Below are 144,179 nucleotides of genomic sequence, written 5' to 3' on the forward strand. Positions count from 1 at the left end.
AAAAGTAAGTACACCCCTACATTTATCACTACTTCAAATACCTAAAATTAGAATCAGGTGCACCAGCTCAGGTGCAAATGATTAGAACATTGTTAGAGAGGATCTTGGAGGAACCTGTTTTATTTAAACCTCAGACATTTAGTTTGGTTTGCTCTTTGTTGTTGAAGTGTGCGTGCGGCGTCACCATGCCGAGATCAAAAGAGCTCTCTGAGGCCTTCCGAAAGAAGGTTATAGATGCCTACGAGTCTGGGAAGGGATTTAAAAAGATATCCAAACAATTTGAAATCAATCATTCGACTGTCCGGAAGATCATCTACAAGTGGAGAAGATTCCAAACAACTGCCAACTTGTTCAGGCCAGGCCGCCCCATCAAATTCAGCCCTAGAGCAGACCGCAAGATGCTGAAAGAAGCCTCAAAGAACTCCAGAATGTCATCACGGGACCTACAGGTAGCTCTTGCCACTGTTGATGTTAAAGTGCACGAGTCTACCATTAGAAAGAGGCTGCACAAATTTGATCTACATGGGAGGTGTGCCAGGTGGAAACCTTTGCTCTCCAGAAAGAACATCAGGGCAAGACTAAAGTTTGCCAATGAACACCGAGACAAAGACCAGCACTTCTGGAACAATGTGCTCTCGACAGATGAGTCAAAGGTAGAGCTTTTTGGCCACAGTACCAGAAGACATGTTTGGCGAAAACCAAACACAGCATTTGACCACAAGAACCTGATACCAACTGTAAAGCAGGGTGGTGGAAATATTATGGTTTGGGGCAGCTTTGCTGCATCAGGGCCCGGGCAGCTCACCATCATAGAATCCACGATGAATTCTTCATTGTACCAGAGGGTGCTTGAGGATAATGCGAGGCCATCTGTCGGAAAGTTGAAGCTCAACCGAAGGTGGACCTTGCAACATGACAATGACGCTAAACATACCAGTGAATCCACCAAGGAATGGCTGAAAAGAAAGAAATGGAGGTTTTCTGGAATTGCTTACTTCAACCAGTTGCTTACTTCAACCAGTGTTAAGCTGTGCTTGAAGCTTTTGGCCTGTGAGCCGCCTACATTCATGTGAGCCGCCTGTGAGCCACAAATAATGCTTCAGAGGGTATAATAACAGTCTGTTCCAATACTGCTTTTATATACACAGGGGGTTTGTAATCAAGAAATCAGCAGAGGTTGGCACACCTGTAGGAATTGTTTGCATCAACTTTCAAGTCTTAATTTACTTACATTGCTGCAGAACAGCTGTAAGTTGTTAACCCATTACTTGTTCCGTGAAGAATGCCTTTTTTTTTTTACAATATAACTGTGCAATTTACATTATTTTCCCGTTTTTGCCAACCTAAACATTTTTTTAAACCTGAGCAGTTTACTGCTTACCTTTGTACCATTTCAGGTTATTCACTGGACTTGAATTGCTTAAATTTCAATAAAAAACTAGAAAAATTGAGGGGTTCTAAAACGTTTGACTGGTTGAGTATATCGTCACCTTCATGCCATTCTTGCTCAAGTCGAATTTTATCGAAAATGACATTTTGTTATCCGGTGATTGGTTATTGTGTCTCGTTACTGTCAATTCATAATAGAATGTCCATACACGTTTTTTTCGCCGAAAAAAATGTGTTTGTTCAACTCCGTGCCATTTCTGCTTATCGAGTGTTCATGCCATTTCCGCTCATTGTATATCACCGAAATAATGACTCCTCCCATTAAATTCAACGAACCCTAACCCATCTCGATAACCCTTGTTAGAGATGACCTAAAAAACTGGTGTATAAATGAAAACAAAGTCAATACAACAACATAACAACATGCATTTTAAAGGCCATTTCCATGCTAGAGCGGGGGTTAGCCTTGCGGTCCCCATGAAAATCTTCTCCATTTTGCCCTATTTTCTGCATCTCTCCTTGTTAACCCCCTTGCCCGCATTTCTTCTTCCACCATCTTTAGCCAAGTCTTTCTCGGTCTTCCCCGTCTTCTACTTCTTCTACATTCATTTCCATCACTCTTCTCAACCAGTCACTTTCATCCTTCCTCAACACACGACCAAACCATCTCAACCTGTTACTCTTCACAGCATCAATCACAGGCTCTATTCCCATCATCTTTCGCAATTCATCATTTGTCTTCCTCTCTCTCAACGATACTCCGCACATCCGTCGAACCATTCGCATTTCCACCCTTTCCAACCTTCGTTGCTGCTCTACGTTCATTACCCATGTCTCGCTCCCATAAATCATAACACTTCTCACACATGCAGCATACACCTTTCCCTTCAGCTTCAACGACACTCCCCTCAGCATCAGCACGCCACTCAATTCCCGAAACTTCTTCCATGCACATCTCACTCGAGCAACCGTTGCCGAGTCTGATCCACCTTCTCCATTCAGCATGTCTCAGAGGTAGCAAAATGTTTTCACACCTTCCAGCTTCACGCCATCTCCAAGATCCAACTCAACATTTCCTCCATCTGCAGCTCCCTCTGTGCACACCTTACATTTGAATGTAGCTGCCACACTGGTTAATGACCCTCTCAGCCCACTACATTTTTGATGAACCCACTCAGCGCACATTGTACACTGAATGGAGTTCACTCCGACACCCTTCCGACACACAGCACAGGGCCACTTCCCAGTTCTTTCCACCTCGCCACATGCTTTACCACTTGCCATCACCTTCGTCTTTCCGATATTCACCTTCAGACCTTTTGTCTCCATACATTCCTTCCACGTGTTCATCTTTTCCTTCAGTCCATCCATACTTTCTGCAATCAACACCAGATCATCTGCATACAACAACTCCCATGGTAAACCCTCCTTTACGTTCTGAGCCAGCACCTCCATCACAGCTACAAATAGTAGTGGACTTAGTACCGACCCCTGATCCACTCCCACCTTCACCTCAAACTCACCACTGTTCCCGTCCTTCGTCCTTACAGCTGTGCGCGCTCTTTTGTACATTGCCATCACTACTCTGATCAACCATTCCTCCACTCCTAACTTCCTCAATGCCCATGTCAATACTTTGCGTGGAACCCGATCGAATGCTTTCTCCAGATCAACAAACCCAAGAAACAACTTCTTCCTCTTCTCCATGTACTTCTCCTGCAACTGCCTCACAATGAAAAGCACGTCTGTCGTTCCTCTTCCTGGCATGAATCCAAACTGCATTTCGTCGATCTTCACTTTGTTCCTTATCCTCCTCTCCAACACCCTTTCCAATACCTTCATTCCATGCTCCAATAACTTTATCGCTCAGTACGAGCCACACTCCAGAGGGTCACCTTTCCCCTTGTATAGAGGGACGAGGGTACTCAGTTCCCAATCCGCTGGAATGCGGCCTTCTTTCACCACCAGATTACAGATCTCTGTCATTCTCTTCACACCCCAACTTCCTGCTGCCTTAAACATATCTCCCACAACTCCCGTCGGCCCTCCTGCTTTTCTACCCTTCATTGCTTTTATCGCTTCCTCAACTTCCTTCCCAGTTATCTTCTCTGCCGGTCCTAAAACTGGGTTACTCTCTATGTTGCCATCCCATTCATTCTCTGTATTCCACAGCATTTCCATATATCTTTTCCATCTTCCTTTAATTCCATCTGGGTCGACAACGATTTGTCCCACTTCATCCTTCAAGCAACTCACCCCCATCACATCACACCTCTCTTTCGCTATCTGCTTTGCAATCCTGAATACTGCTTTCTGACCCTCTTCCGAATCCAAGCGTTCTCCGAACATTTTCCTACATGCCTCCTGCGCCTTTACTACCTCTTTCTTTGCAGCCTTCCTGGCTGCCTTATAACTTTCATGCTCTGCTGTTTCTGCTCCCGTACCCTTCGCCTTCTGCCACTCCTTGAACTTCTTCATCTTCTCGTCAATCCTCTTTCCAACTTCATCATCCCACCACCATGTTTCCGAGTGCCTCGGGGGTCCTTTTGTCCATCCACATACCTCACCAACGGCTCCCAACAGACTAGCTTTCATTGACATCCAACCACTTTCAAGCTCAACCACATCATCCTCGACCCTACTCAGCCTCTCTTTTAATGCCTCCCTTACTGTCACCTCTTTCAACCTCCACACCTTCATTCTCGGTTGGTACTTCACCCGCCGAGCTCTCCTCGCACCATTCACCCTTACGTCGCAGACAACCAAGTGGTGCTGTGAAACAGCCTCCTCCCCCGGGATCACCTTTGTGTCCCGGAGGTGCCCCCTATCTCGCCTACGAACCATCAGGTAGTCAACGGTTGTCGTCGACCCACCTGACGTGTATGTAACAAGCTTATTATCCTCTTTCTGGAACTGAGTATTACAAATCAACAAATCAGCTCCATCAGCAAACTCCAAAATCCTTTCACCTTCTCCATTTCTCACACCATATCCGTAACCCCCATGAACTCCGTCAAAACCATCCATACTCCTTCCCACATGTCCATTTAGGTCTCCTCCTACCACAACAACTTCCTCATCTTTCACGTTTTCCATCAGCTTCTCTATCGCACACCAGAACTTGTCCTTCTCTTCATCGCTTCGACCAACCTGCGGAGCATATCCCGAGATGACGTTCACCAAGAGCTTTCCAATCATCATTTTCACCATCATCAACCTATCACTCACTCTAGTCACACTCACCACACTGTCTACAAACTCCTCAGAAAACAGGACACCAACACCATTCACGCCCTCCGGGCACCCTTGCCACACAAACTTGTATTTCTGTCCCTGCCTACCCTTCACCATTCTCACACCACTTCCCTTCCATCTCGTCTCTTGCACACAACATATGTCCACTCTTCTTCTGACCATTACTTCCACCACTTCTTCTGATCTCCCTGTCATTGTCCCTACATTCCATGTCCCAAACCTCAGAAACCGATCTCCACTGCGGGCTGTACCCTGCCCACATGTATTTGTAATTGTCATGGTTCTCTTTTTGAGGCAATGTTTTATGGCCGGATGCCCTTCCTGATGCCAACCCTCTTAGTCGCCTCTTACGACACGCAGGGATACGGCGTACCTATTCTAATCCAGGGTACACACTGGGAAACGTTTAAAACATGGAAATTCTGGGGGGTGGGGGGGGGGCGGCGTCAGCATCACGGCTGCGGTTTAAACATATTTAAATAAATATTTAAACAAAACCAAAACCATGAAAAACAATCTGGGAAAAGTCTCTAAGTGAGAACGTGGATTTGAGAAAGCAGGAGCAGAGGTGAAAGAAAAACGAGATATAGGGGGCGGGGCACAAGTCGAGACGAGGAGACCGCACGAGACACCAGGCCGCATGAGGCGCACGAGGTGCGAACAAAGAAACGACTAATTACACACAAATTTGCAACAACTACAAAACCAAAACCAAATAGAAACACACAATAACACATACACAACAAAATACGCAGCGGAAATTTGACAAAGAAACGAACGGGAAAACACTCAAACTTTGATGCCGTGGAGAGATCGAAGCAAGCCCCGTTGCTCGAGGGACCGGAAGTCGTCTCCTTGAAATTTGAAAATTGAAAAAGTCAATGTATCATAAAAATTAATTTCTTGATTATTCTTTCCAAAGGGTCGTCAGCATTTAGGTAGAACCGTGAGCAATATTGTCTCTAGCACTTCTTCGTGCCATAATTGCCCAAGCCAAAATTGCTCACGGTGATTTATAATCTCTGTTATTGATAAATTTAGCTTAGTTGCATGTTTCTCTACAATTGCATGCAATGATAATCTAGGTTTTCTTCACTTAACAGAATTTAAATTCAGTACTGATCCAGATGGCTAAAAAAAAAAAACGTTTTTTGTGATTATGTCGTAAACGCTTATTTCGACTTGAGCAAGAATGGCACGAAGGTGACGATATATATATATATATATATATACAGTGAAACCTTGACTTACGAGTTTAATTCGTTCTGTGACCGAGCTCGTAACTCAATTTGCTCGTTTCTCAAATTAAATTTCCCCATTAAAAGGCATTGAAATGCTATTAATTCGTTCCAGCCCCCAAAAAACCACACCAATTTTTTTTGTTGTGTTTTTAAATAAGAAAAATGTACTTTATAAATAACAAATAATGTATAAACAAGCACGACCTCGTATATACTGTACATAATAAGTGGCGTTACGCGCGCTGCTTGTAAACAAGGAGGAAGCGGACAACGCGGTAATTTGTAAGAGTCTTTATTCAAGAGCTCACTGTAACACTGGCGCGCTCCGGGCTGCGCGCCCGGTGTATATCCTGAGGCCACGCCTACCCCTCGGCGTGGCCCCCGCCCACTTGGTGCGCGGAATGATGTCACCACGCCAGTGAGCTTCCGTGTCCGCCACAATGTAAAGAAATAAACTGGTTTTATTAAGTGTATTTACCTTGAAGATCAGACGAAGATGCTGGCGGAGGTGGAGGAGATGACTTTTGCCATTCCTCGCTTTCAGTTGCAGGGCGTTTCAATAAAAACCTGTCCAACGAGGTTTGTTTCTTCCTCCCTTTCAAAATGTTTCGATCGTACTGCTACGATCGTACTGCCTCGCCAAGTCAACAACACGCACACCTCGCTCATGTTTTTCGACGATTGCGTGTTTTATATCCAAGCACATCATCCTCTTCTTCTTCTCAGTACTGCCCTTGGCACTCAATTTCTTAGGACCCATGGTTAAAACTAAGAAATTTTCCAAAATAACCAACATGCGAAAAGAAAGCAGCAGCGATATACGGCAGAGATGCTTGCACGGCAAGATAACCACGTGACCGGAATGATCGTTGGGCCACCTAGTGGCGGGTGGCGTAAGCTCGTAACTCAGATCTCGTCTCGCATCTCAAAGCAAAAAACCGCCCGAGCGACGGCTCGTATCTCGGAAGACTCGTAAGTTGGTGCACTCGTAAGTCAAGGTTTCACTGTAATTATATAATTATATAATTATATATATATATATATATATATATATATATATATATTGTATATATATATATATATATAATATATACATATTTACATATATATATACTGTCACGTGAAAAAGTAAGTACGCCCCATGTAAAGTTTTGACTTTTTCAACATATTTCAACATACAGCTATTTGATCTTCATTTCAACAATATTGATAGATAAAGGTGATATAATATAACAAATATCATGAAACATTTACATTTTGTCGTCCATTGTATAATTTAAATAAACATAAATGCAAATTTCGCATGTGGAAAAAGTAAATACACCCCATGAAATGTTTTAAAAATCTTTTTAGTATGTGTGGACATATCAATATTTGATCTTCATTTAAACAGTATCTATAGATAAAGGTGATCTAATTGAACAAAAAACAATGAAAAATTGACTTTGCAATAATTTATTCAACAACAAATTAAGATGTTTGAGGGGTTTCTTACATGCACAGCTCGTTTCAAATCCCCCCACAACATCTCGATGGGATTTTGATCCAGGCTTTGACTTGGCCATTCCAGAACCCAGCATTTCTTTCTTTTCAGCCATTCCTTGGTGGATTTACTGGTATGTATAGGGTCATTGTCATGTTGCAAGGTCCACCTTCGGTTGAGCTTCAACTTTCCGACAGATGGCCTCACATTATCCTCAAGCACCCTTTGGTACAATGAAGAATTCATAGTGGATTCTATGATGGTGAGCTGCCCAGGCCCTGATGCAGCAAAGCTGCCCCAAACCATAATATTTCCACCACCATGCATTACAGTTGGTATCAGGTTCTTGTGGTTAAATGCTGTCTTTAGTTTTCGCCAAACATGTCTTTTGGTACTGTGGCCAAAGAGTTCTACCTTTGACTCATCTGTCCAGAGCACATTGTTCCAGAAGTGCTGGTATTTGCCTCGGTGTTCATTGGCAAACTTTAGTCTTGCCCTGATGTTCTTTCTGGACAGCAAAGGTTTCCTCCTGGCACACCTCCCATGTAGATCAAATTTGTGCAGCCTCTTTCTCATGGTAGACTCGTGCAAAGAGCTACCTGTAGGTCCCGTGATGACATTCTGGAGTTCTTAGAGACTTCTTTCAGCATCTTGCTGTCTGCTCTCGGGCTGAACTTGCTGGGGCCGCCTGGCCTGAACAAGTTCGCAATTGTTTGGAATCTTCTCCACTTGCCGATGATCTTCCAGACAGTCGAATGATTGATTTCAAATTGTTTGGAGATCTTTTTAAATCCCTTCCCAGACTCGTAGGCATCTATAACCTTCTTTGTGAAGTCCTCAGAGAGCTCTTTTGATCTAGGCATGGTGACGCCGCACACTTCAACAACAAAGAGCAAACCAAACGAAATGTCTGAGGTTTAAATAAGACAGGTTCCTCCAAGATCCTCTCTAACGATGTTCTAATCATTTGCCCCTGAGCTGGTGCACCTGACATAATTTAAGGTATTTGAAGTAGTCATAAATGTAGGGGTGTACTTACTTTTTCCACATGCGAAATTTGCATTTATGTTTATTTAAATTATACAATGGACTACAAAATGTAAATGTTTCATGATATTTGTTATATTACATCACCTTTATCTATCAATATTGTTGAAATGAAGATCAAATAGCTGTACATTGAAATATGTTGAAAAAGTCAAAACTTTACATGGGGTGTACTTACTTTTTCACGTGACTGTATATACAGACTTGGCATTTAATATGGAATATTTTTTTTGTGGGGGTGAACTTACTTTTCAAGATGACTTAGAACCAAAAGTTCATTGGAATTATGTTGAAATTATTTTAGATTTTGTTAATGTGACCTTTAAAAGAAACAAAAACCACATTTGACATTTCGAAGCAAATAAATTGATCCTTGAAAGTGATGTAAACTGATATCGAACTCAATTCATGGACAGTACTGTGTTAAACCTCTGTACGTTTTCCAGAAGTATCTCTTTATTTTGCACATTAGCCAAAAACATTTTCAACAAAACAAAAGCTAAATTATGACTGGGATTACGGACAGTAAAATTACAGTTCAGTACTTCGTGTAACCCCCACGAGCATTCAGGAGAGCACGTACACGTCGCGGCATGTTGTTCACGAGATTTGCCAAGGTTTGGACAGGAATAGCTTGCAATGCAGTGACAATAGTCTGCTGCAATTCACGCACAGAGGTGGGCTGCTGGTCCAAGTTGTCGATTTGACGCATTAATTCTGCCCACAAGTTCTCTATCGGATTCATATCCGGGGACATGGCAGGCCACTCCATATGCTCTACACCACGGTCAGCAAGAAAGTGTTGGATCATGCGAGCAGGATGAGGCCGTGCATTGTCATCTTGGAAGACAATGTTTCCTCGAAAGGCTGCACGAGCAAATGGAAGCAATGTTTCTTCCAGAATGACCCTGTACTTCAACTGGTTCAGGTTTCCATTCAGAACAACCAGGTCAGTTTTGCCCCCTGCATGAAAAGCAGCCCAAACGGTCACCCCACCACCTCCAGCTTGGACTCTTGGCACTATACAATCTTCGTTGTGGGCTTCATGCACTTGTCTGCGCACTCGGACGCGGCCATCTTGACGATAGACCAGAAATCTAGACTCGTCACTGAAGGTCACGTGATTCCAGTGTCCTGGCTGCCATTGACGGTGTTCTCTGGCCCACTGCAATCGGCGCTGGCTGTGTTGTCTGGTCAGGCGTGGCTTTCTCAGGGGACGCCTGGCATGATAGCCTGCTTGAACCAGTCGTTGGTTGACTAGCCTTCTGGATACAGGCACATTTGTCAGTTGCTGCCACTCAGCCCGAAGCCGATTAGCTGACTTGGTACGGCCATTGCAGACTAACCAGTGCAGCTGGCGATCATCCCTCGTTGTGGTTCTTCGTGGACGTCCTGGCCTCGGTATTGGAGTAGGGACACCCCTCTGAGCATTTCGTATCAGGATCTTTGACACCTGACCTTGAGTGATGCCATACTGCCGAGCAATAGCACGCTGTTTCATGCCAAAATTTCGTAAAGCCACCACTCCATGACAAACAGCATTGTCAAGTTGACGGACCATCTCCAGAGGAAGCGGCAATAACTTTTGTCGACGTGCAGCAGTTGTTTTCCACTAATACAGAACGCAACAACCCTTATATACCCGATTGTGAAGCCAATCGTCAAATGTGCCTGTCCTTACATTTTGTCATGCCACCTGTGATATAATCCTGTTATTGACTTCTTGCTGTGAAAGACAATCAGTGACATGGTTCCTTCAACAAAGACATCACCGAAGGGTAAAAGAAACTCACCAGATTGATATACTGAGTTCAGAAAGTAAACATAAGTCAAGAAAAAAAAAAATTCCATATTAAATGCCAAGTCTGTATATACAGACTTGGCATTTAATATGGAATATTTTTTTTGTGGGGTTGAACTTACTTTTCAAGATGTCTTAGAACCAAAAGTTCATTGGAATTATGTTGAAATTATTCTAAATTTTGTTAATGTGACCTTTAAAAGAAACAAAAACCACATTTGACATTTCGAAACAAATAAATTGATCCTTGAAGGTGATGTAAACTGATATCGAACTCAATTCATGGACAGTACTGTGTTAAACTTCTGTACGTTTTCCAGAAGTATCTCTTTATTTTGCACATTAGCCCAAATTTTTTTTTAACAAAAACAAAAGTTAAATTACGACTGGGATTACGGACAGTAAAATTACAGTTCAGTACTTCGAGAAACCACCACGAGCATTCAGGAGAGCACGTACACGTTGCGGCATGCTGTTCACGAGATTTGCCAAGGCTTGGACAGGAATCGCTTGCCATGCAGTGTCAATAGCCTGCTGCAATTCTAGCACAGATGCAGGCTGCTGGTCCAAGTTGTCGATTTGACGCGTTAATTCTACCCACAAGTTCTCTATCGGATTCATATCCGGGGACATGGCAGGCCACTCCATATCCTCTACACCACGGGCAGCAAGAAAGTGTTGGATCATGCGAGCATGATGAGGCCGTGCATTGTCATCTTGGAAGACAAAGTTTCCTCGAAAGGCTGCACGAACAAATGGAAGCAATGTTTCTTCCAGAATGGCCCTGTGCTTGAACTGGTTCAGGTTTCCATTCAGAACAACCAGGTGAGTTTTGCCCCCTGCATGAAAAGCAGCCCAAACGGTCACCCCACCACCTCCAGCTTGGACTCTTGGCACTATACAATCTTCGTTGTAGGCTTCATGCACTTGTCTGCGCACTCGGACGCGGCCATATTGACGATAGACCAGAAATCTAGACTTGTCACTGAAGATCACATGATTCCATGGTCCTGGCTGCCATTGACGGTGCTCTCTGGCCCACTGCAATCGGTGCTAGCGGTGTTGTCTGGTCAGACGTGGCTTTCTCAGGGGACGCCTGGCACGATAGCCTGCTTGAACAAGTCGTTGGTTGACTAGCCTTCTGGATACAGGAACATTTGTCAGTTGCTGCCACTCAGCCCTAAGCCGATTAGCTGACTTGGTACAGCCATTGCGGACTAACCAGTGCAGCTGGCGATCATCCCTCCTTGTGGTTCTGTGGGGACGCCCTGACCTCGGTATTGGAGTAGGGACACCCCTCTGAGCATTTCGTTTCAGGATCTTTGACACCTGACCTTGAGTGATGCCATACTGCCGAACAATAGCACGCTGTTTCATGCCGTAATTTCGTAAAGCCACCACTCCATGACAAACAGCATTGTCGAGTTGACGGACCATCTCCAGAGGAAGCGGCAATAACTTTTGGAGACGTGCAGCAGTTGTTTTCCACTAATACAGAACGCAACAACCCTTGTATACCTGACTGTGAAGCCAATCATCAAATGCACCTGTCCGTACATTTTGCCACGCCACCTGTGATATAATCCTGTTGTTGACTTCTTGCTGCGACAGACAATCAGTGACATGGTTCTTTTAATAATAATAATAATAATAATTCATTTATTTTGTATAGCGCTTTTCCAGAAGCCCAAAGGCGCTTTGACAGAGTGGAAAACATAATGCATAACAATACATGAAAACAACAATTGCAAAAAGACAAGAATCAATCAGGAAATATTTAAAGCAAAAGGAGGGAGAAGGAGAAGAGATAGTCAGGGGTTAAATGCTGTGGGTTGAATGTTGAATGCAGTGTTGAACAGGTGGGTCTTTAGTGATGTTTTGAATGTGGTGAGTGAGGAGGAGTCTCTGATGGTGTGAGGTAGTGAGTTCCAGAGGGTGGGAGCAGCGATGGAGAAGGCCCTGTCCCCCCAGGATCTGAATTTGGTCCGGATGGAGGGGGTCAGGAGGTTGGTACCAGCAGAGCGGAGGTTGCGGGTGGGAGTGTGTCTGGAGAGGAGGTCAGCCAGGTAGGATGGGGCCAGGTTATGGAGGGCTTTGTATGTCAAGAGGAGGATTTTGTACTGGATTCTCTGGGGGATGGGGAGCCAGTGAAGCTTGTAAAGGACGGGGGTGATGTGGTCACGGGTCCGGGAATGGGTGAGTAGACGGGCAGTGGAGTTCTGAATGTATTGGAGTTTATTGGTGATTTTTTAGGGTGAACCATAGAGGAGACTATTGTAGTGCAGCGGCATAGCAAAAATTTAAGAAGAATTGTGCATTTTGTGATGGAAGCACCAAATTTGGCACAATGATAGAATGTTATATTTAGAACATTTTCAGATATGGAACCACTTTGAAATTCACCCAACGTCGCCGCCATATTGGATTTCAAAATGGCGGCTTTAAAAATCTGTAACCCTTAGGGGGGGTGGCGGAAACAAATCCTACAGGCACAATTATTGCCCCATTCACCCTATATCTTTTCTAACATCAGTAGACACATTACAGCGGCGATTCTGAGCTCAAGGGAACATCTAGGGGTCTGGGGAGTGAAAAATTTGAAAATTTCGGCCAAAAATACCCCTAAAAGAGGTCATTTGGTGTCAAATTTCTCAGGTCTCAGGCAGCTTGTGTTGATAGCATATGCGACAATTTGTGCTTCTTCTGCCAGCAAGAGCTTGGTTTGGAGTTTCATCAAGCAGCGACATTGGAACTAGATAAACACGTTCGCAAGGCTGCAGAGTTTCTTCAGGATACCACTTTGTTAGCCCAACTGAGTGCTGGGGACATGGTCGCAAGAGAGGCCAAGTACCATAAGAAATGTTTGACATCCCTATACAACCGCGTGAGGGCAGCAAAAAAGCTTGCTGAGCAAAGCCAGAGCACGGTAGATGTCATTTCAGCAATAGTCCTTGCTGAACTGGTAATGTACATAGAGGAAACTGCTAAAGAAGAAGACACTGCTCCTGTATTCAAGATGGCAGACCTCACCAAGCTCTACACAATGAGAATGGAACAGTTCGGAGTTGTGCTGTAAACACGAGTCCATACAACCAGACTCAAGGAGCGTATCCTGGCACACTTCCCTGATCTGCAGGAGCACAGGCAGGGAAGAGATGTCCTGCTGGTGTTTCAGGAAGACATTGGCAGTGCATTAGCCAAGGCATGTCAACATGATATTGACAGTGATGTTGTGCACCTGGCACGAGCTGCAGGGATTATAAGGAAGGATATGTTCCAGTCATCTCAGCCTTTCAATGGGTCCTTCTCAAACAAATGTCAAGAAGAGTCTGTGCCACAACTGCTGCTGACAATGGTCTCCATGATTTTAGAGGGCGCAGGCATCAAAGATCAGGCATGTCAGTCATCGGCATCGGCGTCTGTGACAATAGCTCAACTTCTCAAATACAACAGTGTGAAGCATGAGAGGAGAGGTGCAGGCACAGACATACGACACAGCATTAGTCAAGAGACTCCTTTGCCAATATATCTTGGCTTGATGCTTCAAGCCCATACGAGAAAGAGGGAACTGGTTGACACATTATCTGGACTAGGGATCAGCATTGCCTATGATAGAGTGCTACGGATCTCTGCAGAGCTGGGGAACGGGGTCTGTCAGCGCTTTCGGGCGGAGAAGGTGGTCTGTCCCCCAAAGCTCCGCGGTGGAGTGTTCACCACATCAGCTGTGGATAATATAGACCACAATCCCAGTTCCACGACAGCACACGACTCCTTCCACGGAACTGGTATTTCATTGATACAACATCCAGACTATGACAATCAAGGCACAGACCGAGGTATTGTCATCATCGGGGGTGTCTCAAATGTCAAGACTGTGGAGGACCTTCCACGGTATTACACAGATGTACAACCAGTTAGTTCACTTGCCAAAAGCCACCCTGTACCAGCTGGAACCCAGGCGTCGCTGCAGAGGAATCCTGCACAAGCTGAACTGGATAAAGAGAAGAGGTGGCTCCAGACTGTGAAGGATGCATGTGACAGTGGTGACACACAGAATCCAGGAAACATTTCTTGGGCTGCACATCACGCAGAGAACCAATCGGCCAAGGATACTAGTATCACAGTCACACCCACTGCCTTGCTTCCCCTCTTCCATGACCAAGCCCACTCAGTGCCAATGATCCGCCATGCCATGGATGTCGTGAAAGCAGCGATCAATGAGCTAAACCCTGGACAGATACCCGTCATCACACTGGACCAACCACTTTATGCGATCGCCAAGCAGGTGCAATGGAACTGGCCAGACACACATGGTGAAGATCTCTTTGTGGTCATGCTGGGTGGTCTACACACAGAGATGGCAGCTTTGAAGACAGCAGGAGACTGGCTGCAAGACAGCGGTTGGACACAGGCATTGGTTCAGGCAGAGATAGCAACAGCTGGCACAGCAGACTCCTTCTTGCGTGCAGCTCACGTCAGCCGTACAAGACGCGCCCACCAAGTAACTGTTGCTGCCCTACACATACTGCAGCATCGTGCATATGACATATACAACGAAAGAGCAACTGCAAGAGATGAGGAACCATTGGAGTTCGAGGCATGGTGTGACCAGAGAGCAGCGGCATGTCCACAGTTTCAGTACTGGGCCACTGTACTTAACCTGGAGCTCTGTATACTCCTTTACATACGTTCACTGAGAGAGTCCAACTTCACGCTGTACATGGACACCCTACCAGAGCTAGCTGCATGGTTCGCTGCATTGGACCATATCCACTATGCTCGCTGGTTACCAGTCCACATCAGGGACATGGTTGGCATTGCAGAGAAACACCCAGATGTTGCTGCCAAGTTCCATGCGGGGCACTTCACATCCAAGAAGACTAGGCATGCTTTCTCCGCCATCTCCCTAGACCAGGCTCATGAACAAAACAATGCCACGGTCAAAGGCGATGGCGGGGCAGTGGGCCTAACTGAAAATCCAAGTGCCCTTCGACGGTGGATGGTGGCTGGCCCCGAAGTTGCTCGGGTCATCACAGAATTTGAGACCTCACAGCAACTGCGCCAAAGGGGAGAGCACACCCACCACCATGAGCAAACCGACAGTGTGCAGAAGAAGTTCGTCCAAGATGTCCGTGCACTGACAACAGTCATCGAAGAGATGGGCAGCCCCTTTGAAGAAGAAAGCACAGATTTGCTGGTCCTGGGCACACTGGAGATCTTGGGCCCAGCTGTTGTAGATACTGTGCGTACAGCTGTACAGATTGGGAGAGATCAGTTCCATTCATTTGAGAAGGAACGTCTGGCAGACAGATCCAAGCCACTCAATGATGTCATCAAACGCAACAAACTCCCGTTGTTTTCATCCATCAAGGTCAAAGCTGCCCAGAAGAGCAAACAACAAGTAGCCTCTGCAAAGAGTGATTCAGAGCTCTTCTCCAGACTATACATCGCATGCCAAACCAGAGATGGGGGTCTCGAGCAGTTCTTCAAACATGAGAACAGCGCACATCCGCCAGCACTCTCGCAAAATGGACAGCTCCGCTTTGGTTCCAAAGCTGACTTGTTGCAGCCCTTAGAACAGCTTGTCGAAACAAAGTCGGACCCACCACAAGTATCTTCTGTGATCCTCGATGGAGCTGTAATAGTTCAAATGCTGAGCCCAGGCCAGACCAAAACATTTCTTGACTATGCCACAAAAGTATTCGTTCCATACATTATGTCACAGCTTCAACATCGATCTCGTCTCGATCTAGTGTGGGACCGCTATGCAAAGTCAGGCAGCCTGAAGGCAACTGCAAGGACCAACAGAGGCAAGGGAATACGCAGACGTGTCACTGGCTCTGCCCTCCTACCAGGCAACAGGCACAGTTTCCTCCGTGTCGACGAGAACAAGGAGGAACTCTTCAGCTTTCTGTCTAAGCAGGTCACGGAGTCCATCGATGTGCCAGACAAACAGCTGATTGCTACTGACGGTGAACAGGTAATGTGCATGATGTATGTTAGTGTGTGTTAGTGAAAGTGTGTGTATGTGTCTGGGTGGTGAGAGTGGGTGCGTGCCTGCTTGTGTGTTTGAGAGTGTGTGTACAATCTTCTGTGGTTTCAGTACATATTATACAATGTATTATTGATTTATGCTGTTGTAGAGTAAATTCTTACCCACATATGTGTATTCTTTTCATATAATTTAATTTTGATTATATAATCCCGATTTGTATTATCTATTCGGAATAATATTTTGTATTGTATATATAATCTTTAGCTGTCCACGGTACACTCCCTCAAATTGTTAAGAAAGGCCTATTGGCCATAGTGTTCTTGAATTGCTTTTTTCTTTCCTGGCATCTTGGGGGAGTGTACATGAACAGGCTACTGTTATATGTGCAATGTCATATTGTATGATTTCATGTGTTTGATGCCAAGTAAATAACAATAATAATAATAATAATAATAATTGCCCTGTATTTATGTACTTGAAATAATGTACTGAAATAAATTAAGAAATGTTATGCAGATTCATGTCAGGTTTTATTCGTGACCACCTACACCAAAGGAATTCACATTTAATTTACATCACGGTATTGTTCATGCTTACACCAACAGGTCATTGCTGTACCACCATGTGCAGACACAGCCGCTTTGGCCCCGTGCAATCACGAGGAAGCAGACACGCGCATGATGCTCCACGCAGCAGCTGCTATGAAATCTGGACACCGCAGAGTACTCATCCGCACCGTGGACACAGATGTGGTGGTTCTCGCTGTGTGGATGGCCCAGGAGCTTAATGAGGTAGTGGACGAACTCTGGTTAGCGCTTGGAACCGGAAAGAACTTCCGCTACATAGCAGCACACGAGCTGTCTGCTACCCTGGGACCAGACAAAGCCAAGGCACTGCCAATCTTCCATGCAATCACAGGGTGTGATACCGTCTCGAGCTTTGCAGGTCGTGGCAAGAAAACAGCATGGGCAGTATGGGAAACTTTTCCAGAAGTGACCAATGCATTCCTAGACCTGGCATCTGCACCAAGTGAGATCTCTGAGGATACACTGGCAACCCTGGAGAGATACGTAGTGCTTCTGTACGACCGCACATGCACATGTTCTGAGGTGAATCTGGCAAGAAAGAAACTCTTTGCAAAGAAATCTCGATCCATTGAAGCAATACCTCCAACACAGGCCGCCCTAGTACAACACGTGAAGAGAGCAACTTACCAGGGTGGACATTGTTGGGGACAGTCTCTTGTCCCACACTGCTATCTCCCATCACCATGCGACTGGGGGTGGGTGGACAATGATGGACAGTTCGATCCTCTGTGGACAACACTACCAGAAGCTGCCAAATCCTGCTATGAACTCATCTGTTGTGGGTGCGAAAACGGTTGCAGTGGGAGATGCAAGTGCAAGAAAGCGGCTCTGAAATGCACAGCACTGTGTGCCTGTGATGGTGACTGCTCACATTGAGTTGGAACTGTGACACTTGGCATGACTTGATGCAATACGCTCGCTAGTTCTCTTGCTGAACGTGTGTATACAATGTACGTAATATGGGATTATCAGTTGCTTATGTGCATTAAAACATATTTCAATACAACCATTCAATTCATTGACCTCAGAAATGTACATCTAGACACCAGAATCAAGTATCTAGCTGGCATAGAACCAGAGATATCGGTCAGCAGATTTTCGGAAGCCGCCATCTTGGAATCCAATATGGCGTCAGTAAATCAACTTCTAAGTAGAACCATTCAATTCCTTGACCTCAAGTTTGTACATCCAGACACTAAAATCAAGGCTGTAGCTGGTATAGAACCAGAAATATTTGTAATTAAAGATTTTTAAGCCGCCATTTTGAAATCCAATATGGCGGCCACATTGGGGTGAATTCCAAAGTGGTTCCATATCTGAAAATGTTCTCCATATAATATTCTATCATTCTGCCAAATTTGGTGCTTCCATCACAAAATGCACAATTGGTTTGCTATGCCGCTGCACTATTGCAGTAGTCCAGACGGGAGGTGATGAAGGCGTGGATGAGGGTTTCTGCAGCCGTGGAGGAGAGGGATGAGCGGAGACGGGCAATGTTTTTCAGGTGAAAGAAGGCTGACTTTGTGATCTGTTTAGTGTATTTGTCGAAGGAAAGGGTTTGGTCAAAGATGACGCCAAGATTCCGAATGTGAGGGGAGGTGGATACTGGGATACCGTCGATGTTGAGGGCAAAGTTATGGGTGGATTTTGTGAGCGTTTTTGGGCCAATGATGATTATTTCAGATTTATCACAGTTAAGCTTGAGGAAGTTGATTTGAAGCCAGGATTTTATTTCAGTGATGCAGTTTGTCAGGATAGAGTGGGTGTCGGTGGAGATGGACTTGGTGGAGATGAAAAGCTGGATGTCATCGGCGAAGCAGTGGAATTGGAGACCATGACGGCGGATTAAGTGACCGAGGGGGGACAGGTAAAGGATGAAGAGGAGTGGGCCAAGAACTGAACCTTGGGGGAGGGGAGCAGTGGGGGATTTGCAGTTATTGATGGAGATGAACTGGCGTCTGTCAGAGAGGTATTATTTAATCCAAGAGAGGGCAGTGCCGGTAACGTTAAAGGTGGATTCAAGTCGGGATTCAAGTCTTTTAACAAATAAATCACCAAAGTGTAAAAGAAACTCACTAGATTGATATACTGAGTTAAGAAAGTAAACCCAAGTCAATAAAAAAAAAATATTCCATATTAAATGCCAAGTCTGTATATGAGGGTGTCACTAAAATGTAAAGTTTGGATTTTTCATACTCTCACCCCGGGAATCTATTCGATTAGTAGTAAAAACTTTGTGACTGAAAAATCATTTGGATTGAATAACTTTAAAAGGTTACCCCCGGATTCCAAAGTTTTTATTTTATTTTATTTAAAAATCAGATTTTTGTATTCCAATCAGATTTTTAAAATTTAAATAAAACTATTATTTGTTCATATTTTTTTAGAAATACGAATGAATGACCGATGAACATAATATGTTCTACAATTCCACATATATAGAACATAGATTCTACAATTCTACATTCTACACGTATAAAATTATCGACGTCTCTGCGGGCTTCTTCTTCAGTTTTTCCAGCCATCCATTTCCCTTCGCCTTATCATTTTTCATTATCCAGCCTCCGTTCCTCTTCTCTCAATTGTTCTCCTTTCAACTCCCTAAACCACATCAAAACGCGGTTCTTTTAATATCATTCCTGCTTCCAAAAAAAATGATATTTCTACGCACAAAAAAAAAATAAAAAAAATAATTGCAACACGTCAGTCATCTCCCAGATTTCGCAGTGATTGGTCTTACATAGAAATCATATTCTACTTAATCTTTCTACAGATGGATACCCGCAAACAAGTATACTTGCTACCAACAATGGTGGATGAGGTGAAGGGATGCAAGCTTCCCTCAAATAGGCAAGCATTCGGGCATTTCTTCGACCTTCACCATGAAAATGGAAATCCTCTCTGATGGATCTTGAAAAATGGATCTTGGATCTTGAAAATGGATCTTGAATGGATGAATGATCTTGGATCTTGGATGATCTTGAATGGATCTTGAATGATCTTGAATGATCTTGATCTTGGATGATTTTGAATGAATGGATCTTGAATGATCTTGAATGGATCTTGAAAATCCTCTCTATCTCTTTGCTGATGACTCTACTCTCTGTCGCTCCATTCTTCATCCCTCAGATCGGCAGTCTGCAGCCTCCTCACTCTCTGCAGATCTGGACAAAATCACAGACTAGGCAAACAAGTGGAACATGTCTTTCAATCCTGACAAATCTCACACTCTTACGATGTCTCTCTGAAAAGACCGACTGGACAACCCTCCCATCCACTTTCTGAATAATCCTCTCCAAGAAGTTCTGTCACTCAAGCTTTTGGGTCTCACTATCTGCCATGATCTTTCCTGGGAAAACCACATTTCAAATCTGGCCTCCAAAGCCAGTCGCCGACTGGGCATCCTCCGTCGTGCGAAGTCCTTCCTTGGCACACCTGAGCTCCTCACCACATACAAGGCTTTCATCCGCAGCTCAATGGAATACTGCTCTCCCCTCTGGGCTGGTGATCCTGCCTCACACCTAGCTCGTCTTCACGCTGTTGAAACCAAAGCATTCAGAATCATTGGAATCTCCCGCGATGAAGCTAACTCCAAGGGCCTCTCACTCACTCACCGTAGGCAGGTTGGTGGTCTTTCCGTCTTCTATCGACTCCTCTCTGGCCTTGCCCCCCCCCAGCTCTCTCTGGGCTCTGTACCGCAAATATTCCTGCAGGTCGCACAAGATCTGCCTGCAACCCTCTTATGGTTAAACTGCCAAAATCAAGACCCTCTGCTCACCTTCACGCCTTCATTCCTCTTTTTTCCCGCCTCTGGAACAAACTCCCTCACTCTCTTCAATCCCACTCCACCCTCCAGGTCTTTAAAACAGCTGTTCACCACCATCTCTTATCTTCCCCCATCCAAAACCTTGATCTTTTCTATCCCCGCTAATTTCACCCCAATTCCACTTTTTTGAAATACCAACTTCTGTCCTGGAAGTCCTTGGTGTCCTTGTGTTTGATACTTTTGCCACCCCCTTCCCCCCAAGCCCTCTCCCTCCCACACATCTCCCTGCTCTTAAATGTTGTGTGCTCTCAAGTGTTTGTGTGCTTCCCCTTCTCTTGTCTTCAGCTCCCTCTTTTTATATATTTTGTTTGTCTGGTTGATTAGTTTGTGAAGTAAATGTCAGCTCTTTCACGAGCCTCGATTCAGTATACCAAAAAAAACAAAAAAAAACGGACAGTCCAGGACGCATTAAGGGAGTCTTGTCGAGCAGTGATGGCTTTCTGGGATAAAGCTCATATTCCAACCAGGCTCGAGCAACATTGCATGAGCAAACTAGAAAAAGTTTTCGAGGAGTGGAAAGGCCTCAAGAAACACGCTTCAAGGACAAGTGATTCACACAAGACGAAGGAAAAAATAATTCGTTGAACGTTTAGATAATCTCTTTGACATCGCCCACGCTGACGCTGAGAAACTGAACAAGTGCCGAGAGGATTGGGAGTTCCTCCAGCAGCAGCGTCATAGAGGACGTCCCGGCTCAATGACAGGTCTGAACAAGACCCATCAATGCCAAGCTGAATATCGTAATCGGCAGCGGGAGGAAGAGGAGAAACGAAGAAAGCGATCAGCAGATGAAATGAAGGCAGTATCTGAGGTAGCGGTTTTAGAGTCATCCTCTTCAAGCGCAGATGACATCCAAGAAGAACAAGGAGCATGTGGTGGATCGTTCATGCCAAAACGAAAAATGACGAAGAACATCATGACACCAGAATGGGTGGCAGCGCTTGATCGTACACATCTCTCGGTATCTGCTGGCCAAGGCAGCTACCAGCTTTGGTCATGACGCCAGCGAGTACAACATCAATCGTGGGTCCATTCATTGTCAGCGTGAAAACTTCCGCATCCAGATGGCTCAGCAGTTGAAGACGGAGTTAAAAGTGGATGGTCTGTTAACTGTTCACTGGGACGGGAAACTCATGCAAGGTCTGACGTCACGGGAACATGTTGACCGGCTTCCTATTCTTATATCTGGCTCCGGAACAGAACAGCTCCTCGGGGTGCCAAAGCTTTCGTCAGGTACTGCGCAGGCACAAGCAAATGCCATCACAGAATGCCTAAATGAATGGAGAGTGACTGATCGTGTCAAAGCCATGTGTTTCGACACCACTGCGACAAACACAGGTCAACGTGGGGGAACTCTTGTTCTTCTAGAGGAAAAACTTAGAGGAGACCTCATGTACTTTGCGTGCAGACACCACGTCCTAGAATTGGTGCTCGGAGCAGCGTTTGAAGCAACCATGGGGACAGCATCAACTGGTCCTGAGATTCTACTCTTCAAGCGCTTCTGTAGTCAATGGCTCTTCATTGACCAGCGACAATTCCAAATGGCGGACACAGATGTGGTCACCAAAGCCGCAATTTCTGAATTCAGAACGGAACTCATTGAGTTTGCTAAGTCACAGGCTCATCAAGTGCGTGATGACTATCAGGAATTACTGAATCTTTCCGTCATCTTCCTCGGTGGAATTCCACACAAGGGCATCAAGTTCTGTGCCCCTGGTGCCATGCACCGGGCTCGATGGATGGCTAAGGTGCTCTGCGCCATCAAGATCTGGCTCTTCCGTAACTAGTTCCAAATGACAAACACTGAGATATGCGGAATTCGAGATCTCACTCTCTTTTCCATTCTTGTGTACATGAAGGTGTGGACAACAGCTTCCCAATCCATCGAAGCACGCTGAACGATTGAGAATTGATGAGGACGCTCATTCGATATTCGGACAATAAGATCTCTGATGCTACTACGAAGAAGCTAGCTGCGCACCTATGGTACCTTTCAGAAGAGGCAGTGGGTCTAGCATTTTTTGATGAGAGGATTTCGATGGAAATGAAGTGCAACATGGGCAAAGTGTTGGACGAGGAAGCCCCTGACAGGCCACCAAGACATCCTCGTATTTTGGAAGCTATATTCCTCAACGATAGCAATGGACTAGTACAATTGGTCACAAAAAACACCCGTGGATTCTTCTCAAAACTTCAATTGTCAAAAGACTTCCTACTCTACCATCCCAGTTCGTGGACGTCAAACCCTGACTACGTGCAATCTCGGGCTCTGGTCTCCAAACTTGCGGTGGTGAACGACAGAGCCGAACGGGCTGTGGCTCTAGTACAGGAGCTGAATGGAAGGTTGACATTGAAAGAGGAACAGTTCCAGTTCCTCGTCCAAGTTGTCACCGAGCACAGAAAGCGACAACCAGCTCCGAATAAATCAGCATTGATGAAGATGTGAAGGACGTATCAGTGTATGAGCATCGATATTCGTATTATTTGAGTTTTTCCAAAGTTCTACTTCTGTTACTTTGCCATTTTTTGAATGTATTACCTCGTGAAATTATTTATTTACATTTTTACAATAAATATTATGTTCGTGCAATTTGTGTTTTTTCAATGACCTACTTACATTATGGTATTTGGTTAAAATATTACTATACGACGGCGAAGCTTACTTGGTTGTTCGGGACGGCGGCATCCTGCCAACACGAAAAGGGGTAACGTCTAATGGAATACTAGGAAGCCTGCTCTTAACCAAGAAAAACCCAAAATCATGAAATAAAGGAAAATGGTTATTTGGTTTATTTCCAAGAAGGAGAAAGTGATGTGAACAAGTGTTATGCCTAGGTCCTCTGTCGGTGAAGTGATGTGAGTTGACAAAGAGGAAGACACAAGGCGGCCATCTTGGATTTTGACGTGGCGACCCAATTTTCAATAGCGTTCTTTCTTATGCGTAGATACACCCACACACCAGATTAGAAGTTAGTAGTTCGTTTATTTTTCAAGATATTTCGCTCACAAGGTTCAGACATACATGGCGGCGGCCATCTTGGATTTTGACGTGGCGACCCAATTTTCAATACCGTTCTCCCTTATGCGTAGATACACCCACACACCAGATTAGAAGTTAGTAGTTCGTTTATTTTTCAAGATATTTCGCTCACAAGGTTCAGACACATATACGGTGGCGGCCATCTTGGATTTTGACGTGGCAACCCAATTTTCAATAGTTTTCTTCCTTATGCCTAGATACACCCACACACCAGATTCGAAGTTGGAACTTCGCTTATTTTTCAAGATATTCCGCTCACAAGGTTCAGACATACATGGCAGTGGCCATCTTGGATTTTGACGTGGCGACCCAATTTTCAATAGTTTTCTTCCTTATGCCTAGATACACCCACACACCAGGTTAGAAGTTGGTACTTCGCTTATTTTTCAAGATATTCCGCTCACAATGTTCAGACATACATGGCGGTGGCCATCTTGGATTTTGACGTGGGTTGCACCCACACACCAAATTAGAATTCCGTCCTTCGCTTATGCACGCACGTACGCACGCTCTCGGAAGAGTCCTGGTTGTTCCAAACTTCTTCCATTTAAGAATTATGGAGGCCACTGTGCTCTTGTGAACCTTCAATGCAGCAGAAACCTTTTTGTAGGCTTTCCCAGATCTGTTCCTCGACACAATCCTGTCTCTGAGCTCTGCAGGCAGTTCCTTCGACCTCATGGCTTGGTTTTTGCTCTGATATGCATTGTCAGCTGTGAGACCTTATATAGACAGATGTGTGCCTTTCCAAATCATGTCCAATCAATTGAATTTACCACAGGTGGACTCCAATGAAGGTGTAGAAACAGCTCAAAGATGATCAAGAGAAATGGGAGGCACCTGAGCTAAATTTCAAGTGTCATAGCAAAGGGTATGAATACTTATGTCAATGTGATATTTCAGTTTTTTCTTTTTAATAAATTTGCAAAACTTTCTAAAATCCTGTTTTCTCTTTGTCATTATGGGATATTGAGTGTAGATTGATGAGAAAAAATGAATTTAAACGATTTCAGCTTAAGGCTGCAACATAACAAAATGTGGAAAAAGTGAAGGGGTCTGAATACTTTCTGAATGCACTGTATATATGTATGTATATATATATATATATATATATATATATATATATATATATATATATATATATATATATATGTGTGTGTGTATATGTGTGTATATATATTTGTATATATATATATATTGTTGCGGTTCTGAGAAAGTGTACATATTTGATTAATAAAGGTTAAAGGTTTTGCCCCCATAGTTAGTCCACATGCAACACGTAGGTCACCTTAGAACGTTAGTTATTTCTTAGTATATGTGAGATAAGGCCATTTCCAATAGTTATCATCTGCGTTGTGTAAAACAAATAAGAATAGGCTCCTTCCATTGTGCCTCCACCCTCCAAATTCCACCTCGTTGGGCAGAATCCATCCCGCACCCCATTTGACAACTCGCAGTTTGTTACACTTGGGATGCTCGCAGTTTGTTACGCTTTGGCTACCAGCAGTGTTTGCTGCTCTTGGTTTGCTGGAACTAGCCCAGTGACACGAGGTAGGCCCAAAAAGGGGGTGGAGCGGCAGCGAGGCTGAGATCTGGATTGGCAGCAGGGGGACGGTAAGGGCCACCAGCCAATCAGGGCTGAGGCGACATCGCCTGACAGGGTGTGGCTAGATGTTCGAGAGGGTTCGCTGGGCGGTGCTATATAATCACGCACGCAAAGCCCTTCGAGAGGACTGAGCGAGCTTGTATTGAGAGGGCTGATGCGCATGAGAGGACTCGCATGATAAGGACGGTGAAGGACTATTGGGAGAGGCGCTTTGTTGGAAGGACTGGCTGGCGTTGCGAATTGTAGAAGGACTCTTGTTGGACTGCGTCAAAGGTCTGGTACCAGGAGACCGATGAGCATTGAGAGAACTGCGAGGACTCGTTGGGAGAGCACCCTGTGGTAAAAGACTTGTCATTGTGAAAGCATTGCTGGAGCGGCGCATTGCAGAGGACTTGTGAAAGCGGCGCATTGTATTGAACTATCCTGGGCACGCGTATAAAGCACCGGTATATCTATTACGTACGCGGCCACGCCAGTGTAATAGCCTAGCTCACCTTTCCCGATATAATTGTACGATCCGCGCCAACGACACGCGGAGAGCTTGCCTGCCGTCTACCATCTTCTTCGTGGTACGAGTCGGGGACCGGAGCGAGCTGTGGACGTCATCTGTGGACCCTCAACCCGACCATCTACAACCCCTGTGTGAGTCTGAGTCTGAGTGGAACGGGCCCGTGTCCAGGGATAAGTTAAGACTGTGAAAGGCTGCCATGTGTATCTGCTTCTTTTTCTTCACTGTACATTGCTTCTTCTTCTTCTTCTTCATTGTACAAAGTGTGTAATAAATTACTTGTTCTTCCTGTTTCCTCTTAATTCGACCGTCTTCATGATTTCTCCATTGGGTAAGCGTGGCACGATCACAACCGCTCCAATCGGGTTAGTTCCTGTTAACGGCCCGAATCGCGGCTCGCTCTCGCTCGGCGTGTCCACTAAAACAGTGGTTTGGGTGGGGTTATTTCCTTGCTTCGCAGGAGGCGCTGGTAATTAGGTAATAGGACTAATTCGACCTACCACCTTATTCAGCGCTGACCGGAAGGAAAGTGATAGCCCCGGATCGCGTTGGCTAGTAAAAAGACAAGGGGATTAACCCCCCCTTGGTAAGGGGAAGGCCGACGTTTAGAGATCTGATATATATATATATATATATATATATATATATATATATATATATATATCCTGTGTTTTGTCCTGTGTTGTCCTGTGTTGTCACTGAACTACTTTCTCAAACCTTTGTGAAATCGTACCAAACTTCTGGAATGCACATATCTCTCCCGTCGGTATGTCCTAAGTGTATTTTTTTTGAAAATTTTTCCAATTATTATTAATTTCTTTTGGAATTTTTTTGGGAACATTTTGTTTTTTTCAACTTCAATTGTATATAAAATGTGATATCACGTATATTACAAATACATTTGTGCAAAATAATTGTTTGAATTATGATTGGTTTAAACCATGACAAAACGGCAACTCGGGTACAGTCATTTATCTATATATCTACACATCTGGGCAGTGTCTGTGTTCTCACTTAACGACTCCCTCAAACTTTTGTTTCTGTGGTTGTGAAGTGTTTTTAATAACGTTGTGGTGGTTTTGAATCACGTGGTGGTTTTGAATCACGTGGTGGTGAGGTATTTTGAATTATGTGGTGGTGAGGTGTTTTTAAATGATGTGGTGGTGAGGTCTTTTTAAATCACATGGTGGTGAGGTGTTTTTAAATCACATGGTGGTGAGGTGTTTTGAATTAATTGCTGGTGAGGTATTTATAATTACTTGGTGGTGAGGTGTTTTTAATTATGTGGTGGTGAGGTGTTTTGAATTACTTGGTGGTGAGGTGTTTTTAAATGACGTGGTGGTGAGGTGTTTTTAATTTCGTGGCTGTGAGGTGTTTTTATTACGTGTTTTATGGCTGTGAGGTGTTTTTATTACGTGTTTTATGGCTGTGAGGTGTTTTTACTTTCGTGGTGGTGAGGTGTTTTTATTACGTGTTTTATGGCTGTGAGGTGTTTTTATTACGTGTTTTATGGCTGTGAGGTGTTTTTACTTTCGTGGTGGTGAGGTGTTTTTATTACGTGTTTTATGGCTGTGAGGTGTTTTTATTACGTGTTTTAAGGCTGAGGTGTTTTTAATTTTGTGGTGGTGAGGTGTTTTTATTACGTGTTTTATGGCTGTGAGGTGTTTTTATTTTTGTGGTGGTGAGGTGTTTTTATTACTTGTTTTATGGCTGTGAGGTGTTTTTATTATGTGTTTTATGGCTGTGAGGTGTTTTTATTACGTGTTTTAAGGTTGTGAGGTGTTTTTAATTTCGTGGTGGTGAGGTGTTTTTATTATGTGTTTTATGGCTGTGAGGTGTTTTAAATTACTTGGTGGTGAGGTGTTTTGAATTACGTGGTGGTGAGGTCTTTTGAATTACGTGGTGGTGAGGTGTTTTGAATTACGTGGTGGTGAGGTGTAATCGTCCCAAACTTCCAGTCTGCACCTGCCCCTCCCCTATGTATGTGCTGAGGGGTTCTTTCTTGAAAAAAAAACATTTAACCTAAATCTTCAACCTAAATTGCCTATAAAAATGTAATATCACAAACACAACAAATACATTTGTGCAAAATAATTGTTTGTATGATGATTGGTGAAAATCATGACAACACAGCAAGTCAGGTACAATCATTAGCCTCAACTAAAATAAGCCCGTTCCTCAGTATCGACGCGAGCCGAGCCAAGCTAGTATATATATATATGTGTGTATATATAAACAAACGTATTATCAGTAAGTTTGTGGCTGGTGTTTCTTGGTTTTATTTTCTCAAAACAATTTCAACTGAATTTCTCAAGACATTCACCATTTACAACACTTTAAACCGTTCAAGCAACAACCATTTTGCCTGTTTTTAGTAATTATCGACAGGCTACGAACTTATTTATCAAGCCACTGTAGTTGCACTGTAGTTCGAGGGAAGTTGTGATGGAACGGCCCCTTCCACCCCAACGTCTTCGCCCGCTCACCCCACGTCATCCCTACTACTGGAACAAAGGAACCATTGGGATGACTCTGCGCAAACCCATAAAGCCTGTCGTTTGCTCCTTGTGGATGACGAGGTGGAACTAATTATTCTGGGGAAATGTTTTCAATGGTTCTGTAACAGACAAGACAGTCAATAATCCTTAAATACTCTTAGTGCATCACACATGCCATGCACAGACAAGATGTTTTTTGATTTATAAAAAGAGATTTATGAGTGAAAAATGCACCATTTCGGGGCAAATATAAATTCGTGCATTTCTTTTTTTTTCATTTTAATTGCATGGAGGCTGCCATGCTTCTAGTCTCGGATCACCGAATGGCTGCGTAACGTCACATGCATTTTGCAACTAATCAATAAATTCAATAAGTACCGTTTGCTGCAGAATGGTGTGCACTTTTTATTATAAAGAAGCAAAGTGAAAGTTTCTAAAATGATCAGAAATCTTCATACGAGTTTGGACGTGCACGTCCCGAAGCTTTCGGTTTAAAACGCACAGCCGTGCACAGGTACCGGCGATAGGTGGCAGGCAGGGCGCACCTCCTTTCCTGTTTTGCGCAGAGCCTTGCCATTCCATTTGTCTTTTTGGGAGGGACATCAAAGGTTACGGCGGGCTTGACGGGAGGGGAGGTGGGCCCGATAACGCCATAATCTACGGCTGCAGGTGGAGATGTCAGGAAAGAAGGCAGAGAATTGGAAAAGAGATCGTTATCCGCCTGTTTTTTGCCGGTGTTGAAGACTGTGGGGTACCTGTGAATGTCCAGGTCTCTGGGCACACGAGTACAGGAGGGTAACACCAGACGCTTCTTGTCGTTTGGACTGTCGTTTTGCCGCCTTCCGCTCCCTCCCCTTTATCTTGCTTTTAAACAATAGAGCTTTCAACTTTAATCACAACGCTACTGACTCCTTCACTCCTTAAAAAGGTGTCGGGCAAACACACGATATTCGTCAGATACCTTAAAATAACTTTTCAAAAGAAGAATAAAATTTTCAAAACACATTTTTATCTCTGTTCAGCAGAAACATAGGATATAGTTTTTGGGATATTATTTGCATTCAGTTCTGGTTATTTACTGCAATCCATTATCCACTCCAGTGCACAAAGAAACCTGTGTAGTCACCTGGCTGGTTGACATCATTATTAATTAGCAGTGGAAAGCACACTTTTGGAAAACAAAGACATTGAAAAAAAAAAAGGAAAAACATTCAGAATGGCAAATCATATCTCCAACTGTAATATGTACCAAGAATATCAAGATTTACTTCCGTCTTCTTTGGGTTCAGTTTCAGAAAGTGGATGTGCTGAATGCAGACTTGGTGGCAGCTTCGGTCAAATCCTGAGGGCACCATCGAGCAACAGAGTGGTTGTGATTAGCAAGGTCCAGCAACAACAACAAAAAACAATTGTAGAATGTGATCCGGTAGTAGGCTCAGCGGTAGAAGAAAGTAATGGCAGATCATGGTGACGCGAGGAATGCTATCCAAGCCGACAAGGATATTAGAAATTCCATCAGTATCAGAAACATCAGATTAGTCCATTTCCTTTTTTTCTTATAAAAATTGAACAAACAAAGGTAAAAGAGGTCTACCATACCCTAAAATAGAGGGTGGCATGCACATTGCACCAATGTGCAGTGCCTTTGTTAGTGCTCAATCAGAATGGAAATTTTAATCGGAATCTGACAAACCCAGTACCAGACAGCCGAAAGTTGAGTACGCTACCAAACTAGAACAACTATCTGTGGAGCGCATTCCTCCACTAGGTTCAAGAGTTTACGTGTTGTACCTCACTGATAGGTCAGATCTGCATCCAGACCTCAAACAAAATCTAATCAGCTTGTTCTTGTCACTGACCCATCTCATCCACCACATTTTGTTATAATCCGTTCAAAACTTTGGGCCCTATCTCTCGATGGTGAAGAATTACCTAGAAAAGTTATAGTACCCGGATTAAGATCTTCACCAAAGTCGAATCACTTCCTCCATGTCACACGTCCAACCTGTCCACCAAATTTCATCCAGATCCGCCAATAACCATTTGAGATATCCTTCTCACAAACAGACAGACAAACAAAGAACAGGAGCCAATACATAACCTCAGTCCACCTTCAGAAATTACATCAACCATTCTACTCAATTAAAGGAAAATATCAAAATAAAATAACAGAAATTCTCTATTTGTGACTATATTAGAAAAAATTCATTTCGAGCTGATAGCTGCTTGTTATGAGGAAGGATTTAAAATATAAAATGTTATTTACATTACAGAAAGATATACTAGGAGACATTTTCGAAGTATGCAAGAAGACTGAAAGAGTCCATTTATGTAGAATTTTTGAGATCGCAGAGGGTTGAAAGTTAATATTGAGTAAGAACAGAAAGTAAGAAATGTGTTTCAGTTTAACAGAGGCAAGCATTGCCATGTAGAACAGTTTGCCAGAAATAGTTGTGAGAGGAAGGGAAGTTGATCATTTCAAAGAATTTAGACAAGCATGGAGAGACAAAGGAGCGGAAGATGTCTGTTACAGGTGGAAAAAATGCCATTCAAAGTTGTTTAATTTTTACTTTGTGTTAATTTACGTTACTGACACAGCAATTCCAGTATTACACAGAACAACAAGAAAAGGACATAAAGTGCCGCAGCCCCTATGGTTTTAGTAATTTTGCTGTTCTGAGTTAAAGGCCATCAGTCGGCCATCTTTGGTCGGATTACAAAACAAAATCTTCTGCATATGTATACTCTCATGTGTTGTCTTTGTGCCAAGTTTGAACAAATCCGGTCTATGCATGTCGAGAAATGGTCGGGGAGACGTTTAAGTAAGAAAATAGCCGTCAATCAGACATATTGGATCTGATCTCTAAAGAAAATGATGTGCATATGTAACCCATCATTCATCATCTGTTTGCAAAGTTTGAAGGAGATCGGTAAATGCATGTCCGATACATGGTTGAGGACGTGTTCAATATCTGTTTTTTTTACAACTAAAATGCCCGCTAATCAGCTATCTTTGATCGCATAATTAAACAAAATGATGTGCATATGTAAACCATCATGTATTGTCTTTGTGTCAAGAATGAAGAAAATCGGTCGATACATCCCCGATATATGGTTGTGAATGCATGCACACATGCACAGATGGACGGACAAGAACCAATCTATAAGCCCCCATTTTGGACTAAGTCCAGCGGGGGCTAATAAATAAACGAAAAACTCAAATCTTGGTTCCTCATATACATTTACCCAATTTTCTCTTTTCAACAGTGGTTTGGGAAGTGAATAGAGTTGTCTTTTTAAAGGTTTAGAGCCATCATATTTGCTGGGCCGGCAGGATAGCCTAAAAGTATGTGGACTTGCTTTTGAGTTGTCTAACCTGGGTTTGGATCTCGATCGACCTATAACTTTCACCCTGGTGTATCACATACAGGGAGGGCGAGGTATCAATGTGTGTGCCGCCTGTCATGACAGCACTGGTCATTGGTGGACGTTAAATATCCAATGTTGGCTTTCACGAAGAATAGGTGAGTTATCTCCTGCAGCCTAAACAAATTCCGAATTCCTGCCAAAATCGTCTCAGTCGACGAAATAAAAAATCAAAATCAGGCCTGGCCAGCCAGTTCGTGAAAGACTTGGGCCAAAAACGTTTCCCGTCTGACCCCATTAGTTGTTCCGAATAACCTGAGCAGGAGCCAGAGAGGGAGAGAGGGAGAGAGAGAGAGAGAGAGAGAGAGAGAGAGAGAGAGAGAGAGAGAGAGGGAGAGGGAGAGGGAGAGAGGGGGAGAGGGAGAGAGAGGCTTGCATCCTTCTTAATTTCTACATGGTTGGTCGTGATTGACTTATCAGGACGTTTCAAAGCAGTAATTTGGGAATGAGGAAATTTTGTTTCAAAATCAATGAGTTTCATCGATGAGTTTTGAAACTCATCGATGAAAAACCGGGTCGGAGAATCTAGAAGGTAAAAGTGCTGAAAGCGTAGTCTCGTTAGCGCTCCTTGGGTTTGATTAGAAATAATTATATTATTAAGAAGAGACTTCTTGTCACATAGTCTTAGTTTCTTTTTGGGGGTAGGATGGGTTTTTTAATTTGTTTGAATCTGGAGAATCTACTTCTCCAGCTCCACTTTCATTCTGCGTTCTACCTGTGTTTAGAAAACAAAACTTCTGACAGAAACTTCTAATTTGGACCTTTGTGTTGTCCCACCACAATCACTGGTCCTTAAAACTGGATTTGGAGCCTCTCAGATTGGACCACACCCTCTGAAAGGCATTCCTAAAGGAGGGGTTATCTAATATGGAAATGTTCAGTTTCCAAAAAGAGTGGCGATTTGGAGATAACCCTACACGGTAACTCATGGTAATGAGGTGATGGTCGGAGAAACCAGACGGGGAAATTTCCGTGGTGGGGAGAGGTTGGCAAATGGCAAATTTATATAAAATCTATCAAGACTTGCGAGGGCCATCTGATTATTGGCAACCTTACACCAGGTAAATTGATGGGTGCCTGGATTTTGTATCCGCCAGATATCTTGAAAACCAAAATCTCATTATTTTAGATGACAGTCTGGCTGGTCCGGCGTGAGGTTCTGCACCATTCCGATCGCGCTCAGGTTGCAGGGTGCAATTAAAATCACCCCCCATTATAATGCACTTCTGCAGGTCTAACTGCATCATGTGGAGTCGTAACCTGTCATAGAAGGTTCGTCGGTCTGTGCCCTTTGAAGGGGCGTAGACATTTATTAAAGTAAAATCCAGTGAAGCTAAGTGACCTGGGATTATTTCCTGAAATGAGAGTTGGAGCGGGAAAAAATGGGGATTAATTAGAAAAGCAACTCCTGCTGTACGAGAGGTTGAATCGCTAAAGTAGCCGGTCTTTTTCATCATTCGATTCCATATAGCGTGAGACGATGGAGTAGAGTGGGTTTCTTGTAAGAAAGCCACATCTAGTTTCCGTTGCCTTACAAGGTTGACCACTTGGAGCATCCTAGACTGGCTCACGCCACCATTTAAATTGAGGCTACCAAAGATCGTCATAGAGATGTAAAAGAGTTAAGGAAAGGGAAATATGCATATCATCCTTTTAGTTCGTTTTTTGCCTTAACAATGTATTTCTTAAGCCCACTGCATTGGGGTTCTGTGAAATTTTGGTCACTGGGTCGGCAAATAATACACCTTGCCGTTTCAATAAACCCATGTAGATCAGAAAAATGATCTTTTATTTCAATATATCTTTTTCTAAAAGTCTGGTTCAGAAACTTGAGTATTTGCGATGGTAAGACGTTGGAATCACTGTATGTGGGGAATTCCTCAATGTAATAGGATTCCTCCTCAGACATGTCAGAAGCACTATCTGGGACCCCTGGCTCTTGAGACACCAGAATACTCCGTGGTGTGCAGGTGTCATCCTGCCCTGTTTCTGTAGGAACAGGTTGAGGGAGAGGTTCCACCAGAACCCCGGGTAATGTGGGGGGGAGGGGCGATTCTGCAACCTGTTGCACAATTTGAGGTTCTTCCTCGGGACAATCATTGTGTTCAGGTACATTTTCTAAATTGGCCGGTACAACGACTATTTGATTTGAAAGATCGCCATCAGGTGCATTGGAACACTGAGGGGTCGAATTTTGCTATTTTTGCCCCCCATTCTCGACCCGACTTGTCATAATCCGCACAAGGATTTAATGTAGTTTGCACTCCAACCTCACCTGGAGGTAGCGCATGCAACTCCTCCACATTAGGCTGAGGGTCCATATCGGCAGCAGGCAGAGGATCTGCATTCACATTTACCAATACTTCATATCGATTACTCATCGATGTTTTATCAGGTGGTACTGAGTCCAATGCATCGGAGTCTAACACCACCTTCTTTTCCTTACGGGATGGAAGGGACATTCCGAGGTGTTTTCCTCTTTCACAAGGAGGAGACGAGTGTAAAACCATCCCAGACGTTTTCTTTTTCGGAGGTTTTCGATGTCGATGGTACGTTTTCTGTCACAGTATCAGGGGATGTTGTCTGCTCGGCCACTGCGGGGGCAATTTGTGGACAAAACCGTTTTAGATGCCCAAAGTTCCCACAGTCGAAACATTTTAACGTTTCCGTGGACGCATATACATGGTATTCGTGATTATCCACACGAAACGTAAATACCGCGTTGAGCACCTTGTCCACATTGGATGCAGGAAACACAATGTACGCCTGCCACCAGAAGGACATGATGTGTTTAGCCTGCTCGTTGCGACACCCCAGATATAACATCGTGATCTGTGACACCACTGTACCACACCGAGAAAGCTCTTTTAAAATTAAATCATTTTTCAGGAATGGGGGGCAATTTGATATCAAGACTTTCACGGCTAGGGTGTCCAGTGGGGAAACCAGGACAAAATGCCCATTATTAATTTCTTACAAATTAATTTCTGCAAAAATGATCCTTCAACAACAATCTTCATTCCATTATGAAATCAGGGTGATGTAATTGAAAAAGGCAACCATTCCTTTCTCAAACCTCCAAAACGATGTCTTAGAAGTTCGGATTTCATATTGCCATTCAACATGGATATGCTTCTGGTAAATGATCGAGGATGGCACTTCACAGGGGTCTTACGACAAAACAAAGAATTACAAGGAACTTCAATGAAGGATAGGCCACTCAGCCCATCAAGCCTGTCCAATCCTGCCAGTATAATGTATTTAACCCTTTGAGTACGGATGACGCCCAGTGCCGCAACCCGCGAAAAAGTTTTGTGTACGGATGACGTTACTACACGTCATCGACGATACCTACAAATAGATCGTCAGTACGTGGTTGCATTCCCGTACCAAAATGCCAAATTAATCCCGTACCGGGGCTATTTTTATCAAACAAGTGAAAAATGACCACAGTGTGGTCACCAGCTGCGACGTGTAGAATCATGAGGATATCCGTTGCAATATGCGCTACCAAATTCGACCAGAAATTAAATTATACGCATGCACTTGCGTCTTTTTGTCTTGCAGTTCTGGTCTTGTCCTTTGTTTTGCGACGCAACATGCTTCATCAACTGATTACATATAATGTATGGACATGAATGTTATTTCTGTTAATGTTAATGTTAATTCATTAATGTTATTTATTAATGTTAATTCTGGGTGGCAGAGGGATCATTTGAAACGGGTTTGGTCGGTAGGGGATTTGAAAGTGGGCGTGGTTCTGTGGTTCTGTTTGGTGTGGTGTGGTGAAAGTGATTTGAAAGTAAAAAAAGTTCTGTGAAACGAGATTGATATGAAAACATTCATGTTGTCTTTGTTGCTAAATTTATTCTGGTTTCTTCAAACAAATCGCGATTTTAGTCCACGATGTTCTTACCTCATACCAACGCACGTCCGAGTGTATGCGCATGCGCTATTCAAAAAGGCACCCCAACAACAAGAACAACAATGCGGTCCTCTCATAGAGCTGTTCGTCACAGCTAAAAAAAACATTACAAATGTTATGAATCTAAAGTACAAAATCTAAAGAATTCCATTTACAGCCACACATTGACTACGTCAGAAGAGCAAGTCCGCGAGCCATGCATGGAGATTTCCATGGATACCATAGGAGGAAAGTTTGGAGAGCAGGGCGGGGTGCCAGACCGTATTACTCGTATTATCAGCAAATTTTATCATCAAAATTATCAGCAAAATCGAGCCAGATTACATGACCAACCTCACCAGAAAGTGTGAACCGAATGTGGGATGAACCCACTGTGAAATGGTGGTGCAACATGTGGCGGCGAGTTGAAGGAGTGGGTGCACATGTTCGATAGAAGGCACCGGTCTTTTGTTGCAGTTAAGTAGATTTAGAGAGAGAGAGAGAAAGAGATCGATTAGAGAGAGAGAGAACGAGAGAGATGGAAAGAACACAGAAAGAGAAAGACAAAGGCAGTTTCCAATCCAATTAGTTACTCTAAAGGCCAATGCATAAACCTTCACCTTAGCCCACAGCATTCTATGTGGTACATTATCAAAAGCCTTTTGAAGGTCTAGATAAACCACATCCACTTCACTTCCCTCATCCACACAATCAGGAGCTGCCTCATATAACTCCAATAAATTTGTTAAACATGTGCTGACTATCTATAATTAATTTGAAATTATGCAAAGGGTTCCCTATCCATTCCTTAATTAACGGTCGATGGAGTGAAACCAACTGGTCTATAGTAGTGACAGGGTCTCTATGTACAAGGAGTAGCGACAACTTGCAATTTGTAGCCATTTTGTTTCCATCGAGTGCAGCGCACCAAACCTGTGGTTGTGTCCATAGTGCGTGAAGCGTAGTGTGTCCGTTTTCTGATCAAGTTGTCTTTCTCTACACACAAAAGGGAGATTATATTACTTCATGTTTTTTTTTTCGTTCTTTCATCGTGTCGGAATAAGCATACAATCAGACAGGATTGATTTGACATTTAAACATGTTGCAGAAACCACAGCAAAATGAAGGGGAATGTGAGAGTAAAGGTGATCAAAATGAGTGCCTAATTTGAGATGTACAGAGCGAGAGAGTAGAAGAATCACACAGGTAGTGAGAGACTGAAGAAATTTGAAAAAAGTGCAAGAAGGAAAGTGACGGAGAGAAATGGGGGCACACCATTCATGCCCGATGTGCACACCATCAGGACAGCAGAGAATAAAATAAAATAAAACAATTGTGAATTTAAAAAAGAGAAAGAGCTTGAGAAGATTGTTTGATTGTGTGCTCTGCCTGAAGGCAGATCCTTGGCTGCTTGGCAAGGGTGATACGAGGTGGTTTGCCATTGACTTCCCAGGAGTTAGTCAAGGAAGGAATTGATAATTTCAACAGGATACCGCAATGATAGCTTGCCTACTCTTAGCGGAATGCATCATGGAATCTTTAACTTCCACCAACTAATGATAGTAGATGGGACACCTGGCTTAACATCCATTCGGGGGACTCGCAAACCTTGATGGATCATCCTGTCTGCATGAAACACCAGAATATCAGTTTGTAGCTAGGTCGGGATTTGAACTTAGGTTAAACAACTAAGAAACTAGTGTGTGTATCCCAAGGCCATCTTACCAACCCCTTAAGAAGATATGTTAGGAAAAGTTTTTCTTTGCATTCGAACAGAACTAGAAAGAAGAAATTTTGAAAGACCAAAGAATGAATAAACAAGGGCTGCATTAAATGAAGATGAGCCACAAGTGAAAGGGTTATTTTTTCCTAACTCTTCATTTATTTTAACACAAGTATTGTGTCATTGAAAACATGCATGTGCACGTTTTAATCCTTCACATGTGCGGAAAACATGCATGCAATCTTTCACATGTGCTGAAAACATGCATGTCATCCTTCACACGTGCTGAAAACGTGCATGTAATCCTTCACACGTGCTGAAACCATGCATGTGCATGTAATCCTTCACGTGATAAAAACGTGTATGTCATCCTTCACATGTGCTGAAAACATGCATGTAATCCTTCACACGTGCTGAACCATGCATGTGCATGTAATCCTTCACGTGATAAAAACATGTATGTAATCCTTCACATGTGCTGAAAACATGCATGTGCATGTAATCCTTTACATGTGCTAAAAAAGTGCATGTAATCCTTTACATGTGCTGATCAAAACCTGCATGTAATCCTTTACATGTGCAGAAAACAAGCATGTGCATGTAATCCTTTACATGTGCTGATCAAAACCTGCATGTAATCCTTTACATGTGCAGAAAACAAGCATGTGCATGTAATCCTTTACATGTGGTGATGAAAACCTGCATGTAATCCTTTACATGTGCAGAAAACAAGCATGTGCATGTAATCCTTTACATGTGCTGATCAAAACCTGCATGTAATCCTTTACATGTGCAGAAAACAAGCATGTGCATGTAATCCTTTACATGTGGTGATCAAAACCTGCATGTAATCCTTTACATGTGCAGAAAACAAGCATGTGCATGTAATCCTTTACATGTGCTGATCAAAACCTGCATGTAATCCTTTACATGTGCAGAAAACAAGCATGTGCATGTAATCCTTTACATGTGCTGATCAAAACCTGCATGTAATCCTTTACATGTGCAGAAAACAAGCATGTGCATGTAATCCTTTACATGTGGTGATCAAAACCTGCATGTAATCCTTTACATGTGCAGAAAACAAGCATGTGCATGTAATCCTTTACATGTGCTGATCAAAACCTGCATGTAATCCTTTACATGTGCAGAAAACAAGCATGTGCATGTAATCCTTTACATGTGCTGATCAAAACCTGCATGTAATCCTTTACATGTGCAGAAAACAAGCATGTGCATGTAATCCTTTACATGTGCTGATCAAAACCTGCATGTAATCCTTTACATGTGCAGAAAACAAGCATGTGCATGTAATCCTTTACATGTGCTGATCAAAACCTGCATGTAATCCTTTACATGTGCAGAAAACAAGCATGTGCATGTAATCCTTTACATGTGCTGATCAAAACCTGCATGTAATCCTTTACATGTGCAGAAAACAAGCATGTGCATGTAATCCTTCATTCTTTTACACTCCCATTAAATCTCTCATCTTCCATCGTTTTTGTTTTCCCACAGTTTGTTAATACGCTCTATTTACTCTCTTCCCATTTCCCCCCTTTTTCTCCCACTCTTCTGATTGTTATACTTTTTTCAATACAATATAGGCCTACTGTTTAGCTACAAGTTGAGGCCGAAGGCAAATAGATCCTGAATTATTTTGGAATTAACAATGTCACGTAGCATTACAATGTCACAATGTCATGAAGGTAACTACAACACTTAGACAAATTTGCATGGATAAAAACGTTACAGACACAAAAGGGACATGTTTACTAATAAGCAACTTTGCCTGGATGTTTAAGTGATAAGTCATAAATAATTATTATCTATACAGGCTTCGATGATGATTTATGTCTGCTATGAGTTATAGCCAACTGCCAACTACAATACGATTGCAGTACCACACATAAACGTACACACATGGACCTACAACTTACCTGGCAGTTGGGACAGGAACCACCCCGAGTTGTAGTATCGCAGGCGAATAACTTTCTTTTCCCAAATTTTCTCCTTCCGGCATCTGCAGGGAGTTTATACAATTTGAAACTATTCTCGATTGGTGTATCGAATGTCACAGCTTCCTGTCATTTATAAAAAGAATGACGAGTAATTCGGTTCGGTTCTCATGTTCTCATTGAATGAACTAGGGCATGCCCGTACTATATCTATATCTAAAATTATATCCCCCCCTCTATTTACATGAAATGGTTTGGTCCATGAAATGTTTTGGTCCATTCGCAACGCCAAAGCGAACGGCGAACGCTTTACATGAAATGGTTTGGTCCATGAAATGTGTTGGTCCATTCGCAACGCCAAAGCGAACGGCGAACGGCTTGCGAGTACAGTGACAATCCCCCCCCCCCCCCCTCTATTTAGATGAAATGGTTTTTATTAGTTTTAAAACATAGTTTAACGCCAACATAGCGCCAACATAGTTTGCAAACGTGAAATAAATGAATACGCTCTCAAATGTGCCATCCGAGGCAGAGTGTGTCCGCCACGTTCGGCACACGCGATAGCTCGCTGCTCTCTGATTGGTTGAATCGTTTTTTGGACATAGCTCGGTAAGTAATTGTCCGATTAATATGAAACCTTGAAAAGGCACATCCTCGGGTCCCCAGCAATATACCTGGCAAGTTTAAAGTATATCGGACCCGTGGTTGTCGAGAAACAGCGGTCACAGACAAACAAACGTACAAACGTACAAACAAACACACAGAGATTACTGGAATTATAGATAGATGATTAATCATTTGATGTAAACAAAATGGCGCCCATGACCCATTTGATCAGGTTATTCGTTTACGGTACTTCACGAGTGTTCGTAAAATTTACCTCACGAAAAAATGTTATGTTAATTCTATTGTGTTAATTTGTAATTGAAATGATGCTGTTTGGAATGAAAATCGAGAGTCATTGAGTTTAAAGGAGAATTTATGAAATGACTTGAGGGTTTCCATCCGTGACATTCGCGGATTCGGTATTTGCAGTTTCGTCATTGACCGTATTTGCTTAATCGAAGACCGGTCTGGAGAACGTCTTCTCGTCTTCACGCGAAAATTATACTTGTTGTATTTTTACATTCACTGTATATTATTTTGGCACACATGGACCGTTTCCTGAAAAGGAAACCGATGATGGTGGCGAGACTTCAGGAGTTGCTCAAAAGGCAGTGAATCGCATGGTCAGAAAACACGATCCCGAATACATGAAGTTTGGATTTACAGTGACGGGGCATTCTCAGTCAGAGCGGCCAGAGGTTCCCGTTGCCTTTCACCATCACATACAGTCGTGGCACCATTTCACTTTTTTCAAATAACTCACAATTTTCTCTAATCACAAGTTGAAATTAACAAAAGTATTTGGTCTCCACAATTTTTTATTTCACTGTTAATATTACAGAACCTTTGTTTTTGATTCAGAAATTAATATATCCTTTTTTTTTTTTGGTTTGTATACTGAATCGAGGCTCGTGAAAGAGCTAACATTTACTTCACAAACAAATCAACCAGACAAACAAAATATATAAAAAGAGGGAGCGGAAAACAAGATGGGGAGAGAAGGGGAAGCACACAAACACAACATTTGAGAGCAGGGAGATGTGTGGAAGGGAGAGGGCTTGGGGGGGAGGAGGCGTGGGAAGGGGGGGGGGGGGTAAACAGGGTAAACGAAAAACATGTTTTAGGACTACACACGTTTCTTTTCTTTTTCAAGTTTTAAACCCAAATTGTTTGTTTTTTTAAATTACATTTTTACAGATAAAAATGCACCAGAAAAGAGGACCATGGGCCAAATTTTAGCTCTTTAGGGGGGTGTATGGAACATAGAAAACTAACGACTCAAATATTTGAAATGGGACAAACAAACAAAGTTCAGATGAAGTTAAATAAAAGTGTCATAAAACGAAATGGCATTGACAAAATTATTGACACCCTCAACTTAATATTTGGTAGCACAGCCTTTGGACCAAATAACTGCAGTCAAGCGCTTCCTATAGCCACGAATGATATTCCTCCACCTCTCTACTGGCAGTTTGGCCCACTCTACTTGTGAAAACTGCTCCAGTTCTCCCAGATTTGAAGGGTGCCTTCTGCAACTGCTGTTTAGAGATCTACCCCCACAGGTGTTCAATGGGATTTAGATCTGGACTCATTGCTGGCCACTTCAGAACAGTCTAGCGTTTTGTCTTGAACCATTCCTGGGTGATTTTTGAAGTGTGTTTGGGGTCATTGTCCTGCTGCAAAACCCATGACCTTCAACAGAGACTCAGATTTCTGACACTGGGTTGAACATTGTGCTCCAAAATGCCTTGGTAATCTCCTGATTTCATGATGTCATGCACACAATCAAGGCACCCAGTGCCAGAGGCAGCAAAGCAACTCCAAACCACCACTGAACCTCCTCCATGTTTAACTGTAGGGAAGGTGTTCTTTTCTTTGTAGGCTTCATTTTGTTTTCTGTAAACATAGAGATGATGTGCCTCACCAAAAACCCCAATTTGGTCTCATCTGTCCACAGGACATTCTCCCAGAAGGATTTTGGCTTATTCAGGTGTGTTTTGGAAAACTCCAGTCTGGCTTTCTCAGCAATGGGGTCCTCCTGGGTCTCCTACCATAGAACCCCCTTTCATTGAGTTGGCGACGGATGAAGCAAGTTGAAACTGTGGTACCTTGTGTCTGAAGGTCAGCTTAAATCTGTTTGGCAGTTCATCGAGGTGCTTTCTACAACATTTGATCAATCCTTCTCTGCAATCTTCAATCAAGTTTTCTCTTGCGGCCATGTCTAGGGAGGTTGGCTGCAGTGCCATGGGCATTAAAATTCCTGATAACATTGGGTACGGTGAACACAGGAACATCAAGGTCTCTGGAGATGGATTTGTGATCTTGAGATTGTCCATGCTTGGCTACAATCTTGTGTCTGACCTCCTCAGACAACTCTATGGTTTTCTTTCTTTTCTCCATGCTCATTGTGGTACACACAGTGGCACCAAACAGCAGAATGATTCCTTTTCTCCAAACTGGTTGAATGAGTGATTTTTATATTGCAGGAACCTGCAACTCACCACAGGTGAGTTCAATTACAAGGTGAAGGAGAATCACTTGCTTGAAATCTAATTATTTCTAACACCTTATAAACGGTGCCAATAATATTGTCCGGGCCATTTTAGGATTTCTGTGTGGAATAAGCGAAGATTTAGTAATTTTTTCAGCTTTTTTTGTTTTGTTCCACTACAAACCAAAGAAATACATCTGTGGATACCAAAATATTTTTTAATTTCAACAATTTTCTGGAAGAAATGGTGCATTATTTGAAAAAAGTGCAAGGGTGCCAATATTTTTGGTCACAACTGTACCTGTGTGTCAGGATCTTTACATGTGACTGGCACAAAATCAAAGAACAGGAATAAACTAAAAGCAACTTTGAATGCTTCTCTGCGAGTGAGCCTCTCACCCATCCCAAGTCAGCTTGATCTGACTTGTTCTCAGAAGCAAGCCCAAGTATCTGACTGACATAAGCAGCACTCTATATTTAAGTCTTGAACGTGTTAAATGAGGAACCGACTAAAGTTATTATTATTAGTCCCCTACCGGTGTACACTGGAGCGGACTATAGGTTTGCACTCCGTCCCTCCATCTGTCAGTCTGTCCATCTGTCCATCTGTCAGTCTGCCAGTCTGTCAGTTCGTCACGCAAAGAACAGTTTTTCAGACTTTTATTCTAAACTCTTAATGCTAATGCTTTCAAACTTGGTACATGGTTTCCTCATGATAAGTTACAGATCAAGTTCGAACTTCACGACGTTTCGATCATTTTTGACAAAGTTATGGGACTTTAAAGTTTGGTAATTTCCCCAACAGTTTTCCGGACTATAATTTGGAGTGCGGTAAGTCAAAGCTGTTAATATTCCTTGTTTTAACTCCAAATTACATTCTGTTTCCACTTTTAGTGAGACGTAGGGGTCTGTGCAACCATTCATAAACTTTATTTGGTGCAAATTGGATAATCTTTAGCCGAGTTACCTCAGACCGTGAGTTGGTAATTATATAATTCACACATAGTGCAATACGTGCAGGCTGCTCCACGGAGCGACCTTGCAGGCTTATTTTAACTCCAATTTACATTCTTTCCCCCCTTTTAGTGAGACGTAGGGGTCTGTGCAACCATTCATGAACTTTATTTGGTGCAAATCGGATAATTTTTAGCCGAGTTACCTCAGACCGTGAGTTGGTAATTATATAATTCACACAGTGCAATACGTGCAGGCTGCTCCACGGAGCGACCTTGCGGGCTTATTAGTCCCCTACCGGTGTACACCGGAGGGGACTATAGGTTTGCACTCCGTCCTTCCGTCTGTCAGTCTATCAGTCTGTCTGTCCGTCACGCAAAGAACAGTTTTCTGGACTTTTTTTCTAAACTCTTAATGCTAATGATTTCAAACTTGGTACATGGTTTCCTCATGATAAGTTACAGATCAAGTTCGAACTTCACGACGTTTCGATCATTTTTGACAAAGTTATGGCACTTTGAACTTTGGTAATTTCCCCAACAGTTTTCCGGACTATACTTTGGAGTGCGGTAAGTTAAAGCTGTTAATATTCCTTGTTTTAACTCCAATTTACATTCTGTTTCCACTTTTAGTGAGAAGTAGGGGTCTGTTCAACCATTCATAAACTTTACTTGGTGCAAATTGGATAATTTTTAGCCGAGTTACCTCAGACCGTGAGTTGGTAATTATATAATTCACACATAGTGCAATATGTGCAGGCTGCTCCACGGAGCGACCTTGCGGGCTTATTTTAACTCCGATTTACATTATTTTTCCCCTTTTAGTGAGAAGTAGGGGTCTGTGCAACCATTTATGAACTTTATTTGGTGCAAAATCGGATAATTTTTAGCCGAGTTACCTCAGACCGTGAGTTGGTAATATTATATAATTCACACAGTGCAATACGTGCAGGCTGCACCAACAGTTTTCCGGACGACAGACTGCCGGTTGGGGACATGTATTGCAGCGCAATACTCAGAATGCTTGTTATTCCTGACCTTTTTGACGTATACTCAAGTGGGCCTCGAGGTGCAATAGGTTGAGAACCCTTGCAGTCTAGCCTATAGTTCCCCAATTCTTCTCTGGATCCATTCTTAAATACCAGTGTTGCATATCATACTCTCCAATCCTCTGGTACCCCTCCTAACTCAAAAACGAACTGTTAAAGACATCTGCTAACACCACGCCTATCTGCTTGCCACCTCCTTCAATACTCTTGGATGCATTTTATCTGGCCCTGGAGCTTCATCCCTTAGTTTTCCTCGCTGCCTCTTTAAAGCTTGGACCATCAGAAGCATCCAGTAACAACAAAGTTCACTTAAAGGGGGTAGAAAATTGAGAATTTTGTGGGGACGTTTTGGATTTGGATTGGGGACGATCTGAGATGGTAAAGAACAGCTGTCTTTAAGACCTGGAGGGAAGAATGGGATTGAAGAAAATGTGGAAGTTGGTGCTACAGCAGAAAAAAAAGAGAAACAAATGAGTGGAGCTGAGCAGTGATCCTTGATTAGGTAGTTTTCCCAGAAGGGGGTTGATGATGGATCATGTGTGCCCTGCAGAAATCTGGGGAAGGGGGGAGGGGGGAAAGGGGGGATAAAGCATGGAAAGAGCAGAGGGTGCAAGAACGTTAAGGAGTCAGTAGAAGATACTACCGACATATCTGCGGTGGCGAAGTGATAGGGCCATAGACAGTGTTACGGATTCGTCACTTCCGTCTTTGTGGTTGTCATCCACTTGAAGCATTTTTAGTTTCATGTACTATTATTGTTACAGTTTCGGTGTGAAATGGAGATAACTGTCTTCAAAGGAAAAATTCGTGTTTTAAAAGAAAAACGAAATGGATCGGGAGAAACCGGAAGAGGAGGAAGAAGAAGCGGTTCAAGGGAGATCGGGAAAGAAAGGCCGATCTGCTTTGAGGTGTTGAGCGGATGCTGGCGAACGTTGGTCAAGAGCGAATATTGGTTTCCTTGGGAAAGGGATTCCTGTGATAGAGTCGTTATCGCTGTGGCAGATAAACCTGAGTGACGGGTTTTGCGGTTGGTTCCGAAAGTGAATCATTGTGGGAGAGCCGGTACGCCTCCATTACGGGCCTGTCCGCCATTTCACCTCGCGCCAGCCATTTCACTGCGCACCAGCCATTTCACCGTGCACCAGCCGTTAGCCTGGTTCGCGTGTGTCATGGATTTCGTTCGGGAATTCGTGGTTTTCCACTTGGGGAGCCGCTGCTTGTTCACATCAGCGTCATTGTCTGGTGAACCGAAGGTGTGAATTCCCAGTCGCCATTTGGGTGCACTTTTGCCTGACTGACGTCGGCCCGACCCCACCCAGCGGCTCTTCGGCAGCGTCGACTGTCAGCCGTCCTGGGTTCAGGTCTCAATACGACCTTTTTATTGTGATCACCGGAGCGTGGATCGACTTTGGCCTGGTGTCGTGACAGTGACTTTGAGGGTGTTACATTTCGCTCACGTGGAGTATCGTGAGTGATTGAGTTAAGGAACTGGTGGTACCATCATAGGAATTATATGGTATTTTGTTGTGCAATTGAAGTTATATTGTACTTGTGCAAGTTGTTATTATTGTGCGTTATTAATACAATACTTGTTTTTTTGTAACAACTGATTGGTGTGGTTTCACCATTGGTCATTGGCACACATAATAGCACATCTTTCTGCCGTGACTCCATTCGGGGCTCGGAGGTACACCGTGACCGGGGTTTGGGGAGGAGCACGTAACAACAGCTTCCTCACGGAAGATTCCAATAATCTTGAAGGCCTTGATTTCCACAGCGTCAAGCTGAGCAAGAAGTGGGGAGCCAGCACAGATTGCGGAGAAGCACTCCATCAAGCTGGGGATGAAGGCCTTGTAGGTGGGTAGTTCACATGTGCCAAAAAAGGACTTTGTACGACAGAGGATGCCCAGTTGGCGGCCGATGACATCATCATATGTTAATATGACGTCAGTATATACGTCAGAATATGATATGACGCCTGCATTATGACGTCATAATTCGATAAGTACAACACTTGATCCGATCAGTATGAATTTTTTTTCTCTGCAACTGTTGGTCCAATTGACACGAAATGTTCACCATAGGAGCGCATCCGCCTGTAGAATTTGTGATAATTATGATGTCATAGGTGTTACGGTCTGTGGCCTTTCTTTTCTTCTCCCTCCCCTCCCTTTTGAGTTAGACCAAGTGGTTTGGCCCATAGGTATAAAGCCTATGATTGGCTGTGGGGCAGGGGAGAGACCAGGAAGGTGATTCAGAGGAGAGAGTGTGCCCATTTTGGAGGTGGGCTCATGGCGGAATGCCTTTTCGTGTGTTTGTAGAGTTTCCAGCTGCAATCTCTCGACCTGAAGGTTGTGCCGGATCAACCCCTGCGACCACCTCTGTACCTGAAGGTTGACTTTGATTAAACTCTTCCTACTGTTGGGGCCTGCATTGCAGCCTACTGCTGGGCTGGCCTTGGGGCCCTATTGTGGGGCCTGCCTTGAATGCAGTACTTATTTCGAACTCTCGCTGCAGCTCCTCCAGTTCGGATCCCCCAACCTGGCCTTGAGTTGATACTGGAGGATACAGTACCGCTCACATCCGCATCATCTGGGTCTCTCCTCTTCGGCCATCTTCAGGACCACCGAACTGTGGGTCCTCCCTTGGGACTGACGACACAAACAGCACTTTTAAGCCCTGGTTGCCTACTCCTTCCCTCTCGTGCTGGCCTAATCCGGTTTTTCCCTCTTCTCCCTCCTTTGTTTCCTTTTTCTTTATGTGTAGAAATAGATTTTGAGTGTGATAACCTATAAATAAAGCCGGTGTGATTGAATGCTTGGCATGGTGTGCTTCAGGCCAACATAGGTCACGTGGTACGGGCACAATCTTGGAAAACTCTGCCCTTCTATATCTCCAAAATTGCTCCATGGGAAAAATTGAAACGTGGCTCATTGTAAAGAACTCCGCATGGGGAACAAGTGTTGTTAATTTCATTGGTGCCTTAATTATGACGTCATAATTCAACAGGGACAACGCTTAGTCTGATCAGTTTGAAATTTATTGAGCGTGATCTACACAACTGAGTACCCTCGTCCCTCCATACAAGGGGAAAGGTGACCCTCTGGACTGTGGCTCGTATCGAGTGACAGAGTTATTGGAGCATGGAATGAAGGTATTGGAAAGGGTGTTGGAGAGGAGGACAAGGAAGAAAGTGAAGATTGACGAAATGCAGTTTGGATTTATGCCAGGAAGAGGAACGACAGACGCGCTTTTTATTGTGAAGCAGTTGCAGGAGAAGTACATGGAGAAGAGGAAGAAGTTGTTTCTTGGGTTTGTTTATCTGGAAAAAGCATTCGATAGGGTTCCACGTGAAGTAGTGACATGGGCATTGAGGAAGTTAGGAGTTGAGGAATGGTTGATCAGAGTAGTGATGGCAATGTACAAAAGAGCGTGCACAGCTGTAAGGACGAAGGACGGGAACAGTGGCGAGTTTGAGGTGAAGGTGGGAGTGCATCAGGGGTCGGTACTAAGTCCACTACTATTTGTAGCTGTGATGGAGGTGCTGGCTCGGAACGTAAAGGAGGGTTTACCGTGGGAGTTGTTGTATGCAGATGATCTGGTGTTGATTGCAGAAGGTATGGATGGATTGAAGGAGAAGATGAACAAGTGGAAGGAATGAATGGAGACAAAAGATCTGAAGGTGAATATCGGATAAACTAAGGTGATGGTAAGTGGTAAGGCATGTGGTGAGGTGGAAAGAACTGGGAAGTGGCCGTGTGCTGTGTACAGGAAGGGTGTCGGAGTGAATTCCATTCAATGTACAATGTGCGCTGAGTGGGTTCATCAAAAATGTAGTGGTTTGAGAGGGTCATTAACCAGTGCGGCAGCTACATTCAAGTGTAAGGTGTGCACAGAAGGAGCTGCAGATGGAGGAAATGTTGAGTTGGATCTTGGAGGCGGCATGAAGCTGGGAGATGTGAAAACATTTTGTTACCTAGGAGACATGCTGAATGGAAAAGGTGGATCAGACTCGGCAACGGTTGCTGGAGTGAGATGTGCATGGAAGAAGTTTCGGGAACTGAGTGGCGTGCTTATGAAGATGGGAGTGTCGTTGAAGATGAAGGGAAAGGTGTATGCTGCATGTGTGAGAAGTGTTATGATTTATGGGAGTGAGACATGGGTAATGAATGTAGAGCAGCAACGAAAGCTGGAAAGGGTGGAAATGCGAATGGTTCGGTGGATGTGTGGAGTATTGTTGAGAGAGAGGAAGACAAATGATGAATTGTGAAAGATGATGGGAATAGAGCCTGTGATGGATGCTGTGAAGAGAAACAGTTTGAGATGGTTTGGTCATGCGTTGAGGAAGGATGAAAGTGACTGGTTGAGAAGAGTGATGGAAATGAATGTAGAAGGAAGTGGAGGATGGGGAAGACCGAGAAAGACTTGGCTAAAGATGGTCGAAGAAGAAATGTGGGCAAGGGGGTTAACAAGGGTAAAAAAAAACCCACCGTTTAGAGGCCATTTTTCCCCGCAAAGCGGGGGTTGGCCTTTTTCGGGGACCGTGGTAGTTGTTTTTTGGTCCCCTTTTTGAAGCAATGTTTTACGGCCGGATGCCCTTCCTGACGCCAACCCTTTTTGCCGCCTTCAACGACAAACAGGGAATTACCAGTGAACTGGTACTCAATTAGCCGACCTCGGAAGGATGACAGGCTGAGTCAACCCCCCTGGCGTTAATTCGGCGATCGACCGAGATTCGAACCCAGGATCCTAGGATCCTAAGCCGGCACCCTAGCCGCTAGCCCAACACCAGGGATATTGGGAAAGGTTAACAAGGTTAACAAGGCAAGGTTAACAAGGGTAGATGCAGAAAATATGGTAAATGGAGAAGATTGTCATGGGGACTGCAAGGCTAACCCCCACTCTAGCAGGGAAAATGGCCTTAAAATGCCTGTTGTTGTTGTTGTCTACACAACGATGATATTAGAAGATATAAATTTATGACGTCATCGCTCACATGGTCTGGCAGCCATATTGGATTAAAGAAAGAAAAAAAAAACCTTCAAAATCAGAAGAGTTAGCTCACAGCAATTTGACTGCACAGGGTAAGTATTCTATGAATACCATCTAGTTTAACTCTGCATTTGGCAAATTGTATGAGATCTTGTCCTGATTGCACATGTGCAGAGGAGTAAGGTAATCCTTTTAGTCTGTGTGTCTGGCAGTCAAAAAATTGAAAATCATTCCAAGCAGGAAACTTAGTTTTTAGGAATGTCATAAAAGACACAAACAACAAGCATGAATAATTAAATCAACGTAATAAATAATGTTGTGTAAACGACGGTGCATCAATGGCGTTAAACTTCCGAAAAAAACTTTTTCTGCAGCCATTGAAACCTTTATTTTATTTCAATTAAATTATATACTTGAACATTGTAGAACACAAATCGCTTGGTTGACACTTCCAAAAACCAGTTTCGCAGTATTTGGACCAAAAATTCCATTTTGCACCACCTCGACCAATCAAATTTTCTGCTCTCAGCTTCGGGGAATATCGAGAATCGGACAAAATCGCGGTGGATCGTAAGAAATGTAGATCGTGCTCAGAAACGCAAAGCAAGGGTTTAAAATTCCCATCCCATGTCCTTTTTCTCAAAACTGCATGGGGTAAGGTGTTTGATGAACCCTCTCGTAACTATTTATTGACTCGTCTTGAGCCTTACATCATACGTTGTTGCCAGCAGTCACATTCTGTAGTCATGTTTTTGGTGTAAAACAGTGCCATTACAGACATCCTCATTTTGTGATGAAAAAAATAAACAAAAACCTCTGAATGTGTCTCATGTCATTTGTGGAACATGGACATACTTTACAAAGATATGTTTTTTGTTTGATAAATGTTATACAGTTTGTGAATAATTTTCTCAGTTATTGCAGATCCAGAAAAAAGTCGGCCTGTGCTTTTCCATTCCCCATGTGTACGTTACTGCACATTCTTCTAAAAGTAAGAGTATAAAATATGACACTCCAAAATGGTACACCTCCCTAGCTTGTAACAACCCTCGCGGATGAAAACAACAAACTAAAGACTGTCCAGCATCACCATCTGATCACTTGGGAAAGTTAAATATCGACTGAACTGTTACTTCACCAACGTACCCGTGATTTTCCCTCCCCCCCAAAAATTACTATTTTGCTCCAAAGAAATTCTCCCTGGACATAAATCAGGCGTGCAACCGTCTGGCATCCTGCTCTGCTTGCCAAGCTCGCTGCCTGTGCTAACAAGGCCACCTTCGTACCTTGCTTTCTGACTTCCTCCACTCACAGTCAATGCATTTGTTCTAATGTCATTGTCATTTGAACCATCTCCCAGTGGAAGCTGGAGTGCTCCCAGGCAGGTCTGCGACCCAGTCTTGTTCCTCATATAAATAAACCTCCCTAAAAAATAAAAAATAAAAACCACCTTTAGAGGCCATTTTTCCCCGCAAGCGGGGGTTGGCCTTTTTCGGGGACCGTGGTTGTTGTTGTTTTTTGGTCCCCTTTTTTTTTGTTCTAATGTCATTGTCATTTGAACCATCTCCCAGTGGAAGCTAGAGTGCTCCCAGGCAGGTCTGCGACCCAGTCTTGTTCCTCATATAAATAAACCTCCCTGATGCTCTCAAAAACATTTTCTTTCTTTTGGCAAAAGAGTCCACATTATGTCATAGAGCACCCAATCGCACCAACATACAGACTACAGCTGTCACTGTCTCCTGGTCCAAATTGATTAGATTCTGGTCTGACAAATGGAGCACGTCTTTCAATTCTAGCAAATGTCACATCCTGTCTGCAGAAGGATTGTCAGACGAACACACCAAATATATTTTTACAGTCAGCCATCAGAAGAAGTTTAGTTGCTTGAACTTCTATGCCTCACAATCATTAAATACCTCTCAAGGCTGAGCATATATAGCAAAGCTACTGCTCATTGGACGACGGCATAATCCAACCTCAACAGCGTCAGTGACTGCATTTTGGTTCCACTGACCATCAAGCTATTTCACTTATTCACGGACACTTCATACGAAACAGGCAATGCTTTATTGATGGCAAACAAACAAAAATATAACATGTGAAAGTAAAGCTATCAGAAGAACAAAATACAGCAATGGAAACAAAAACGTTCACAGTAACTGACGTAAACACTTATTTTGAGACTTTGCTCAATGCATACCGAAGTTTGGATCAACTTCGTTCTATACCTTCACAGGTAATCAAATTGTAACGGCCACTCAATATGACATTGAAGTTTAAGAAACACTTCATACACTGCACTCTAACCCCCCACCCACCCTCCACCTCCCAAAGAACAACAACCTGCTCATTGTCTTGTGTCAACTTTACGTGGCACCTATTTTAACAGGTTAAAGTACAAACGTAAATCTCAAAACAAACAAAACTGGAATTATACACATTCGGCCAAAAGATGAACAAACCGGTTCAGTTGATGTCAAAGATTCAACATAAAAGCCAGGTTCCCCAAGTGATGTACTCAAAATGTACCGGAAACACACCATCAAGTAAAATTAAATATATCATAAGCATGGCACTGCTTTAGCAAAGCATCATCATTGGGAATACAAATTCCACCCATGCAGAGTTTGAGACAAACCAAAGGTAACATTGCATAATGAGTACTTGTGAAAGAGTTTGAAAACCTGAAAAGTCTATTAATTGCAAAAGATGCCTCCACTACTGGCTGGAGCACCAACTCCAGCATTTAACATCCCATCTCAACAGGACGAGGACAAAAAGCACATGTAGTCTTTTTCCAAACAAACAAAGCAGGGCACCTCCTCATCAGTAACAATAACAACAAAAGGTGAACAGGGAAGTGGGAGAAAATATTGTGGATAACATAAACACTAAACAGCTTCATGAAATTTCAAAATCAATGACCAACAACATAGGGTAAAATGACTAAACATTTACCAAAGCAGCACCAATGGGAAAAGGCAGTTTAAACGATGTTAACTGGAGAGAAGGGAATGACATGGGGGAGGGAGGCTGCATGTGCTAACAAGGCCAACTTCATACCGATATGTATAAAGGGGATAAATGTGCTGCTTTCATACTGATGAGGGGCCTGATAAATATGCTGCATGGGCCAGCATTGCATGGGTTCGTGAAATGCCTAAACCTGCAATACCTTGCCGATTCCTGACGACCGTGCAAAGCTTACTCAGCCAGGAACTTTCAGATATTACTTACGTCGTGTCCGCACCCTAACACTCGGTCTCCATTGCTTCGACAGCATTTGCAAACTCGGCATCAGCAGCCATTTTGCTTTCCTGAGGCTCATTTGATTCTAGGACGGCCTCAAAGACCTCTTTTAACCCCTCATCTGCATCTTCATGACTTTCCTCTTGCTCCTCTTCACGAGTGGGACGAGACAGTTCAAGGTTGCTCGATTCTGTAGGAGACGTCTTTGAAGCCAGTCCAGCAGGAGATGCATCCACCGGAACAACATCAGCATCTAAGAGGTGCAAGGACGATCAAAATTAAATAAAAGGACAACACATGACATAAAGGGCGTAGGACACAGTATGCTTAACACGAAATATGCAGCATTCAAGGTTAAAGGCTTCATAGACCAATAAAACAGCACATTGACAGGCCAGTGTACAAACTGGCCAACATAACTTCAGTCAAGCTTTCCTGCCAATGAATGAATGATCGTTTTTAAGGCCATTTCCCCACGCTAGAGCAGGGGTTAGCCTTGCGGGCCCCATGACAATCATGGTTCCCTGTTTGAGGCAATGTTTTTATGGCCGGATGCCCTTCCTGACGCCAACCCTTGGTCACGCTCTTAGGATGCGCAGGGATACAGTGTGCCTATTCTGAATCGGGGTACACACCGTGATCATTCATCCCAGCAAGCTGGTACTCAAATTTGCCAACCTCGGAAGGATGACAGGCTGAGTCAACCCCCCTGGCGTTAATTCAGCGATCGACCGGGATTCGAACCCAGGATCCTAGGATCCCAAGCCGGCACCCTAACCGCTAAGCCAACGCCAGGCTCAGTTGCTATGAATATAAACGCCTGCCATTGCTATAAATAAAACAGTGGAAAGAAGAATTAGTCTTGCAGGGTACGGCTATAGTGTCACCAGGCATGTAGACCAATTGATGAAATCCACAGAATGTTGATTGAGGTATGGTATCTGCCATAGCAAGGAAGAAGCTGACAATACATGTCAGCCCGATACACGCACGCACGTCAACCTGATTTACTTACAGAAAATGGCACTTAATCAAAACTACCCATCTCTTACTACCACCACCACCAAACTTTCTTTCCCACCATCAACATTAAGCACTCACCTTCATCAACTGTAGCCTCATCAACAGAGATGGGAGCAGCCAAAGAGGAACCAGGAAGGAGCGATGCTAAGTTCGCAGGGAGGTTTCGGGGGCCAGCAAGCTCGGTTAGGCGAGGGGGCTGAGGCTTAGCCTTGCGAGCGGGGTTCATGGAAAAGCAGTAGGCACAGCGAAAAGCTGTGTACAAAGTTGAGGATTTAAATGGGGAAGAGTGGAAGACGAGACAATTGAAAATGAAATGATACTCCTGCAATAAATTGACCAAACCCATCCATCCTACTTTTCACATATGGGTTCAAGCATCAAGATGGAACTGATATAACCCAAAGATCAATTTTATTTGACAATCAAAGCACTAATCCTTCCACAACAAGTACATGTGCCATAAATTTAGAGAGTTGGACTTCTTCCTGAAAGAGAGCCCGCAACTTTCCCCTCAAGTAAAACAATCAATGAAGAACCTTATTGTTCAGGGGCGCTCAAAATGATAACCAACTGCCCTGGCCACATTCTGCACCTCTTAGGCTCTTCCCATAGAGCACTTAACTCGTTCACCTCCCACTGACTCGCCATAAAAACCAAACACCTGTTAATCCTCACTAAGAGCTCAAATCGTTGCCAGTGAGCAGGCAAGAGTAAGCTGGTACAGAGCTTTATAAAAGAGTTCGCTTTGGCTCTTTCATGGAGAGTGCATTCAGATGATGCAAGTCATGGGATGTAGAACAAGTGCGAGATTATGTACAAAGGCCACATTTACATTAGCGTAGACATGAATTAAGCAAGTTGACCAAACCGTACCAATATACTCAAATTCTTCCCGCAGGGCCATCCCATTATGGGAACAGCATTGGTGGCAGATCAGTGCATACCTACAAAAACAGAAACGTCACACAAACAAAACCGTGTTCAGAGGTCACTAGTCATCAGACGCACGTTTTCCCATATAACATGGTGTTAACTTCAAGATGCTTTTACGAGAAAAAAATGTTGAGAATAAAGGAATAAAGAAAGAAGAATTGCAAAACTACCAGGAAATATGACAGTACAACTTGCATATTTATAACAAACAAGTTGGTGACAAGTTAACCATTTTACCTACCAGCCTGCACAAGCATGCAATACAAACAAATAAATAAATAAAACGAATACGGGGGGGAGGGGGGGGGGGCAATCAACGCAAGAAGTAAAATAAATAAATATGGCAATCATTAGGTTTTGAAAAGTGTCAAATATGTATAAGCGTTCAGATTTCATGCAAGAGACGAACCTTAAAACAAGCTCTGAGCCCAACCCACCACTCGACGTTCGGAAATGTGTTGCGGTGAGGAACGTACCTGTTCTGTGGCCCATCACCAACCAAATACTCGATTATTCGGTCCGCCATGCCTCGCTGACGTGGCAGAATAGGCCGAGGCAGCGGTGGACCAGGTGGGTGCATCCCTACACAAAGCATAGTTTAGGCTGCAAACATTATGCCCTATAAACCCTTCCAACCTAGAATCAAAATCTAATCGGCTTGTTCTCATCACCTACTCAACCCATCTGCCAAGTTTTGTCACAACTCGTCCACTTTTTGTTTGTCACAACTCGTCACAACATTTTTAAATGTCATGCTATGTTATCGTTTGGCCTTATCTCTCAATGTTGAAGAATTACTTATAATTATCGGATCTGGATCTGGATGTTCACCAAAATCGATTCAATTATTTATTGTCACACACCCTTCCCAAGTTTTGTCCTAATCCACCCATAACGTTTTGAGATATCCTGCTCACAGACAGGTAGATAGACAAACAGCAAGACAGACAGACAGGGGTGAAAACATAACCTCTGTCCACCTTTAGTGGCGGAAGTAATAATGTTTTAAAATGAGAGCAAGATCGAACCGCATTGCTGTAACAGAACCAAGAGGACAAATACAGCAGCCACTGTACACATTCACAACATAGCCGACTGTGCAATGTCGTGTAAACCATTATGCTATTTTTTCCAGTCTTTATTCGGAATTACCTGTTAGTGTTCCCATATAAGTCTCTGGGTCATGATTCTGGAAACCCAAGTTCAAATCCCATAAAAAATATGTTTGTCAATTGTACAAAAAAAGGAATGCATGACATGTACTGGAAGCTGTGCGGTGGCTGCACCACAATATAAAATTGATAACCACAATATAAAATTGGTGAAATTTGAGATGTGCACTTGGAGAAAAAAAAGGACAAAAAAAAACTGTAAAATGTAACAAATAAATAAATTGAATTTTTTATTGAACATCAACCCTTAAAAAGCAAAACAACCCAAAAACAGCTCCGCTTGCTTTTGTAATATATCAGCTAATGCAAATGTAACGAAAAATGAATAATTTGTGAAAAGACTACTGTTCGACACATCAAATTGAGCAATGTTTTGGCAAATGAATGTAGGCATGCAGCAATTTACGCAACTCTGGCATGCTCAGATTCCTTTAATATTCTCCAATACAACACAGACGGCCTCATCAGCAAGGTCATGCAACATAAACACTTCACTTTTACAAACAACACTCACATAGCTATAGTACAAAAAAACAACTAAATTACACCAGAAAAACAAAACACTGACCAGGAAAAACAAAACACTGACCAGGAAAAACAAAACACTGACCATTCCGACTTGTACATCGATACACACAGACAGACCGGATGCCAGAGGTAGAGGTTTCATCACATGCAGTTCAGAAAACACGATCCCGAATATATGAAGTTTGGATTTACAGTGACAGGGCATTCTCAGTCAGAGCGGGCAATGAGGTTCCTGTTGCCTTTCACAATCACATATAGTCGTGGCCAAAAATATTGGCACCCTTGCACTTTTTTCAAATAATTCACAATTTTCTCTAAAAATAAGTTGAAATTGACAAAAGTATTTGGTCTCCACAATTCTTTATTTCACTGTTAATATTACAGAACCTTTATTTTTGATTCAGACTTAATATACCCTTTAAAAACAGAAAATAAAAAGAAATGGCATTGACAAAATTATTGACACCCAAGACTTAATATTTGGTAGCACACACAGCCTTTGGACAAAATAACTGCAGTCAAGGGCTTTGTACAGCCATGAATGAGCTTCCTACACAGTTTGGCCCACTCTTCTTGTGAAAACTGCTCCAGTTCTCCCAGATGTGTAGGGTGCCTTATTCTCCCAACTGCTGTGGTCAGATCTCCCCACAGGTGTTCAATGGAATGTAGATCTGGACTCATTGCTGGCCACTTCAGAACAGTCCAGCGTTTTGTCTTGAACCAGTCCTGGGTGCTTTTTGAGGTGTGTTTGGGGTCATTGTCCTGCTGGAAGACCCACAACCTTTGACGGAGACCCAGCTTTCTGACACTGGGTTGAACATTGCGCTCCAAAATGCCTTGGTAATCTCATGATTTCATGATGCCATGCACACATTCAAGGCACCCAGTTCTAGAGGCAGCACAGCAACCCCAAAACATCACTGAACCACCTCCATGTTTAATGGTAGGGAAGGGGTTCTTTTCTTTGAAGGCTTCATTTTGTTTCTGTAAACATAGAGATGATGTGCTTCACCAAAAATGCTCTAATTTGGTCTCATCTGTCCACAGCACATTCTCCCAGAATGATTTTGGCTTGTTCAGGTGTGTTTTGGAAAAGTCCAGTCGGGCTTTCTTATGTCTCTCTCTCAGCAGTGGCGCCCTCCTGGGTCTCCTACCATAGAACCCCCTTTCATTGAGTTGGTGACGGACGGTGCAAGTTGAAACTGTCATACCTTGTGTCTGAAGGTCAGCTTGAATCTGTTTGGCAGTTGATCGAGGTGCTTTCTCCACCATTCGGACAATCCTTCGCTGCAATTTCGATCAAGTTTTCTCTTGCGGCCTCGTCCAGGGAGGTTGGCTACAGTGCCATGGGCCTTAAACTTCCTTATAACATTGCATACAGTGGACACAGGAACATCAAGGTCTCTGGAGAAGGACTTGTAGCCTTGAGATTGTCCATGCTTGGCTACAAAATTGTCTGACCTCCTCAGACAATTCTCTGGTTTTCTTTCATTTCTCCATGCTCATTGCGTGACACACAGTGACACCAAACAACAGAATGACTCCTTTTCTCCATTCAAACTGGTTGAACGAGTGATTTTTATATTGCAGGCACCTTCAACTCACCACAGATGAGTTCAATTCCAAAGTAAAGGAGAATCACCTGCTTGAAATCTAATTATTTCTAACAACTTCTGAAAGGTGCCAATAATATTTTCCCGGGTCATTTTAGGATTTCTGTGTGGAATAAGCTAAGATTTAGTAATTTTTTCAGCTTTTTTTGTTTTGTTCCACTGCAAAGCAAAGAAATACATATGTGGATACCAAAATACTTTTTAATTTCAACAATTTTCTGGAAGAAATGGTGAATTATTTGAAAAAACTGTACGGGTGCCAATATTTTTGGCCACGACTGTACATACACAAGTCAATTAGATACACAGATATCAAGCAAGATACAAAATGACTTCCACCACCAAGACGACACACTCAAACTTCAAGTTTTCAAAATTAAACCGGGTAACAAAGAACACACAAACATCATAAACATTTACATAGCACGGACACACCCCCTACTGTACCAACCAAAATACTCACAACTACAGAACCTCTTCCCTCCCAAACACCATAATCGGAGGGGACTTCAACGGCAAAGACACGGCCTGGTAAAACCATAACCAAACAACTAAATTCGTTATCCATACTTAACAACACAACACAACAAAACACAACACAACACACACACACATACACACACACGTTGCACATTAACAACACCCGTCAAGCACCTACACAGAGGCAAAAATGTTAAAAATTCAAGACCACATGGACATGCAAGTGGTAAGACTAATCACCCATGCCACACTTGATGTGTCAGTGCTAGACACATTAAGTCCAACCACCCAGAAACCCCTACGCACATTAACATTACAACACAAAGACATCCTTCAACCCCCTCTCCCAAACAATCAACAACAACAAAAACACATCCATACCGACATCATCATAAACGCATTAAATAACCTGGGCCCAAACAGTATCCTGGGCACTAAACCCCCACCCATCGACAACGCAGAGAAATTCCTTCCCTATTTATCGTGTTTCCCTCCAATGTGCACACCAACCCGTGCAGCTTTTACAGTACAAACATAGATTTGACGACATCATTGATGGCACCTAAAACCTCTGCCAGGTCACCCCAAACACAATGAAACACATTATGCACAGTCCAGGCACGAGGACGGCAAGAGTACAACGTTTGAGAAGTGAGGGATCTCTGGATCGCTCCTAGGGGATGAATCAGCTATCTCCATGCTGCACAACTGTTCGAGCAGAACTGACCAGGGCTAATCAACAGCAATTTTTTTTTTTTTTTGTATACAAGATCGAGGCTCGTGAAAGCTAACATTAATCACACAAAAAGGCAACCGACACATAAAACACAAAATAAGGGGAGCGGAACACAAGATGGGGAGAGAGGGGGAAGGACACAAACACAACATTTGAGAGCAAGGACATCGAGAGAAATGTGGGAGGGGGAGGGCTTGGGGGGAGGTGGCAGAGGTATAAAACACATCAACACTGCAAGGACTTCCAGGAAAGAAGTTGGTATTTCAAAAAAAGAGTATCTGGGGTGAATTTGCGGGGGTAGAAAAGATCAAGGTTTTGGATGGGGGAAGATAAGAGATTGTGGTGAACAGCTGCTTAAAAGACCTGGAGGGAGGAGTGGGATTGAAGGGAATGGGGGAGTTTGTTCCAAAGGTGGGAGAAAAGGGGAATGAAAGAGTGAAGGTGAGCAGAGAGCCTAGATTTTGGCAGTTTAACCATAAGAGGGTTGCTGGCAGATCTTGTGTGACCTGTAGGAATATTAGGGGGACAGAGGACAGAGAGAGCTGGGGGAGCAAGGCCGGAGAGGAGTCGGTAGAAGACAGAAAGACCACCAACCTGCCTGCGGTGAGTGAGTGAAAGGCCCTCAGAGATAGCTTCATCGCAGGAGATTCCAATGATTCTGAAAACTTTGGTTTCAACAGGGTGAAGCCGAGCTAGGTGTGAGGCAGGAGCACCCAGAGGGGGGAACAGTATTCCATTGAGCTGCAGATGAAAGCCTTGTATGTGGTGAGGAGCTCAGGTGTGCCAAGGAAGGACTTCGCACGACGGAGGATGCCCAGTCAGTGACTGGCTTTGGAGGCCAGCTTGGAAATGTGGTTATCCCAAGAAAGATCATGGCAGATAGTGAGACCCAAAAGCTTGAGCGACAGAACTTCTTGGAGAGGATTGTTGAGAAAGTAGATGGGAGGGTTTTCCAGTCGGTCTTTTCGGAGAGACATAGTAAGAGTGTGGGATTTGTCAGGATTGAAAGACATGTTCCACTTGTTTGACCAGTCTGTGATTTTGTCCAGGTCTGCAGAGAGTGAGGAGGCTGCAGGCTGCCGATCTGAGGGATGAGGAATGGAGCGGCAGATAGTGGAGTCATCAGCAAAGAGATAGAGAGGATTTTCCAGAGAGTCGGAGAGATCATTGATGAAGACCAGAAATAGCACAGGGCCCAGAACACTACCTTGGGGAACTCCAGCCAGAACAGGAAGGGGAGATGAGAGAAATCCATTCAGGGCAACACGTTGCCTACGACCAGAGAGGAAGTCTGCAAGCCATGAGTGGAGATTTCCATGGATACCATAGGAGGAGAGTTTGGTGAGCAGAGCTGGGTGCCAGACCGCATCGAAGGCACGTGATATGTCAAGGGAGACAGCTCTGATTTCCTGTTTGGCATTGAGGACCTCCATCCATTGTTGAGACAGCAGAAGCAGCATGTCCAGAGTAGAATGGCCTGGTCTGAATCCAAATTGATGATCAGAGATCAAGCCATTGGAGAAGAGGAAGGATTTGATATCCAAAGCAATGATGGATTCCATGATTTTGCTGATAATTGGGAGCAGGCTGATTGGTCTGTAGTTGCAAGGATCTGTTTTTGTACATTTTTTGTGTAAAGCAGTAATGTTTGCTGATTTCCAAGATGCTGGCAGATGACCTTGAGCAAAAGAGAGGGTGAAAAGAACAGAGAGAGGGTGAGATAGAGCGGCAGAGCAGGATTTTAGGACCCGTGGGCTGATGCCATCTGGTCCAGTTGCAGAATCAGAGTCGAGGTTTGACAAAAACTTCTCCACCTTGTCAGGAGAGAAGGACACAGAGTCCAGGAGCAGTTGGGTTCGACTGGGAAATGTGGGAACAGAGAGAGATGGGTTTGGGACACAAGATTTTGAGGCAAACACAGAGTTGAGGCATTCGGCTTTGTCACGTGCGGTGCGGTGTAACTCTGACACATTTGTCCTTTAATTGCTTTTCATGATCCAAGATGGGATCGGATACTGCACTTACAAGGCACTCAATATAGTCCAATGAAGCAGCAGTTTGAGAGCACAGAAAATCCAAAACCTGTACAGTACATCTTTAGCTACTCGGCAACGTTACACTTAAATGGAAAACGTTTCCGTCCGCAGAAAGCAAATCAAAAAGAAATTTGAATGGATACATTTGTTCAGGTACTCATTCAAACACAACTACTTCTCACTTTTGGAGCTTTATTTCTTGCTTGTACCCTCATCTCTTCCTCCTTTAATGCAATTGTTTAAGAGTTACTTTACTCCACGTAAAATCAAACTTGAAACTTTATGTTTCAGCATGCACCAGATTCACCTTGCATTTACTGCAGACATACTGACCTGGGGCACAGGGAGCACCAAAGTCTATTGGTACAAAGCGTCTTCCGGGAATGGGGCCATGAGGGGACGTCATGAGCAGTCTCTCGGGAGGCCCGCCAGGAGCAACGATGAGGCCAGGTGGGGAGGCGGAGACGATAACACCCCGCGCATTGGTGACTTGGGCCTCGGCTGTCGGAGGAGACGCTGGGGATGAGGGCAAACCACGCTGGGCAACAGTACGCTGCCGGAGCTCTGTATGCAATGGCAAACCAGGTTAGGAAGAATCATGCCAGAACCAAGGAATGTCAGCAAATGCTAAACAAAATAATTAAAACAGAATAACCAGAGTTTTTACTTAAAGACCAATAGTAAGGTTCAAAATAAATAAGCTTGAAATTGATGACAAGGTGTAGCCTGTTATTAATAGAATAGCAAATGGATCCTCAAAAGTTTCTTTTCAAGAAAACAGAGTAGTCATGGTATACAAAAGTGAAAACAAAAGCTATTGTTTCCTCAAAACATTCAATGGACATCACTATGAGAGAACAGAGATAAAGAGGTTACGTGAGGAGAAAGTTAAAGTAAATCGTAGTATCGTAGTCGGTGGAGTTTGGTGACATAATTATGTGACAAATTATGATAAATCAAAACCCATGATAAGATCAATAACAATTGTTTGGAACATATTAGGATGTACCTTGGCTCGTTTGCACCTGTGGAGCTGCCAATTGTTGCTGCTCCTGTTGCTATAATGATCAAAATAAAACATGCCACGTCACAATCAGGTACACTACAAATCAATATTTTAAAACAACAATCAAGCAGGACCACAAAATAATAATAATAAACTAGAACAACACGCTTCGACTTCACGTCGTCGACTGATATGTCTCTGCCTACATTATTACATCATTATACATATTGCACCAAGTTTGATTTAAATCCATTGAGCTGTTCTCAAGTATCACATTTTTACCTGACATGACCGCTGACCTCACCAAAATCACCTCACTACTCACCTTTGATGCCAAAATATAATCAGTTCATCTTTGCATCATAATATATATTTATATCAAGTTTGGGCAAAATCCCATCACTGGTTCACAAGTTATAACTAACAGGATTTTACCGAACATGACCTTTGATCTCTTAATCCAAAAATGTAATCAGTTCATGTTTACATCATTACACATACCTGTACCCAGTTTGATTTTAATCTCTTCAGCTGTTCTCAAGTTATCATATTTTTACCTGACATAACCTCAACTTTGACCATGTGATGCCATAATCAGTTCAGTTTATCTTTGCATCATATAAACATATACCAAGTTTGTTCAAAATCCTATCACTGGTTCACGAGTTGGCATGGCAACATATTTTTCCTTAACATGACCTCTGACCTATTGACTCCAATATCTAATTAGTTCATCTTTACCTCATTATACATACCTGCACTAAGTTTGATTAAGATCCCTTCAGCCGTTCTTATGCAGTAACGAAATAATTGTAACTTAACATGTCCTCTGATCTTTGACCTCTTGATCCCAAAATCGAATCAGTTTATCTTTGCATCATAATATATAATTAGACCAAGTTTGGTGAAAATCTCATGATTGGTTCACAAGTTAACTCGGTAACAGAATTTTTACCTGACGGGACGTCTGACATTTGACCTTTGGCCACTTGAACCCAAAATCGAATCTATTAATCTCTACATCATTATACATACGAGTACCAACTTTGGTCAGAATCCCATCACTGGTTCACAAGTTATCGCGGTAACAGTATTTTTACCTAACATGACCTCTGACCTTTGGCCTTCGACCTCGTGACCCCAAAATCTAAACAGTGCATCTTTACCTCATTATACATACCTGCACCAAGTTTGACTAAGATCCCTTCAGCCGTTCTTAATTTATCGGGGTAACAAAAACCTATGACAGATGGATGGACGGACAACCCGAAAACATTTTTTAAAAACATTGCGTTCGAGAATACAACACCAAAAAAGTTACATTCAAGTACATTGCAAGAAGGGAAACACACAGCATGATCAGTATTGGATGAGGAAACATAGTTTGGAATTACAATATTGTACAAGTCACCGGAAACGAGTCCACGAGCTGTACAAAAGTGAAAGGTAAAGCGAATCGGTCTTTTAGTCTAACATCTCGAACTGAGACATTGGAATTTTTCACATTAATAGGCCCTCGGGGATGCAAGTTATCTCTCTGTGAGGACATCATGCTGTGGAATGTGTAACCATGTACGGGGTGAGCAAAACTCTGAGAATATTGTGGAACAAGTGCTGGACTGTAAAACGGGTCAAATGGAAGACATGGTTCACACCCTTGTGTAGTTTAAATGTGAAGTAAAGACACAGTGTGAAAAAAATATTAACAACAAAGTGATCAAAGCCTGAGTATCGTACCTTAGCCTTTTTCAGTTCAGGATCAAATTTCTCCAGGATCTCCTTGGCATTTTTGTAAGTCTGCTTGTCCTTGACCTCCTCAAGCTACAACAAAAAGGCAAGAATTCCCAGAAAAATTCAGCTGCTTCTCAATTAGCTCAGAAACTCAGCATGGCTTTCCTATCTACTTACACACTGAACAAACCTGCACTCCTTCCTCTGAGATTTGGACAGAATCTCTCTTCACCAAGGCAACTCTCATTCATAATACATAAAGCAACTAGGTAAGCAAGAAAGAATAAACAAACACGTTAGCTAATTCTACTTCGAGACAAACAAGCAATAGCAAATACAATTTTGAGCAAAATTACACGTTTCTCCTGAATTAAAATCAATGTTTATACCAAATGACAAGGCCAAAAATTGAAATAAAATTATTCTGCTTTACACAAGCGAAATAACCAACATGAACAAAAATATTTCCTGCTGTTGAGATCTATAAAGATGAGTATGGTTTTTTGATGTGCCAAGATGGCAGGTGGGCAAAGGTTTCACATCCCTTCTGATAGTCCAAGTGGTGTATCACATGCTCTTTATTTAGCAAACAGCTGTTAGAGAAAAACTTGTATATAAAAAAAAAAAATCAATTCACAACACACAAAATTATCAAAACAAACACTTACAATTCTCTTCTTTTTATCTGTTTGTTCCTCCAAAGCCAATGCTGTTGAAAGCAAAGGAGTAATCAGTTGTTAAATCCTCAGACGATAGGAAAAGGCTCCTGTAACGCATTTTCTATCTTATGCAAACACAGCGTTTCAAGTGCATTACACCTCCATTATTTCCCTTTTGAAAACAGAATACATGGGATATATGTAGCGGCAAGGAAACGGCAAACAGCTGAAAGAATCGATATGGCATCAAAGAGCACATCATGAGTTGCAGGAATTCACGGTAAACATTTACTTGGTCAAAAAAAAAGAAAATAAAAAGATTAATAATAATCCTGTAAGTTGGGCTTGAGGGTCCAGAGCACAGTCAGCGATTCGGATTCGAGTCGCAAAATTTTGCAAATAACAACTTCACTCGGACTTAAGGAAATAGACTTCAGACTCGGGACTTGGTGTCTGGGGAATTGTGACTTGAGTTTATAATGACTTGTTGACAATGTTCGGAAAATAATCGTTGAATTAAAACGGGGTTTAAAATAAATGGTAAATGATTTTCAGTCGTGGACGTGAGCTGTTCGGTCAATGTCGACATGTACCATCCACGTGCACATGTGCAGTGGGTCAGCACTCATGGCCACCGGGTCACATGCCGTTCGCCACTATGGTTAAAGGTAGTGTCTACTATTCAGACAGCACACCAAATCCAAGTGGCAAGCAGCAGTCTTGCCAAGGTGGGGAAACAACTTGGGAGATCTCGCGAGATCTTGTCGGGGCGGTCACGGTTTTTCGAAGCTGTTCCACGATCTTCACGCACGCTCGAAGTTAAGTAATTGTCACATTTGTATTTTTGTCGAAACTATTTATCTTACGTGTGTATACCTTTTGCGTGTCCTTCGGGGGATTATCGGTGTAAATCTTTCATACCTGTAAAAAATAGTCGAGTATTTCGTGCCACGCGGCCTAGTTGTTGAAGCTTCCGACCTTGAGGCTTGGTTCTCTCCGGGCATCCAAAGCGGTTATTTTTTCATTCGTGTGTTTGTCAAATTTCAACTCGTTCTTTTATCGTCCATGCGCTATTGTTTGTTTATAGTTAGTTTTGGTTTGAATTTCCTGTAACTCGTAATTAATTAATCGTGTTCTGCTCCGCGTGTGCGGCCTTGTACCCCCGTCGGTGTTTGTTAACTTAAGTCCCCTACATCGTGTTTTGCCTGGCTCTTAGTTTTTTTCCCTTCTACCCCGAACATAATACTCTTTGTCTAACGTTTTAAATCCCCCCACACCCCCCCCCAAAAACAAACAAACAAAAAAACAACCAAAAACATTTATTTTATTTTATCCACATGTGTTGTTGTCTCATCCTGTACTTTCTGTCCAGGTGTGCTGTACGCCCCGGCCCCATTATCTCCTTGCCATCCATCTTTTGCCCTGTTCACGTGACTCGTGGTGGTCCCTCTCGGCTCTCCCCCCGTTGGTATTTTTGTGCATATAAGATTGTTCACGGTTCTGTTTAAATATTATTTAAATATGTTTAAACTTTCCCCTTCAGTGTTTTATTCAGTGGTATATTACAACACGCTGTTTTTCTTCCTATTTAAAAGGCTTTTCTCAATTTCCTCTCCAACTCATTCCACGTCAAAAAAAAGAAATTCAATCTCTTATACGTCTCCCTCACTACATGGTCTAAATTCACATTCATTCCACCCCTCCTCCATCATTCTGAATCGGATTGCTAACTTGAAAATCACAACAAACCCAATTTGTTATCAATGTTCGTCTTTCATGAATCATCCACTTTCTAAACTCCCCTCTTGCCCCTCCCCTCCAAATCCCCCCCTTGCCCCTCCCCTCCTAAACTCCCCCCTTGCCTCTCCACTCCTGAACTCCCCCCTTGCCCTTCCCCTCCTAAACTCCCCCCTTGCCCCTCCCCTCCAAATCCCCCCCTTGCCCCTCCCCTCCTAAACTCCCCCCTTGCCTCTCCACTCCTGAACTCCCCCCTTGCCCTTCCCCTCCTAAACTCCCCCCTTGCCCCTCCCCTCCAAATCCCCCCCCTTGCCCCTCCACTCCTAAACTCCCCCCTTGCCCCTCAACTCCTAAACTTCCCCCTTGCCCCTCCACTCCTAAACTCCCCCCTTGCCCCTCCACTCCTAAACTCCCCCCTTGCCCCTCCCCTCCTAAACTCCCCCCTCACCCCTCCCCTTCAAAACTCCCCCCCAACCCCTCCCATTCAAAACTCCCCCCCAACCCCTCCCATTCAAATCTCCCTACATACCATTCCTCTCCAATTCTCCCTCCTCCCCCTCCTCCTCAAAGCTGCCTCCTCCCCACTTCGTCTCCCTTCTATCTCATACCTCCACCCCCCCAACCTTCTACTTTCCTCTCCCCCCCCCCCCTTCAAACAACCCCTCACTGTGCCTCATCCCTTCACCATCAAACCTTTCATCCTCCTCATCCTTCCCTTTCTTGGAACTCTTCTGTAATCTCTGACACTATCAACTGCTCTCCCTACCTCCCCCTCTCATCCTTCATCTTACCTGACTCCTCCCCTCCCCTGTCCTGTACCCGATGCTCCCCCTCTCTCTTCATTAACGGTATGGACCTCAAACATCCGGGTCCTTCGCTCAAACCTGACTGATCTCTCCATACAGGTTGCTTCTGACAATCCAGACTTGATCTGCTTAACAGAGACTTTCCTCCTTCAAGATGTCTCTGATTCCTTAATATCTCTTCCTGGTTACTCCCTCCTCCGGTATGGTAGACCTGAGCCTCGTCCTGGTGGTCGGGTGGCTATCTTTATCAAAAACTCTCTTCCTCACTCTCCTTGCACTGCCCTCTCTCCTCCTCATCCCCAGGAGTACCTCTGGCTACGGCTTCCTCTCCGCTCCCACCTTTTGTTCATATGTGTTCTGTACCGTCCTCCAAACAGTGATGACTCCATTTACATTTCACTGTTTGACAACATGGACCAACTTCTATCCACTCATCCCAACTCTCTCTTCCTCATATGTGGTGACTTCAACTGTCATCATGCCAGATGGTTGGGTGTGGGTTCCTCTCTCACCAGTCATGGCACCTCAGCAAAGGACTTCTGTGACTCACTGGGATTGACACAATCTGTCAATTTCCCGACCCGGATCTCAGCCAATGGAGTATCTTCTCTTCTAGACTCGGTTATGACAAACTTCCCTGCTAATGTCTGCTGCTCTTCTTCTGCTCCAATCGGTTCTTCTGATCATGTGCTTGTCAAAGTGGACATCTCTCTGGCCATTCTCAGAGAGCCTCCTCAGCGTCGACGAGTCTGGCATTTCACTCAGGCTGACTGGGACGGTCTTCAAGCAGCCATCAATCGTCTGGATTGGTCTCCCATCTCCACTGCCTCTGACATCAAATCTTCCTGGGAATTCTTCCAAAGCAAACTGCTCTCTCTCATGCACAGATTTATCCCATCTCGTCTTCAGTTGTCTTACCCTTCCTCCCGTCCATGGTACACTGAATCTTGTGGTGAGGCAGTTGCCCTGAAACAACTTGCCTTTGCCTCTTGGAAGGCTAATCCAACTGAAGGCAATCTCAGTTCCTTCCACCAAACTCGGAACAAGTGTGTGTCTACCCTCAGGAGTGCCAGGAAGCACTATCTCTCCACACTCAAGAATGAACTCTCAAACCTGTCTCCTTCCTCCAAATCCTGGTGGCATCTGGTCAAATCCGTTTCTGGTGTTTGTTCCCCCTCCATCCCCTCCCTTACCTCAAATGGCCACACAGTTGACATCGCACGTGACAAAGCTGAAGGCCTCAACTCTGTGTTTGCCTGAAAATCTTGTGTCCCAAACCCATCTCTCTCTGTTCCCACCTTTCCCAGTCGAACCCAACTGCTCCTGGACTCTGTGTCCTTCTCTCCTGACAAGGTGGAGGAGTTTTTGTCTAACCTCGACTCTGACTCTGCAACTGGACCAGACGGCATCAGCCCACAGGTTCTAAAATCCTGCTCTGCCGCTCTATCTCATCCTCTCTCTGTTCTTTTCACCCTATCTTTTGCTCAAGGTCATCTGCCAGCATCCTGGAAATCAGCAAACATTACCGCTTTACACAAAAAAGGTGCAAAAACAGATCCTTGCAACTACAGACCAATCAGCCTGCTCCCAATTATCAGCAAGGTCATGGAACCCATCATTGCTTCGGATATGAAATCTTTCCTCTTCTCCAATGGCTTGATCTCTCATCATCAATTTGGTTTCAGACCAGGTCATTCTACTCTGGACATGCTGCTTCTGCTGTCTCAACAATGGACGGAGTCCTCAATGCCAAACAGGAAATCAGAGCTGTCTCCCTTGACATATCACGTGCCTTCGATACGGTCTGGCACCCAGCTCTGCTCACCAAACTCTCCTCCATGGAAATCTCCATGCATGGCTTGCGGATTTGCTCTCTGGTCGTAGTAAACGTGTGGCCCTGAATGGATTTCTCTCATCTCCCCTTCCTGTTCAGGCTGGAGTTCCCCAAGGCAGTGTTCTGGGCCCTGTGCTTTTTCTGGTCTTTATCAATGATCTCTCCGACTCTCTGGAAAATCCTCTCTATCTCTTTGATGATGACTCCACTCTCTGCCGCTCCATTCCTCTTCCCTCAGATCGGCAGTCTGCAACCTCCTCACTCTCTGAAGACCTGGACAAAATCACAGACTGGTCAAACAAGTGGAACATGTCTTTCAATCCTGACAAATCTCACACTCTTACTATGTCTCTCCAAAAAGATCGACTGGACAACCCTCCCATCTACTTTCTCAACAATCCTCTCCAAGAAGTTCTGTCGCTCAAGCTTTTGGGTCTCACTATCTGCCATGATCTTTCTTGGGAAAACCAAATTTCCAAGCTGGCCTCCAAGCCAGTCCCCGACTGGGCATCCTCCGTCGTGCGAAGTCCTTCCTAGACACACCTGAGCTCCTCACCACATACAAGGCTTTCATCCGCAGCTCAATGGAATACTGTTCTCCACTATGGGCCGGTGCTCCTGCCTCACACCTAGCTCGGCTTCACGCTGTTAAAACCAAAGCTTTCAGAATCATTGGAATCTCCCACGATGAAGCTATCTCTGAGGGCCTTTCACTCACTCACCGCAGGCAGGTAGGTGGTCTTTCTGTCTTCTACCGACTCCTCTCCGGCCTTGCTCCCCCAGCTCTCTCTGTGCTCTGTCCCGCAAATATTCCTACAGGTCGCACAAGATCTGCCAGCAACCCTCTGATGGTTAAACTGCCGAAATCTCGGCTCTCTGCTCACCTTCACTCTTTCATTCCACTTTTCTCCCGCCTCTGGAACAAACTCCCTCACTCCCTTCAATCCCACTCCTCCCTCCAGGTCTTTAAAACAGCTGTTCACCACCATCTCTTATCTTCCCCCATCCAAAACCTTGATCTTTTCTACCCCCACTAATTCACCCCAGATCCATCTTGTTTGAAATTCCAACTTCTTTCCTGGAAGTCCTGGCAGTGTCCATATGTTTTATACCTCTCCCACCCCCCCTTCCCATGCCTCCCCCCAAAGCCCTCTCCCTCCCACAGATCTCTCAATGTCTCCATGTCTCTCGGTCCCTGCTCTCAAATGTTGTGTTTGTGTCCTTCCCCCTCTCTCCCCATCTTGTCTACCGCTCCCGATGTTATATGTTTTATGTGTCGGTTTGTCTTTCTGTGTGATTAATGTTCGCTCTTTCACGAACCTCCATCTTGTATACAAAAACAAGAACAAAAAGTTTTAATTAAAACAAAAGCCGCGTCGATGTTACACAATGCCTAGATGCAGCTGTGCCTATAACGTCGATGTTATAGGCACAGGACATTCCTATTGATTCGATTAGTTGATGTTATTTTTGTGCAAAGTGAAAATATATCTCGGCATTTTCCCGTCTGTTATTTCAGGCGGTGTATGACTGACCATGCCGCAATTAAAAAAAAAAAAATCTCGGCAATTTCCCGTGTGTGGCGACACGTGAACGAAGCTATGCTCCTCTCTCCACATTATTGTGACGACGTATAAATTAAATATTTCATCGTGACGATTGTCATCAAATGGACGAATTTTTAATATATCTCGGCATTTTCCCGTCTGTTATTTCGGGCGGTGTATGACTGACCATGCCGCGATTTAAACAAAATATATATATCTCGGCATTTTCCTGTCTGTTATTTCGGGCGGTGTATGACTGACCATGCCGCGATTGAAAAAAAAAAATCTCAATGGACTTGAAGTTACAGGCCTTTAATTCATTTCGTTCTATAAAGGGCAACTTTCATCGGATTTTCTTCCCGTTTTTCTTCAAGCGAGTCTAAAACTATGTTGGCGACTGTGAAAAATGAAATGATATATCGAATTTGATTTGAAATAAAACTGTGTGAGAGAGGAAGACACCACAGGCCTACACAACAGGCCTCAAAGCTATGCGAGTTAATAAAATGGTGGATATTTGTTTATTTGAAGCCTCTCCCACAATGGGTGGAGCTATGGTTCCCAGAATGGGTGGAGCTTTGAGGTTTTGTCTTCTCTGCAAGAACAAGAAGAACAACAACAACAACAGCAGAGGGCACTCTATTAGCAGCATCTGTGACGCAGCTAAAAGAAGAAGAAAAAAAAAAAAAAAAAAAAAAAAACTTTCTTCAAACCATTAACATTCTCGCCGGGGGAAACTTAGTCTCTGATCGGTAACCTCATGCACATCCCGATAAAAAATCTTTTGTGACAATTTAAATGTCATTTGACTTGGATTATTTAAACTTCATCAATAATTGGAAAATTATATCACGACTTCTCTTTTCATATTAAACATAAAAACCAGGAAAGGAAAACATAAAAAAGTGCAGTATCTTAAAAGACAACAATTGAAGTTAATAAGTCACGTTTCCTTTTAACGTACATAACATGCAATCAAATTATTAAAATATCCTCACCCGTTCCACATTGAACGCTTTGTGTGTGCGCCAGATGTGGAACCAACATTCCACATTAAACCTTTTATACATGGGCTGAGGTTAATGACTAGTCTCATGTACATTTGTTCAAGTAGGTACACGACAGTGCGTATAAAAAAAAGAGGTAATCCGAATTCAAGGGGTTAATATGCAAAGGTTATTTATTTTGACAATTTACATGTGGTTTACTAATTAAGAGGAGATCCTCAGCTTTCCATTGATACCTTCCATGCATTATTGCTGTCACACATGACCGAATACATGTTCATTGAAAATGACAAGTTCAAATCGCATTTTTACAAGTTTGGCTAATCGATGCAAGTCAGGATAATTGGTGCAAAATGAACATCAGATGTGAACTTTTCTCAGGAATGATTGGCATTTATGCACCCACACCTTCAACATGTCTACCTCCCCTTTCAACACAAAGCTCACAGCGGCGGAGCATGCCCTGAACTGCTCGTCTCACCATAGCCGGGTCATTGCGCAAAGCATCCACTTCATGTCGAATACGGCCCTGCAATTCTTCAAGATCACGAGGAGGAGTTACGAACACCTTGTTCTTTAAATGTCCCCAAAGGAAATAATCACATGGTGTGAGGTCAGGTGATCTTGGCGGCCATTCCACTGCATGGTTGAGGGCGATGACACGGTCTCCAAAAGTTCCCTCAGTCGATCTCGGACAGCGATAAGACGGTGTGTTGGGGCGTTGTCTTGGGCCCACCAGATATCTGAAGACACCACGAACCTGTCGCTCAAAGTTCTCCTCCAGCTGTGGTAAAACTTCATCATTGATCATCTGCAGATAACTGTTACCATTGACATTCCTTTGAAAGAAAAATGGTCTGATCACCTGACCACTTCCACAAAGTCCCAACCAAACAGTCCACTTTTGTCAATTCATGTTGGTGTCAAAATTAAATTCCGGGGGTTGTCCTGTCGGTGCATATTCAAGAACATTATGGGTATTGACCTTGCCGTCCATGGCGAAAGCAGCTTCGTTGCCGATAACGAGATATCGCAGGAAATTGACATCTGCTTCACAACGTGCTATCAACCATCTGGCAAGCACCAGCCTCCTGGCAAAACCCCCTGGCGTAAGTTGATGCCGGATGTGAATCCGATATGGATGTTGGTGAAGGTCCAGTCTTGTGATTCGGTTGAATGTTGCCGAAGGCAATCCCGTCCCATTTCGTCTTGCGCTGGTATCCCTAGGATGCTCCAAAACTTGCTGCCTTATTGCTGCAATGTTCATTTCCGATCGCCCAGTGCGCCTGCTTCCATAATTCTCCTTGTTGAGGTTGAGGCTCTTGGTATTTTCTAACATTCGCCAAGATGGTTTTGGCTGCTGGAGGCTCCCGTTCTGGGAAACGTTCCCTGAACGCATCACGAGTTCGCTGGAATCTTCCAGTTTGGTGAAAGGTTGTAACCACGAAGGTCCGCTGTTCAGTCGTAAGTTGAACTATCTTTTCAATGACTCAGACTGTCTCTAAACCCATACACTGTAGGCCCATCTTAAATACCAATCTTAAACAAAGGATGATGCAACCGAAGATTTATCAGACCAGCTTAATAATTTTACATAATCAACTTGGCAGTCGACAAGTAATGCGTCCATTTAAAACTGTCTTGCACCGATTAGCCAAACTTGTAAAAATGCGATTTGAACTTGTCATTTTCAATGAACATGTACTCGGTCATGTGTGACAGCAATGATGCATGAAAGGCATCAATGGAAAGCTGAGGATCTCCTCATAATTGGTAAACCACATGTAAATTGTCAAACTGAATAACCTTTGCATATTAACCCCTTGAATTCGGATTACCTTTTTTTTTGATACGCACTGTAGATATGAGAAGTAAATTCAACATAAAAATGTTTTTTTTCTGGAAACAGCAAAAAATGTCCACTGTATGAAGTGGACAAATTAAAACTCGAGTCAAACAGCTTTTCAAAACATACACTGCAATAAATGAAGCAATATCTTAATTCCTTTATACTTTTATAGCTTGTACTCACTCCAAAGTATATAAATGTGGGCCATTACACAAGTTGAAGTAACACTATTGTGACTTGAGACTTGGCTCAAGTGACTTGTTGACATCTCTGATTCCGTTTTATACACTTCAAGAACAAATGGCACCCAGCATTGGGAAACTGTAAATGGGTCTACCTCGACCCGAGTCCTCAAGAAAATTGTGACAAGACTTACCGTTCTTCTCTGTTCTCTGTGCTTTTCACGAACCACCAACTCAAAAAGTTCTTCATCATGTGGATCCTTTGAGGAAACAATGCAAATACAAAAACAATAAGCACAATAGAAGAAAATCATGCAACATTAACAATTTCCAGCATCCTCCCATCTCCAAAACCAACATTTTGTAAGGCAAGGCCATTATCCACAAATATGGAAACCACTCGGATAAGGACTCCAGATATCACCGAAAGTTGGCATAAAGCATCACGTAAAATGGCCAGACCACTGCAAACAAAAAGCAACAATCTACTGGTTACTCAACATGATGCCGTTGCCGGCACGTCTAGCATCAACAAACAACAACAACAACAACAACATGCATTTTAAGGCCATTTTCCCTGCTAGAGCAGGGGTTAGCCTTGCGGTCCCCATGACAATCTTCTCCATTTTGCCCTATTTTCTGCATCTCTCCTTGTTAACCCCCTTGCCCGCATTTCTTCTTCCACCATCTTTAGCCAAGTCTTTCTCGGTCTTCCCCGTCCTCTACTTCCTTCTACATTCATTTCCATCACTCTTCTCAACCAGTCACTTTCATCCTTCCTCAACACATGACCAAACCATCTCAACCTGTTCCTCTTCACAGCATCAATCACAGGCTCTATTCCCATCATCTTTCGCAATTCATCATTTGTCTTCCTCTCTCTCAACGAAACTCCGCACATCCACGCCTCCGCACGTCTAGCATCAACCCCCACAATATCATTGGAAGGAAAAGCTAAAGGGTCTCCTCGTCCATATTGTTAAAGCCAAAATAACTTTGTAACGCTGTACAAAAGCCGCAGAGAAGACGATTCTGACGGTGTTGGCAGTACATTATGCATAGATGTTAACCACCGTTTGCAGTTTCAAAATCAAACTTACAGAATGGGGAAGATGATGAATGGGAGGATGAAAAGCAGACGATCCAGCCATAGATCAGGGAAGTACCAAAACCAGAAGAGTGCAGCCGCACAGCAGTAAAATAAAGCAGAGTAAAAGACAAGGCGTCCGATCCACAGGCGCTGCTGCCTCTCAGCTCTCTCGCGCTTTTCCTCCAGCAAGGCAATTTCCTAACGGCCATTCCCAACATGAGTCAACAAATGTCTCATGACAGTCTGATGATTTAATGGAAAGTTTGACCGACACGCACACATGTGCACAATCTCACCTGTTCAATCCCCTCCAGTATTTCCACAGTTGATGGTTTCACCTGTGGTACAGGAAACAGCAAGAGAACAATGAAAATATTCTGCAATTCAAAAATCCACTGCACAATTTCTCAAAACAAATGCAACTGCCAAAATATTATGGGATGTTGATCAATGTTGTGCATTTTAGAAAGCAAATGCTGACAATACAACACCTTCATTTAATTCCCTTTTTGTTTGTTGATCGAATGCTTGCTAGGTTACTCAAAATAAAAGAATTTTTTTTAGTTCCTCTGCAATAAAATAAATAAAGCAAGTAACTTAATATAAATATAAAGAAACACAAACCCAAAAGGTTACACTTCGAAATGATCACCATTCCACTTTTAAAATGTACACCATTACAATATGTTATTTGCAGTGTATTCCAAGGGCCACTAGTTGTGGGGTGTCCCAAGGTCACTGCATAGTGCCACTGCGTGGTGCCTCAGCAGAGTGTCCCAAAGGCCTATGGGGTGAGGAGGAGGAATTCCAAGGGCCTCCTGGGGTGGGGGATATCCCAAGGGCCTCCATTGGGTTATAGTAGCAATCACAAAACCAAACTAGAATGGCACTTGGTGGAGCGCATACCTCCACCAGATGAACATTGTTTTGTATCCCACTGATAGGCTGGATCTGGATTCGGAACTGAACCAAAATCGAATCGGCTTGTTCTTGTCACCTACCCAACTCATCCACCGAGTTTTGTTATAACCCATCAATAACGTTTTGAGATATTGTGCTATATAGCTTTGTACAGCGTGTCACTGATTTACTCACCCGCTTTAACCTCACTCAACATGTCAACTTTCCTACCCATAACCGTGGTCACATTTTGGACCTTGTCTGCTCTACTGGACTAATTTTGCACCATCTCTCTGGCTCCGACCTCACTCTCTCTGACCACCTAGCCATCACTCTGACCATCAACATCCCCACCCCAGCACCAAGGCATTATCGCACTATCAACTTCCGTAAGCTAAACGCTCTTTCACCGACCTCATTCTCATCGACCCTCTCTGAAAAAATGTCCACTTCTCCCTTCGTTGACCTCCACACCCCTTCTGACCTCACTGACTACTACAACCACACTCTCTCCTCCTGCCTTGACCAACTTGCGCCTATAAAAACCAAAACAGTTTCTTTCACCCATTCTGCTCCCTGGTTTACCCCTGAACTCCGCCTGATGAAAACTCGTGCTCGCCAACTTGAAAGACTCCGCAATAAAACAGGTCTCACAGTTCACTCCCAGGCCTACAAGGACCACATACAACACTATAAAGATGCCCTCTCCCTCGCCCGCTCCGCCTACTACTCTCAAATTATCCACTCTGGCTCCGGAAACCCAAAAGCACTCTTCTCTACAATAAACAAACTCCTCAGCCCCCTGAACACCACCACCCAGTCATTCACAATAGACAACTGCATCTCCTTCCTTTCATTCTTCCAACGCAAAATTGAAAACATCTACAACAGCCTGACCACCGCCGCACCCGCTCCCCCTCAAACCACCTGCCCCCCCTTATCCTGCCATCCCCTGTCTCAATTCTCCCCAGTCTCCCCTACTGACCTCTCTGAACTCATCGGAATGAAAACTGCCACCTGCACTCTTGACCCCATCCCCTCCAGCTTTGTCAAGGCCTCCCTTCCTGCTCTCTCTCCACTTATCATTGCAACAATAAACTCCTCCCTGTCTACAGGCATCGTCCCACCATCCCTCAAAATTGCTGCTGTTACCCCTATTCTGAAAAAACCTGGACTAAACCCTGACACCCTAAATAACTTCAGACCCATCTCCAACCTACCCTTTCTGTCAAAGGTTTTGGAACGCGCTGTAGCCACTCAACTCAAACATCACCTCTCTGCCAATAACCTGTATGAAACATTCCAATCCGGATTCCGCTCCAACCACAGTACTGAAACTGCTCTCCTCAAAATCACCAACGACCTTCTCCTCTCCTCTGACGCTGGCAACCTCAACATTCTCATCCTCCTCGACCTCAGCGCCGCCTTTGACACCATCGATCACACCATCCTCCTCACCCGACTTGAAACCACCTTTAACATTACCGGCACTGCCCTCTCTTGGATTAAATCATACCTCTCTGACAGACGTCAGTTCATCTCCATCAATAACTGCAAATCCCCCACTGCTCCCCTCCCCCAAGGTGTCCCCCAAGGTTCAGTTCTTGGCCCCCTCCTCTTCATCCTTTACCTGTCCCCCCTCGGTCACTTAATCCGCCGTCATGGTCTCCAATTCCACTGCTTCGCCGATGACATCCAGCTTTTCATCTCCACCAAGTCCATCTCCACCGCCACCCACTCTATCCTGACAAACTGCATCACTGAAATAAAATCCTGGCTTCAAATCAACTTCCTCAAACTTAACTGTGATAAATCTGAAATAATCATCATTGGCCCAAAAACGCTCACCAAGTCCACCCATAACTTTGCCCTCAACATCGACGGTTTCCCAGTATCCACCTCCCCTCACATCCGGAATCTTGGCATCATCTTTGACCAAACCCCCTCCTTCGACAAATACACTAAACAGATCACAAAGACAGCCTTCTTTCACCTGAAAAACATCGCCCGTCTCCGTCCATCCCTCTCCTCCGTGGCTGCAGAAACCCTCATCCACGCCTTCATCACTTCCCGTCTGGACTACTGCAATAGCCTCCTTTATGGTTCACCCTCAACAATCACCAATAAACTCCAATACATTCAGAACTCCGCTGCCCGTCTACTCACCCATTCCCGGACCCGTGACCACATCACCCCCGTCCTTTACAAGCTTCACTGGCTCCCCATCTCCCAGAGAATCCAGTACAAAATCCTCCTCTTGACCTACAAAGCCCTCCATAACCTGGCCCCATCCTACCTGGCTGACCTCCTCTCCAGACACACTCCCACCCGCAACCTCCGCTCTGCTGGTACCAACCTCCTGACCCCCACCATCCGGACCAAATTTAGATCCTGGGGGGACAGGGCCTTCTCCATCGCTGCTCCCACCCTCTGGAACTCGCTACCTCACACCATCAGAGACTCCTCCTCACTCACCACATTCAAAACATCACTCAAGACCCACCTGTTCAACACTGCATTCAACATTTAACCCACAGCATCTAACCCCTGACTATCTCCTCTCCTTCTCCCTCCTTTGTGCTTTGAATATTTCCCTATTGATTCTTCTTTTTTTGCAATTGTTTTTATGTTTTGCTATGCATTATGTTTTGCACTCTGTCAAAGCGTCTTTGGGCTTCCTGAAAAGCGCTATATAAAATAAATGCATTATTATTATTATTATTATTATTATATATTGGTTTTGGCCCGATGTCCCAATGGTGAAGAATCACTTAAAAATTAAACTAGAACAGCACTCTTCGACATTGTGACATCGACCGATATACCTCTGCCCACATTATTATATCGCTGTACATACTTGTACAAAGCTGCTTAAATTAAAATCCCTTCTTAAGCTGTTCTCAAGTATCAGATTTTACCTGACATGACCTCTCTGACACCAAAATCCATTCATTTCATCTTTTCATCATAATATATTGTCGCATCGACCCTGTAGTGAAGACCTCAGGGTGACGGATGACCAAACGAGCTTTAACTCTGAGGCGTATACCAAAAAATATGGCGGTGTTAGCTCTTTGGCATGTGCGGAGGAGGGGTCCTTACCCGAACGGAGTTCACTGGGCTTCCTCGAACCCACCACAAACAAACAAGACAGAACACAGATAATGGGTATATTACATGCAACATGGGTAACATGCAACAGATAATGGGTATATTAAAATCATGCAAGGGAACAACAAAAGGTATGGTAAACTAAAATTCCTAAATGAGGGACCCTCCAGACTCGTAAAACAGACGAGGGAAAAATAAACAAAAATAAAATGTGGTGTGGTGCGTTGGCCGGTACTCAGGCTGGCGTCTTCAACCCGTCTTTGAACCACCGCGCGGGAACCGCACAAGATGGCGTGCAGTCACACCCATAACAGCCACCGACCCACGGAGCGGCGGCCAAACTCCTTCCTCATCCGATCATCACGATCCACCAGGCTTCCACTACTCACTTTGCTAGCGTGCACCGCTCCAAGCGCAGCCACCTCCGTCGAAGGCACAGGGAGAGATATATCAATGCGACCGCTAGCCAACACTGCCGGGACCAAGAGAGGAGAGAGAGGAGCGAGACAGAATGCGACTGTTCGCTAACGCAACCAGGGCCAAGAGAGAGAAAATGGCGGTCCGTTTTCTTTTCCTCTCTAGCGTCTCGATGACATCATCTTTTTGACCAATCGCCCAGCGCCATCGAATCGTCCCAACCAATCGTCCTGCAGGCATGGCCTGAGCCATTCTTGACGCCTCATGATGAAGCTTGGGGCTTGGCCTAGCCGTCCTTCAGGAATGTTCAGCTGGGCGGGGTTCCGCTGCCGATTGGCATGTCCGATCATACTGTTGGCGATTGGGGTGGTTGTAATGGCGAGCTTTTTAATTGTAATAAAACATAGGGAAAATCATAGGGCAATTACACACTGGGGATTATTCTTCAGCCCTACCTAATTAGCATAGCTCCACCCCTTGTATGGAGACACATATACGATCTTATCGGACAGTCGGCCTAACTTAGATACATGAAGGTTTCTTCTTCGTGACATTCGGGGCACGCTAATTTATACAATTATATCTCGACTAAGGTATTTCATTACCGACCCCTACACACGTAACAATATACTTGTACCAAGGTTGGTCAAAATTCCACCACTGGTTCACAAGTTAGCGCAGGAACAGAATTTTTACACAATGGCACATCTGACCTTTGACCTCTTGATCCCATAATGTAATCCATTTATCTTTACATCATTATAATACTTGTATCAAGTTTGACTTGGATCCTGACGTTTAAAAAAAATAAAAAAATTTGGATACAAAGTCAAGGCTCGTGTAAGAGCTAACACATTAAACACAAAAAACATAAACGAACACATAAAACATATCATAAAGGGAGCGGGAGACAAGAGGGGAGAGAGAGAGGGAAGCACACAAGCACAACAACAGTAGAGAACAGGGATATCGGGGGACCTGTGGAAGGGAGAGGGCTGGGGGAGGAGGAAGGGGTACACAGTATAAAGCAAATGCACACCAGTAGGAATTTCAAGAATGAAGTCGGAGATTGAAAGAGGTGGATTTAGGGTGTATTAACAGGGGTAGAAAAGATTAAGGTTTTGGATGGGGGAAGGTAAGAGATGGTGGTGAACAGCTGTTTTAAAGACCTGGAGGGAGGAGAGGGATTGAAGAGAGTGTGGGAATTTGGTCCAGACGCAGGAGAAAAGAGGAATGAAAGAGTGAAGGTGAGCAGAGAGTCTTTATTTTGGCGGTTTCACCAGAAGGGAGTTGCTGGCAGATCTTGTGCATCTTGAACGAATATTTGGGGACAGAGCACAGACAGAGCAGGGGGAGCAAGGCCGGAGAGAAGTCGGTCGAAGACAGAAAGCCCACCAACCTGCCTGCGGTGAGAGAGTGAAAGGCCCTCAGAATCAGCTTCATCACGGGAGATACCAATGATTCTGACAGCTTTAGTTTCTACAGCGTGAAGTCGAGCTAGGTGTAATGCAGGAGCAGTATTCCATCAAGCTGCAGATGAAAGCTTTGTATGTGGTGAGGAGCTCAGAGGTGCCAAGGAAGGACTTCGCTTGAAGGAGGATGCCCAGTCGGCGACTGGCTTTCGAGGCCAGCTTGGAAATGTGGTTTTCCCAGGAAAGATCATGGCAGACTCAAAAGCTTGAGTGACAGAACTTATTTAAGAGTATTGTTGAGAAAGTGGATGGGAGGGTTGTCCAGTCGGTCTTTTCGGAGAGACATAGTGAGAGTGTGAAATTTGTCAGGATTGAAAGACATGTTCCACTTGTTTGACCAGTTTGTGATTTTGTCCAGGTCTGGAGAGAGTGAAGAGGCTACAGACTGCCGATCTGAGAGTTGAGATATGGAGCGGCAGAGAGTGGAGTCATTAGCAAAGAGATAGAGAGGATTTTCCTGAGTCGGAGAGATCATCGATTAAGACCAGAAAAAGCACAGGGCCCAGAACACAGCCTTGAGGAACTCCAGGCTGAACAGGAAGGGGAGATGAGAGAATTCCATTCAGGGCCACACGTTGACCGTGACCGGAGAGAAAGTCCGGAAGCTATGCGTGGAGATTTTTATGGATACCATAAGAGGGGAGTTTGGTGAGCAGAGCGGGGTGCCAGACCGCATCGAAGGGCCGTGATATGTCAAGAGAGACGGCACTGATTTACTGTTTGGTGTTGAGGATCTCCATCCATTGTTGAGACAGCAGAAGCATGATCAGAGATCAAGCCATTGGAGAAGAGGAAGGATTTGATATCCGAGGCAATGATGGATTCCATGAATTTGTGATGATTGAGAGCTTGATGATTGCTCTGTAGTTGTAGGATTTGTTTTTGCACATTTTTTGTGTAAAGCAGTAATGTTGGCTGATTTCCAAGCAGATGGAAGATGACCTTGATCAAAAGAGAGGGCGAAGAGAATATAGAGAGGGTGAGATAGAGCAGCAGAGCAGGATTTTAGGACCCATGGGCTGATGCCATATGGTCCAGTTGCAGAATCAGAGTTGAGGTTTGACAGAAACTTCTCCACCTTGTCAGGAGAGAAGGACACAGAGTCCAGGAGCATCTGCGTTCGACTGGGTAAGGTGGGTACAGCGAGAGATGGGTTTGGGACACAATATTTTGAGGCAAACACAGAGTTGAGGCATTCAGCTTTTTCATGTGCGGAGTCAGCTGTATAGCCGTTTGAGGTGAGGTTGGGGATGGAAGCGGAACAAACACCAGAAACAGATGTGACCAGACGCCACCAGGATTTTGAGGAGGGAGACAGGTTTGACAGTTCAATTTTGAGAGTGGAGAGATATTGTTTCCTGGCTCTCCTGAGCGTAGACACATACTTGTTCCGAGCTTTGTGAAAGGAACTGAGATTACCTTCAGTTGGATTTGCCTTCCAGGAGGTGAAGGCAAGTTGTTTCAGGGCAACTACCTCACCATAAGATTCCGTATACCATGGACGGGAGGAAGGGTATGACAACTGAAGATGAGATGTGTGTGTGTGTGAGTGAGAGTGAGAGTGAGAGTGAGAGTGAGAGTGAGAGTGAGAGTGAGAGTGAGAGCAGTTTACTTCGGAAAAATCCCAGGTTGAGTTTATGTCAGAGGCAGTGGAGATGGGAGACCATCCAGATGTTTGATGGCTGCTTGAAGACCAGGCCAGTCGGCCTGAGTGAAATGCCAGACTTGACGCTGAGGAGGCTCTCTGAGAATGGCCAGAGAGATGTCCACTTTAACAAGGAAATGATCAGAAGAACCAATTGGAGCAGAAGAAGGGAAGTTAGTCATAACCAAGTCTAGAAGAGATGATGTACCGTTGACTGAGATCCGGGTCGGGAAATTGACAGATTGTGTCAGTCCCAATGAGTCGCAGAAGTCTTTTGCTGAAGTGCCATGGCTGGTGCAGGAGGTATCCACGCCCAGCCAGCTGGCATAATGACTGTTGAAGTTGCATCGTATGAGGAAGAGAGAGATGGGATGAGTGGATAGAAGTTAGTCCATGTTGTCAGACAGCGAGATGTAAATGGAGTCATCACTGTTTGGAGGACGGTACAACACACAGATGAACAAAAGGTGGGAGCGGAGGGGAAGCCGTTGCCAGAGGTACTCCTGGGGTGTGGTGGAGTGAGGGCAGTGCAGGGAAAGTGAGGAAGAGTTTTTGATAAAGATAGCAACCCCACCACCCGGGCGAGGATCAGGTCTATCATACCGGAGGAGGGAGTAACTCGGGTGAGATATTAAGGAATCAGAGACATCTTGAAGAAGGAAAGTTTCTGTTAAGCAGATCAAGTCTGGTTTGTCTGAAGCAACCTGTATGGAAAGATCAGTCAGGTTAGAGCGAAGGCCCTGGATGTTTGAGGTCTATACCATTGAGGAAGAGGGAGTGGGAGCATCGGATACAGGATGGGGGAGGGGGGGTATGGTAAGATGAGGGAGCAGAGGGGAGGTGGGGAGAGCTGTTGAGAGTGTGTTGGAGAGCGATGGAGAAGGGGAAGGATGAGGAGGACAAAAGGTTTGATGGTGATGGGATGAGGCACAGTGAGGAGGTGTATGAGGGGGGGGGGGGGCAGAGCGAAGTAAAATGGTGGAGGAGGTGGAGGTATGAGTCAAAAGGGAGTGGAAGCAGGGAGGAGGCAGCTTTGTGGAGGAAGGGTGAGAGGGGGGAATTGAAGAAAAATGGTGGGGGCAGAGATTTGAAGGGAGGGGTTGAGGAGGGAGTTTTGAAGGTAATGCGTGAGGAGGGAGTTTTTAAGGGAAGAGGTGAGGAGGGGAGTTTTGGAGGGGAGAGGTGAGGTGGGAGATTTGAGGGGGAGAGGTGAGGGGGGTGTTTTGAAGGGGAGGGGAGAGGGGATGTTCAGGAGGGAAGGGATGAGAAGAGATTTGAAGGGGAGGGGTGAGGGGGGGGGGAGATTTGAGGAGTAGGGGAAAGCGGGTTGATTTTAAGGGGAGGGGTGAAGGGGGAAATTTAAGGGGGAGGGGTGTGAGTTGGAAGTTTTGAAAGTTTTGAATGATTAATGAAAATTGAATATTTATTCCAAACTGGGTTTCTTGAGATATTCAAGTCAGAGATCAGTTTGAAAACATTTGAGGAGGGGTGGAATGAAGGTGAGTTTAGAGAATGAAGAAAGGAAGAGCTGGAAGAGATTTAATTTTATTTTTTTTGATGGAAAGATTTCATGAGCAAATTGAAGACAGCCTTTTGAACAGGAAGAAGAAGAGCGAGTTAGAATATACAAATGAATACAACATGGCGGGGGGAGTTTAAACATTCGAAAACAAAACCGTGAACAGTCTGGGAAATTCCCTGAAATGCAGAAGAAAAGGAAATTAATACACCAGTGGAGCAGAGAGCGAAGGAACCGGGAGGTGCATAAGGAATTTGTTGGTATGGAAGGAGAGGCCTCCTTTTTATATTCTTCTTTAATATATATTTTTTGAAGTTTAGGTGAAAGCGGATCTGAGAAAGAAGGAGAAAGGTTGAAGGAGAATGGTGAATTTTTCACAAATTGGAAAGATGAAGAAAAATATATATATATTGCTACGGATTTGAGATTGGCACATATTGGTATATATCGATATATATATATACAGCAATACCCCGGCCTATGTCATTAATTGGTTCCATGAGCCGTGACGTAACTCGGTTTTTGACGTAAACCGGGCGTAATGTCTAAAAAATGCCTTAAAATGAAGACAAACACCGTAAAACTAGAGTAAATAACTGGAGGAGGCTGCGGCTTTGCCCTGAATCTTTGCCGCTCCCCGTCGGGAGTCCCTCCGTTGTTTTCTATCGGTCGGGTCTTCTCCTCGAACGGGGTGACCGGCACGGACGTGTCGACCGTGAGCGGGCTCGTGTTCCGAGTGGCTCCGCGGCCCACTTCACCACGGCGTGCTTTACCCAACGTGCCCGAGCAGTTTCACCGGTAGTCGTGTCGTCTGTGACGAACGAACAAGCTCAAGACTCCGTGAACCCGGCCGCCCCGGGGATTGACGCCCGCCTCCGAGTCGTAGGCGTGCCCCATCTTTCCTCGAGCGGCCGAAGTTGCGTGCTTCTTTTTTTTGGACGATGCGATATACGCAGAAACGATGACGTACAGGCAGGCATTTGCAATTCCATGCACATGTGCACATGCACACGTCGATCGGTTCGTCGACGCCGGATGCCGGCGAGGTGCCCGACGATGCACCCCGGCTTGAGGCATGACACGGTCGTTCGTTTCACATGGGCCATGGGGCCTGACCTAGTCGCGGACATTGCACACTCTGCACGGTGACATGACGTGACGTCTGCCACGGACGGTCGTCCGAGCCGGCATCGTCATCATGTTTCGCTGTTGCCACGTTACGTTGGTTGTTTTGCACAGCAAAGGAATAATCACAAAAATACCAGCGAAAGGCAAAGCAAGCACGCGACCGCAGCACAGGACAAAATGCATATGGCGTCGCCTTTGTTTTGAATGAGAACTAGCAGCTACGCGTACGTACAGTATACTGTACGTACATTTTAAAAATATTTTTAATGTGCTTTTTATTGTATTTTAAATTGTTTTTTTAGCTTCTTTTATTGTTAATTAAGGAAAAATTAATTTTTTTCACGTCCTCCTATAATGATGTAGGAGTGTCGTAAAGTCGCACATAATGACGTTCGCTGAACTGAAATTTACTCTAGAAGAGTGGCGTGAAGTCGGATTTGACGTAGGTCGAAATGGCGTAAAACAGGGTATTGCTGTGTATATATATATATATATATATATATATATATATATATATATATATATATATATATATATATTATATATATATATATATATATATTATATATATATATATATATATATATATAGATATATATATATATTGTTGCGGATATGAGGACTGTATTTTTTTTGTTATTGTGTGCTTTATTATTATTGTTGTTTATTCTGCGCCTCCTGCCTCCGGAGTTGTGTAAAGGTCAAAGGGCGTCCCATAATTAGTCCAAAAGCATACACGTCAGCCAATCATAGAATACCCCTGTTCGATAGTTATATCTTATTATGTGTTTTAGGGTAAGGCTGTGTCTCCCATTAATTGAAATACTCCATTGCACCAGTGAAAGAGATAAATTCCCTTCATTCCCATTCCCAAAACCTCCATTCCCCCTTTCGTCGATTGCCAATTACCTCCCCTCCAATTGCCGCCATTGACCACGAGGCAGGGTCGGAGAAGAAAGGCGTGTCTCCACCTCGTCATAGAGGGGAGGAGTGAGCCAGCCCCACTCGACCAACCAGGAGCCAGGGGTTTGGCTAGAGAGGGCGGAGGAAGAGCGATCGGGGAGGTTCGCAAAGGTTGAGGGGCGGGGCCTATATAACCCACGGCAGGGGCGTTCCCAAGTGCAGACGAGAGGGAGTCCAAGCAGTTGGGTCCAAGAGATGCGCTTTGAGTTGGGTCCAAGAGAGGCGCTTTGAGTTGAGTCCGAGAGAAGTCCAGAGTTGAGCTGCAGCTCGAGCCACCGAAACTGCATTTACTGCAGCTCGAGCCACCGAAACTGCATTTACAGCAGCTCGAGCCACCGAAACTGCAGCCACAGCAGCGTGGGCCTGGACGGCGGTTTGGAGCAGGGCCGCGAAGGAACGGCGGCTGCCCAACGAGCCGATCGTGCTGCAGGACCAGTTGGACCTCCCTATCCCGCCAGCCATCCACCTGCCATCCCTATCATCATTCCCCGTGTAAGTGTGCTCGTAGTCTGTCTTTTGTCTTGTCCCTGGGAATAAGTTAAGCCTGTTAGATAAGCTAGTATTTTCCCTGCGTCTCTAAAAAGCTTCTGTATATTATTTTATTATCTTTCCTTCTCCTTGGTTATTTTGAGCCTGTAAATAGTAAATAAATTTAGTAGTATTTTCAACCCTTTTCTCGTCTTATTCCTTTTCCTCTTTGCATTCGGTCGCTTTAGAGTTTTCCCGATTGAATAGCGGTGGCGTGATCCGGCCAAAGTTTGGGGTAAATCGGGTTTTAGAGTCGGGGAATAACTGTTCGGTCGCGGAGCCTCCGCTCGGCAAATATAACATCTTTAACCGCGTCCGTAACAATATATATATATATATATATACATATATATATATATACATACATACATACATATATATATATATATACTGAAACGCAAAAGAAACTTACCACCTTTGAAACCTTTAAATATCAACAATAACACTGCGTGTAGTAAATGTGTGAACTTATTTGTGGACAATAGTGTCCTCATTGTCAGACAAAACGGTCACGGATGGTCACTTGAACCTTCAATGGTCACTTCATAGCACAGCTGTTGAACAGCCGTTTTGACTGTCAGTGATTAGCCAAGGAGTACGGGATGATTTTAATGAGCTGCACGTGATGTCTTGATATTGGCTTTAAAAAGGCCAGTGCAAAATGGGCATTTCAATCAACATGCCACGATTGTCAAGGGATCAACGGCAGCGTGCCCTGGGCATGCTGCAAGGTGGACTGAGCTACCGTGAGGTGGCACGTCGCCTTGGCTGTTCACACCAGACGATATCGGCCCTGGTGGACAGAGACACCCTCCACAACTCTGCAGATGACAGACCTCGATCAGAGAGGCCAAGAGTCACCACTGCAAGGAAGGACAGGCAGATGGTCCGAAGTCACCTGCGGGATCGATTCCGTCCAGCATCCCGCACTGCGGCAGAAACTCCGGGGCGTGCAAACCCACGGATCTCCAATGATACTGCACGAAGACGACTGCATGACTATGGCCTGACTGCCAGAAGACCATACAGAGGCCCCGTGATGACGGCTGCCCATCGGCCCAACCGACAGACATGGTGCCAGCAGCATCAGCGGTGGACCTTGGCGCAGTGGAACGAGGTCGCTTTCAGCGATGAGTCAAGGTTCTGTGTGGACAGTCCTGATGGGCGTGAGCGTGTCTGGAGAAGAACTGGCGAGCGATATGCCGATTGTTGCGTGCGTCAAGCCAACAGGTGGGGTGGCCCAAGTGTGATGGTGTGGGCCGCCATATCAGGCCGGTACAGGACGCCACTGGTGGTTGTGGATGGGAATCTTAACGCCCAGCGGTATGTGGATAACATCCTGCGACCTCATCTGCTGCCATTCCTGCTAGACCAACCAGAACTGAGAACCTTTCAGCATGAGAACGCTCGTCCCCATGCTGCTCGCTTTACCACTGCATTTCTCCAAGGCGAGAACATCAACACCATGCAGTGGCCTGCGCTCTCCCCTGACCTGAATCCCATCGAGCACCTGTGGGATGAGCTTGGGAGACGCGTAGTTGGCAGGGCCAGGACATGGGCAGAGCTGCTTCAGACATTGAGGACTGAGTGGGACAGAATCCAGCAGCAATCCATCCAAAGACTGGTAGGCAGTATACGCCGATGATGCACTGCCTGTATCCAAAACAATGGTGGCCACACACGCTATTGAAAGGGGACTGACATTGCACCCTGTGCTGTTCTGTACTGTAGAACAAACTGATGAGATGGTGTATCTTGGTCAAAAACTTGACATGTCATCAATAAAATGCCAATGTTTCAATTAGCAATTGTTGGTTTGTTTTATTTTGAACTGTTACAATTTTATTACATTTCAAACAAGTGGTAAGTTTCTTTTGCGTTTTCGGTCTTTTTGAAGTTGGTCAAAATGGTCAAATCTTTCGGTCAAAATGCCCATTTTGCACTGGCCTTTTTAAAGCCAATATCAAGACATCACGTGCAGCTCAATAAAATCATCCCATACCCCTTGGCTAATCACTGACAGTCAAAACGGCTGTTCAACGGCTGTGCTATGAAGTGACCATTGAAGGTTCAAGTGATCATCCGTGACCGTTTTGTCTGACAGTGAGGACACTATTGTCCACAAATAAGTTCACACATTTACTACACGCAGTGTTATTGTTGATATTTTAAGGTTTCAAAGGTGGTAAGTTTCTTTTGCGTTTTCGTTCTTTTTGAAGTTGGTCAAAATGGTCAAATTTTTCGGTCAAAATGCCCATTTTGCACTGGCCTTTTTAAAGCCAATATCAAGACATCACGTGCAGCTCTTTAAAATCATCCCGTACCCCTTGGCTAATCACTGACAGTCAAAACGGCTGTTCAACAGCTGTGCTATGAAGTGACCATTGAAGGTTCAAGTGACCATCCGTGACCGTTTTGTCTGACAGTGAGGACACTATTGTTCGCAAATAAGTTCACACATTTACTACACGCAGTGTTATTGTTGATATTTAAAGGTTTCAAAGGTGGTAAGTTTCTTTTGCGTTTCAGTATGTATATATATATATATATATATATATATATATATATATATATATATATATATATATATATATATAGACTTGGCATTTAATATGGAATTTTTTTTTTTCTTGACTTGGGTTTACTTTCTTAACTCAGTATATCAATCTGGTGAGTTTATTTTACACTTTGGTGATTTATTTGTTCAAAGAACCATGTCACTGATTGTCTGTCGCAGCAAGAAGTCAACAACAGGATTATATCACAGGTGGCGTGGCAAAATGTACTGTTACGGGTTCGGCACTCATTCCTAGTGTTGTTATTATTATTGTGGGTCCAAGTATTGGGATTGTTGTTGTTTAAAGGAAATCCGGATCGAGACCGGAAGAGGTGGAGCGAAGAAAAGGAGGTGGGAGGAGATTGGAAAAAGACGTGGTGGTGGAGGCTCCGGGCCGAGTGCTCGACGTACAGTGCGAGGGAACCTTGCGTCCTTAAAAGGGAGTTCGGTCGATAAGAAATATCGCCGGAGTGTGGGGAGCCTGTGTCGCCAGGTATTCTCAGCGAGGTTCCGGAGGATCCAGACCTTGAGAACCCGGTTTGGAGCAAAAGCCGCCCGCCATTCTGGCAACGCGAGCACCCTGCAGGGAACAGGCTTTCGTCGTGTGGGCTGGGCATTATTCCCTGGTGAATTGCCGGGAACGGCCGTGCCAGAGAGGGGCACGTGCGAATTCTACGGAGGCTTGCGGGTTGAACCGCCACGTGTACATCGGAGCGAATCTTTGTGAGGTTCCTCTCCACCGCTGTGTTGCTGGGGGCTGAGCACGTGACCTCGGGGTCGTCTCGCTCGTCGACGCCCCAATTGGCCATCGGGCCTCGACTCGAATCTTTGTGAGGTTCCTCTCCACCGCTGTGTTGCTGGGGGCTGAGCACGTGACCTCGGGGTCGTCTCGCTCGTCTGACTCAAATCAAAACATGCAACATGTACATCGAGCTAACCACACCCTTTCCTCTAAACCTGGAAAAATACACAAAGCTTTTAACATTGCTAAAGGCAAGGTTAAACTCAAGTCATGTGCATACCTGCTAGCACTTATGTGGAGACTGGAGATGCTTTTGCATCCAGGTAGGAAAATAAGGTTATAAGAGGACATCACAAACACCTTGGTGAAAGGCAAAATTGTTACTTTTAAACCGATTTAATGAAGCTTTGTGCAATTTATAGTTGGCAGGCCAAGACCCTTAAAAAAACTTTTGATGGCATTTTTTGTTCAAAGCTGACAACCGGGCTAGAAAGTATCAGTATGGTCCAGGCTTTCAGAAACACCCGGTTGCCAAAATGAGATTTGACCTTGAAGGTCAAATTTGGGGGGTCAAAGGTCAAAAGAGGTCAAATTTTCAAAAAAATTTATTTTGTCTTGTCCTTTCATACAACATCGAGTCTGGTATGAACCATTGAATATTTAATGAGTTATAAGGGGTTAAACTTCTGTAACAATAGCTAAATGTGAATAGATTCATGAATGTAAATGCTTTTTACTCTTTGAATACGCATAATAAAATGCATTCAGTTTAAAGGTGAAATTTCAAAGTCGAAAGTCAAATTTTACTTTAAGAATCAATTGTTCCTGTTGGTAATATGTAAATGATGCATTAGGCAACTACATTTGAAGAAACAAGACATCATCTTCCATCGATTTGAGGTGTCGCCAAATCACTTCTCTTAAGTATCAGTTCCTGTCGTGTTCATGCATCCTTCAGCATCACAGCCACATGCAGGCATGCATGGTTGTCCAATCTTGTGGCAACGGCAAGCTTGTGTGCGACACTTGCTTTTACATCCACAAGTAACTAGTTCCAAACAGCTACTTGGAACAGATGGTGTCCTCATCCACACCACTTCTAATCGTCCGTCAGTTGCCTGCCAACCTCCAACCTGTCCGCTTTGATTGTCTTGGTGACCTTCTGCTTCCCATCCTGCACCGGTGTCTCGTAGAGGGTTGCGAACGTCTTCGATTTCTGGCGTTTCTGTCGATCGAAGAAAGGTACAGACTTCTCCACTAATCTCTCCTTCACATTCTTCAACACGAGATCTTTCCCCCTTTCGTCGGCAGTGAGGAGGTCTGCAGCTATCTCTTCGGTTGCAATGTCGTTGGTAGTCAGTGATTTCAGCTGTGTAATAGTGGGAGTTGCGTCGTCTTGATCGGATATTGTGAACGCCTTGAATCGTCGGAACTGAGCCTCAAGCTTGGACACCGCATCCAAATCCCGTGTCATTTTGGATGGAAGACCATCTTTACGAGTTGAGAAATCTTCGTCCGATTCGTCGTTGCGAAGACCGAATAGACGCATGGTGTCCTCTGATATCTGCGACCTTTCAGACCAAGTTGTGCAGAACCTGTCTCTTGCCGTGTCATTCCGTGTGATGCCAATTATACCATTTGAGAGCTTGCATACCTTGTTAATCCATTCAGTGGCTTGATCAACTGGAACTTGGTTAAATCTGCCTGCGTGTCGTTTCACTACAAAATTCCCTGCCAGGAATTCTTCGTGGACTTCTGGTGCGGTCTGTGCGAGTCCTCTCATGTCAGTGAGGTAAACAGGACCCCACCGGGCATAGTTGACATGGTCATATATGGTCAGCCATGGTAGCATTTCGGCAAATGAATAAAGATGGAGCAACCAATCCCCATCTCGATTAGCGCGGACGAATGATAATAAAATTTCCACCATCTCAAGGTACTGCAACCAGAAGGCATTGTTGGGATTCTGCTTCAGCATGGCGTGGAATTCGTCAGCTTTCTCTACATATTCTGTACGGTCGAGGAGCTCGTTGCATTCAGTCACAGCATTCAACAGACATTCATCTCGGGTTCTCGTACCATATTTCTTGAACAATGCTGATACTGCTGATCGAAGCACAACCAGTTCCTGATGGAGTTCAGGATTTTGCCGCTGTAGCCAATCCAAGAAAGCTTCAAACTTGATCCGACTAAGGGCTTCATAGGCCCAGATATGTCCCTGAATAGCCCTGTAATAGTGTTTCCCATCCATCATTGACTTGGCAGCATTTGGTCCAAAGATTTCAGACTCCACCCACACATCATCTAGGCCTGCACTTTCCATTTGCTGACCAATGGCCCGAAGGAAGTTGAAGGAGATATGGAGACCACCAAGCAGGACAACTACTTCGCTGTACTCTTCAGAAGCCCACACAATCTCCTTTGCTTTGGCATAGAGAGGCTGATCGAAGAAAACGATGGTATGGCGCTGTCCAAGGTATCTGCTGAGCTGGACAAATCGGTTTATGATCGTGGTGATGGTCCCATATTCATCCGCAGTAGCATTGAGGATCGGTGCCATTCCCACCGTCGTCACTGGTGGATCTACGGTACTCACACACTCGTTGAATGCTGCCCATGGAGGAACAGCACAGCCATTACCTGTGTCCATCCTGGAGATTACCCAGACGTGAGTCATTCGTGTTGCTGCCTTCCTACATGGACTACTTTTGAACCAGTCATTCGGTTCAATGCTAGAAGCATTCGGAATCCTGGGTTCAACTCTTGTGCCAATAGGTAGTTTGGGGGGATCGACATCATGCAACTTATCGACAGTCTCCTTTCTCAGAGCCTTCTCTCGTCCGTGCACACGCTTAACAGGAGTTCTTGGAGGAGGTGGTCCGCGTTGCCAAGCATTCCACTGTGTGCAATGGTATGAACCTTGACCACTTATTGTCGACTCGTTGACATCTATGTTGTCAGCTGATCCTAAGATTAGCCTACCAGGTTCATAGGGTACCAAGCCATCCGGGATGTACGTGTTGTTATTTTCCTCAAATTTCCAAAGAATGTCACTCGCGATACTTGTGTCCATGCGTCTTACTGTGTCGACACCTATTGTACCACCAGCAGCATGAAAGAGATCCACCAGTTTCTCTGATCTTGTGGCTTGGTGTAAGGTCATCCCCAGGCCGACATGCTTTGGAGTCAACTTTTTCCCCTTTGAAAGCGCAAATACAATGTCCTGAGCGATATTTAGTATTCTTTGCTTCGTTGAACTTGCAGAACTTTCTATCTCTCCGTGATCATCAGTATCCAACACATCAGTCCCACCAAACAGTACAGAGAGAAACAGATATAAGCTATCTGGAATAATGGCTTCCACTGCGTCTGTTGTTAGACCCCTCCACACTTTATCGTGACCAGGCATCCGTTCCAAGTCTGCTCGAAGTTGAAGGGCAGAGTGAACAATTTCCTGCAGTTCATTGACTGGTGGCAGCTGTATCGTGGGTGCGTCATCTTCATCACAGTCATCCTTTCGGTCAGAGATATCCGACAGGGCACAGGCAATGACATACTGAGATTTGTCACTGGGATAAAGAAGCTTGCCGTTGCCACAAGATTGGACAACCATGCATGCCTGCATGTGGCTGTGATGCTGAAGGATGCATGAACACGACAGGAACTGATACTTAAGAGAAGTGATTTGGCGACACCTCAAATCGATGGAAGATGATGTCTTGTTTCTTCAAATGTAGTTGCCTAATGCATCATTTACATATTACCAACAGGAACAATTGATTCTTAAAGTAAAATTTGACTTTCGACTTTGAAATTTCACCTTTAAACTGAATGCATTTTATTATGCGTATTCAAAGAGTAAAAAGCATTTACATTCATGAATCTATTCACATTTAGCTATTGTTACAGAAGTTTAACCCCTTATAACTCATTAAATATTCAATGGTTCATACCAGACTCGATGTTGTATGAAAGGACAAGACAAAATAAAATATTTTGAAAATTTGACCTCTTTTGACCTTTGACCCCCCAAATTTGACCTTCAAGGTCAAATCTCATTTTGGCAACCGGGTGTTTCTGAAAGCCTGGACCATACTGATACTTTCTAGCCCGGTTGTCAGCTTTGAACAAAAAATGCCATCAAAAGTTTTTTAAATCATATTTCCTGGGGTTGGCCTGCCGGCTATTATAATAATGAAGATAGATAGATGAAGATTATAGATATATAGATAGATAGATAGATAGATTATAGATAGATGAAGCCTCATACATTGCATCAAAATCAATATCTTGGTAAAGTTCATGGCTCTTTATCAGGAGTGCAATTCTCATCTAAGGAGCCATAATATATTCCAAAGAGTTCAATGTGGAAAATGCATTGTTCATAAAAAGACTCGAACATCTTGTGAAAAACTCAATTTACCTGATCTTACCTTAATCTGAGGGTCGGTGGGAAAGCACTACAAGTGCTTGTTATGAGGCTTCTTCCTGTATTTAATCAACTAGCAACGGTACCCGCCCTACGGGCAGGGCTTCAGCTGGGAGGACCAAATGAAAAGGCTAAATATCAGAAATTGAAGGCTTTTTTTTTCTTTTAAACGATATATATAAACATCCGTTAAATCTCGATCGGTGCAGCCGTTTGTGCGGCACCCGGGAAAATAACGTCATGCGGGAGCAAGTATCAGCAGGATGTGGCAGTGTGAGAGTCCACGTTTCTGATCCTCCTTCATGCCGAAGTAGCCCACCACTTCTCCAAGCATTCCGCTCTTCAGATCCGCCATGAGAGATTTAAGCTTGATACTGAAGACGCGTGCAGTTAGTCCTCCCGATGTCGTATGTACTCCCGATACGTGTTTCCTTCATTGTAAAAACTTCCAAATCAACAGTTAAAAGGATTTTGAGCCGATAGCCGTTACGGCCTTGGCCAGATCGATGGAGACAGCGATCTGTTAGCGTATTCACCGCCCAAATAGCTATGTGGAATTATCTCATGTAGAGATTAAACTCACATCATTTGAACTTTGGCCGAGGTCATTATTTACTTTTAATGATGTTTATATACGAATCGAAAAGAAGATAATTGGTTTTGGGTCGTCCTTTCCGCATATCTCGTGGGATTGTGAGTTGGAGAGACGGCCGTGATGGCGAGGAGGGGGTTGGAATTCTCTCAAGCAGGGATTCAACCCATATCCTTATAAAAGGTCTTTGTCCGAGGTCACCGAGTCCGATCGGTGCAGCCATGCAGCGATCGATGCAGCCGTTCCTGCAGCACCCGGGAAAACAACATCGTCACAATGAAAACATCGTCACAATGAAAACATCGTCACAATGAAAACATCGTCACAATGAAAACATCATCACAATGAAAACATCGTCACAATGAAAACATCGTCACAATGAACGTTTTTGCGAATGCGAATGTTATGCGGGAGTCCAAACCTGAGAATGCTGGAGACCAAAGCTGAAATTGGAAAAACTAAATAGCCTATTTTACTCCTGGAGATCCCAGGATTACCCACCCAAAATATCGTTGTGATCGGTTCAGCAGTTTTTACGGTACCTTCGAACGGACAGACAGACAAACAGACGGACGGACGGACATTTGGTGAATTATAGTAAGATTACTATCGTGTGCATGTGCATCACACTGTGCAAGGTATTTAAAAGTTTATTTTCAGCTCTTGCACAAACCTTGATCCAAGTACAAATTGGTCATCAATCAGCCAAGGCTGTACGAATAGTCAGTCAATGGATTAAACTAGAATGTATCAATTGACGCCATCTGCATTAGATGTCAACCCACTATTACATTTGATCTCAATTTTAGGTCACATGAAAAATTAAAGGTCACATGAGAGAGAGCACAAGGGAGAAAAGAGAGATAAATAGAAGAGAGATAACATCAGTATGTTGATAACTCGAGTTATAGTGTGCAAAATGGTTCTCAAAAGGAACATGACCCTTGACCTGTTGAATCTCAAAACGGAATCAGTTCAGCTTTGTGTTACAGTCTATACTTGTGGCAAGTTTGGTTGCAATTCCCATTCCCTTCAGTGGTTCACAGTTAGTGTAGCAACAACGATTTTTCAATTGAACATCACACCACCTTCGACCCTTTGAACCCAAAATCTAAGCAGTTTATCTTTGTATTACAGTACATACTTGTGCTAAATTTGGTTGAAATCCCTGCAGCAGTTGTCAAGTCATCGTGGTAACAAATAAACCGATAACGGATGTGAATGCATGCACAGACAGATGTATGTATGTACGGACAGATGGATGCACACACGGACAGATGGATGCATGCATGCATGGACAGACGGATGCATGCATGCATGGACAGACGGATGCATGCATGGACAGACAGATGCACGCACAGACAGACGGATGCACACACGGACAGAAGGATGCATGCACAGACAAGACACACAGACGGATGGACAGCCGGACAAACAACTCAAAAACATTTAATGCATCCTGCCTTTGGCTGCAGAGGCATAAAAAAGCTTAACATCATCACAATGTCATAAGCAGACACAAAATTGAATAAAGTTCCCGAAACCAAATGTTCAATATTGGCAAACGCAAGTGAGAGCAAGCATGTGACCTTTACCATGAGAGTGCTTTGGAAACATGCGGTAAACGTACACAAGGTGAGATTTGATCCCACACTCAAAAAAAATGCTTTTAACATTGCCGGTAAGAAAAAACGAATCTTGTACGAGTTGCAGAGCAATTTTAAGAGCAGAGAGCGATGTAAATGACAGACAGACTCTTTAAATACCAATGCTCCACCAGGAGGTTGACAGCTTCTGCTATTGCAATACCAGATTATACAGGTGAGTCTGAGCATCCAGATCACAATTATTTATGGAAACCCAAAGCTTTTTAAACATCGTGGACTTGCATTCATTGATAAGTGCAACAATTGCCATATAAACCCCTCCACCTTTAAATGCATAAGGATCCAAGACAGAGCTGTGGGTGAAAAAGGCTAATCAATTGCACAATAAATCAGTGTCGCCTTTAACAGGAAACGCCAATCAATCTCCGTCAATGTACCCAGAAATCATTGACTTCTTTTTGGAAAAGAGTATATTTCTTCTCTACTGCATTTGTTTTCGAATGTTATATGGTGGCCTATAAAAACACCAACAGGGTGCAAATGTATACTTATTGCATGGTACACAGTCTCTTTTACAATGTCTGATCTCTTTGGATAGATGGGAGAACTTCAGGTGATAACACAGTATATCGACGTCTGTGTGAGAAATAGTTTTTAAATCAACCTGTGACGGGTCCTTCTGCTACTGATTAAAGTCTAAATATTGGTTGCGGGTATTGGCATCAGTGGCCAAAAATGCTGAGTTTCCAGTAAACTAGAACCACCATTGAGTTATTCTGTACTTACAAATCTCAAAAAAAATCTAATGTCTGTCTCTCTCTCTGTGTCTCTCTGTGTCTCTCTGTGTCTCTCTGTGTCTCTCTCTGTCTCTCTCTGTCTCTCTGTCTCTCTCTGTCTCTCTGTCTCTCTCTCTCTCTCTCTCATCACAGAACGTTGCTGCGCAGCGTTTCTCGTGGTGCACGTCGTGTGGTCGTGCTGCCCTTCATCCCTTTCTCCTGCTCTCCCGCTCTGTTATTTACTCTCTATTATCTACACGTTTCATTTCTTGCGAGTTTGAGAGTGAGAGAGCGCACTCGATCCCGCGTTGCTTGTTTGCTTCAAGGTATCGAGTGTTTCCCCACGCCTGTGGCCATGACGAACATCGAGGATTTTTCCGGTTTGAAAAGTTGGGTCGGAAAAATGGTTCGTCGTGCACACCACCTTCTGAGGTGACGGTGGAGCAGATCGTTTTGTGTGTCGGTAAATGTATCGGTATGTACAATGTAATTGCCGCATCGAGGATGAATCAGCGCGTCGTCATCTTCGTCTCGAAAGAGGAAATGGTGACGCAGCTCGTCGAAACCGGTTTGACTGTCGAGCCGGATATCTTTGTGTTTGTTTCACCGTTGGATGCACTTTCGGTGAAAGTAATCGTGTCCAATATTCCGCCTTTCATCCGACACGAGCAGATTAAGACTGCTTTGGAACAGTATGGTAACGTTGTGTCGAAAATAACTTTCATTCCTGTTCGATTTAAGGATCAGCAGGTAAAACACGTCCTGTCCTTCCGGCGTCAATTATTTATTATTTTAAAGCCGGGAATTCGCAATTTGGAAGTGATGTTGAAAATTTAACACGATGACTATACATACCGGGTGTTTGCTACGTCACAGACCTTGGTATGTTTTAAATGTGGTCAGCACGGACATGTTAAAAACGAATGTCCCAGTAGCGTGTCCGAACAACTAAGGGGGGGAGACTGAAAAGGAAAGCGAACCTGTGCCAGGTAACGAGGCTCCTGCAGAGCCAGGTGAAACTGCTGAAAATCAAACCGAGGATACGAGCGGCTTTTGTGTTGTTACACGAGGAAAACGAAGGCACCAAGGTTCAAGTACAGTCGAGCCTGTTTCATATGCTGAAGCAGTCGCTGTGAAAAGGGTCTCACTCAACAGGAATGAGGGTAGTCCGAAGCTCCTCGGTGCTGAGTCCTGTCCTCCTCCTCCTGGTGAGGAGGAGGCTATGGAGCAGCAACACGTCTTGTCAGGTGATGCTCCAAGTGGAGGTAAACCTTCTGCAGACTGTACATCAGTAAATGATGAGCTTAGGCATGACAGTCAAACAATAGGTGTACCTGGTACTCCAGAAACCTCTGAAGAGGTAACCAAGGTTGCGGAGAATGATCCGTTACCTGATGAATTGATTTTCGTTAAGCCAATGCCAGTGTCCGCTGCATCAGTACAGGTAAAAGACCGCGTTATTGAGCAGGAGTCGTGCGATTCGGACAACACGTGTTCGAGTTTGGATCCTAATGAGATAGGGGGTGCAGGTGGGAATTCGCAGAACTGCGAGGACTGAGATGCCCCCTCTCCTACCGAAGTAATTAAATTTCTTCATAATACTTTTTGGAAAAAGATAAAACTTGTTGAATTTTTCCCACAATTGGACAAGTTCCAAGTCACTGCATCTCGCATCATAAGCGATCCGACAGCCTATGGTGCTAATGAGTCTCAGGTGTACAGACTGAAAAAATTTGTTTCCGTAGCAAGGAAAGAACTTCGACGATCTGCCACTTGATAAAGTCTTAAAACTCGTTATGGTTTTATCTATTGCGAGTATAAACATAAATGGGGGCCGTGCCCCTATACGGAACACATTTACGGGTATTATTGGAGCAAAGGCATGTAGACATCGCCTTTCTGCAAGATGTACGTTGTGGGGATACCTGTTCAGCCGAATGGCAGAATACAATAAGAGGTTCTTGGTTTTTCAGTTCATTTGATTGTCCTAGAGCTGGAGTCGCTTTCTGGTTTATATCAGGAATCTCATCCGGCCAAATAGCATTTCATGAAGTCAGGCGAGGTCATTTGGCCTTTGTTGTTTTTTCTTATGGAGGCCATAAGATCACATTGTTGAATGCCTATGTCCCAAGTGATCCTTCTCAAAGAAAAGAAGATTTTTCCCTTCTTGATAATTGTTTAGCCCAAATTGATTTTGGTGGTCTTGTCTGCCTAGCTGGTGATTTCAATTGTACCTTAGAGCCATCTTTGGACTGTAATGGTATAGAACCTCACCCTGAGAGTGCAAAACATTTGGCGGCTCTACTAGTAAAATATCACCTGGTTGATGGGTGGAGATTGCAGCACCCTGGGGTTAAGCAATTTTCATGGTGCCAAGCCTCAAATAACAGAGTGTCCTTTGCTCGGTTAGATAAATTTTATATCAATAATGGGTTTCGGAATTTGATTTGGTCAACGGCGATTTTTCCCTCTGGTTTTTCGGATCATCATTTCGTATCTCTAAAATTGATTTTTCCCTCCGCCCCTCGTACGAGTGCCTATTGGGCCCTCAATGTGGAACTGCTAGAAGAACCGCATTTTTGTAATATAATGCATTCAGAGATTTTTGGGAGTCTCTCCATGTTAGGAAAAACACTTTCCAGAGCAGAAGGCAATGGTGGGATATTGCAAAAACCCATATCAAATTTTTTTGTAAACAATATAATGTCTATCACTCGAAGGATAATTTTTTTAATGATTTCTAAACTTGAAAAAGAGATTCTAGAACTGCAAGCAAATCCTACCAAGTTGAGTAGCAACACAAAAGAATGCAAAGATTTTGTAAGCAAGAAGGAGCTGCTTCATTGCCTTGTTAAAGAACGGGCACAAGGGGCTTTAGTTAGGCTAAGAATGAAAAACTTAAAACTTCTTGACTCTCCTAAGTATTTCTTCTCCTTGGAGAATAAGAACAAAGCACAACAACAAATGCTATCATTGCAATCACCAGATGGTGGGATTGTAAGTGAACCTAAAACTATCAGAAGGTTAGTTAGTGATTATTTTTCCTCTCTTTTGTGTGCTAAAGAAGTCGATTTAGATGTTGCACATACTTTTGTTGAACCATTGCCCAAGTTGTGTGAATCGCAGCGAGTCTCGCTGGAGAGCACCATTACCCTGGGGGAATTGAGGTGCGCGCTTTTCGGTGTACCAACTGGTAAATCTCCTGGACTGGATGGCATTCCTCGTGAATTCTATGAAGCTTTTTGGGACATTATTGGAACTGAGCTTTTGGAAGTGCTCCAAGAAAGTTTACAAGTTGGGGAGCTTCCCCTAAGTTTCAGATGAGCAGTTGTGTCCTTGCTACCAAAGAAAGGGGACACTCAGCTACTTCGGAATTGGCGTCCAGTCTCCCTACTGTGCACAGACTACAAATTATTCTCCAAAGTCCTTGCCTCACGCTTAAAATCCGTCGTCCACTCGCTTGTCCACCCCGATCAAACTTGTTGCGTGCCTGGACGATCGATATATGACAATCTTGGTGCTGTTCGTGACATTTCTGACGTGTGCGATTGCCTACGCAAGAGCACAGGCCTCGTCTTTATAGACCAAGAACACACTTTTGATAGTGTAGATCACAAATATTTATTTGCTGTTCTGAAGGGTTTTGGTTTTGGTCCCACCTTTATATCATGCATCCAGTTATTATATCATAATATTTATAGTTTGGTGAAAGTTAATTATGAACTGATTTCTACTTTTTCTGTTTCAAGGGGTATAAGGCAGGGATGTCCCTTGTCTGGTCTCCTTTATAATCTTGCCATTGAGCCTCTTTTAGTTCGCTTTTGCGATAAATTTTTGGGTTTCTCCGTTTCCCCGAATGCTCCCCCTATATAAGTTGTAGCATATGCAGACGAAATCTGCACTGCAATACAGTCTCAAGACGATGTATCCGAGTTAATCAGAGCTCTCAATAATTTTAGTCTTGCTTGTTCGGCTAAGGTCCCCGGTGTGTACCCCGGTTTAGAATAGGTACACCGTATCCCTGCGTGTCGTAAGAGGCGACTAAAAGGGTTGGCATCAGGAAGGGCATCCGGCCATAAAAACATTGCCTCAAAAAGAGAACCATGACAATTACGACTACATATGGGCAGGGTACAGCCCGAAGTACCCCGTGGGGGACCCCACTCCCTCTCGTCAAAACTCAAGGTGGGGAACCCGATCGAAGCAAGGGTGGAAATCATTCCATTTATGACGACGAAACGTCTGATGCCCGACGTGGAGATCGATTTCTGAGATTTGGGACATGGAATGTAGGGACAATGACAGGGAGATCAGGAGAAGTGGTGGAAGTATTAGTCAGAAGAAGAGTGGACATATGTTGTGTGCATGAGACGAGATGGAAGGGAAGTGGTGTGAGAATGGTGAAGGGTAGGCAGGGACAGAAATACAAGTTTGTGTGGCAAGGGTGCCCGGAGGGCGTGAATGGTGTTGGTGTCCTGTTTTCTGAGGAGTTTGTAGACATTGTGGTGAGTGTGACGAGAGTGAGTGAAAGGTTGATGATGGTGAAAATGATGATTGGAAAGCTCTTGGTGAACATCATCTCGGGATATGCTCCGCAGGTTGGTCGGAGCGATGAAGAGAAGGACAAGTTCTGGTGTGCAATAGAGAAGCTGATGGAAAACGTGAAAGATGAGGAAGTTGTTGTGGTAGGAGACCTAAATGGACATGTGGGAAGGAGTATGGACGGTTTTGAGGGAGTTCATGGGGGTTACGGATATGGTGTGAGAAATGAAGAAGGTGAAAGGATTTTGGAGTTTGCTGATGGAGCTGATTTGTTGATTTGTAATACTCAGTTCCAGAAAGAAGATAATAAGCTTGTTACATACACGTCAGGTGGGTCGACGACAACCGTTGACTACCTGCTGGTGCGTAGGCGAGATAGGGGGCACCTCCGGGACACAAAGGTGATCCCGGGGGAGGAGGCTGTTTCACACCACCACTTGGTTGTCTGCGACATAAGGGTGAAAGGTGCGAGGAGAGCTCGGCGGGTGAAGTACCAACTGAGAATGAAGGTGTGGAGGTTGAAAGAGGTGACAGTGAGGGAGGCATTAAAAGAGAGGCTGAGTATGGTGGAGGATGATGTGGTTGAGCTTGAAAGTGGTTGGATGTCAATGAAGGATAGTCTGTTGGGAGCCGTTGGTGAGGTATGTGGATGGACAAAAGGACCACCGAGGCACTCGGAAACATGGTGGTGGGATGATAAAGTTGGAAAGAAGATTGACGAGAAGAGGAAGAAGTTCAAGGAGTGGCAGAAGGCGAAGGGTATGGGGGCAGAAAAGGCAGAGCATGAAAGTTATAAGGCAGCCAAGAAGGCTGCAAAGAAAGAAGTAGCAAAGGCACAGGAGGCATGTAGGAAAATGTTCTGAGAGCGCTTGGATTCGGAAGAGGGTCAGAAAGCAGTATTCAGGGTTGCAAAGCAGATAGCGAAAGAGAGGTGTGATGTGATGGGGGTGAGTTGCTTGAAGGATGAAGTGGGACAAATCGTTGTGGACCCAGATGGAATTAAAGGAAGATGGAAGAGATATATGGAAATACTGTTGAATGCAGAGAATGAATGGGATGGCAACATAGAGAGTAACCCAGTTTTTGGACCGGCAGAGAAGATAACCGAGAAGGAAGTTGAGGAAGCGATAAAAGCAATGAAGAGTAGAAAAGCGGGAGGGCCGACGGGAGTTGTGGGAGATATGTTGAAGGCAGCGGGAAATTGGGGTGTGAAGAGAATGACAGAGATCTGCAATCTGGTGGTGAAAGAAGGCCGCATTCCAATGGATTGGGAACTGAGTACCCTCGTCCCTCTATACAAGGGGAAAGGTGACCCTCTCGACTGTGGCTCGTATCGAGCGATAAAGTTATTGGAGCATGGAATGAAGGTATTGGAAAGGGTGTTGGAGAGGAGGATAAGGAAGAAAGTGAAGATTGACGAAATGCAGTTTGGATTTATGCCAGGAAGAGGAACGACAGATGCGCTTTTTATTGTGAGGCAGTTGCAGGAGAAGTATATGGAGAAGAGGAAGAAGTTGTTTCTTGGGTTTGTAGATCTGGAGAAAGCATTCGATAGGGTTCCACGTGAAGTAGTGACATGGGCATTGAGGAAGTTAGGAGTGGAGGAATGGTTGATCAGAGTCGTGATGGCAATGTACAAAAGAGCGCGCACAGCTGTAAGGACGAAGGACGGGAACAGTGGTGAGTTTGAGGTGAAGGTGGGAGTGCATCAAGGGTCGGTACTAAGTCCGCTACTAGTTGTAGCTGTGATGGAGGTGCTGGCTCAGAACGTAAAGGAGGGTCTACCGTGGGAGTTGTTGTATGCAGATGATCTGGTGTTGATTGCAGAAAGTATGGATGGACTGAAGGAGAAGATGAACAAGTGGAAAGAATGTATGGAGACAAAAGGTCTGAAGGTGAATATCAGAAAAACGAAGGTGATGGCAAGTGGTAAAGCATGTGGTGAGGTGGAAAGAACTGGGAAGTGGCCGTGTGCTGTGTGCAGGAAGGGTGTAGGAGTGAATTCCATTCAATGTACAATGTGCGCTGAGAGGGTTCATCAAAAATGTAGTGGTTTGAGAGGGTCATTAACCAGTGTGGCAGCTACATTCAAGTGTAAGGTGTGCAAAGAGGGATCTGCAGATGGAGGAAATGTTGAGTTGGATCTTGGAGATGGCGTGAAGCTGGAAGGTGTGAAAACATTTTGTTACCTTGGAGACATGCTGAATGGAGAAGGTGGATCAGACTCGGCAACGGTTGCTCGAGTGAGGTGTGCATGGAAGAAGTTTCGGGAACTGAGTGGCGTGCTGACGCGGAGGGGAGTGTCATTGAAGCTGAAGGGAAAGGTGTATGCTGCATGTGTGAGAAGTGTTATGATTTATGGGAGTGAGACATGGGTAATGAACGTAGAGCAGCAACGAAGGCTGGAAAGAGTGGAAATGCGAATGGTTCGGTGGATGTGTGGAGTATCATTGAGAGAGAGGAAGACAAATGATGAATTGCGAAAGATGATGGGAATAGAGCCTGTGATGGATGCTGTGAAGAGAAACAGGTTGAGATGGTTTGGTCATGTGTTGAGGAAGGATGAAAGTGACTGGTTGAAAAGAGTGATGGGAATGAATGTAGAAGGAAGTAGAGGACGGATAAGACCAAGAAAGACTTGGCTAAAGATGGTCGAAGAAGAAATGCGGGCAAGGGGGTTAACAAGGGGAGATGCAGAAAATAGGGCAAAATGGAGAACATTGTCATGGGGACCGCAAGGCTAACCCCCGCTCTTGCAGGGAAAATGGCCTTAAAATGCCTGTTGTTTGTGTTGTTGTTGTTCGGCTGAGGTGAACTGGTCAAAGAGTTGTGCCACCTTCTTTGGACTACCTTCAGGTTTTTCTTTCCCGCCACTGCCAGGAAATTTGTCCTGGAAGAATGATGGTGTTTACCATTTGGGCGTGCACCTCGGTGATTCCCGATGCATTCAAAAAAACTGGGATGGATTAATTGAGAAAGTGCATTCCAAGCTACAAAAATGGAAAGGGCTTCTTTGCAACCTATCCTATCATGGAAGAGCATTGGTGATCAATAACTTGGTCACTTTTTTTTGTATACTGAATCGAGGCTCGTGAAAGAGCTAACATTTATTTCACAAACAAATCAACCAGACAAACAAAATATACAAAAAGAGGGAGCGGAAGACAAGATGGGGAGAGAAGGGGAAGCACACAACCACAACATTTGAGAGCAGGGAGAAGTGTGGGAGGGAGAGGGCTTGGGGGCCTGTGGCACACTGTGGCCCAACCTTGTGGCCCAACACTTCTACCCTGTGGCACAGGTTTATGGTCTTACATCCACCAAAATGGCTCATCAAAACCATCCAGAGACATTTAATTGATTTTTTCTGGGGTGGTAAACACTAGCTCCGACCAGGCGTGCTCAGCCTTCCACGTAATGAGGGGGGTCAAGGCCTCGTTGATGTCAACAGCAGGCTCATGACTTTCCGCCTTCTTTTGGTGAAGAAGTTTCTTTACAGCCCCATGCATTGGGAGAGTTTAACCTTGTTTGCTAAAGCAAGCAGGTCGGCTGGGATATGGTCGCGAACTGTTTTTGCTTGATCTCCCGAAGATCGATGTCTCATCACTTCCGCTGTACATGCAGAGTGTCATCAACGCCTGGCAAGCCTTGTCGTTGCGTCGTGAGACCGGTTCCATTACCACCTCGACGTTCCTCAACAAACCAATCTTCTACAACCACCTTTTTTCAGCCATTCCTTCTTCCAAGACTTTTGTCCAGTACTTTGTGGGGTCAGATCTTCTCTCTGTCCATAATTTGTTGGACTTTCAAAGAGAAAGATGGAAGTCTGCTCACGAAATTTCTGCTAGCTCTGGTTTCAGGTCCATTAGGATTATTGGCCAGATTTTGTTTGCTATCTCAAGAGCAGCAAATAATCTTGGAGTAGAGTTCAGGAGCCTGTTTGAGTCTGTGGGTTTGCTTAACCAATATGCTTTCCCTGTTTTGCTTTTGAATTTTAATGGCAAATTTGTACCCCTCAACTCCATTGGGAAAGAGGCGTTACATGAATGTTGTGTGCGTTTTATTTTTGCCGATTTTGTAAAAGGCCCTTTTGGAGTTCAGTGGAAAGAGCTCCTGTCAACTCCTTTACCTATTACTCCTGTGTGGCGCAGTCTATATGCACCCCCAATCTCCAAGCGTACGGGCGACCTGCAATGGAGACTTGCGCATTGGATTCTTCCTCATAACATTTTATTGCACAAATTTTCAAATGACATTTCTGAAGTGTGCCCCTTTTGTGAAAGTCGTGAAACGCTTTATCATGCATATGTTGGGTGCAGAAGACTTGTTCCTTTGTTTAAGTTTTTGCATGCCAATATTTTGAAAATGGGGCTTTCTTTTTCTTCTGTTGAATTTATTTGTGGTTATCCTATTTCTGCTGTACATAGTCTGAAACTGCTTTAGCGAACTTTTTGATTGCTGAAGGAAAAATGGCAATTTACAAAACAAGGAAAAAGAAGATGGAAGGTGGTGAATTTTCTTTTTGTAATATTTTGTTGACCTTGAAAGTCCTGATTATTTCTCTGATACAGCTTGAGTACCTGTATTGCAGCAAGTATGGAAAAGAACAAGAATTTTATGATAGATGGTGTGTTAAAAATGTTATTTGTTCTGTGAGGAACGAAACGCTTAATTTTGCTTTTTGATGTATTCATAGCTCTCGCATGAGCATTTCCTTTAAAATTGTTTGTGTTTTTTCACATTTGGTTTGTAAAATATTTTTGTACTTGCTGGTTTCTTTTAAATATCCTTTGCTCCTTTTTGGTGTATTTATGATCCTTATGCAAATGTTTCTTTAAACTGGTTGCTTTGTTTACAACTGCTTTGTGAAAGGTTTAAAAAAAATACTTTTATAATAAAAGGACACAAAAAGTCAAAACTCTGTCTCACTCTGTCTCTCACTCTCACTCTCTCTCTCTCTCCTCCCACTTTGCACAGCTGCCGCTCGCTTAGCACGCACGTGCGATTGCCAGGTCTGTTGCTCAGTCACTGGCGGTACGTGCTGTGTCTCGTGTTGCTTTTTCCTTTCTTCCTACCTTTTGGTCCTTTCTGCTGTCCGAGTGTCAGTGTCCCTTTCTATCGTCTTGTCTACTGAGCGAGAGAGGGAGAGACAGCGCGGTTAAAGTTATCCGCTTTAGGTGGTTAACGGGATTTATTTATTTATTTCCCAGTTATTGTTGTTGTTGTTTTTTTTCATTTATTTCGGCTTTATAAACCTTTGTACCATTTATTGGTTATTTTTTTCGTTTAGTTACTTCAATGGCTAGCAAGAATAGTCGAAGTAATGCCGGTCGTGACGCCGATGAGGGGTTAACAGATGAACACGGCATGTGTTTTGTCCCACCGGAAGATGTCTCACTGGAGGAGACGCTCCTCGCAATCGGAGAATTGATCGGTTGTGAGAACATACGGGCAGCGTCCCGAATGCACCACAAGGTGGTTGTTTTCGTTTCACGTGTCCGTTTCGCGCGCATCGTCGTGCAGAACGGCCTCACCTTGGGCAATGACCAGTTTGTTCCGGTTTCGCCATGGAACACTCCGGCCTCGAAGGTAATACTATCAAACGTTCTACCGACGCTGTCTAATGAGGAAATTCTTCAGAAGCTCGGTCAGTACGGTACTGTGGTGTCGAGAATTATCCAAGCCTCCATTCGCACCACAGACGGGAAGCTTAAGCATATTGAAACGTTTAGACGGTTTTGTTATGTTGTTTTGAAGGATGGTTTGACGCAATTGAATGTCTCTCTCGTTTTTAAGTCGTCAAAACGTGAGCACAGGATTTTTGCGGCAACGGAGAGGTTGATTTGTTACGGGTGTGGTGTACATGGACACACTCGGCAGTATTGTCCTGATGGGGAGAAAACGTATGCCTCAGCAGCCGGACCAGCCCCACCCGTGACCATTACGGAGGATTCTATAGATGTTTCGCCTTCAGTGCGGGAATCTACGTCGGACCATCAAGGTACGGCTAAGAGTGGTGCTGATGAGACCCATACGGATGTGCTTCGTGTAAGCGATGAGTCATCCAGTACAGCTGGCCATCGTGCAACCGATGAGTCAGCAAATGTAGGGGAGAAGCCTCTACCTGTAGAGGGAATGTTTTGTGAGGAGCAGCAGATTGTAGATGCGGCGTCTCGGAAAAATTTGAAACGGTCACTTGTAAGTGCGAGGAATGAGGACAAAGGTGTTAAAGTGTTGGTGGTGCAGACAGGAAGCAGTTTAAACGATTCAGACAGTCCTTCACATGAAGATCAGCAAGGTGGTGAAACTATGGCTGACATGATACCACCTGCTCAGGATGAAGGGGAACTTTTTCCTGAAGGTTGTAAATCAACCTGCGAAACCGAACAGCCTACTGATGACCATATCAATTCTAATGGGGAATGCAAAATACCCATTACTACTAATAACGACTCCTCCCCCCCCATTGCAATGATGCATGAGGATGAAGAGGATGAAGAACCTAAGGTAGATGGGGATGGAACAGGTGTTTCTGTACAGGTTCAGGAGGAACTCGTTACTAGCGTCACGGAGGGAATTCCAACTACAGAGACACTGATCGGCCATGAGGAACCAGTGGCAATGGTTGACAGGGCTCCCCCCCCCCCCCCTCAGGAGGAAGAGCAGCCTTTGGAGATCTCAAAAGAAAATATTGTCAGATTTTTGAAGGAAACTTTCAGACAAAGGCATGTACGAATTAAGGATCATTTTCCTAATATCCAGGCTTTCCTTGCAGCCGCAAAACCTTTGCTGCAAAGGAGTGAGCATGTGGAAATCTCCGAACCTGAATTTCAGCGGCTGAGGAAATCCATCACGAAGGCAAACAAGGAATTAATTGAGGAAGAGGACTTCACCCCCTAGAAGAATCAACCATGGAACTAAATGTTGTATCCTTAAATATAAATAGGGGTCGTGCCCCCTTACGGAGGGTGCAAACCATTCAAGCGGTTGGAAAAGAAAAGGCTGACATTATTCTCTTACAAGAGACCCACGCTACTAGTGCTCAAGTAGCCGATTGGGGGAAACTTTTTAAAGGGCAATGGTGGCTAAGTGGGTTCCCTACACCTCGGGCCGGTGTTGCCATTTGCCTAAGTCACAAGATTTGTGCTCAACAGGTTTCATTTAAAGAAATCTATAAAGGGCATTTGATCTCCATAGATTTTCTTTATAATACCCAAAAGATTATCGTAGTGAATGTTTATGCACCGTGTGACCCAATGGAGAGGAAAATTTTCTTTTCCACTCTGCGGGATTTTGTAAAAACTCTGGACCCAACAGCCTTTATCTGTATCGCGGGAGATTTTAATTGCACAATTTGTCCGTCAATTGATAGGAATGGTCATGAGCCTCATGTTGCCTCTACGAAAGCTCTAGAGGACACCATCAACATCTTTCGGTTTAAGGATGTGTGGAGATCACAACACCCACTCTCACGCTGTTATACATGGTGTAGATGCAATGATGGTATTATGTCAATGGCAAGGCTGGACAGATTCTATGTGAACAAGCCAATGTTGAATGTGGTGTCTGTCTCCAAAATTTTACCAACTGGATTCACAGACCACAGTTTAATCTCAATGTCCTTTAAGTTACCCTTTCCACCCGGTGGTAGTGCTTACTGGTCTTTGAATACTCGTCTCTTACATGACAAGGAATTTAATGAGGCCTTTCACGTCGTGTGGGAGAAAATTCGCTCCTCCAGACCTGAGTATGATAGTCTCCGGCTGTGGTGGGACATTGCAAAATCCCAAATTAAGAATTTCTGTCAACAATATAGTGCATACACCACCAAAATCCAATCAATATCAATCGATCAGTTAAAATCTGAAATTATATCGTTAGAACAGAATGTTGACGAGGTTGGGAGAGGTGCACGTGACCAACTAATATGGGCAAAGAAAGCAGTGCTGGAGGAAGCGGTACGGCAACGGGCGATGGGTGCCTTGGTCCGAATGCGAATGAGCTATTTAACTCTGGACATGCTAAACAAAGAGTTCTTTAAGTTAGAGTCTTCCCTCAAAAGGTCACAACAAATTCATACTTTACTCACTCCCAATGGGTCACTGGTGACCTCTCAGCAGGCGATCAGGTGTACTCTGAAAGGGTTCTATTCTAACTTGTATTCTCCTCAGAACGTGGACAATGAGGTGATACGAGAGTTAACTGCTGGGCTTCCGAGTGTCGAGGAGGATGAGCGATGCATGCTCGATTCCCCAATTTCGGCTGATGAACTTGAAGCAGCTGTGCGGAGCCTGAAAGATGGGAAAGCTTCTGGAATAGATGGCCTGCCCACAGAATTCTACAAGACCTTCTGGGCCCTTGTGGGACCTGACCTACTCGATGTACTCGATGAAAGCATACGTGTCGGAGAACTTCCAATGTCTTGTAGACGAGCAGTCGTTTGTTTGCTACCAAAAGCTGGGAATCTTCAATTGGTTGATAACTGGCGACCTGTCTCCTTATTGTGTGTTGATTAAAAGATTTTCTCTAAAGTACTTGCTAATCGTATGAAGACTGTGATCAGTTCAGTTATACACCCGGACCAGACCTACTGTGTGCCTGGAAAATCTATTTATGATAATATTTTTTTGGTAAGAGATATTATTTCATGCAATAAGTTCCTGCGTGACGATTTTGGGTTGCTGTTTCTTGATCAAACTAAGGCCTTCGATCGTGTTGACCACAAGTACCTTTTTTCTGTCCTGAAAGGAATGGGGTTTGGTGAAACTTTCACCTCTTATGTGAAACTCCTGTATACTAATACTCAATGTATGATGAAGATCAACAATAGGTTATGCTCTCCCTTTCCTTTCCAACGGGGTATTCGCCAAGGTTGCCCCCTCTCTGGGCTTTTATATATAGTCGCCCTTGAACCACTCCTTCGGTCTATTAGACAGCAAATACCTCAGGGAATGAGAAGTATAGAAGGAGCAGAATTTGTGCAGACGGCTTATGCTGATGATGTCTGTGTTTTGATTAGAAGCTCCAATGATGTCTCTGCTTTACAACGTTGTATGCGAGATTTCTCTGCAGCCTCTTCCGGTGGGATCAATTGGAATAAAAGTACAGCATTATGGTGTGGCAAAGGCAATCTCTCTTGTGTATCACCACCCTCACTCCCACACAACCTGGTCTGGAGAACGGACGGGGTTAAATATCTTGGAGTGCATATCGGTAATCGTGAAACAGAAATGAAAAATTGGGAAGGAGTGTTGGAGCAAATTATGCACAGATTGAAAGCATGGGAAGGACTGCTGAGGTCCATCTCCTATCGAGGCCGTACCCTTGTCATAAACAATCTGGTTGCAACAAAATTATGGTACAGAATTATTGCTATACAGCCATCAAACCAACTAATTATGGCTACTCAGCGAATGCTAGTAAACTTCTTTTGGAGTGGCTACCATTGGCTGAGGCCTGAGATATTGTACTACCCCCGGAAGGAAGGTGGCCAGGGCATTGTTGATATCTCTGGTCGGGTTGTGGCCTTTCGGCTGCAGTCTCTGCAGAGACTACTGTTCGCTGAACAGCTGCCCTGGCGGCCCTTTGCATTTTTTCTGTTACAACAGGCTGGTAGACTGAGATATGATCGGCAGCTTCTTTTGATAGACCTCGAGCATATAAATTTTGCCTCTCTTCCGAGATTCTATCAGAGTTTATTGGACACTTGGAAAAGGTTTGACGTCCACCGCTTCCTTGAGGGCTATAATTGTCGAATGTTCCTTCAAGAACCCCTTTTCTTCAATAATTTTTTTCCTGGTATCCCTCATAGCCATGCCCTGATTAAAAAATTTATCCAAGGAGGGATTAACAAAGTATGTGATCTGAGAGATTCATCTGGAGTTAAGTGGAAACCTGCTGGTTTGGTGGCAACCTCAGTTGGATCTCGGTCTGTCCGACTTGTAGACCAAGTTGTACGTATAGTCATTAGAAAATTTAGACAGCTAAACATCGGCTGGGAAGGTGTTGGTAACATTGAGGACTTTCGGTTAGGTTTCCCTGAAATCAAAGTGCTCCTTTCGTCTTCTCTTCAGCCGGAGATTGAACATACCCCCCCTTTTCATCTTGTAACTAAGATTGGAATCCGTGATCTCTCTCGACAAAATAAGAATGTACCCCTCTCTGGGAGAACACGAGTAGCTTTGTGGTCAGAGCGGTTAGGGTTGGGGTCTCCCTCTACCCCCCTTTGGCCTCACATGTACACCTTACCAATACATGGTGTGTTAGCGGACATACAATGGAGGTTAGCACACTGGGCGCTTCCCTCCAATATTTTTGTCCACCGTATTAACAGCTCACTGCCGGAAACTTGTCCTTTCTGTGACCAGAAGGAGGATTTGTTTCATGCTTATGTACAGTGTCGTAGACTGACATCGCTTTTCTTGTTCCTTGAATATCTTTTTCACCAATTGTCCTTCCCTTTCAATATGCATATGTTTATATTTGGTGTGTCTTTCAGGCCCACATGTAGAGATGTGGGTGTTCTTCTCAATTTTTTGGTTGCTGTTGCAAAATATGCGATATATAAATCTCGGAAAATTAAAATAGATAACGGCTATGGCTCTGATGCTATTTCTATTTTTAAAGGGTTTGTCTCAACACGACTCAAGCTAGAATTTGATTTCTTTGTCAGTAATGGAAACGTCCAACTTTTTGAGAGAAAGTGGTGTATTGGCAATGTTCTGTGCTCAGTCGATGATTCAAAAGTGGTAATTACTTTATAATTCCTGATTGATTTGACTTTTTTCTTTGGAACTGATTGCTTGCATATATGTTTCTTCCTGTGTCCTTGAATACATTTCTCTCTCTCTCTCTTAGTTTTTCGCTTAATTTGCTCTTGATGTATTTATAGCTCTTGCATGAGCATTTCCTTTAAAATTGGTTGTGGTTTTGTTTGTGTCTTCCCCTTTGGTTTGTAAAATATATATTTTTTGTATATTTGCTGGTTTCTTTTAAATACCCTTTGCTCTTTTTGTGGTGTCTTCATGATCCTTATGCAATTTCTTTAAACTAGTTGCTGTGGTTTTTTTTACAACTGCTTGTGAAATGGCTTTACATTGTTTATAATAAAAGTGTCTGTGTGTGTCTGTGTCTGTGTCTGTGTGTGTCTCTGTCTGTGTGTGTCTCTGTCTGTGTGTGTCTCTGTCTGTGTGTGTCTCTGTCTGTGTGTGTCTCTGTCTGTGTGTGTCTCTGTCTGTGTGTGTCTCTGTCTGTGTGTGTCTCTGTCTGTGTGTGTCTCTGTCTGTGTGTGTCTCTGTCTGTGTCTGTGTGTGTCTCTGTCTGTCTCTGTCTGTGTGTGTCTCTGTCTGTGTGTGTCTCTGTCTGTGTGTGTCTCTGTCTGTGTGTCTGTCTCTGTCTGTGTGTCTGTCTCTGTCTGTCTGTCTGTCTGTCTCTCTCTCTCTCTCTCTCTCTCTCTCTCTCTCTCTCTCTCTCTCTCTCTCTCTCCAGTAACCATCTCCTGGTTAAACTCCCAAAATCCTCTTTCCTCCTACCATATTCTGGCGATGGTTCCATTGTACTGTTCCTTTCAGGGCTTCAAGGATGCGACACAACACCATCTCACATCCTCACCCATTCCTAGCCTCAATCTTTTCTTCCCTCATTAACCCCACCTAACCCTTACTTGCAGGTTCCTGTGTTTTCGCCCCCTCCTACCTGTATTCTTCTCTCGTCCGTTCACTCCCTCACGTTCAACTGTGGCACCACTGCCAGTTCATTGCCTTTTTGCCTTCTATCCCCCCGCTTTTCCATGAGCCTCGATCGAGCTTGCATGGAAAAAAAAAAAGGAGAAAAGAATAACTGTTTAAAAGACAGATAAAAAGACAAAAAAAAGAAAAGAATAGAGGTACAGTACTTCCGTTTCTGTCCTTGTTGACACCAATGGCAATCATGAGATGTCATGAATAGGTAAGTGCGATTATATTTATTTGAATTTAATTTGGAGGGCGGAGGGTGTGTGAGCGGGGCAACTGCTACCAAAAAGATGATAAACTAAATGCATTCAAGCGCCAGTGTAACATCAATCACAAAGGAATGTCTGACCGATCCCCATCCAACATACATTTCTTTGCCACTTTGGCACCTTCTCATCAAGCACTCAGACACCTCTTGGTATTCCTGTTATACATTTGTCTTTTAGAGACATTAATAGGGAGGTAGGCTGTTAGCATGCCAACCACACAGATTTATAGTAATTACAGCAAGGTCACATGTTAGGGGGAAATCTATCATTATATTACGAGGAGACGTCGGTCTAGTTTTAAGTGAATGAAAATTTTTTTAAATCCCATTGAAACAGTGCACAAATCCAGATCAGGCTAGTACTCAAATGGTAACAATTTTTTGGCTAAACTCAGAATTCCTTAAAGTATCTAAGTATAATACAAACGATTTTGGAGAGATTTAATGAAAATATACAAAAGAAACAAAAAAATATCCAAAATTATCTTTTTAACATTCTATTCACTCTTACTGTAATAAAGCAAATGTGGACATAACCGAAACTCCAAGATTGACCTTTTAAAAAGTTATTGGCCCTGTGTAGAGGTTCCAAACCCTGTTCTGACTCTGGTTCAAACCCCAATACTGGCTAAAAGTGGCCACCCAAGGCCAGCAGACGAGCACGTACTTAGCCTAACTCTGATGCAAGTACTCCAGCCCAGGCTCAGATAAACTGAGAAGGGTGTGTGCTCACTATTTATTTTTTTACCCCGCGCACGTGAAGCAGTAAGCATGGGTTAAACAATTGGTTCACTTCTGTCTGTCTGTCCGTCTGTTTGTCCATGTGTCTACAAACAGCAGTTTATGATCGAGGAACAACTTAATCTCAATTTAATGTTGCATTTCTAATACTAATTGGACCATGAATCGAAAAAACTAACCTGTAGATTAGCAGTACTGTACATTGGCTCTAGATTCGTCTTGATCACACATGCGCAGAGATAGATATATACAGTGGTACCTCGGCTTACGAGTGCCCCAACGTACGAGTTTTTCGGGATACGAGCCGTCGCTCGGGCGGTTTGTTGCTTTGGGATACGAGCCGAGATCCGATGTACGAGCTCAAAAAATTTATTTTTTTGAATTTTCCGGTTGTGGCTTCCGGTTCCGGTCACGTGGTTATCTTGCCGTGAAAGCATCTCTGCTTGGATATAAAACACGCAATCGTCGAAATACATGAGCGAGGAATCTCCTTGCTCCAGCCGGTGACGTCATCGGCGGGGATCCCCGCCTCCAGAGTGGCTGGTCACGTGACCGCCAAAGCGTGTCGCGCGTGCGGGTATAATGAGCTACACCTGTGGATCACGTGACCACGGAAGCACGCCTCGCTTGAGAGGCATGGCTTTCGGTTTGCGTTTTGCTTTATAAGGCGCGATAAATGGGCTTTTGAGTGTTAGCGGTTCATGGCGTTGACGGTTCATGACGGTTCATGACGGTTCATGGCGTTGACGGTCAAAAACCCATTACATCAATTTTACCAGGCACTGTACAGTAAGTACAGTGGACACCAAATGCACGGTGGAAGGCTAGAAGTAGAAGATCGTCCAAGACAAGTGAGAATAAGCCATACTTTGGAGATGACGTCATTCGCTGGTCCGATAACCAAAGATGTGGTATAAAAAACCAGGTGAGCTAACAATGCAGCAATGAAGGAATTCGGCCAAGGCACCGGCACACAACGACCTACCTACATCGAAAGACTCAATGCCAATGGTGACAGAAGCCAAGACGGCCGGCTTAAACACCGCCGAAAGACCACGGTGTACCAACTTACGATGCAGAACATCTTGCACTTAATATGATGACAACAGGTGCCATCCTCTGACGTACCATTACAGGTACAGGTACAGTACACGTGAGCACAGAGCAAAAGTTCACTGAAACCGAGATTAAGAAAAAAGAAAAAACACCTCGTGGTCCGTGCTCGATATCCGAGTTTCAATCTTTTCAAACACATGATGCTCTCGGTCACGGTATCTCCTGCGAGCTGCTTCTCCTTCAACCACACAAACAACAACTTCTCCATATCTTCATGGATAGAGGTCCGGAGCTTTGAAATAATCGTAACGCCCTTGGCTGGCGTTATAGCCTTTATGGACTCCTTCTGCTTCAAAATCGTACATATCGTAGAAGGAGTACGATCGTACTGCCTCGCCAAGTCGACAACACGCACACCTCACCTGGCATGCTCTTCTCCTCTGCTTAATAAAACCAGTTTATTTCTTTACATTCTCTTGTATTATGTACAGTATATACGAGGTCGTGCTTGTTTATACATTATTTGTTATTTATAAAGTACATTTTTGTTATTTAAAAGCACCTAACAAAAAAAATTGGTGTTTTTTTTTTGAGGCTGGAACGGATTAATAGCATTTCAATGCATTTGAATGGGAAAATTTGCTTTGACTTACGAGCGATTTGGCTTACGAGCTCCGTCACGGAACGGATTAAACTCGTAAGCCGAGGTACCACTGTATATATATATATATATATATATATATATATATATATATATATATATATATATATATATATATATATATATACATATATATATATATTTTAATAAACAGGAAGTAAATTCCTGCGTGGGGCTAGTGTGAAAAAATTCTGACAACCCAGGACTCGAACCCACGAACCTCATCACTTATGCGGTGACAGCCCACTGAGCTATTGAGTCTCCAGGATATCCTCAGAGATTTCTCACACTAACACTGCGAGCTTTATAATGGCCGATGTCTTACGTGCCTGCTAGGCAGACCCCGGATGTGAGCGTGTATATGTGTATGTAAGTGTGTGAAAGTGCATAGAAGATGAACTCATCGAACAATTAAATAAACAGAAAGTAAATTCCTGCGTGGGGCTAGTGTGAAAAAATTCTCACTCAACCCGGGACTCGAACCCACAAACCTCATCACTTACGTGGTGAAAGCCCACTGAGGTATATATATATATATATATATATATATGTACTCTTTTTTACTTTTTTTTTTTTTAACTATACAGTATATCGTTTGTGACCCCATCTCTTAATGGTAAAGAATCACTTAAAAAAAAAAAATTCCACCAGATATGGATCTTCACCAAAATCTAATTAATTCACCCTTATCAGTTGTCACACATCCAGCCTGTCACGCTAACCCCCCACGCATGGCCCCAACTGCAGCCCACACTGGATATTTGTCCAACAAGCTATGATCTGGTTAAAACAATCAAAGTGATTATCTATCTATAATTCCAGTAATCTCTGTCTGTACGTCTGTACGTCTGTACGTTTGTTTGTCTGTGACCGCTGTTTCTCGACAACCACGGGTCCGATATACTTTTAACTTGCCAGGTATATTGCTGGGGACCCGAGGATGTGCCTTTTCAAGGTTTCATATTAATCGGACAATTACTTACCGAGCTATGTCCAAAAAACGATTCAACCAATCAGAGAGCAGCGAACGATCGCGTGTGCCGAACGTGGAGGACACACTCTGCCTCGGATGGCACATTTGAGAGCGTATTCATTTATTTCACGTTTGCAAACTATGTTGGCGTTAAACTATGTTTTACAACTAATAAAAACGAATTTGCGATTCATTCGCTTTCCTGCGCGTTTGTGCACGCGATGGCGATTTCTTTACCAAACTCCGGAAGCCGTTCGCTTTGGACCAAACCATTGCATGTAAATAGAGGGGGGGGATTGTCACCACTCGCAAGCCGTTCGCTTTGGACCAAACCATTTCATGTAAATAGAGGGGGGGGATATAATTTTAGATATAGATATAGTACGGGCATGCCCTAGTTATCTAAATTCATTTAACAAAGCAACATCTCTTACCCGAATCAGGCGCCATGAAGAAAGCACAGCTCCCATTTCGGTTCAGGAACCAATTCCTTGTCTTCAGGAAAAAGAAAGTCTAGAAACAAACAGATCAGTCACAAAACAGCTCTTCCACTATTAAAAACGCTAGCACAGTGGAAGCAAGAACAGCAACATCTAGAACAGCAGTGGCACAAAAATCAGCAGCAATCAAAAAAAATCATAACAAGCGAGGAGCAGCAAAGGGCCGCCACTGTGGCCGGTAAGGCACTGCGGCTGGCAAGACATGGCGGCTGCGGCCAACGAAGCAATAAGACTGCGGGTGGCGAGATGGTGAGGTGAGTGGTGAGGTGTCACACACTTATGGGCTTGGGGGTGAAGCAAAGGGCACTCAAGGGAAAGCGTGCTGGGGCGAGGCCAAGCTCAAAGAGGAAAGGGCGAGGCCAAATGCATGAAGGCGATGCCACGTGGCAGCCCTGCATGTACGCGCAGCGGCATGGCTCTAGTCGTATGGGCAGTCAGCGCTGCCCTGGATGAGCGGACGGGTAGCAGAGTGCCACAGCACGTGCAGACAGCGGTGTGGCGCCACACACGCAGGAGGTAGTTTGGCCCCGCACGCAGGGGAGGCGAAAGCAGTTTGGCCCAACACACATGGAAAGCGGAGGCGGAGGAGGAGGTGGAGGTTTGGCCCCACATGTGTGGGAGATGGGGACAGTTTAGCCCAGCATGCATGGGAGGCAGAGGTAATTTGGACCCGCACGCACGGGAGACGGGGCAGTTTGACCACGCACACACAGGAGGCGGAGGAAGTTTGGCCCCACATGCGTGGGAGGCGGTGGCAAGTTGGCCCTATACACACGGGAGGCGGAGGCAAGTTGGCCCTGGTACACGTGGGAGGTGGAGGCAGTTTGGCCCCGCATGCGTGGGAGGCGGAGGCAGTTTGGCCCCGCATGTGTGGGAGGCGGAGGCAGTTTGGCCCCACATGCATGGGAGGTGGAAGCAGTTTGGCCCCACATGCATGGGAGGCGGAGGCAGTTTGGCCCCGCATGCGTGGGAGGCGGAGGCAGTTTGGCCCCGCATGCGTGGGAGGCTGAGGCAGTTTGGCCCCGCATGCGTGGGAGGCGGAGGCAGTTTGGCCCCACATGCATGGGAGGTGGAGGCAGTTTGGCCCCACATGCATGGGAGGCGGAGGCAAGTTGGCCCCGCACGCTCGTGCAAGCATCAGCTTGGCCCTACATGCTTATAGTTATAGCGGCATGGTTTCGCACATGTGGGCAGGCGGGCGGGTAGCTGAGGTGAGGCCTCACATACACGGAGGGCAGCGGTGTCGTGGCCCTTCAGGACATGGCGGTGGCCGCTAGACCCTCTTGTGCGTGAGCGTGAGCGGGCAACGGCCAATAACCCCACCCCCCCTCCCCCATGCGCGGGCAGGCGGCGGCCGCTAGCCCTCCCCTCCAACCCCACGCGGGGGGGGGGGGGGGATGGGGTGATGGCCTTGTGGCCGTTCTTGCACGGGCGGGCAACGGCACTACGGGTAGGGCCCGGAATAAGAAGTCAGGCGGAAAGGCGCCACGTGTATTGTGGACAGCACCGAGTATAACACTAACATTAGAGAGAGGAGAGGAGAGGAGAGGAGAGGAGAGAAAAAAAAAAAAGATAACGGGGCTGACGTTGGGGCTTAAAATGATTCCAATGACATGTGCATTAGTTCTCGGAGAAATAGAAAATAGATCGATGCACATTTGATACGTAACTATTCCGTATTCGTCACATAACACATGTATATCACGTGCTCTGTACTTCATGCACACGTAACATTTGCTCATCTACCCAGCAAACAACTAACAAGACAGCAAACGCACACCGTTCACACATATCCGTATCGTATATACGAGTCGATCCACACATTACCTCAACAGTTTTAGTTTTCCTCTTCCTTACTGAATGAAATGCTTGCTCATGTTAAATGCATGACTCGCAAAATATAACCAACGTAATAGTTTCCTGAGAAAGGTTCCTCGTACTAATGTCGAAAAAGCAGCTAAATGTAGCACAGCACCCACCGCCAGGTTCACAGAACGCCAGTTTGTTTCTTTACTACGGAATCTTCTTCCTCCAACGCGACTCACAAATTACGCTACGTTCTCACATTACCACTGAAAAATTAGGACTATTTACCTCTGAAAAAGCAATGCACAATTTTTTTTACCTACGATAACTTCCTTTGCCAAATTCTAAACTCGGAGACAAATGATATAACAGACCGAACAGTGTTGTCTTATACACCGCATCTAGATCTAGGAAGGCACTTCAAATCACCTCTTTGAGAGATTCTTCTTTTACGCGTTTTCTGAATACAATCTGAAAAATAAATTTAGGAACTAACGATTCTGTTTAATACAGGACACGATTTTATAATCTAAGTGTGGTTTATTAAATCAATATGCAGAGATGCATTTACACGCTATTAATATTATTGCAGTTCATCGACGTTCTAACGGATAATTACAGTGAATGAAGAAATAAATGCATTTCGTTTTTGATTTATAGAACTGAAAATACATGGAACACTCATTGCCATTCGCGACACACGAAGCGCGGTGAAGCTACCGGGCGCCATCTTGGTCAGCCCGCGATGCTGGGCGAGGAGAATTCTGTCATACGTTTGCGAGCAATTTGGAACGAAAAGCGATGGCGCTTTTCACCTTTTGTGTGATAGTCTTTCAATAGTAAACTTATCAAAGTAACTATAACACTTTCCTTTATCCTTTCCTCTTCAAAATGAAGTTCGAGAACACATTATTCATTTGCGAGCGTAAATAACTCGGGACATTTTAATGAAATGTATTTTTGAAATGTTTATTTCACAAAGTTTTTTTTTTTGGTTAAATTTGAAAACATGAATTTACCTGTCGTTTTTTTATTACGTACCAAAATGCTGCAAACCCAAGTGATCAAATATAACCAACTTTATAATGTACAAGCAAAAGTATGCGGTGTTTCTGCAGGGTTCCTCTTCCCACCCCCTCCACTGTCTGCAGACTCCCACTCCACCCCTTCCCCTCCCTCATCCCACTCCTCCCCTCCCTCATCCCACTCCTTCCCTCCCTCATCCCACTCCTTCCCTCCCTCATCCCACTCCTCCCCTCCCTCATCCCACTCCTCCCCTCCCTCATCCCACTCCTCCCCTCCCTCATCCCACTCCTCCCCTCCCTCATCCCACTCCTTCCCTCCCTCATCCCACTCCTCCCCTCCCTCATCCCACTCCTCCCCTCCCTCATCCCACTCCTTCCCTCCCTCATCCCACTCCCCCCCTCCCTCATCCCACTCCTTCCCTCCCTCATCCCACTCCTTCCCTCCCTCATCCCACTCCTCCCCTCCCTCATCCCACTCCTCCCCTCCCTCAACCCACTCCTCCCCTCCCTCAACCCACTCCTCCCCTCCCTCATCCCACTCCTCCCCTCCCTCATCCCACTCCTCCCCTCCCTCATCCCACTCCTCCCCTCCCTCATCCCACTCCTTCCCTCCCTCATCCCACTCCTTCCCTCCCTCATCCCACTCCTTCCCTCCCTCATCACACTCCTTCCCTCCCTCATCCCACTCCTTCCCTCCCTCATCCCACTCCTTCCCTCCCTCATCCCACTCCTTCCCTCCCTCATCCCACTCCTTCCCTCCCTCATCCCACTCCTTTAGGAACTTACGATTCTGTTTAATACAGGCGGCTGTTTAACCCTAACCCTAACCCCTCCTCTGGACTCTAACCCCACCCTTCATGTAATGAACGCCAAATAAGAAGTTGTGATACTGAAGGAGCAGCGCTCCTGCTTGAGACGGACGAAGTGACGGACAAGACACAAACTCGTCCGAGAAGATGTTTATTGCATAATCATCTCGGGAACTCTGAAAGCCTGTTTATCGGGTTCGCATATATATATCCAAACCAAAAAGCACACATCAGAACCAAAGCCCCGCCTCTCAGGCGAGGCACGCTTTGGTGGTCATGTGACCGACAGGTGCAAAGGATTATAACCTCGGCGCCGCGGTTTGGAGGCCGGTTACGTCACCGGCTTGGGCCAGGAGATTCTGTTGCTGGTCTCGAGCTTTGGGGGACCCATGGGTCGCTACACATGCCCCCCCAGAATCGACTTGGTCCAGGAAGGTCAACCTGAGGGGGGTCCGGATGACCCGACCGAAACGACCCCTGGCTGGTCGTGGGGGGGGGGGGGGGGGGGAGGGGGTCCGGTGTGGTGGCGGGTGGCCGGACGGGGGGTGCAGTGGATGGGGGGCGACCGCGCCGCGGTGGGAGAGCCAGCCGTGGCGGCTGGCCGACGTCCATGTGGGCCGGCTTGAGGCGGTCCACCGAAATCCGGTCCGCCCGGCCGCCGATGCTGACGACGAAGGACTTGTTGTCCCGTCGTAGGACCCGGAAGGGTCCGTCGTATGGTGGCCGGAGCGGCCCCCGGTGCGCGCCGTGGCGCACAAAGACGTACTCCGCCGTGCGGAGTGCTGGGGGGGACGTAGGATTGGGGGTCGCCATGGCGGGACGTGGGCACAGGGGCGAAACTTTGGGCGGCCTCCTGGAAGTCCATGCGCTGGCGCGCGGCGGACCAGGGGCTGGTGGCGTCGGGCACGAACTCGCCCGGGACGCGGAGAGCCTGGCCGTACACCAGCTTGGCGGTGGACGCCTGGAGGTCCTCCTTTGGAGCCGTGCGGAGGCCCAAAAGGACCCACGGGAGCCGGTCGGCCCAGCCGTCGTCCTGGAGGCCGGCCATGAGTGCGGCCTTCATGGAGCGGTGGAACCGCTCGCACAACCCATTGGCCTGGGGGTGGTAGGCCGTGGTGTGGTGCAGGGTAACGCCCAACGTGCGGGCGACCGCGCCCCACAGTTCGGACGTGAACTGTGGGCCGCGGTCCGACGAGATGTCCGCCGGTGCACCGAAACGCGCGACCCAGGTGGCGATGAACGCCTGGGCCACGTCGGCGGTGGTGGTGGAGGCGAGGGGCATGGCATCCGGCCACCTGGTGGTCCTGTCCACCATGGTAAGCAGGAGGGTGAACCCCTGCGATGGGGGCAGGGGACCCACAAGGTCCACGTGGACGTGGTCGAAACGTCGCTCGGGCACGGTGAAAGGAGCCAGCGGAGCCTGGGTGTGACGGTGGACCTTGGCCTGCTGGCAGGGTGTGCAGGCGTTGGCCCAGTCGCGGACGTCCCGTCGCAACCCGTGCCAGATGAAACGTGCCGACACCAGCCTCTGGGACGCCTTCCGGCCCGGGTGTGAGAGGCCGTGGAACGAAGCAAAAATGCGCCGCCGCCAGGTGACCGGCACAACGGGGCGAGGTCGGCCTTGGGAGACGTCACAAAGCAGGACCGTGTCTGCGAAGGGGACGTCAGCCAAGCGGAGGCCCGTGTCCACCACCGGAGCACCTGCACCGTGCCGTCGGTGGCCGGGTCCGTCGCCATCAGGGCGAAATCGACGCCGAGGTGGACGGCGTTGGTGCCGGCTCGAGAAAGGCAGTCGGCCACGGCGTTGTCCTTTCCGGCGACGTGCCGAATGTCCGTGGTGTATTCCGACACGGCGGAGAGGTGGCGCTGCTGGCGGGCCGACCACGGCTCCGTGACCTTGGCCATGGCGAAAATCAATGGCTTGTGGTCGACAAAGGCCGTGAACGGGCGGCCCTCCAGGAGGTGGCGAAAATGGCGGACGGCCAGGTACAGCCCGAGGAGCTCGCGGTCGAAAGTGCTGTACTTCAACTCGTTGGGCAGGAGTTGCCGGCTGAAGAACGCGAGCGGCTGCCAGGCCCCGTTTACCCATTGCTCATGAACCGCGCCCACGGCATAGTCGGAGGCGTCCGGGGTGAGGGCGATGGGAGCATGGGGTACCGGGTGGGCCAGCAGCGTGGCGTTGGCGAGGGTCCGTTTCACGCCGGTGAAAGCAGCGTCCATGTCCGTGGACCAGACGACGTCGCGCTTCGCCGGCTGGCCGCGGAGGGCGGTGTACAAGGGCCGCATGAGTTACGCAGCTCGGGGCACGAAGCGGTGGTAAAAGTTCACCATCCCGAGGAACTCCTGCAGCGCCTTGACGGAGCGGGGGCGGGGGAAAGCGGCGATGGCCTCGACTCTGGCCGGTAGCGGTACGGCGCCGTTCCGGGTGATGTGGTGGCCCAAAAAGTCGATCGTCGCCGCACCAAAGTGACATTTGGCCGGGTTGACGATCAAGCCGTGCTCGCTGAGGCGGCCGAACAGCGTCCGGAGGTGGAGGAGGTGCTCGGCTCTGGACGTGCTGGCGACGAGGATGTCGTCCAGGTAGGTAAAGAGGAACGGCAAGTCACGCAGCACGCCGTCCATCAGGTGCTGGAACGCCTGTGCCGCGTTTGAGGCCGAAGGGCATCCGGAGGAATTCGAAGAGGCCGAAAGGTGTAATAACGGCCGTCTTCGGGATGTCGGCCGGGCGGACGGGCACCTGGTGGTACCCCCGAATCAGGTCCACTTTTGAAAAAATGGTCCGCCCCGCCAACCGGGCAGAAAAATCCTGGATGTGCGGGACTGGGTATCTGTCGGGGGTAGTGGCATCGTTGAGGTGGCGGTAGTCGCCGCATGGCCGCCATCCGCCCCCCGGCTTCGGGACGATGTGCAGCGGCGAGGCCCAGGTGCTGTCGGAGCGCCGCACGATGCCGAGGCGCTCCAGCGCGGCGAACTCGGCCTTGGCGACGGCGAGTTTGGCTGGGTCGAGACGGCGAGCTCGGGCGTACACCGGTGGGCCCGTAGTGGGAATGTGATGCTCGATGCCGTGACGCACCGCGACGGCCGAAAACGTCGGTCGCGTGAGGGCCGGGAACTCCGCGAGGAGACGCGCGAAGTCGTCTGCCAACAGGAGGACGCAGGAAAGCTCGGTGGGCACGGAACGGCTCAAGGTGCACGCCAGCGAGCTGAAAGTTTCGGCGTTGACGAGACGCCGACGTTTAACGTCGACCAGCAGCCCATGGGCGCAAAGGAAATCGGCCCCGAGCAAAGCCATGGGGACGTCCGCCGTCACGAACTCCCAGCGAAAGAGCTGGCTGCCGAAGCGGAGGGAAACGGTGCGTGGGCCGAAGGTGCGGATGGCGGAGCCGTTGGCCGCGATTAAGGAGGGGCCGCAAATGGCGGCCCGCCTGTCCTCGGCCGAAGCGGGAATGACGCTCAGCTGAGCGCCGGTGTCGCAGAGAAAACGCCGCCCCGACGCTTGGTCCGCGATGAATAGCAGGTTTCCGGAACGGCCGGCGCTCATGGCTGGTAGTGAGCGCCGGCCCGACCGTTTCCCGACTTGCCAAACATGCACGGGGGTCGACATGATCGGGCCTGCCGCCCGAACCTGGCGTGGAAATAACACCAGGCCGGGTCTGGCGGGGGCTCCGGTCGACGCGTCGGGATCGGGTGACGCGGCGTCGCCGCTGCCAGTCGCGCCGGCCCGGCGGCCTCCGGGAAGGAAGCTGCGTCGCGGGCGTCGGGCGGGTGGGCGGGAAACCGCGCCGCGGGCGCCGACTGGGCGGCAGGCGGGCTCCCGGCAGCCACCCTGACGAGCTGGCTCGCCGCTCCGACGAGCTGGCTTGCCGAATCGATCTTGTCGGCCTCCCTGGTGAGGTCGCGGGGGTTCGTGATGGTCGTGCTTGCCAGGTCGACCCGGACCTGGGCCGGGAGCTGGCGGAGAAAAAGCTCTTGGAAAAGGAAATCCGAGGGATGCTCACCGAGCAACGCGAGCATGTAGTCCATACGTTCGGACGGGCGCGTATCGCCGAGCTCAGGAAGGTCGAGCAGGCGTCGTGCGCGTTCAGCCGGGGAGAGGGCGAAAGCGCCCAGAAGAAGTGCCTTGATGGCGTCGTACTTGCCGTCAGTGGGCGGGCTCTGGAGGAGGCTCAGGCAGCGGGCGGCTGTCACGGAGCCGAGCGCAGCGACCACGTAATGGTATTTCGTGGTGTCCTCCGTAATGCCACGCAGGGCGAACTGGGAGTCCGCCTGAGCGAACCAGACGGCGGCATGTGCTTCCCAGAAAGTGGGCAGTTTGAGGGACACTGCCGTGTCCATCGCGTGTCGTAAACTCGGGGTCACCAGTGAAGGAGCAGCGCTCCTGCTTGAGACGGACGAAGTGACGGACAAGACACAAACTCGTCCGAGAAGATGTTTATTGCATAATCATCTCGGGAACTCTGAAAGCCCGTTTATCGGGTTCGCATATATATATCCAAACCAAAAAGCATACATCAGAACCAAAGCCCCGCCTCTCAGGCGAGGCACGCTTTGGTGGTCATGTGACCGACAGGTGCAAAGGATTATAACCTCGGCGCCGCGGTTTGGCCGCCGGTTACGTCACCGACTTGGGCCAGGAGATTCTGTTGCTGGTCTCGAGCTTTGGGGGACCCATGGGTCGCTACAATACTGCAGTGATATTCCAGAGTAAAATTACACTATTCCTATTCATCAGCATATACAAATACCTGTGAAACATCTTTCCACAGTCCTCTCGTAACAGATTGGAGCAGTTTATTGCCACACAAAATGGTATTTTAACATTGATTTGGCTTTTTAAAATCTGGGACACGTTCAAAACAAACTGGATCCACGAGTCAGCCAAGTGGTGCTAACCAAGATTCACGGTCACGTGACCTCGAGTCAGGCGGCTACACTTTTCACGGGTGATGACTATCAGACAGGTCAAGATTTCAATAGTTGTGCTTCAAAAAAAGTGTTGAAGGCATTTCGTGTAAAAAGTCGGCAAACAAGTTTTTCAGGGTAATTTGAGGGTGCTGAATTCAAACAAATTGTTTGCCAGGCTGAATTTTGGGGTTTTGACCCTCGAATTCCAAAAAACAAAATGGCCGCCATTACCATATTTTGCATTATAGCTCGGCTTATATGTATCACAGGAGGTTAAAAATTGTGACAATATCAATTTTTGTGATACTGAGGATTCCAGGTATACTGTTACCGAAGTTACGACTAGTTTGGTTTGCGCGCCATCTTGAATTCCAAGATGGCCGCCATAATTTAGCCCAATACAGTAATAAATCAGCCCAGCATATAGGAATAAGCAATGGAGGAAGTTGAAAAGTGCATGGTAATACACAGGTTTGTGATACCAAGGATTCCAATATGTTGCGTAAATCTAAGTTGTAACCAGTTTGGCTTGCTCGCCATTTTGAATTCCAAGATGGCCGTCATTTCTCGGCTTCTTCGTATTGAATGTAATCAGGCCAAAGAGACAGATTATCAAACATCTATACCGTAAATACATAATTGACATACATGAATACACAACCAAACACATCCACACACCACACACCATCCACATCACCAGCCCCCCCCCCCCCACATAATTTTTTATTTTTGATAATATAAATAAAGGCAGTGGCCATGCTGACATCAATGGCTTGATTCTGTTTTTCCATCTGAATTATTGTGATGCTTGATAAATAGTGGGGGGGCCTATGTACTCAATTTCAAGTTCGTGTGCAGTTCATGTTAATTTTGGCCAACCACTATAAATGTATTCTACTGGGTCCTACTAATCGGAAAAATGATGTCGCCATTTTTTTCTCTTGACCTTTAGTGACCTTGACTCAAGGTCAAAGTTCAAACGTCATTACAGTGACCATACTTCATTCAAAGTATATCGACCTTGGTACCAAAATGTGGCAAATTTCACAAGGAACATTGATTATGACATTTGTTTTGTCATCTGCCCTCTCAGATGTTTGCAATATGCAAATTAATAAGCAAATGACCTAATTAGAGAAAAAATATGCATAATTAACATATAGTCTTCACCATACACGTAAATCCCATCACTTCACATTATTATTGAATGCCAATCATTAGTTACCATCTCAAATGTGTTCTGCTGGATCCTAAACTGGAAAAATATGTTGCTTATTGTTTTCTGTTGACATGTTCTTGATATTAACTGACCTTTGACATGTACTTGACTTTACTTACCTTGACCCAAGGTGAAATGTCAAATGTCATTTTAACCATGTGATGATGGCCTTCCAAGAGGCAAAGGCAAGTTGTTTCAGGGAAACTGCCTCACCACAAGCTTCAGTGTACCATGCACGGGAGGAAGGGTAAGACAACTGAAGACGAGATGGGATAAATCTGTGCATGAGAGAGAGCAGTTTGCTTTGGAAGAATTCCCAGGAAGAATTGATGTCAGAGGCAGTAGAGATGGGAGACAAATCCAGACGATTGATGGCTGCTTGCAGCCCGTGCCAGTCGTCCTGAGTGAAATGCCAGACTCGTCGATGCTGAGGAGGCTCTCTGAGAATGGCCAGAGAGATGTCCACTTTAACAAGCACATGATCAGAAGAACCGATTGCAGCAGAAGAAGAGCAGCAGACATTTGCAGGGAAGTTTGTCATAACCAAGTCTAGAAGAGCAGATGCTTCATTGACTGAGATCCGGGTCGGGAAATTGACAGATTGTGTCAGTCCCAATGAGTCACAGAAGTCCTTTGCTGAGGTGCCATGGCTGGTGAGAGAGGAACCCACACCCAGCCAGCTGACATGATAGTCAGGTTCACTATGTTTTTTCGTTCAAAATCATGGTAGATTAGCAAACCTATACATTTTTGGAAACGTTATTACATGGAAAATCAGAAAATCAATGTTTACATTTGCCAATTCCGACCAATTCGATTCGACCAATTCGACCAATTCGACCAATCGACCAATTCCATTCGACCAATTCGACCATTCGACCATTCGACCAATCGCTTCGATCGACCATTCGACCAATTCGATCGATTCGATTCGATTCGATTCATCGAATTCGATTCGATCGACCATTCGACCAATTCGATTTGCCAATCAATTTGACCGACCTTTGCTTGTGTGGAACGGACTGTGAAAACGATGCGGACTATATTGTCGGATACGACACACAGGACAGTGATGACGAACTCTAAATGGCATATTCTGTAATCGTGTATGTTTGATGCCATTGACTGCCTGTGTATATTTTGTCATTGACTGCCTGTGTAGATGTGAAGTTATACTGACTGCATGTGTATATATGATTTTGCTGACTGCCTGTGTATGTTTGGTGATATGAATTATTGTGACACATTTTGATGTTATTAACTGCCTGTACAAAATGATAACATGTATTTGATTATGCAACTTATCGCGAATATAAAGACAGTATTTTGCAATTCAAAACCTTTGATTCGTGTCTTACCATTCCCCATAGCACTAATTTGATACTTTCATTGGATTCCTTGTCCCTGAAAATATAGGTTTAGTATATTTAAAAAAGTTTTTAGGGTAATTAGAGGCAGAAATATAACAAAATATGTATTTTACAGTGGCCATTTTGAAAATCCAAAATGGCCGCCATACAGGTATCTCTCCAAATGTAAACATTAATTTTTAGTTTCCTTATGCTATAACCTTTCCAAAAATGTATAGGTTTGCTAATCTACCATGATTTTGAACGAAATATAATTTATTGACATAGTGAACCTGACTATGATGACAGTTGAAGTCGCCACATATGAGGAAGAGAGAGTTGGGATGAGTTGATAGAAGTTGGTCCATGTTGTCAGACAGCGACATGTAAATGGAGTCATCACTGTTTGGAGGACGGTACAGAACACATATGAACAAAAGGTGGGAGCGGAGAGGAAGCCGTAGCCAGAGGTACTCCTGGGGGTGGGGTGGAGAGAGGGCAGTGCAAGGAAAGTGAGGAAGAGAGTTTTTGATAAAGATAGCAACCCCACCACCAGGACGAGGCTCAGGTCTATCATACCAGAGGAGGGAGTAACCAGGAAGAGATATTAAGGAATCAGAGACATCTTGAAGGAGGAAAGTTTCTGTTAAGCAGATCAAGTCTGGATTGTCAGAAGCAACCTGAATGGAGAGATCAATCAGCTTTGAGCGAAGGCCCCGGATGTTTGAGGTCCATATCGTTAATGAGGAGAGAGGGAGATCATCGGGTGCAGGAGAGGGAAGGGGTGGGGTGGGGGCAGATGAAGGATGGGCAGGGGAGGTAGGAAGAGCAGTTAATAATGAAGAGATTACAGAAGAGTTACAAGAAAGGGAAGGATGAGGACGAAAGGTTTGATGTTGATGGGATGAGGCACAGTGAGGGGTTCTTTGAGGGGTGGCAGAGGAAAGTAGAAGGTTGGGGGAGGTGGAGGTGAGATAGAAGGGAGACGAAGTGGGGAGGAGGCAGCTTTGAGAAGGGGGTGGGAGGTGGGAGAATTGGAGAGGGATGGTACGGGGGGAGATTCGAAGGGGAGGGGTTGGGGGGGAGTTTTGAAGGGGAGGGGTTGGGGGGAGTTTAGGAGGGGAGGGGCAAGGGGGGAGTTTAGGAGAGGAGGGGAAAGGGGGGAGTTTAGGAGGGGAGGGGCAAGGGGGGAGTTTAGGAGAGGAGGGGCAAGGGGGGAGTGTAGGAGAGGAGGGGAAAGGGGGGAGATTTGGAGGGGAGGGGCAAGGGGGGAGTTTAGAAAGTGGATGATTAATGAAAGACGAACATTTATAACAAATTGGGTTTGTTGTGATTTTCAAGTTAGCGATCCGTTTAAGAACGATGGAGGAGGGGTGGAATGAATATGAATTTAGAGCATGTAGTGATTTAGAATTATAAGAGATTGAATATTTTTTTGAAGTAGAATGAGTTGGAGAGGAAATTGAAAAGAGCCTTTTAAATAGGAAGAAAAACAGCGTGTTGTAATATACCACTGAATAAAACACTGCATGGGAAAGTTTAAACATATTTAAACGGAACCATGAGGAACAGTCTAATTTTCACAAAAAAAACCAATGGGGAGAGGGAGCCTAGAGGGACAACCACGAGTCACGTGAACAGGGCAAAGGATGTCAGCAAAAAGAACAGGGCTAAACAGATCTGGGGAATGGCATGAAAATAGGGGTGAAATGGGGGTGAAACACGTGGTCGAAGAACGAACGAACGAAAAGAACAATGAAGGAAATGTTTTTTCTTTTTTTTCTTTTTTTCTTTTAGTTAAGATTTTAAACAAGGAAGTATGGGGTGAAAAGACTGGGGAAAAAACTGAGAGAACGAGAGTAGCAGGGCCACAATTGACCGCTGAGAGAAAACAAAGCCTCCAGGGAGGAAGCTGAAAGAACAACAACAAGGCCGCAATATATCGCGGCACGAAATATTCGACCACTCAATACAGGTGTGAAAGATTAACACCGATAAATCTTCCAAGGGACATAATCTTCCAAGAGACAGAGCAGGACATCATCTTCCAAGGGAATCTTCCAGTTTGTGATTTTGTCCAGGTCTGCAGAGAGTGAAGAGGCTGCTGCCTGTCGATCTGAGGGTTGGGATATGGAGCGGCAGAGAGTGGAGTCATCAGCAATGAGATAGAGAGGATTTTCCAGAGAGTCGGAGAGGTCATTAATAAAGACCAGAAAAAGCACAGGGCCCAGAACACTGCCTTGAGGAACTCCAACCTGAACAGGAAGGGGAGAAGAGAGAATTCCATTCAGGGCCACACGTTGAATGCGACCAGAAAGGAAGTCCAAGGCATGTGTGGAGGTTTCCATGGATACCATACGAGGAGAGTTTGGTGAGCAGGGCAGGGTGCCAGACCGTATCGATGGCACGAGATATGTCAAGGGAGACGGCTCTGATTTCCTGTTTGGCATTGAGGACCCCCATCCATTGTTGAGACAGCAGAAGCAGCATGTCCAGAGTTGAATGACCTGGTCTGAATCCAAATTGATGATCCGAGATCAAGCCATTGGAGAAGAGGGAGGATTTGATGTCAGAAGCGATGATCAATTTCATGATCTTGCTGATTTATTGGGAGCAGGCTGATTTGTCTGTAGTTGCAAGGATCTGTTTTTGCACCTTTCTTGTGTAAAGCAGTAATGTTGGCTGATTTCCAAGCAGATGGCAGATGACCTTGAGCAAAATAGAGGGTGAAGAAAACAGAGAGAGGGTGAGATAGAGTGGCAGAGCAGGATTATAGGACCCGTGGGCTGATGCCGTCTGGTCCAGTTGCAGAATCAGAGTCGAGGTTTGTTTCCGATCAAAGCAGGGTTGTATCAAAAAACCTGGGCGACTTCGGCCCAGGCCATAAGTACTTGCAGTTATAAAGCACACATCTAGTTGTTTTTATGATAAATAGGTCAAAAGCCAAAGTCATGGTCATCACAAATGTGAAAAACCATTTTAGCTATAACGTTTGAGTGGATAATCATAGAGACTTCAAACTGGTCCAAAAATGTTCCTCATCTAATTATATTTCAGAATTGTACTCCCAGATCTGACGTGCGACCTCTAGTTTCATAATTATCTTCACTGATGCAATGCAGCCTGTATGTGCACAAAAGTGTTCATTAAATATCCTAATAAGAATCGATAATCAGTAAAGCTACAAATAATGGCAATGTATGTGACATAATAGGGTGCATGGATGATACGCATGTCAGGTCTCAGATTTGTTACTGCTTAATGCTCAATTATAAATGCCGGTTGACTGACGTATTACCACGTAAGCTATGTTATAAAATGCTGTTCTATAATGTTATTTCATGAGTTAATAAAATGTATTCGAACCTTAGGTAGGCTGCTTGAATCGTAGACATAAATCCTTTGATAACTTGCCAAAAACATTAACTGTTTTGTTTAATGACAGTGACGCCTGAGTTACAATGAGGTTTTTGCTTCGCTTTCATTTAAAATGAGAAAAGGCTCGCTGAGGTCATGCTGAACAATGGTATACGTGTGCTTTTTTCAAGGCTGGTCATAAAACCACGCCCACATGCGCTTGTTTTTGCGTAATGCAAGTAGAATGACATGAACCTATCGTTAACTATATATATTTTGTTTTAATCTCAGCAACGCATGACTCTGTATAAACATGCTTTGGATTACTCATGTACACAAACCCATAAAATATATGGGTTTGTTTGGCTAAGCATACACTCTCCTCATTGTGAGTTACATTTCTGTTTTCTCGGAGCCCAGAGAAACATTTGGTCCAAATGATAAGGACGGGCTGACTCCCCCGAATGATAACGGTGGGAGGAACCTCTCCCAGTGTTGTTTGTTCCCTCGGAGATTTCCTGATAAAACGTGTCCCTATATAAATGGACTGGGAATCAATGTGTTTTCAGGAAGGCTTGACGTGGCATGAGACTGGCTCTTGCTATAGATGTTTTGGCCTCCTCCGGATCTGTATAAGTTGGTTCTTTAATAAAGCTGCGCCATTCCAGGCTATTGTGGACTTCTTTTGCAAACGAAGAGCTGATTCTTCACAGATGGTACCAGGAGTGGGGTGTCAACAGACGCGGAGGACGGGAAACGGAGCCCGATGGACAGGAGGAAGGCTGACCTGAGGCCGGCGCCGGCACGCTGATTTGATTAAAGGTGGGAGTTGTTTTATATTAGAGGGCTATTATTCCAAATTCGTACCTTCCTCCTTCGAGCGGGTTCAGTCTCCTTGTCTTCCCCGCTGTCTGCACTCGAACAGAAATTGTAAGTAGAGGCTCATTTAGGCCTCAGAATGGCGTAGCTTTGTTAAAGCCAGGATAAACAAGTAAGGATAAACCAGTAAGGACTTAACAGTAAGCTTAAAGTTACAGTTAGCACCAGGAGGGGAAAATGAGGTCGGACAGCCATATAGGTTGAAACCAGGTGGCCAAGATTTTTCCAGGAAGGAACAGCCCAGAGACAAGATGGGGTATGCCATTGCATGCCAGGGAACGAAGGGCTGTGGCTAACTTAGGTAGAACTTAAGAGGGCCATAGGAACATGGCCAGTAAAAGGATTTGCGCAGGATATCGGTGAAGATATCGGTGAAGATAACGTTCGGTAAGGGTAACGTTATAACTTAACAAGGGAGAGGGGAAAATGAGGTCGGACAGCCATATAGGCTGAAACCAGGTGGCCAAGATTTTTCCAGGAAGGAACAGCCCAGAGACAAGATGGGGTATGCCATTGCATGCCAGGGAACGAAGGGCTGTGGCTAAACTTAGACGGCCAAAGGGACATGGCCAGGAAGGGTGAAATGCGTAGGTACCAGGTAGGTTTGACAAGAAGGTAGTGACAACTACGAGGTCAAGCCAGGAAGCTCTAGACTAAGTTCTAGACAAGAGGTCCAGATAAAGCAGGCCAGGATCTGGTGGACAAGAGAAAATAAATAAGCTCACAGGAAATGGGCCAGGTGGCCACAGAGTGAGAAGGACAGGTTAGGTTTTGAAATATTGAAAATTGAAGCAGGAGCTGCATTGTAGGAATTTGAAGCTTCAGAGCCAAAGGAAGCAAGTTCAGGAAGCAAAGTTCAGGACAAAACAATTAAGGAGGTAGTTAAGCAAGCAAATCAGCGGCTAATGCCGCTCGTCCATAATCCGGACCAAGACCCCGCGAAAGGGGAGGTAGCCACCATGCCCCCAACCCCCCCCCAAGACCTGAGCTCAGTCCCGGGGCTCTAGGCAACACCCCAACACCCCACCCTGCCTTCCCTTTTTTTTCACCTCAACCCACCCCCCGTCCAAACCCGTCCCAAAAAATCCTTTTCCTTGAATGAGAGACGTAACATGAATGAGGAATGAATGTATATTGGGATGTTAATTGACGTGTGTGTCTGGCCAATGTGTTTGTCTGTGTGTCATGTGCAAAGCAGAGGGTTTCGGTGTGAAACTTTGTAAGCGATCTGCTCGACTTGGGGGAAATTCAGGCCGGGAATGTCCATTTTAACGTCTATCCGAGAGAACAGGCGAGGTCCTGAACTGAGTCCGGATCTTCATCTGTTTGGGAGTTGTTTGGGAAGCGAATTGATATAAATCGGGTCAGGAAAGCACCCGGAGTGCCCTTGTCGATCTACTGTTGATATGAAGCGGTTTCTTGGAGATGGTTGCAGAATTCGAATCAATATGTGTGTTTTACTTGAATTGAAGAGTTCATTCAATGGCAGATATTGTGGATTGTATGTGTGGGATGTATCGCTGAGGCAGCTCACCTTTGAAATTGGTGTCATATAGTGCATTTTGGGGTCGGGTGCGATGAGGTTGCTCAGAGTGCCGGCGATAACTCGCCCACTCTCAGAGGAAGTGTGTGCCCAAATGCATTGTGGGTCATTTCGACTTTGCTGGATGTCGGACGTTCACATGTCAGTATCTTGTCAGAATCTTCTTCTTCATGTCATGTCCTTCATCCTTCATCTTCTTGTCAGAATTAGACATGAGTCATGAGCCATGTCGGAATAGTGGCCGGCTGCGACATATATGCCAGGCAATGTCACAGGACGAATACGTTATTTAAGATGGATTTATAAGATGGATAGATGGATGGATTTATTTAAGATGGCTAAAATAAACGATTTCAAGACAGAGTAATTAATTTCCGGAGTCAAGTTCCAACAGGAAGTCTTGTTCATACAGTAAGGTACAGTGCGGAGTGGCGGCTGGAAGATGCATCGAAGCATTTGGGATGATCGATGCGCCGGACAAAGGGTATGCTGGCGAACGATGCTGATAAGGTTAAGTTATTAAAACGCATATGGGTCTGGGGGCAGATAATGTGGGACAAGCTGCCTCACGGGCGCTGCAGGGAGAGTATTTGGAAATTCAATAATTTGAGCAGAAATGTCACGTTTTCAACAGAACGCTGATCCGAGGAAGGAGGACGGTCGAGGTTTCAACTGTCGGTATGTGGTGTGGCTTGTGCCAAGGTGTGGGCGCGAGGAGGTGCGTTGATGAAGCGTTGTGCGAACGAGGAAGGATGTGCGATGGGCATTGTGAAGCACGCCTCGTACGGAAGGTCCTTGGACGAAGTGTGACGGTTGTTGGATTCGTAGAAGTTAGCATTATGCTATGTAGAGCCACATTAATGGTCATTTGTCCATTGTCGCCGGACTTGCATTACTTGTGGGATAATAAAGCGCTGGTTACCCCAATTCGAAGTTTGACTTTTTAAAGTTTAGTTGACCTTTGTTCGAGATTTGTAAGGGAGAAAGGTCAGAGGTAATTCACTAACCTTGGAAGAACGACAGGCGGAGTCAGTCTACAGGGTGTTGCTTTAACGACAGGATATAGAACCTAAATCTGGAGAGAATATCGGGACATATATTGTGGGTAAAACCAAAATCATGTACGTAATTAATGAACAGAGAATATCGAGTCCTGTTTGTCGTTGTAATTGTCGTTGATGTCCCGATTCAGGGGTCTCAAGAAATAAACAGACTTCCGGTGCCGACTGGACGCGTCAGGTACAGTACGCTGGAATTTAATTTAAGTCATGTCAAGAGGAGGACATTTGTGAGGATGAAGAGATGCAAGTAACGTGGATTAAATTGTGGTATCACGAGTTGGGTGCCAGAGATATTGTGGTTATTATAACTCACTGATTATAGGGGGCGCCGGGCGCACCGAGTACAGATCGGGTTGCATGATGGAGCACGCATGCATGGATTTTGGCTTTGCGAGGCCCCGGATAGAAATTGGCATTTCGATGCTGTGGATTATATCGTGCCTGCCCGGAAAGGTGATGTCCTGTGCTGGGGCTGGCGACATGCCTCTGTTATTTGTCTGTCTGTCGGTCTGATTGTAAGTCTTTGGTACTGGGAGGGCTAATTGAGTGCTCAGGCGTCATTGTTCCATGGAGGCAGGTCCGGGGGTTTTGGTCCAGCCTGCAAGGAGTCCAGGGGCTTGTTTTAGGGCTGGGTCGCCAAAAATGGGATGCTGTGCCCATCTGGATGTAAAATTATCCATCAAGGACGGGGAATAATGTGCAGTGTGATTGGGTAAGAGGTAAAGGCCATAAAACACCAACCCCATGAGGAACGAAATAAATGGAGAGATGTTGGGATCACATGATGGTTGGGATTGAAGAACAACCTACTGGGATTTCAAACCTGTGTTTGGGTTTGGGGCAACTGGGTGATGGGCAATAGTGTATGAGTGAGTAATTATGATCTGTTTAAGTGTAAGAGGCGGTGGAGAAGAAAGGGGTGATGAAAAGTTATTTGTTTTAGTGTGAAGTAGGTTGGTTGCTTATTTGTCACAGTAAGATGAGAGTTGTGTTTTTAAGCTTGGTCTTTGAATGAATTGTTGCTTGGAATGTGTTGATTGGAAAAGTGATTTCTGATCGCTGATCCGATCTGGTTTTGAATTGTTTGATTTAATTTTGAATTGATTGGAGGTAATAAGGATTTGTGTTGATTTCCTGATTTGAGTTCATCTGGAAACGAAGACAGATGGGATTAATGTGTATATCAGGAACATTTTGGAAAAGAAATATGGATATATGACATTACTAAAATATAACCAAGCAATTGAGAGTTCTTGGGTTAATGGGATATAAATAAATGCATCTACAAGTTGATGGTTTATAAAAATTTAGGTCTGGATGATACTTAAACGATGAACAATGTTGGCAATATACAAAGAATGTGACTTGTTTTTTGGGGGGAAAACATGTGGTTTAAATTTGGTTGGCTAAGTTTTAAAGATGGAGATGTTTCGCAGAACTCTTATGATTATTTACATGAGTGGTGGACTATTCCATGGCGAAGCATTTTTCAGTTTTTATGATTAAGGTTTAAGGTCTTTATGATCTGTTTAGTGTATTTTTCAAAGGAGAGGGTTTTGGTCAATGATGATGCCAAGATTCCGGATGTGGATACTGGGAAACCATCGATGTTGGGGGGAATGAAGATTAATTCAGATTTAGCGTAGTTAAGTTCGAGGAAGCTGATCTGAAGCTAGAATTTTATTTCAGTTAGGCAGTTTGTCAGGATAGAGTGGGTGGTGGTGGAGCACGATTTGGTGGAGATGAAAAAGCTGGATGTCATCGGTGAAGCAGTGGAATTGGAGACCATGGTGCATTGGCTATGGTGCATGACGGATTAAGTGACCAAGGGGGGATAGGTACAGGACGAAGAGGAGGGGGCCAAGAACTGAACCTTGGGGGACACCTTAAGGGGGAGTGAATTGTGGTGATTAAGCTGTTGTAGATGCTGTCAATTTTGCTTTGGATGAATGGTCCAGGAAGGAAGGAGGGTGCAGGTGGCACCAGGTGTGAGTGCACAGGTGTGCACCAACAGGTGTGTGGAGCAAGGTGGTGGTATCCAGGGAGCTGAGGAGTTTGTTCACGTTGTAAAGTTTGTTTATTTAGTTTGTTTATTGTAGAGAAGAGTGCTTTTGGGATTCCGGAGCCAGAGTGGATAATTTGAGAGTAGTAGGTGGTCCATGTGAAGCTTGGGAGTGAACTGATTTGGGTTTAATAGGCACAAGCTGGTCTAAACAGGGTGAGGAGGATGGCGTGATTGATGATGTCAAAGGAGGCGTTGAGGTGAGGAGGATGAAAATGTTGAGGTTGCCGGCATCAGAGGAGAGAAAAGGTCGCTGGTGATTTTGAGGAGAGCAGTTTCAGTACTGTGGCTGGAGCAGAATCCGGATTGGGATGTTTCATACAGGTTATTGGCAGAGTGGTGATATTTGAGTTGAGTGGCCACAGCACGTTCCAAAACTTTTGACAGAAAGGGTAGGTTGGAGATGGGTCTGAAGTTATTTAGGGTGTCAGGGTTTAGTCCAGGGTTTTTCCAGAATGGGGGTGAAGTTTCACGAGTTTTTGGGGAAATCGGTATGTGAAGCTGGATTAAGTTGGAACTGCTTGATGAGCCATGGAGATGGATTGGGTTTTGTTGTTGGTTGCCTGGGTGTTCGGTTGTTGCATTGCCAAAGGTTTCTGTGTGGTGGACACACTCGTTGGCTGTTGTCTTGTGTGACGTGGAGGGAGATGTATGTGGCTGTGTGTGGCTGCCTGGAGGGGAAGGCGGCTACAGTGGTTGATATTGGTTGTGGGTTGTCCGGGGTGCTTCGATTTGCATAAAGGGTGAAGATTGGGATATTACATTATTTTAAGTAAGTATTGGTATGAGTAATTACATAAGTAATTATGAGCTATTATGAGTAATTAGTGGTATGAGTATTAGTTATGAGTAAGTGATTATTTTAGTAAAGTTACATGTTTCGCTGTGTTGTGGATCTGCGGACAAGCTAGTTTGATGGGTACCCTGGGGTCTTCGGCGTGTCTATGTGTTTGGCTGTCTGTCACACCGGACTCTTGAATGGGTTTTCATGAGACGAATTTCAGAATTGATGACAATTCAGTGAGTATGGTGGACAACGTGAAGTGGCTGGTGTGAAGGAAGGGGTTGGGAAAGATGGACCCCCTTCACGAATACCCAGTAGGGTAGCTTAATTTCAGACATAACAGTGAGAATCTATTGTGAGCGAATCACAGTGGGTGAGGAAAACATTGTGTGTGACCAGACACCAGAACTGACCAGAATTGAAATTGGAAGTAGACCAGGTTATTTCTATTATTTGTTTATTCGTGAAAATAAATAAATAATAGGGGGAGGTTAATGGAGGTTAATGGTGGTTTGTTTGTGTTAATTCTAGTTGAAACTCTCGCTGAAGTAATTTTCGTTTATTTTTATTTTTTGATTCGATTTGAGAGTTGAGATGATTGATTTTTTATTAATTTTATAATTTTATTTTTATTGATGTTGGAAACAGGTAATGGGATGCTGAGAGAAGGATTGAATTTAATTTGAATTGGACTGGATTAAATGGGATTGAATTTAAAAATTGAATATTGAATAAAATTGGATCCACTTGGAAAAAAGTGGATTAGGAAATTGGAGACCTGTAGACCAGGCGCTCCCAGGAGACTTGTGGACCAGGTGTTCCACCAGAGGAAAAAGACCAGGTGTTCGTGGAGCACTTCACCTGCAAGAACGCCTTGGAACCAAGGTGGAAGGGACCAGTCCAGGTGTTGCTGACTACACCAACGGCAGTCTTTTGCGAGGGCAAGACTTCGTGGATCCACGCCACGCACTGTAAGTTGGCCATACAAGCACCAGACACCACACCCCCAGAACACAGTAAGGATGGGCCTAATCATAGGTACAATACTATTGATAGCGACAGCAGCTAGGGGAAACTCCGATTCCAATAGATGCGAAAACGAAACCCGACACCTCACCGTAACATGGGGACAAAGAGTATCACCACCATGTTTCGAACAGAAAGCCCTGCACACAAATTGGGTGAACATAAATTGGCTAGCACTGTCGGCAGGGCCTGGACGCGTTGGCATGGTACTACAAAAGCAACGAGAGTTCCGGGAAGACGGGCGAGCTAGCATTGAGACCTTGGCCCAACCAGGATACAAATGGGGAACCCCTGATTTTAAGCTACAAACACGCACGCGCCTAGAGAAAGGCATGACTATGCAGGTCCGGTGCAGCGTCTGGACCCCTGGCGCGGCCGGTGGCGAAAAGAACTACATACGATGCAACGAATACATACTCACGCCGCAACCCCAGGATAAGGCCCCAAAGAAGGGTGAAAACACATATTGGAAAGTGGCCAGGGAAGTGGCAACAATTCAAAATAGGACACACTGCTGGTCGTGCATGCGCTTTCCCCAAGCAGGCACCACAGGAATACACATGATAGTGCTACCTCTGTCCCTCAATGACCTCTGCTCACAACCTATCGATCCCCCATGTTTAGTCACCACGCTGGAAAGAGAAGGGGTTGACAACGGCAAGAGTTGCAATCGACAATTTAATTATCGCCCGTCAATGATTGCCCATGTGGCCGAGAGGCCTGCCCCCGTCTGGGTCAAACCACAGAAAGGGAGGGTCTGCCTCCAGGGTTCCGGCCACTTGCGTATGGGAGAATCAGAATGCGCCTACACTCTCCCCGGGAAGCTGGGACAAGGGAGCTCGGGGATTACATTACGAATAGTACTGCAAGATAAACACAACCACAACATAACGGCTATAACATTCTCTAGGGGGGTTAGTAGGATTAATGGGGTGGTAAAGGGACTCCAGTGCTTATCCACCCACCTGGTCCCACCCCATGGGACAATGTTTATATGCGGCGACAAGGCTTACCCCTAGTTACCAAATAATTGGGGGGGCACATGTTATCTGGGTTCAGTCCTTCCTGACGTTGAGATACTGGATGAGCTAGACCCAAAGTCCTTGGACAGGCGTTATAAGAGGTCAGTCATGAACGAAGATGGAACCACTAAACTACACGGGAGCCTAGGGGAAAAGGTGTTTGGTTTCTTCTTCCCAGGAGCGGGCACAGTCATGGATAGTTTCCGGATAGACAAATTGGCTTTGGCCCTAGAAAAGGTGGCAAACGACACCGCTACGGCTCATGACATACTATTGGATCGATCGGATCGCGCGCGAAAATTCTTATACATTTAGCTGGCTCACGGACTGGTTCCAGGGATGGACGGGCACCATAGTGAAGTGGTTATTGACCGCACTGGCTGTGATAATCGGGGTAGTAATTTGGGGGGCACTAATGAAATCTCTAGTCCTCCTCTGTATGAGAAAGTATTTTACAGGATGGAAAGTGAAGAAGCCGCCGACAACAACTATGGCTCTGACCACAGAGGCCGTCGACCTGAACGGGTCCTTCAACAAGGCAGTTGCGACCGGCGCTCCAGAAAATTGCATTGAATTTTGTAACAACTGTGATACTTGTGTGGATCCCATGTGGGAACTGGCTGCTGCCTGTAACGGTGTATGTGATGACTGTGATACTTGTGCTATAAACCCCTTGCGTGTACTGGCTAACGCTGCTTATGTATTACAAGCTGACAGCTGCACGCCCCCTTCTGACCCAACTATGGATCTGATTGCGACGCTGGGTCTGGCGGTTGAGGGACCCGACGCGGATGTCCTAGACCCGCAAGCCGACCAGGCGCCCATGGGAGACTTTGACATAAAGGAAGTCCCTCTCTTTTCTTCAAATGTTTCGGATCTCTTTGATCCACATGTTGCGGATCTCTTTGCTTCAAGTGATTCGGATTCGGATTTTTACGCTCTGTACCCTGACCAGGAAATTGAGACACAAGATACTGACGACATTTTGTATTCCCCAGAACAGCAACACGTGAGGGACCTCATGGGCATGACCGTTGATTAACTTCGAAGATCTGCAAGGACTGCGTCTGCAAAGGGTGGGGGGAGCCAGTTCCGCAGGGGAAGTGATGCACCCTCTGGCGGAGCAGAACCTCATCTGGACCAGACGTCTTCGTTGTGGATCCGAAACGTTAATGAACTTTCATGTTTTGAGCCCTCAGGCTCCGAGCACGCACCACACGACACGTTCGCCAAATGCACGGGCGAGGCGCTTTGGGCGCACGATATGCCCTTGGGAGATACCCGCATTACACGATGGTCTTTCAATAAAGCCCGATGTGGCACGTTGTCTCTTGAGATACTTTGTCTCGACGAGACAAGAGGAAGGAATGTCAGGTCTCAGATTTGTTACTGCTTAATGCTCAATTATAAATGCCGGTTGACTGACGTATTACCACGTAAGCTATGTTATAAAATGCTGTTCTATAATGTTATTTCATGAGTTAATAAAATGTATTCGAACCTTAGGTAGGCTGCTTGAATCGTAGACATAAATCCTTTGATAACTTGCCAAAAACATTAACTGTTTTGTTTAATGACAGTGACGCCTGAGTTACAATGAGGTTTTTGCTTCGCTTTCATTTAAAATGAGAAAAGGCTCGCTGAGGTCATGCTGAACAATGGTATACGTGTGCTTTTTTCAAGGCTGGTCATAAAACCACGCCCACATGCGCTTGTTTTTGCGTAATGCAAGTAGAATGACATGAACCTATCGTTAACTATATATATTTTGTTTTAATCTCAGCAACGCATGACTCTGTATAAACATGCTTTGGATTACTCATGTACACAAACCCATAAAATATATGGGTTTGTTTGGCTAAGCATACACTCTCCTCATTGTGAGTTACATTTCTGTTTTCTCGGAGCCCAGAGAAACATTTGGTCCAAATGATAAGGACGGGCTGACTCCCCCGAATGATAACGGTGGGAGGAACCTCTCCCAGTGTTGTTTGTTCCCTCGGAGATTTCCTGATAAAACGTGTCCCTATATAAATGGACTGGGAATCAATGTGTTTTCAGGAAGGCTTGACGTGGCATGAGACTGGCTCTTGCTATAGATGTTTTGGCCTCCTCCGGATCTGTATAAGTTGGTTCTTTAATAAAGCTGCGCCATTCCAGGCTATTGTGGACTTCTTTTGCAAACGAAGAGCTGATTCTTCACACGCATATATGGGCTGTAATAACAGTGGGCATAATAGTAGTGTGTTCAGTTAATAATGTTTTTTTTTTTTTAATCAGAATGAGCATGCGAGGCAAGACTATGAACTGCACCGAGTGCCGTTCTAGTTTATTTATTATTATTCCTATCAGGGGTACCCGGCAGTGCCTGAGAGGGCTGAGAATGGGGGCAGGAGAACTTGTCGGGTGGGGGGTGACAGGGAAAAAAACTGAGAAGGGGAGCAGGATAACCACGAGGGAGTGGGGGGTTGGCAGGAGAGCCGGCGGCCCGTGGCGGGGGGAGCAGGACAATACACTTGTTAAAGTAAATTTTAAGCTTCAGAAAAAGACAACAACACGATGAAGTCACTCACAAAAAAACATGCATTTATCTTTATAACAAACCCCTCCAAAATACCCATCTCAGCCAAGCAACGGAATTTTCACACAAGTCTCACACTTCCGAACCGGAAAAAAAAGACGCCCCATGACCACCACCCTGTCCGAGAGGGAGAATGCCACCTGGAGCGACGCACCCACCGAGACGTCTAGCACACCACCCGAATGGGCCTTCACACAATGATCCAAAAAGTGAATCGCACCACCTCCAAAGCTCATTCTTACCCTTGTACTCTTTCCATACAGTAAATGAATGCATACATATTTATTAACAATTTTCACTGTTCAAAGGAACCTATAGAGGTATTAAAAATTGCACCCCTATCTAAAGGAAGCAGTTCAGTTTGGCATTTTTAATATAAAATAGGCAAAGCCAACGATGAACAAAACCTTCTCGAATTACCCTTTGGAAACCCTCGGAATTACCCTTTGGAATTACCCTTTGGAATTATCCTTTAGAATTACCCTTTGGAACCCCTTTATAATTGCCCTTTAGAACCCAATAGAACCGTTTATAAGTATCCTTTGGAATATTTTAAAATTACCATTTAGAACCTTCTAGAATTACCCTTTAGAACCATTTCGAATTGTTCTTCTTCATTTTTAACGGACGTATGGATGGAAGGAAGGACATAACCAAATATTGAACTAGTTACACTATAACGGCACTCGGTAAAGCGCATACCTCTGCTAGGCTGAACAGTTTATGTTTTGTATCCCACTGATAGGCCGGATCCAAATCTTCACTAAAATCAAATGCATTTTTCAGTCACACCCCTAACCTGTCCCCGATTTTAGTTCAAATCCGTCCATACCTTTTTGACATACCCTGCTCACAAACAAACAGACAGACAAAGAGAGCTGAAACATAACCACCGTCCACCATAGGTTGAGGGGGTAAAAAAAAAAAACAGAGTTGATTATTCGGCAAAAATAAATTAATTGACAATAAATAGGTTCGAATATGCTTGCTGCTCATTCTCGGTACCTTTAATGTTGATGTAAAGGTGTGTGTTTTACTGAAGTAATCTCCTGCATTGCATATTGTTAATAAGTAACTGAAGGAACAACTACCTCATTGTTTCTCTCATTCAGACAAGCTTTTCTTGTTTTATCCGATGAACAACAAAACACACCTTCTTTCTCTCAAGCCCAATTCCTCGTATAATCAGTTTTAGCTGTTTTATTTTAGATGTTAAAACGTATAGAATAACCAGTCGCATGCTCGCTTGGTCCAGCCCAACCAAACGTGGTGGCTGGAATTGACGAACAACAACAAAAT

At 44.9% G+C, this 144,179-nt stretch overlaps 1 protein-coding gene across 1 annotated transcript; it reads right to left on the reverse strand.

Annotated features, from left to right (window-relative positions):
- Positions 1-51,430: 51,430 nt before the first annotated feature.
- LNPK (lunapark, ER junction formation factor) lies at positions 51,431-119,461 on the reverse strand. The gene is given in 14 exon segments (XM_068122680.2): positions 51,431-52,877; positions 53,726-53,899; positions 54,521-54,591; positions 55,057-55,162; positions 61,479-61,709; positions 62,155-62,203; positions 63,889-63,972; positions 64,551-64,591; positions 73,698-73,708; positions 73,710-73,763; positions 74,604-74,791; positions 74,890-74,931; positions 117,387-117,465; positions 119,280-119,461. Coding segments are annotated over 13 exon segments (1,338 nt in total). The 5' UTR covers positions 117,423-117,465; positions 119,280-119,461; the 3' UTR covers positions 51,431-52,626.
- Between the last annotated feature and the right edge of the window lie 24,718 nt (positions 119,462-144,179).

Source organism: Myxine glutinosa, chromosome 7, assembly GCF_964187855.1.
Source record: "Myxine glutinosa chromosome 7, kmMyxGlut1.1, whole genome shotgun sequence".
In the NCBI taxonomy this organism is placed as follows: domain Eukaryota; kingdom Metazoa; phylum Chordata; class Myxini; order Myxiniformes; family Myxinidae; genus Myxine; species Myxine glutinosa.